Source organism: Cynocephalus volans, chromosome 5 (genome assembly GCF_027409185.1).
Source record: "Cynocephalus volans isolate mCynVol1 chromosome 5, mCynVol1.pri, whole genome shotgun sequence".
Lineage (NCBI taxonomy): Eukaryota > Metazoa > Chordata > Mammalia > Dermoptera > Cynocephalidae > Cynocephalus > Cynocephalus volans.
In genome coordinates, this window is record NC_084464.1 from 118,479,968 (window position 1) to 118,624,146 (window position 144,179).

At 35.6% G+C, this 144,179-nt stretch overlaps 1 protein-coding gene and 1 pseudogene across 1 annotated transcript; one reads left to right on the forward strand and one right to left on the reverse strand.

Annotated features, from left to right (window-relative positions):
* Positions 1-4,575: 4,575 nt before the first annotated feature.
* On the reverse strand, positions 4,576-4,966 carry LOC134379136 (prothymosin alpha-like; annotated as a pseudogene).
* Positions 4,967-21,972: 17,006 nt separating this feature from the next.
* Positions 21,973-76,897, forward strand: RFX6 (regulatory factor X6). Its single transcript, XM_063098110.1, has 19 exons — positions 21,973-22,195; positions 22,486-22,645; positions 25,399-25,522; positions 27,224-27,285; positions 38,911-38,988; positions 40,114-40,141; positions 57,924-58,031; positions 61,586-61,663; positions 61,774-61,887; positions 63,696-63,745; positions 65,966-66,125; positions 66,734-66,878; positions 68,187-68,296; positions 69,248-69,365; positions 70,757-70,879; positions 71,522-71,728; positions 72,531-73,043; positions 73,951-74,163; positions 76,722-76,897. Exons 1-19 carry the CDS (start codon positions 21,973-21,975, stop codon positions 76,895-76,897), a joined length of 2,790 nt encoding a protein of 929 aa, XP_062954180.1.
* Positions 76,898-144,179: the final 67,282 nt, after the last annotated feature.

Below are 144,179 nucleotides of genomic sequence, written 5' to 3' on the forward strand. Positions count from 1 at the left end.
AAGTGCGTTTACACGAATGGGTGCTGAATTATGTCAAATGCCTTTTCTATGTCTATTGAGGTACTTGTTTTCTCCATTATGTTAATACAAAGCATTATATTAATTGATCAAGAATGTTAAAATACCATTGCTTGCCTGGAATAAATCCTTTTTGTCATAATGTATTTATTATCCTTTTAATATATTGTTGTATTAAATTTGGTTGAGATTTTTTGAGTCTGTGCTTATGAGGGATATTTTGTAATTTGCTTTTCTTGTAATGTCTTTGTCATACTTTGGTAGCAGGGTTACTCCGATCTTGTATAATGAGTTGGGAAGTATACTTTTCTTTCCCTGAAAATTTGAGTAAGAATGATATTATTTCTCTCTTAAATTTTTGATAGAGGTCATTAATGAAACCATTCAGACCTGAGGTTTTCTTTGTGAAAAAGTTTTTGATTGTGATTTCAATTTTTAAAAATAGTGCTTTTCTATATTTCTTACTGAATCAGTGTTGATGATTTGTGTCTGGGAAAAAAATTTGTCCATTTTATCTAGGTTGTTACATTTATTGGCCGAAAGTTATTCATAAATATTATCTTATTCTTTTGCCATATCTAGATCTACACTGACATTCCCTCTTTTATACTTGATATTAGTAATTTGTTTTCTACCTAGCTCTTTTTAAAATTGTTCTTGCTAGAAGTTTATAAATTTTACTAATCTTTTCAAAGAACCATTTTGACTATTCTTTGATGTTTGTCTTTTATTGAACTGATTTTTTCTCATATTTTATTATGTATTTCCTTCTACTTTGTTTTAATCTGCTTTTCTTTCCCCTTTTATTTGTTTGTTAGAACAACTCACATCTCAGCAAAATAAAATTCTGGCTTTGTTGGACAACATTGTTTCACACATACATCAAACAGGCCAAAAATATTAAATGGCAACTTCATAAACAGAAAAAAGAAAAAAATAAACCTTTTATCTTTGGCCTTTTTAGCCATCTCATAAAAACCAACTACTTATAGTAAAGCTAATTACATACACAAAATAGTTACTGGAATGCTCATAATAAGATTGTTTTGTTGTTGTTTTTTACCAGGTTTTTAAAAATTTTTAATTTTTTAAATTTTTTTAATTTTATGGGTTATGAGTATTCATGTGACACAAACTGATTGTCACCCCTCGTGCCCAAGATGTGAAGGCCAGATTCATACTAGCAGCATGCACATTACCACTAATTGTGTTTGTACCCCATGTCCCTCACCCAATTATCCCCAACCTCCCCCTCCCACTTCCCCCCCACTCCGCTTTGTATCCCAAGTATGTTCTCTCCCTCTGCAAGTCCAACACACCACTGTGGACTTTCTTTCCTTCCTTCTCTCTCTCTTAGCTTCCACTTATGAGTGAGTACATGCAGTATTTATCCCCCTGTGCTTTGCTTATTTCACTCAACATAAGTTTCTCCAGGCTCATCCATGTTGTTGCAAATGGGAGAATTTCATTCTTTTTTATGGCAGAGTCGTATTCCATGATGTATATATACCACAGTTTCGCTATCCAATTATCCATCAATGGACATTTAGGTTGGTTCCATGTCTTGGCTATTGTAAACAGAGGTGCGATGAACATGGGAGTGCAAGTATCCCTTCGGCATGATGATTTCCATTCCTCTGGGTATATACCCAGAAATGGGATTGTTGGGTAGTATGGAATATCTACCTATAGTTGTTTGAGAAATCTCCATACTGTTTCCCATAGTGATTGTACTAATTTACAGTCCCACCAACAGTACAGGAGTGTTTCCTTCTCTCCACACCCTCATGAGCATTTGTTATTCACTGCCTTTTTTATTACAGCCAGTCTAACCGGGGTAAGATGGTATCTCAATGTGGTTTTAATTTGCATTTTCCTGCTGACTAGTGATGTTGAGCATTTTTTCATGTACCTGTTGGCCATCTGTATGTCTTCCTTTGAAAAATGTCTATTCAGCTCCTTTGCCCATTTTTTAATTGGGTTATTTGTTTTTTTACAGTTAATTGCTTGAGTTCCTTGTATATTATGAGTATTAATCCCTTATCAGATGCATAGTTAGCAAAAATTTTCTCCTACTTAGTAGGTTGTCATTTCACTCTGTTGACAATTTCCTTTGATTTGCAGAAGACTTTTAGTTTGATGTAGTCCCATTTCTTTATTTTTTCTTTTGCTGCTTGTGCTTTTGGGTTCATGTTCATAAAGTCTGTGCCCAGGGCCGACCCCGTGGCTCACTCGGGAGAGTGCGGCGATGGGAGCGCAGCAGCGCTCCCGCCGTGGGTTCGGATCCTATATAGGGATGGCCAGTTTGCTCACTGGCTGATCGCAGTCACAAAAAAAAAAAAAAAAAAAAAAGTCTGTGCCCAGACCTAGTGCCTGAAGTGTTTCACCTGTATTTTCCCTTGGTAATTTTACAGTTTCAGGTCTTAAACTTAAATCTTTAATCCATTCTGAGTTGATTTTAGTATATGGTGAGAGGTGCATATCTAGTTTCACTCTTCTGCATATGGATATCCAATTTTCCCAGCACCACTTGTTGAAGAGGCAGTCTTTTCCCCAGTGTAGATTTTTGTTGCCTTTGTCCAATATCAGATGGCTGTAATCCTGAGGGGTGATTTCTGGGTTCTCAATTATGCTCCACTGGTCTGAATGACTATCTTTATACCAGTACCATGCTGTTTTGGTTACAATAGCTTTGCAGTATAATTTGAAGCCAGGTAGTGTTATGCCTCCAGCTTTATTTATTTATTTATTTATTTTGCTCAAGATTGCTTTGGCTACTCAGGGTCTTTTGTTATTCCATATGAAAGTTAGTATTGTTTTTTCCATTTCTATGAAGAATGTCATTGGTAATTTGATGAGTATTGCATTGAATCTGTAGATCATTTTGGGTAGTATAGACATTTTCACAATGTTGATTCTTCCAATCTAAGAGCATGGAATATCTTTCCATCATTTTGTGTTTTCTTTAATTTGTTTAAGTAGTGGTTTGTAGTTCTCATTGTAGAGATCTTTCATCTCCTTGGTTAAATTGATCCCTAGGTATTTTATTTTTCTCGTGACAATTGTAAATGTGCTTACTTTCTTTATTTCTCTGTCAGTTGTTTATCTGAGTATTGTTTTAGTTCGTTTTGTGTTGCTATAACAGAATACCTGAAACTGGGTAATTTATAAAGAAGAGAGGTTTATTTGGCTTATGATTCTGGGACAACTGCATCTAGCATGGGCCTCAGGCTGTTTCTACTCATGGCAGAAATTGGCAGGCAGCTGGCGGGTACAAGCAGATCACATGGTGAGAGGAAGCAAGAAAAAGAGAGAGAAGATGCCAGGGTCTTTTTAAGCAATGAGCTTTTGTGGGAACTAATAGAGTGAGAACTCACTCATTAATCCCCCCTCCCCCATGGAGAGCATTAATCCACTCATGAGGGATCCGCCCTCATGACTCAATCAGTTCCCAACACTGCCACATTGGAGATCAAATTTCCACATGAGTTTTGGAGGGGACAACACATTCAAACTCCATCACGTATATAAATGCAACTAATTTGGGGGCATTTATTTTGCATCCTGCAATGTTACTGAAGTTATTAACCAGCTCTAGGAGTTTTTTGATAGAGTCTTTAGGTTTCTCTATGCATAGTATCATGTCATCTACAAATATAGAAAGTTTGACTTCATCTTTTCTAATCTGGATTCCCTTTATTTCTTTCTCTTGACTGATTGCTTTGGCTAGTACTTCCAGCACTATTTTAAATAAAAGTGGTGAGAGTGTGCATCCTTGTCTTGTTCCTGTTCTTAAGTGAAAGGCCCTCAGTTTTTCTCCATTCAGAATGATACTAGCAGTGGGCCTGTCATAGATGGCTTTTATTGTGTTGAGATATTTTCCTTCTATACCTAATTTGTTGAGAGTCTTTATCATGAAGGATGTTTAATTTTGTCAAATGCTTTTTCAGCATCTATTGAGATAATCCTACGGTCTTTGTCCTTGAGTTTGTTGATGTGATTTATCACATTTACTGACTTTCGTATGTTGAACCATCCTTGCATCCCTGGGATGAATCCTACTTGATCATAGTGTATAATTTTTTTGATGTGTTGCTGTATTCTGATTGCTAATATTTTGTTGAGGGTTTTTGCACCTATATTTATTGAGGATATTGGCCTGTAATTTTCTTTTTTTGTTGTGTCTTTGTCTGGTTTTTACCAAGGTTTTTTTTCCTCCTTTGAGATTATAATGAACATGGTCACACCAGAAGTAAAGCTGGAGGCAGGACAGAGAATGCTCTGAAGGCTGGTTTGGTCATCTGAGATCATTAAAAATGGCTGACCCCTAACATTATGGGCAAAAATATAAAACGCAAATAAAAAATACAGACAAATTTTCCTTTTTAAAGTATTTTTAAGAAAAAAAGCAGGGCCTTGGAAGTTTTGGGTTTTTTTTCCTGCCCTGTTGCAAATTCTCATTGTGGTTCAGTTGGTGGTGGAGAGTGTGTGTCACCTGAGGGTGGCACTGCCATGGTGGGTGGTGGGGCTGGCCTCTCTACTCGAAGGTGACCGTGTTTAGATTCTGAGATGGGAAGTGAAGGGTGAATAAGTCATGGTGGCCTTTTTTTTTTTTAAGTTTAACTTTTCCTTTTTTACTGTCTGGTCATCCTCATAGGTCTTCTGCTTTTTGGTGTCAACATTGTCATCCTCATCATCTTCAGCTGCATTTTCTATTAGCTCCCTCAGCCTCCTCATCTTCACCTCCATCCTCTTCCTCACCATGGCTTTCTTCCTCCTTCTCTCTTTCCTCTCCATCTTCCTCCTCTTCTTCATCTACCAAATTGTCAGCCTCCTGTTCCCCATTTTCCTCATTAGCATTCCCATTAGCAGGGGCTTCTCTTCCATTCCCTACCTTCTCCATGACTTCCTTCTTCTGCTTTAAGTCCATAGTGGTGATCTTGGACATGGTAGGACATGGATTGAAAAAACAGCAAAAGTTTGGGAACTCTGGTAATAAAACTGCTGGAGTCCATGGCAATGGGGGAGGTGCACAGCGGTGGTGGTGGCACCAGCGCAGAAATGACCGAGGATCAATGCAAAGATGGCTTTTCAGAGCAGCCAGTGGGAGTTAATCTGCTTTTCTTTTGCTAACTTCTTAAGATGGGGATGTAGAACACTGATTTTAAACCTTTTTTTCTTTACTAGTAGTCATTTACAGCTATAAATTTCCTTTAATTTCTGCTTTGGCTGAATATCACAAATTTTTATCAAAATCAAATTTTGATAGAGTATGTTTTTTATTGTCATTTAGTTCAAGATATTGTTTTTGTCTTGCAGGTTTTTCCTTTGACCCATGTGTTACTCAAGATTGTGTTATTTAATTTCCAAATATGTGGGGATTTTCAAGATGTCTTACTGTTTTCAATTTCAAATTTAATTCCATCAAGAGAATATAGTCTGTAAGATTTTAGCCTTTTGAAATATACTGAAATTTGTTTCTTAATAGCCCAGCATATTTAGTAAATTTCCCACATGCACTTGAAACGAATATGTACACAGTTGTTGGGTGTAGTGTTTTGAAATAATAATTAGGTCAATAGGCAGTGGCTCTGACACCCCAAGGCAGGCCTCTACAGAGCTGCTGGGCTCAGCTATACCCTTTCAGGTTGCAAAAGGGTCAACAGCTGATCAGGTGTCCACCTATAGAACTGCCAAGCCCTGCAGCACCAATGTACATCTACTCCCAGAACAAAAGCTGATTGGGTGGTAGCTTTTCCTTTCTAGAGAGCCACTGGGTACTGCAGCATCCATGCAGGCTTGCTCTAGACTCAACAGCAGAGCCAGTGGCCTTCTACAGAATTGTCAGGACCTGTTGCACAGGTGTATATTGGCTACCAAAAAGACAGTGGACTATGCAGGGGCTTTGACGGCGCAAGGCAGACATCTGAAGAAATGCTGGCTTTGTCTTCACCTTTGCAGGCTTGCATCAGGCTCAATAGCTGACCAGTTGGCCACCTACAGAGCTGCCAGTTTCTGCAACAGCTGTGTACACCTACTCCCAAACCAACAGCTGATTGGGTAGTAGCTTGTCCTCCCCACAACACACCTCTAGAAAGCTGCTGGGTCCTGTTGCATCCATGCAGGCTTGCTCCCGGCTCAACAGCTGAACCAGAGGCCCTCTAGAGGTCCCATGGCAACAGTATACACCTGCTCATTGTCCGACAGTGGATCACTCACCCCAACAATAAACCCACCCTAACAAGAAACTGCTGACGGCCCCACCATCTAGGCCACAAAGGCACCCAAAGACAGCTCTAAGATTGTATACAGTTGAAGAAGTCACACGAAGGCTGCACTAACACACTCATCCAGATCCAAAATTAAAATGCCGAACCTGACTGTCAATATAGAATATGCCCACATGAAAGAGTTTTTCCTTTCAAAAGCCACTCCTAGAATTTAAAAAAGTGACTAACACTGCCTGATGCCCAGACATCAATGCAGAGATATGAGAAGCATTTAAAAACAGAGAAACACGACTCCCTCAAAAGACTACAATTCTCTAATACCAGACCTCAAACAATAAGAAATTGATGAATCACCTGAATGGGATACCAAATGGAGAAAAATGTCCAGATTTTAAGAACAGGAACAGGACAAGGAGGCCCACTTTTGCCACTCCTATTTAACATAGTATTGGAAGTACCAGCCAGACCAATCAGGCAAGAGAAATAAATAGAGTACATCCAAATTGGAAAAGATGAAGTCAAATTGTCCCTGTTTACACATGACATGATCCTATATGTAGAAAAACTTTTAACCTCTACCAAACAACTCCTAGAGCTGACAAGCAAATTCAGAAAAGATGTAAAATCAATACACAAAAATCAGTAACATTATTATATGCCAACAAAAAACAAGCAGAAAAAGAAATCAAGAAAGCAAGCCCATTTACAACAGCTACAAAAAGAATAAAATACCTAGGAATAAATTTAACAAAGGAGTTGAAAGATCTCTACAATGAAAACTAAAAAACACTGCTAAAAGAAATTAAAGAGGACACCAAAAGATGGAAAGACATTCCATATTCATGGACTGGAAGAACTAATGTTGTGAAAATGTCTACACTACCCAAAACAATCTACAGATTCAATGCAATCTGTATCAAGATATCAATGACATTCTTCACAGAAATAGAAAAAACAATCCTAACATTAATATAGAATAGCAAAGGCCCTGAACAGCCAAAGCAATCCTGAGCAAAAACAATATAAAGCCAGAGGCATTACACTACCTGACTTCAAACTATACTACAAAGCTATAGTAACCAAAGCAGCATGGTAAAGGTATAAAAACAGATCCATGGACCAATGGAGCAGAATAGAGAACCCAGAAATTAACCCATGTACTTACAGTCAGCTAATCTTACATAAAGGCACCAAGAACATGCACTGGGGAAAGGATAGCATCTTCAGTAAATGGTGCTAGGAAAATTGGATTTCCATGTTTTGAAGAATGAAAGTAGACCATATAACAAAATAACTCAAGATGGATTAAAGGCTTAAATATAAGACCTGAAACTGTAAAACTCCTAGAAGAAAACATAGGGGAAACACTTCAGGATGTAGGACTGGGCAAAGACTTTATAAAGGCCCCCAAAGCACAGAAACAAAAGAAAAACAAATGGGATTATATCAAACCAGAAAGCTTCTGCACAGCAAAAGAAACAATTAACAGAGTGAAAAGACAACCTATAGAATGGGAGAAAATATTTGCAAACTATACATCTGACAAGGAATTAATATCCAGAATGTACAAGGAACACAAACAACTTAACAGTGAAAAACCAAAAAGTTCAATTAAAAAATAGGTAAAGGGGCTGAATAGATATTTCTCAAAGTAAGACATAAAAATATAGCCAACAGGTACATGAAAAATGATCAACATCACTAATCATCAGGGAAATGAAAATCAAAACCACATTGGGATTTCATCTTACTCTAGTTAGACTAGCTATTATCAAAAAGACAGAGAACAAGAATTGCTGGTGAGGATGTGGAGAAAGGGGAATACTCCTGCACTGTTGATGGGACTATAAATTAGTACATTATGGAAAACAGTATGAAATTTTCTCAAACTACAGCTAGAACTACCAGTAATCCAGTAATCCCACATCTGGGTGGTGGGATTTACCCAAAGGAGTGGAATCATCATGTTGAAGGGATACATGCACTCCCATGTTTATTGAAGCTGTATTTATAACAGCCAACAGTTGGAATCAACCTAAATGTCTATCAATGGATGATTGGGTAATGAAAAAGTGATATATATGCACAACAGAATCTACTCAGCCATTAAAAAAGAATGGAATTCTGCCATTTGCAGCAATATGGGTGAGCTTGGAGAAAATTATGTTAATTGAAATAAGCCAGGAATGAAAGAGTAATATGGCATATCCGCACTCATAAGTGGGAGCCAAAAAGAAACAAACAAATGAGCACAATAATACGTTATACAAAGGAAAGAACAGAATTATGGTTACTAGACGTGGGAAAGGGGAAGGGAGAGGTTAGGGAGAAATTGGGTAATGGACACAAGAATAATTACATTTTGTTATGATAAATATGCTAATAATCCTGATTTGAGCAGCACATATTATACACAAATGCTGAAAATCAACTGTACACCCCACTAATATGTGCAATCAATTATGTTTCAATAAAAAAGTATTAATTAGGTCACGTTGCCTAATAGTTTTGTTTAGATCTATTATACCCATGTTAATATTTTGTCTACTTATTCTACCAACTATGAAGAGATGAATGTCAACATTTCCAACTGTTATTATGGGTTTTCTACTTTTCCCTTTAGTTTTCCCAGTTTTTGCTTCATGAATTTTGAAGTTTTGTTATTAGATGCATGCATATTAAAGACTTAAAGAATTGACACTTTTATCTATATGAAATATCTCTCTTTAACTTTGATAGTATCTTTTGTTGTGAAGTCTCCTTCATCTTATGCTAAGCCACTCCATCTTCCTTACGATTTGTGTTTGCATGGTATATATTTAGGCTATCTTATTTATCTTGATTGAGTTTAATAGAATTTATTGAATTTGTGAGTTTATATCTTTTGTCGGTGATAGAAAATTCTCAGCTATTATATTTTCAAATATTGCTTTTGATTCATTCTTTTTCTTCCTTCCTCTTGGATGATAGTATTTCTAAGTCTGTTTTCTAAATCTCAGTAATTGGTAATTTTACATGTCAACTTTACTGGACCATAGGTGCCTAGACATTTGGTCAAGTACTATTCTGGGTGTGTCTATGAGGGTGTTTTTAGATGAGATTAACATTTGAATCCATAGACTGAGTAGAGTGGATTGCCCTACCTAATGGGAGTGGGCCTTATCCAGTTAGTTGAGGGTCTGTAAGTAGAACAGAAAGACTGCCTCTCTGAGAGTAAGAAAGAATTCTTCTTCCTGGCTGCTTTGAGCTGGGACATTGGTTTTTTCCTTGCTGCCTGCGGACCTTGAGACTCATCAGATCCCATAATTGTGTGATCCAAGTTCTTATAATAGATCTCTTTCTATATTTATATACATCCTATTGGTCCTATCTCTCTGGGAAACACTAATTCAATACCTTAGTCTAATTTTTGTGTTTTGCCCTTTTACTGTTTGTTTCTCACTGATTCAGTCTGAATATTTTCTTGTGATTTACCTTTAAGTCCACTAATTCTATCTTCAGCTGTGTTAAATTTCTAATGTCATTAATTGCATTTTTATTGATGTGGTATATCACATTTAATGATTTGCATATGTTGAACCAACCTTGCATCCCTGGGATGAATCCCACTTGATCAACTAACTGCATTTCTAATTTCTAAAATTTTTACTTATTTTTATGGAACCAACATTATCAATCTTGTCTTTTGTTTCCTTGAACACATTAAGCATAGTGATTTTAAAGACAGTATCTAATAACCCTACTGTCTGCACCTTCTGTGAATTTGTTTCAATTGACTTTTTTCTTGTGCTTTCTAAAATTACATTTTCTTATTTCCTGTTTATATCTGGCTGTTTGTTTGATTTTGAGTGTCAGATATTACTTAAGAATATTTTACCTTAGAAATAATTGAGGCCTAGGATAATGTTTTCTTCCTCCAGAAGGGACTGAAATTTGTCTCTAGTAGTTGGATAGAAATAGCAGCAAATCAAATCACTTAATTCAATTTCATGGACTGAGATTATTTGAAATCAATCTTTAGTTTCTTCCAATGACAGTCCATTTTCAGTTTACCCTTTCCCTTAGGGAAAAGGGACCCCACACTGTTTCACAACAAGCCTCTTGGTCAAGAACTCCCTTCTTCAGCAGGCTCTGAACTCTAGTTTGGGTCCACTGAGTTTTATGAGACTATCAATACATTGCCCAGCTTCTCAGCCTCTGAGGCATCACTTCTCCAGCCAGCAGACATTCCTGGGAGAGAAACAACTCTAAAAACCAGGCTTTCTTCTCTGTGTTGCTATTTCTGTTAGATTTTATTCAAGTAATATTAACATTAGATTTTTAAAAAGTTTTTGTTTTGTTTTGTTTTGTTTTTGTTTTTAGCATTTCTGCTTGTTCTCAGTGAGAAGGTTTATTTGAATTACCTAATTCATCATCACTGGAGTAAGCTCTTCCTATTTGAATTTTAGTTTCTGGTGTAATCCTGTATATCTTCAGTTAAGTGTCTTGTTATTCTTTCCATAAAGAGGATAATTGCAAAATTTGATACTTCAAGGAAAAATTGTAAGAATCCTCCTCCCATTGCCTTAATCTCTGTAACAGGACATTTTCTTTGTGTACACATTTTTATGCAGAAAAGAAGAAGAAAACATTGGCTGTTTTTTGGCTCTTTGTTTTTTGGTTTTTTTTTTTTTTTCATTTTTTCTTAATTCTCTTTCTTCCTCAGTAGAACAGAGTCAACTGAATAATTATTCACAAGCAAAATGAATAGCTGATCTACTCATTAAAATATGAAGAAAACGCCTGAATTGAAATCACAAATGTAGTCATTTGTTTATTCATAAGGATATGCAAAAGCATACCAGAACCTTAACATAGCTGAGGGGTTATTCTTCTGGAAGATTTTCAATCTAAAGACCTGACATTCTGCAGTCTAAGTTCATTTTTCCTGCCTTCTATAGAGAAGTAGAATATGGAACTGTTTGAAAAGTTGAATTTCTATTAATTCTCTCATTAAGGGCTTAGCACTGCCTTTCCTTAAATTATACTTTTCTAAAATTAAATTTTCTTACCTTACTGAATTTTTTCATGGGATTTTGGAGCTAAGCAAGTATACTTGGTGCAATACATGATTTATATAATTTTTCTTCAAACCAGATATTACTATCATGATCCGCATTTTGTAGAAGAGACAAGTGAGGGTGTGAGAAGTCAAAATGCATTAACAGAATAAGAGAGGTACTCAGTGATCGAATCTGGATTCTCATCCAGGTCTACCTGGCAGCAAAACTCTTACCATTTACTTTTACACCATATTTCTTTCACTTCATGGCTTGGTCGAGTGTGTACTTCGTTTGAACAGGGATGAATAAATTAATGTTTTTGTAATAACAGCAAATGCACTTTAGTAGGTACATACTATTTGCTAAATAAGTATTTATTTACTAATAGCTTTACTATTATCATTTCTTTTAATGTTTGTATTAAGATCCTGGACTAATTTTTCTTGTTGTTAAGAACCTGTATATCTATTAGATTCCAGTCAAAAAGATAGAACCATGCTAGGTAGTTCAAAGAAGAAATTTAATATAGGTAATTAATATAAAAGTGTCAGAATAGCTAAAAAGCCAAACAAAATGGTGAAGCAACATAGAGATCATCAACAGCAGGAAGCTGCTACCATCTCCAGGGGTGAAGGGACCGAGGGAGACAATGATGTGACAGAACCCAGAAACATGCCACACAGTGGAGCTAGGAACTTGGAGGGAGGGCTGCCTGACACCAGCTAGTTCCTGGGAGGAAATGTAGCCAATGGCAGACACACTTCCTGCGGCAGGAAAGGTGTATGCCCTGACTTCTCTTTTCCTCTCGCTTGTTAGTCTCCCCTTTGCTGATTTTAGTCAAGGCTTAGCCTGCATTCACATGTCGCTTTACCTGTTGGTTTTTACATTATCCAGATGAGTATTTCACTCTTGGCTAATCTCATCATCTTAATCCAAACATTCTCCACCTCCTGATATTGCCATGAAGCCCAATTTAAATGTTTAAATTTTATATGCATTTAATATACGTAGTTAGATCAATATATTATCTTTGCTTATATTAGTGAATCTGATCTAAAGTTTTAAATGAGTAGTTTTCAATGGGAATAACTTGTACCACTATCGGTGGCATTTTTGTTTTTCATTTTGATTGGGGAGAAGGCCATCAGTATTTGGTGGGTAGGACCAGGATGTTTAACATCCTGTAAAGATAGTTCCCACGTGCATTCTGCATGACTTTCAAATAGCTCACCATACATCAGGCATATGAAATATCTGTGTATAAATCTATAAGCCTAGAAGCTAAGTCTATTTTATAAAGAAGTTTTCAGTATGGCTATAATATATAATGACCTTTTTAGGAATCTAACCACTGTTTAAATTGAAGAAAGATTATATTTTATTATGTATGGATCTTTAACAAGAGTTGTTTACCATTTCAGAAAATCACGTAACCAATAGCAATACCTTGAATTTATTTGAGTCACCGAAAAAACAAACAAACAAATCCCCACCCCCAACACACACCAAGTATTAACATGTATGTATAATTGCTCCACTCTGTGTTTAGGTGCAAACATCAAATTGCTTAATAAGGTATTGGAGTGTAGTCATGCCTGAGCATGTATTTATTAAAATGCATATTATTTATTGCTGTGGATTGAATTGTGTCCCTCAAAGTTTGTATATTAGAACCTTAATTCCCAGTGTAACTGTTAAAGGTGGGAGATTCTATTATGGTAATTGAAAGGTAGGGCCTTGAAGAGGTGATTAGATTGTGGGACAATGCCATAGTGAATGGATTAATAATGGTGATCAGGGGCATGGTCCTGAGGGCTTTAAAGGAGACCACGTGAGAGTCTGTCTCTCTCCTCTGCCACTTTCTATCATGTGAGACCCCCACATTGCTGTGAAGCCACCACCAAAGAAGACCCTCACCACATGTGTTCCCTGGATTTTGGACTTTCCAGCCTCAGAAACTATAAGCAATAAATTTTGTTTTCTTACAAATTACCCTGTTCAGTGTATTTTGTTATAAGCAACAGGAATGGGCTAATACATTGATTATTATTTATTTTTCTTTAGTTTGCTGTCTCTATTAGACTCAGTGAATTACATTGATTAAAATTATGTGTAAGTTATCTATGAATTTCTCTTTGGTGCAGCAAGGAGAGTATTGCAAGATATTTGTTATAAGAAGGTATAGGGATGTGGGTTGATAGGGCTTAGAGCCACTGGTCCAATCAAGTGTGAGACAGATACTTGACCCTTATGTCGGGTAGGAGATCTAACAAGCTTGGCATTATACCTGTTAATAACATGAAACTTTAAATCAAGCAAGCCTGGGTTCAATCGTGGCTCTTCATTTATTATTCCTGAACCCTTGGGCAAGTTGCTAATATTTTTGGAGTCTCAGTTTTTTCATCTGTAAAAAGGTCATATTCCCACCTACCTCATAGAATCAGTGAGGATAAAACAACATAACTTGTAAAGTACTTAACATAGTACCTAGCATGTGATAAGTGTTTGGTATACAATGTATTATAATTAAAACCCAATAAATTCATTAATTCCTATAATGAATATTGAGCACTAATTATGGGCAAAGTGTTACATACTATTAATGATATAGATATTGATAAATGCTTTGCATTTATCTTTGCATTCCTGAAGAAATTAAACCTTCGTTTTAGCTCAGTTATAGGATTTAGTGTGCTATTATTCCACCACGTGTTTTTTTCCAATTATGCCAAATTCTACTCCTTTCAGTTTGTCTTGGTTATTTCCTCTGGGTCTTGAATTTGCATTCAGATATATCAATCACTCAGATTTTGTTTTTTCTGTTTCCTTTCTGTCATTCTCCCTACTCTCATCAGCACTTCTTGTTTCCCTGCTGGACTTCAGGACTGCGCACAGGTGAAGAGGAATTTTCAGATCTCTTTGGATGTCATGAATCCACTGTGCAAAAGAGGTCGTTTCGTTGGTTGAGACTAGGCAGCCTGCTTCCTCAGCAAGCATGGATGTGTCCTCTCCCTGAGAGCACTGAAGTGCATCCCTGACAGGGAAAGAGCTTTACTTCCTGCAGGGTTGTCTACAAAGCTACCCACACAGGGAACATGCCATGCCTGCTGCTTACTGAATGAAGCAATGAAGATACCACATCCTCCTATTTCCTAAGGATGCAATGAACCTTAATAAAATATGGGAAGGTCATGAATTTGAAAAAGTCACTTTACAATGTTAACTTTTAAGTTAAAAGTCAGAACTTTATTATGTATGACATGAATTCATATTTTCACAAGTTTTCATGATTACCAATTGTTCTGGTTTAAACCATTTGGATTCATTTACATCAAAGTGGATGATGAAATAATTGGTACTCTAACATATGCCTTTTGTTGGCACTATAAAATTACTTTTTCTTTCCACAGTCTTATAACTATCAATACACTAAAACAGGGTCAGAATAGAAATCATCCTTACATGACACTCACTCTATTAAAATCCTTATTTTTTACCTTAATCGCTTCCTGTTTCAAAGATTGCAATTTCCTTTTTTTTATGGTCTTCCTCAATCCTCTTATTTCTAACACTAAGGGAATGCTGAAGGCAGCCAGCATTCCAGAGAGTATTTAATGGAAACTCATCATAGAATAATTTTCCATTAGTTTAATTTTCCTTACATGGTCAACCAGTAAGTCATAAATTACCTTGATAATTTACCTACTGTCTCTGGAAGGACCAATTGAATTTTATGTCTCTCATATGTCCCTTCAAAATTAACTCATAGTTATAAACAGACAATCAACCACGTTTTTATGTGATTTAACCTATACATTAGCAGTTAATAACAGCAAATCTTTAAGGATAAAGTGGTTATTTATTCACTTCAAAAAATTGACTCTTAGTTCACATTTACTGCAAGTTTGTGAATGATGTAACACACATTTTCATCTTAGATCTGATTTTATGTTGCCTTACTTGTTAGTGGTTTAAATTTCTGGAAATGTGAGTAAATACAAGAGATTTCCATAGAGTAAAATCATAAAAAAATTACAAATAGATCAACCCACAATGTGTAATCATATATAATTATTTGTTTTCCATGTTAAGTAAATGTTATTATAGTTATTATAATTTTCATCCTGTGTACCATTTAATTTTTTTAAAAGTTGACATATGATTTTCAAAGTTATGTATTTTCTGATTTACTATGCGATATTTTGGTGTATCCAATTAATACTGAAAGAAAGATATATTGCTAAAATTCATGTTTTTAGTACTACAGAATTTAAGAAATGCTCAATAAGCCTTTTTATTTGAAAAAATATTAATCAGTTGGTATTTTTAGCTATTTTGAGTTTGTAAAAGTTGATGTTAAAGCCATCTTTTGACCTCTCTGTTTCTAATTGATTCCTCCTCCCCACCTTTACCTTTTTAAACTTTAAATTCATGTTCGTTTATTTCTTAACCTGCAAACATGATCAGCAAACAATTGTAATCTAAGGATAAATAAAAACGGATTCTATCTATTACTTTTCTATGTATTTTGCTCTTTAGCTTTTCTTATTTTATGTGGATTAATAAAATTAATCCACATAAAATTTCACTTCATGACATCATAGATCACTAACTGAAAAGAAAATAAAGGTAAATTGTGCACACTTTCTGATACAATAATTATTAAATAATTCATTTCATTCAAATGTAAATAAAATAACTACAAAAACTATTATACATGTGATGTCATATCCATTTAACATAGTGTTCACTAATTGCCTGTGAAAATGGAGAAACTATCTCATGTTCCTTTTTTTAAAAAGGTAGAGAATGGCCTAGTAACTTCCTGGTGTTAGTCCCCCATTCTACAAAGTAGAGAAGGAAAAACCAGTGCCCAGGCATTGCTGAGAGCATGTAGTGATGAACACATTAACAGATAGAGTGATGGGTATTTCCCAGAGCAATTTCCCAACAGCGTGTTCCCAGGGGGATGTCATTGATTCTCTCAGCCTCTTTTAGGGTGTCCAGAGTTTCTGGTATGCTTAGCTCTGTCTGCAAACAGACTAACCTGCTTATCCCAGTGTGCCAGATATAACATTATAATTTTCCACATGCCGTGATATGAACACCAGGAAAGCACTACTGACATAACTGAGGCTGAGACTACTGAGGGATTGTGATCACCATTGGGTTCCTTGGCCTACTCCTCTTTACCCTATTTCCCCCGTCCCCTGCAGCTCTGTCCTCCACGCTGCCCTTATGCATAAGCCAATGCTAAATTATAATCTAGCTGAAGGTGAACTTCATTATGCTGCTTAACATTCTAGACTATGGTTTAGGCTGGGACACAGTCTCCTCCCTCACATCTTCTGAAAGCCAATTTTCCTTGTCTTGATGTGAGAAATTTATAAGAAATGACACTCTATTGATAATATTTATTTTGTAATTGATTTGCTGGTTCTGAGGTGGGAATCTGCATACTTCACAATGACTTCAGGTAATTCTGATACAGATGGTTCAACTTTTAAAGAGCACTGTGCTAATCATTCAGTTAGATACAGTGAACCACCTCTTCTCTTGACCTAATGCTTACTTACTTATTATGTTATTCTATTGTTATTTATCCTCTACTGGCACTCAAAAGCACTATGTTATGGAAAGAGTAGCATTTACTCAGCTCTTCCATTTGATAAATTGCTCAGTGAAGATGATGTATTAGGTTCAAAAGCTTTCACACAAAGTGAGGGATGGGAATAAATGCATTGCACACACAGTCTTTGAATCAGACTGTACTTAGTAGACACAGTTATCCATTCCACTCAATAAGATGGCACAGAACTAGTAATTTAAACAGAAGTAATCTTGTTTAGCTTGAGGAAATTATATAAGTTCTGAAAAGGAGTGTTAATTTCAATACTGTATTTAAAAAGCAGTGTATTTCATCAAAATTACTAGTGATTATTATCAAATTATGGTATACAGCAACGTGATTATGATCAGCATATTCATATATCAATTTTATAAAATACAAAAAAATCAGAAAGTTGAGAAAAAATAAAAGCTACAATCTTAAATATTTATGAAATAGGGATTCTAAGTAAAGGAACCATTTAGAGTATATTTTGCAACTGAGCAGTGACATAGAGAAGTACATTGAGAAGAAAAATAGGTTTGGAGCCAGCTATTGATTACAAAAAATTAAGGACAAATTTGTGATAAATCATGTGTGCTTCCTTAAATTTTAGATGTTCTAAATTATTGTATATGTCCATGATAGTAGATAAAACATGACTAAAAATTTAGAGTTACAATATAGACATTTGATTACGATTATTTGCCTTGTTACGATAGGAATATTAGGAATGAAAAGCATTATGGTTTTGCCCATTCCTCCCAAATGAACCGTAATATGACATTAAGGAGTTTATTGTCTTTATCTTGTAGACTGCACATTATGCTTGGTAAAATGGCATATCTTGTCACATAATTTATTATCTGAAATAATAGACACTTCAGCCCCAAATCTACTAGAAAAAGCCACAAAAAATGTGGTAAATAGAATACTGTAATTAAAAATTTTGAGAATGAAGAATAGTTTGTTTAGCCCTTAGATATGCTCAATTTATTTAGAAGATTTGGGGTTCACGCTTGGAATATCTTATTCTAGGTACAACCATGAGTATGCCTCTGTGTGGACACTTCAAAACAACTGCAAAATTCTCTGGGTTTGGGGTAGAAGTAGAGATCTGCTTGCAAAAATGACATCCCACCTCTAGTTAGGAATTTTAGGGAGCTGTTTTAGAACATACTGTGGTATCCAAGTTATTTCTCCCCAAAATGGGATGTGTGTATATGTCAGTAGGTGTACACTCACTTGTGTGAGTTCTGTAAAAAATAAAATAGAAGATATAGTACATATAATCTATGTACACACAGATGTATAAGGTAACAATTATTTTTCATTTGATGTCTTTGTGTATATTATTGCATTTGATCTTTATGTAAAACCTTCAAAGTAAGTTTTATTATTCAAAATCTCCCTCAACTTTGAGTTCAATTCTTCCTCATCTAAAAAATCAAAAGCAAATGAAAACCCTTTCAAAAGCAAAAAATAAATAAATGCCTCACACTTACTCTCTACACTGCCTGTCCCACTAGCTACTGCTACTCCTCTGTCTCTAAAATTCAGCCAACTTTTTGTGACATGCAAGACTATAGCTGATTCTTCACTGTATCAGTTCATTTTTGCTGTGTAACAAACCATCCCAAATTTTAGTGGCTTAAAACAAATATCATTTATTAGCACACAGTTCTATGGGTCAGCAGTTTGGGCTGGGCTCAGCTGGGCTAGGCTTGACCAAGGCTTGCTCATGAGGCTGCAGTCAGCTGGCAGGTCAGCTGGAGGCTGGTTATTTTATAATGGCTTTGCTCACTCACATGTCTGGCAGTTGGTTATGGCTAGTGGTTAATTCTGGATATCAAATGGAATAATAGGTTTGACATGTCTCCAACAAGCTAGTGTAGGCTCAGCTACATGATGGTGGTCCCAATGTTTCCAGCATTAGCAAGAGAAGTGATGCCCCAATGCATAAGTCCTTTTCAAGCACCTGCTTGTATGTTTGCTAATAGCCAAGTTCAGAGTCAGGACAGGAGGGGATTACCCAGGAGCATGGACAGAGAATGCATGAATCAATGGGGGCCGATACTACAGCAATTTACCACTATCGCCATCTACGTGTGCATCCTCAGTATGTTTAATCACTCCTTTCTTTCCTATCTTCACTGCCATTTCCTAGTCCAAGCCTTCATTTTATCACCTGGTCTTCCTAACTTTCCTCCAATCCACTCATTCTTTGATATTTTTCTTCCTAAAACTTCTCAGTGATTTGTTATTGTCATTTCTAATAAAGTATATACTTCTTAGCTTGATCAAGTTCCCTCAAGATATGACCTCAGCTCATGATCCTCTATGTCTCATTTATCCTCTGCTGTACCCAAATACTGACTCCTCCAGCCAGCCATGCTCTTTCTTGCCTCTGTGCCTCTGCACATGCAATGCTTTCTGACTGGAATGTATTTTCCCCACAGTTCCACCTGTGAATGCATACAAATCCTTCAATACCCGTTAAATGTTACATTCTCTGTGAACTCTTCCGCCTGCTCTCCCTGCACCCTGAACTCTGGGTGCCCAGAGCACTTCATACACAACATCATATCGTATGTATGTTTTATTCTAATGTCTCTGCCTCTTCCACTAGACTGAGAATATTAAAGAGGAAGTAATCATGTTTTATTTATTTTTGAATTTCCAGGTCATGATAAATTATTTTTGGTTGAATGAAGAAGACAGAAGGCTACCGCCTCTTTCCATTCACTTCTGTAACAAATATTTAGCAGGTAGCTACTATGTGCCAGCTGCTGTTTAACATATACATTTAGTATTGAATTTGATTTGCAACTTACATTTTTGTCGTTTACTATATGTACTTATTGCAACACTATGTAAGAAACAGTTCTCAAATACACATAAAGCAGTACATTATTTACTTTTGTACACTGACTAACCTAATCTATTTTCTTTTTTCACTACTGCAAATACACAATTAGTTTTATATTAATCTAAAAAAGAGCATTAGACTATCTTTTACTGGAAATGGAAAGAAAGGTAAGTGGTTATTTATATGTAAAGGACAAAGGTTATTGGAGACACTGGATGTTAAGGTAGAACAAAATAATTTTCAGTAAAAAGTAGAGCGGTTTTCCTTTTCTTTTTTTACTAAAGAAGTAAATGTTAAAATAAGGTACTTTCTCCATTTTTTAACATTAACATTGTAATAAAAACACACATTTCTCAAGCTGTAAGCTGAGAAATTATTTACATAGAAAGTATTTCTTGTTTTCCTTGATACTTCCTAAAGATTGCAATCTGGGAAATAACCTTTTCCCCCCCCATATAAGACCTCCCCGCTTGTCACCAAGTAATGCTGATTCTTCCTTTAAATAACATTAGTACCTGCCATGTACCCTATTTCCAATCACGTACCCCCTTCCTATCCCGGATCACTGCACAACTGGAATCTAGCTATGCTTTGTAGAAAACCCCTTTCCTGATTTTTTCCCAAATTAATTTCTTTTAAATTAATTTGCAGTTAGGAAGTAGTCATATTTTAAAAAATTAAAAAAGAAATTCCGGTAATTTTCCTGAACAGTTTTCTTCTGGTTATGCCAAGTAAGTGGACATGCTTAGTCAGTAAGACTCCCTTTATAGAATGAATCTGAGGGTGTTTCCATAGAGGGGAAACATTCTAAACTTTAGTACTGTAGAGCCAAGCCCTCTGGACTGAGCAGGCTGTGAGGCTATCAAGGGACTGCGTAGAGAAGACCCGTATGCAAAGTTGTCCTTTTAGGGTGAAGCCTGAGCCTTGGGTGTGTGGATGGATGGGTGGCCCCAGCCCGGATCCAGCTGCTAGAGGTACCAGGTAAGGAGAAATACTTTGACGGAGAAGTCATGCCTTTCCCGACAAGTGGTGCTAAAAACAGGGGAGGTTAAATACACCTATAATTTTAGCTGCTATATTGCTTAGACTGTATTACTCCTCCCCTTAATTGACTCTTCAGCCATCCACATTGGGTCCATCTTGTTCTTTCTATGCTAAATTTCAATTAATGTAGATTAATATTAACTAAAAATTCAGGGGTGATTTCTGTCTCTAATGCTCCAAGAAAGAATGACAGGTTGAAGGTTGTAATGAATCAATGTTAACCAAAGCAGGACCCTTGCTTTTCCTGGAGAGCACTACTCATATAAAGGCACAGGGCGTATTTGTCAAAAGAACAGAAGATGGCAGGAAGGGAAGGTTGTGTGTCGTCGGTCAGGCGACACCGACCCCAAGTACCCTCAACTATATCTGCTTAAAGAGAGCACAAGTTATTATTTTCCACCACATGTAACTCTCTTGCTATTTTGGATTGGGAAATTATTGATTTCATTTTTCATTTAAACAAACGTCCGTTGCACTGCCAGATGTAAGAGCTGCGGAAGCAGTGCAAAATACTGTAAACCGAGAGAATGACTATTTTCCTTCAAGTTCGGGGCGATCCTCGAGGGCTGGGAGGCCCAGGAGTCCGAGCCCACGTGCATAGCAAGCAGAGCAGTGCGTGACGCGATGGCACCTGTCCTCCAGCCTGCGGGAAGAGCCCTGGCCATCAAGCCCTGGGATTAGCCCGGGAACCCAGAACGCGGCCCGTGCTGTGCAGTGACTGCGCGGAACTCCGGGGCACTCTTGTCCCTGTCCCGGGCGTGCAGTCAAGGCTGCTCGGCGCGGGCCTCTTTTCTGTCTGCTGAGAGTCGGGATGGCGCTAGTGGCACTGCTCTTCCCCGGAGGGGGAGGAGGGCGAAGTTTTCTCGATCTTTATGGGCGCTTTGTGAAAACTGTCCTCAGGCCCAGCGCAAGATGAGAGACGGGAGGAAGGAGGGGACCGGGGTGTGGAGAATGCGATCCACGGCTCAGGGCGTGGCGGGCAGGTGAGGAAGTGAGTTCCGAGGACGGCACCTGCCCGGACCGCCGCCGAGTGGAGAGACCCAGCCCCGCCTCGGCCCGCCTCGGCCCCGGCTCCCCAGCTCCGCCCCGCCCCGCCCCGGCCTCGGGGCTCCGCCAGAGCCGGCCGCGCGGCGGGTGCGGAGGTCTCCGGCGGCCGGGAGGATGGCCAAGGTCCCGGAGCTGGAAGACGCCTTCGTGCAGGCGCAGCCTTCAGCCCGGCTCTCCCCCGAGATCCGGGAGGAGTGCTGTGCGCAGCTCCTGGGCCAGGGCTTGCTCGTTTATCCGGAGGAAAGAGTGTTCCTGGCGGCTGAAGCGCAGCCCGGGGGCGCGCAGGGCAGCGGGGACAAGGGGGAAGCCCCGGAGCTGCGGGTGGGAGTGAAATCAGGTGAGTGCTCTGCCCCATCCGGAGATGTCACTGGGACGACGATGGGCACCCAGCAGTAAAAACAAACCACCTCAAACAGACGTATACATAGGACGTTCTGCCCACATCTTCCTATTTCCCTAGGAAAATGTCAGCTAGAGATTGTTAGCTCTCAGGGATTTTGCATAGTTCTCCTGTCGCCGCCCCAGCCCCGCAACAGGCCATGCCATCTGAAGCAAAGGCGCACTGAGAAGCTACCTAACTGATCTTGTATGCTGTCTTTCTTTATCATCCCTTCACCGGGCGATCAGAAATGCATTTAAGCAATGGTAACTTTTCCTCTGAAGAAGAGGATGCGGACCCTTGCGACAGCAAAACCAAAGCCGCTGATGACCAGCACCTCTCTCAGAAGAAAACCATCACGCAGATCATGAGGGACAAAAAGAAGCAGGCACAGCTCACACTGCAGTGGTAAGACGCAGCCACGGGGTACACTTGGGGCGCCTGTTGATGTTTCCTAAGCTAGTGTCTTCAGAACCTGTGCTTGGGACAATTTGCTTCTCCTTCAAACTTTCGGGCAGGTTTAAAAGACCAATTGGAATTTAATCCAAAAATTTTTTTTCACTGAATATTTAGTATAGAGACATATCTGATACCAGTGAAAAATGACCTGCTGTGTACATAAAACCACATTTCTTTGTTTACTGTTGACTAAAACCATAATTTCTTCAAATCCATGTGATAATGAATGTTTTTATGACTTCTTTGCTCAGCATGCAATCAATTCAGTTCGTATATATTTGTTATTTGGTGGTTTTTGTATTTACAAAGCATGATTCTCAACACTAACCTAAAAGGAGGCAGGTTCTTAACACTGCCTTATCCATAAGAGGGCGAATTAAAAATAGCGTATTGGCTGTAAGATGAAATGTGTTTGCCGTAGAAGACAGAAAAAGTAGCTAAGATATCGCTATTCACTTAAATATATGTTCAACTATTTTTATAGCACCTGTCATATAGATTTATTATAGTGAAATATCACAAATTGGATTTCAAGGAAAATCTCTTATAACCAAAAATTTATTAGTAGGCTTTCTACATACAGAAAACAGTTTGTAGTATTTATCTAAAAGGGAAAAGGATCTAAAGTAAAAAAAAAAAGTATCAGACGTCTCTGCATAGTATGAAGAAATAGAAGTATAAATTTCCTTTCAAATTTCAAATAGTAAACAAATAAATAAAAGGTCTCCGTATGTACTGATTATTTACATAACCTGTTCATGTGTAAAGTATGATCTAAACCTTAGAAATATACAGTAGAAAAAAAGAATCAAAAAAACTAGTAATTTTATTTTTATTTATTTAAACATTAAATTACAATTTGCATATACTAAATTTTGTGATTATATTCTTGAGCCCTTTCAAATATTGAAATATCAATCAATGTTTCTCTAAAGTTACACTTTAACTATTGAAGTTGATGTCATGATTACTGGTTAAGGATACACTAGAGCAGTAAATAATTGAGCTAATTATCTGGAGTATTTAGGATACAGCTATTTGCACTAGAATAATTGGGGCAAAAGTATTATGATTTCACATATATTACAGAAGTGTTTTGAACAATCACTCCCATTTTATTAGTTCACATTGAGTGAGTGGAAACAACCTTGGGTTTCTATTTTATAAATATATACACATTAAAATTAAAGAAAAAAATGCCATACCCCAAACTGACATTGTTCTTATATCTAGGGTTACAAGTATTTTGAAGGCAAAGACAATGCCTACAATAATATCAAAATAGGCAGATGAAAATTGGCTAGTATATGTGTGTCATTAAAATACAATTTTTCAATAGCTGTTTCTTATGATGATTTTCATATTTTTGAAAATATAAAAAACACTATCATTTCTGTTTGAATTTCCCACACCCTCTCCAAAAAAATGAGTTTTACACATTTTTTTTAAAAAAGTTATTTGTATTTTGAGAATTTCCCTTTAAGATTATCTTGGGAGTGGTAAAAATTAGAACTTAAAATCAAAGTGAAAAAGCTGGCTGATTAACTCCAGTTTTCACTTTCGACTAGGTGTCTGATTTTATGCAAATTGATTTTATGTTTTAAAACACTAGATCTTACTGGTTTTTGGTCTTTTGTTTTCTTCATAGAAAAATGGGTGTCTGATATCTGCTCAGGAAACACTTCCTTAGCTTTCATCTTGTGCAAATTGAAAATATGTTAAATCAAAGGTCTTGAAGGATTTTACCCAATTTTAATCTGAATATATACTCTATATTGCATTGTTACTGTATGATAATAATTATGATTTTACTTTTTTAAAATTAGTAGAAGTAAATTTTAGCTGAAATCATCTACTAGACTGTTAAAAAATCTGGGAATAGAATCTGAAAGTTCTGATTTCTAGATTGCTGTTCAGGTAATTGTAACACAAAATATATATTTACTGCATTTTTATAAATTTCACTTAATTACAAATTAAATACAATTACTCTAAATTTTCAAAGCTTATATCATTATATTTATAACATAGATTTGAAGTTACATATGTTATATTTGGAGGCATCTATAGAGAATTGCATTGTGTTTCAAGTGTACAGGATGTTTTAGATAATTATAGTACTGATCACAGTACAAGGTGTAGGGATGGAAATAGATCAGTATCATTTCAGACTTATTCTGAAATGAGTTTAACCTTTTGTAATTTGCAAATAAATGCATCACCATCCTTCCCTAACTATTCAGGGTTCAGAACTAGTTTGTTAATGAAAAGAAGAGAATGTAAGCATTTTTCGACCTGAAGCCTAGCAGCCCTTTAGTGCGGAGGATGTTCTTTAGAAAACCCATCATCTTCAATTTCACCATTTGTATTTATATATCACAGAGCAAACAATGATGAACAGTGAGAAGTTATATAGAAGTAAGACCTAATATTTACAATGTGGACCAGATAGGAGTGATTTTACATAGCCATGATATTTTAACTGCACTAGCAGATGTTCATAGGGGTTCTTGCTCTTCTAACATTAATCCTTGTGATCTGATTTTTAATAAGAACCAGAATAAAAGAAGTCAACTCATGTCTACTCATTAACTTATCTGTATAAAGTCTGTATTCAAAATGGGCATTAAGTCAATGAGAAAGGAGAAATAAAAGGAGAAATAAAGAAAAAATTTGACCTAATTGTTGGTCTTTTTCCTTAGGCTTGAAGAGAATTACATTGTATGTGAAGGAGTTTGCTTACCACGGTGCATCCTTTATGCACACTATTTAGATTTTTGCAGGAAAGAGAAATTGGAGCCAGCCTGTGCAGCCACCTTTGGAAAGGTACATGACACATATTGGCTACACTACCTTACAATTAAAGCCATGTCAGGCAGACAGTATGGAAACAAATTCATCTGAGCAAGTTTTCTTAGAGGATATTATGACATTCATTTCCTAGGCATAAATGAACTCTCTTAAGGACTGTGTTTGGAACTTCTATGTGTTTATACCTTGATTTTTAATGTTACAACCCTGGCTATCAGAAGATCTAATGTGAACTTAAAGCAAGCTCCGCTTAAGTAGTAGCATTTCCCTTCAAAGAGGGATGCATTGAAGAATATGGTATGGCCTAGCTTGAGAAGCAAAATTAAATGGAGGTGACAAGTCTCTTGTCAATGCAATTAATAGTTATCTTTATTATTTAGCTAGTCCAAGTATGCGAGTTTTTAGTAGGTTTTTATTCTGTTACCTAAATAGTTTGGTTAACTCTCCATTTCACTCTATGTTTATACCCCAAACTCTAAGATTTTGTAATGGAATTGGTTAAATTTTTCTCATTTAAAAGCATTTCTTTCTACCCCACCTGTACAGTTAGGATGGAAATCTGTAGAACTGACATTACTATACTTAAATATGTTAATATCATTTTGAGAATCAGGAAACAGTATCAATCTCTTGGGAAAGTTTTGTCTCTTGAGATTCTTCTCATGCTCTCTTGTCTGAGAACCTAGGATATCCCAGAAAATGTATAGAAAGGTTGGGTCTTAAATATTTTATCTCATAAAAACTGAAATCTGAATTCTAACCTGCAGAGGGACTCATTGCCCAGAAAATAATGAATACTGAGATCTAGCTTCCCAGTTAAAGAAAAAAATTATTTATTTTGAAAACCTTTCTGTTTATAGAGACATAGCAATATAGCACAAGGAAACCAAGTGATCTAGGTTCTAGCCTTGACTGTGACTAATTTGTTGTGAGACCTTCTGAAGCACTTTTTTCAGAACTCAGTTAACTCACTCTATAAAATGAGGAGGTTAGATAAGACAACTTCTAATGCCCATGTTAGCATTACCATTTTGTGGATTTACCTTATAGTAATAATTCTTAATGTTTGAAGGTCATGAAGCACCAAGAATCTGGTAAAAACTATAGACCCAGTCACCAAAATGAACACATACATAAAATTTGCCATGAGCTCTCTGTAGTTCATGTGCGGATCACCTAAGATCCAGGTTAAAACTCCTGTTTTATGTAGAAGACTTTTTAAAAAAAATCTTTAATAAGATCCTAATTTTAGCAAATTTAGAAAAAGGAACACAAAAGAAAAATGTTATAACACTACTGCGGAGATCCAGCAAAGCAGAGGAAGTTTCCTGTATCCTTTCAGGGATGGGGATGGATATCTAATTGTGGGTCAATTTCTGAATGAAATTATTATAAAGAAACTCAAATCTTCCCACTCAGTACATAAATAAAGTAATAATCACTTTGGTAGTAATATCAAGCAAATGCAGATACAGGTATGATCTGACTTGGAAATTGAGACAAGGGCAGTAGAACACTGTAACCAAAAAGTACCTCCCTGTCTCTGCTGATGTATTATTGCTTATCAATATGTATAAGATATTACTTTTTCCAGACTAATTATTCACTCACAGTTCACTCAAAGTTCAGCATTTACTTTCTTGAAGTAACTGGTTATGAATGGCTTGCATTAGAACCACACATTTTCTAAAAACTAGTCATTGTCTTTCTTTTTAGACAATTCGCCAGAAGTTTCCCCTCCTAACAACAAGGCGGCTTGGAACAAGAGGCCATTCAAAGTAAGACACATCAGTGATTCTGCCCTTGTATGTGAGGATTGACACAAATATGAGATAAGTATTATCTTTATCAGTGAATCGAACTGGGTATTCTCTTCTTGATGAAGCAGACTTTTACCAACTGTAAAAACTCAAAAGGAAAACAGGTAGATTTTTACAATAATGTTTAAAAGGAAAATTTATACAGAAAATCATAATATATGATTTTTTCTGCTGAAACAATTTAAATGAATCACTTTTATAACCTTAAAGCTGTTACTAAAGGAACCAGTGTCATAAAGAAGAATATATAAGACTAAATATAGTTGCCAAGCAGAATCCACAGAACTTCCATAGAGCAAGGCCAAAACCAGGGACTGAAGATTTCTGTGAGTACAAAGTACCTTTTCACAGTTCAGGTTTCTTCCTCTAGTTTTCTTTCCCAGACAATCATTTCTTAATATCCTGTTCTTTTCCTTTCAAGACAAATGACATACATAAAATGATCTCTTTGGTCATCTCAATGTAAATGGAAACATAAAATAAGCTGTTACATACTCCTTCTCTTGACATCTTTAGCTTTTCTTCTCTTTTGTGGCAATCTCTGTAGAAACCCCAATTACAGACTCTTGTTCATCAGTTAATTCCTCTTTCCATCATGTTCTCAGTTTCTCCTTTTATCCTGCATATAAGCATATCCAGATCTCTATTACACTGAAAAAAAAAAAAAAACCCAAAACCTCCAACCTGCTGTACCCTCCACGATTGCTCTATTATTTTACTTCTTTTTGCTATTTCTTGAAAGAGTAGCTACCTGCTCACTTCCCCTACCACTGATCACATCCCTCTGTCCTAGTCCATGTCTTTACCAAGGCAAACAATTAGGGGCTCGTTTTCACTGTTACTCATGTTTCTTGGCTCCTACCTAGCATTCAAACCTGCTGAGAATGCCCCCTAAAACAAATAAATACAGAAAACTTTTCCTGTGGCTTTGCTGTCACAGCACTGCCCAGGTCCTCTTTCCTCTTCTACCACTCCTTTCCTAGCTTGTCCACTCTCCAGTGCTGGACAGTGGAAGTATAATGCTGCTACATATTCAATTCAAAAATTTCCCATATTAAAAAACTGAAAAAGAACAGGTAAGATTAATTTTAGTAATGTTTTATTTAACCCAACGTATCGAAAACATAATTTCACCATGTAATCAATGTAAAATTATTAACAAGATATTTTGCATTTTTTTTGTCATCTTTGCATTTTTAATTTTATTTGTATTCTCTGAAAAGATAGGCATTTTTGATATGGAGAGACAAACATTTTCTCTTTGCAGCTAAAACAGTACATCTAGTTAAGAAGGCAGTGTTTCCTTTACATTTTTGAACTATGATATTGTGTTTATTGTTTTATATAAACTGTAATGTAGCAGATGCTATCAGAGCCCCACCTATATTCCCTTTTGCTAACTAGCTAGTTGATTTCTAACTGCCCAAATCTGTATTGACCTGTCTGATGGCCTTCTCTGGCTACTGAAGTCGGCTTTGCCTGCTGACTTTTTGTGTACAATTACTCACTATCCCTCCTCCTCCTCCCCCTTTCCCACTCTAGTAACTATAGGTCTGTTCCCTCCTTCTGAAAGTTCAATGTTTTACTATGGTCTTTCTTTCTCTTTCTTTTTCTTTCTTCTCTTTCTTTCTTTTCCTTCCTTTCCTCCCTCCCTTCCTTCCTTCCTCCCTCCCTCCCTCCCTCGCTCCCTCCCTCCCTCCCTTCCTTCCTTCCTTCCTTCCTTCCTTCCTTCCTTCCTTCTTTCCTTAGCTCCCACTTATGAGTGAGGATGTGGTATTTCTTTTTCTGTGCCTGGCTTATTTCACTTAACATAATTTTCTCCAAGTTCATCCATGGTGCTGCAAATGGCAGAATTTTACCCTTTTTTATGGCTGAGTAGTATTCCATTGTGTGTATATACCACATTTTCCATATCCAGTCATCTGCTGATAGACATTTAGGTTGGTTCCAACTCTTGGCTATTGTAAGTAGAGTTGCAATGAACATGTGAGTACAGATATTCCTTCAACATGTGATTTCCATTCCTTTGAGTGTATACCCAGAAGTGGGACTTCTGGATCATATGGTAGTTCCATCTGTAGTTGTTTGAGAAACCTCTATATTCTTTTCCATAATGGCTGTACTAATTTACAGTCCCACCAACAGTGTACAAGAGTTCCCTTTTCTCCACATCCTCACCAGCATTTGTTATTCTCAGTCTTTTTGATAATAGCCAGGCTAGCTGAGGTGAAACGATATATCAATGTAGTTTTGATTTGCATTTCCCTGATGATTAGTGATGTTGAGCATTTTTTCATGTACCTGTTGGCTGTATTTGTATGTCTTCCTTTGAAAATTATCTATTCAGCTCCTTTGCCCATTTTTTAAGTGGATTTTTTTTTACATTCTTTTTTCACACCAAGTTTTTGAAATCCAGTGTGTATTTTGCACTTACAGCACAACTCAGTTCAGACTAGCCACATTTCAAGTGCTTAATGGCCTTTTATTGGCTAGCTCCGACTTAGTCACTTGCCAAAAATTTTTCCTACTTTTTGAATTCTCTTGAATTTGTCTCTCCTTATTTCCACTTTCATAACTTGGCCTTATCTGTTTCTTGTCTACTCAGTACCATTTTTCTAAACTGACTTCTAAAGTTCAGATTCAATCATATATCTTCCATGCTCAGAGACTTTCACTGGGCTCATAATTTTTACTATTAAAGACAAAGTTTTCTCACCTTGACATTTAAGGTCCATTATGATTTAGTCCTGACCCATTTTGCTATTGTGTCTTCTCCTTCTCAGTTTTCAGCAGGTAACCTGTGCTCTCAACAAATTGTTACCTTTGCTTCACCCCTGACTGTCATTCTTTTATTTGTGCTGTCTTCCCCCACTGAGAATGACCTTTCCCCTACCGTACATTGAGATCTTACCCATTTAAAAGAATGTCTCTTGAACTCCCTCTTCTTCTGAATCTTCCTTAGCCTATTGATTTCTTATAGGCTCTTTCTCTGCACTCTCAGAGTTGGTATCTATCTTAATGTGAAATTAACTTATCTCCTTTCCTAAACAGTAAGTGTTGTGAGGATAGAGACTTCCTCTCATTCACTTTCATATCCTTTCTGTTATCCGAAAGATAATAGATTATCAATTAATACTTATTTAATTGATATCAATTAATGTTAACAGTATGTGGCCTGGGAAGGAGGAATAAAATTCCATATTGTAAAAGACGAAATTGGTCCTTTTCTTCTAACTGAGTCAGCTTTATTTCAAAGTTGACTCAGTTTAACTGACTTATTTCTACAGAATTTGATTCCTGTTGAATTGTGTAGGTGGAAAAAAGATCAGATAGTGTTTGAAGTAGATACATAGGGGAAAAAAGAGGCAAAGCAATGCAGAGAAATCCTCTCAACAGGATCTACAGGAGTATGGGTGGGCAGGGTGCAGAGAAAGTAAATTAATCCTAGAAGGAAACTTTAGGATTAGAAATGAATGATCAACCCTGTCCATTGTGACATGGTGAGGCTGCAGTACTTAGGTTGATGTGACAATATGTGATGACTTCTGGCAGTTTATTTGATCTCTAATAGCCAATGATGTGCCCAAGGGCAAAGCATAACAATTTAATTTTTTTTTCTGCCTTACTGATATGCCATTTACTATTTATGACATGACAATTACTTTTTTTGATCTTTTTTTATCATGGGGGAAAATAAATTTTCTATATGTAAACTATGTATGTTGAAAGATACAGCAATATGTAGAGTTGTGTATATTGTAAATGGTAATGTTTTGATATAATTATTCTTAGCCAAGTAGTTTTCCTATCTTTATTTCCAAGAAACATCCTTATATTTTATCTCAGAAGATAGTATATCAAAAGGCAGCAGAGCCTAGTGTTAGAAACATGGGGTTTAAAGTTGGACAGATCTAAGTGTGAATCCCGTACTTCTATTTATGACTGTATGTATGACACTGGACGGGTAACTCAGCTTTTCATCAGTAGAGTGGGTATATGATATCTCATATGATTGTCATGAGAGTTAAATGTGATAAAGTATAAGAATAAATGGAGGAGCAAATATGCTTTCAACTTCACTATCATTAATAATATGAAATTAATGACTCAATGCATCCATAAATCAGCAATACAATTAAAGTTATTATTAACTGAGTAATACACACACACAATCATTACTTCTAATCCTCCCAATAATAATACAAGATAGGAATTACTATGTTTAACAAATGAAGAAACTGCAGTTCAAAGGTTATTGACTTGCCCAAAACTACACAGATACCACACAATAACAATGCTGGAATTTAAGTCAAGGTTTATCGGACTCTAACGTTTGCGTTTTGTTAAGTAGTAAAAGTAGGAAAGCTCACTTCTTTCTGAAATCAGCCATATCAACAAAACAATTTAGTTAATTTTTTTATTTTTTGAAATATAACTTTTATTAAGATGTTTTTAACTGACCTAACAGTTCTTAAACTTTGTTAATATATTAAATTCTTCTTCAAAGAGCTAAGAGCACTTTATTAAGCCTCAATCACAAGGCATTTTATTTAGAGATATTTATGTTTTATATAAAAACAAATTTGCAGCACAAACACAATTTTACTTTCTGCCTTTTAACATGACAAACAGTTCTGCATGTTATTCTCTGTGTTATTTTCACAGCCATCATTTCTAATGGCTCTTTAATAGTTCATAAATTTACATTTTATAAAAAATAATTTTATGTCCATAGTAATATGAACAATTGAATGAAACACAGGAAAATAAATGAAGTAAGCATATCTTGGAGAATCAGGAAATCATTTCTTCCAATTTTACTAATATTTTTGCAAAATTAATTTTATTGTCATTGTGGTATTTAATATAGTACCCTAAACATACTATTATTAAAGCTTTATTGAATTATATACTTTAAAAATATAAATTAGTTTGCTATTAATTTATTTTAACTTCCTTAGATTGCATACTAAAATATATTAATATTATGTAACTGTTGTAATGATGATTACTTAAAAAAATAAGATCTTGAGTTTTACGAAGTTCTCCTAGAATATCTAGTGTGTCCAATCATTTTATTTGGGATTGTCAGACAATTTATTTTAGCTCATGATTGACTCAAAAGGTTCTTCTGTTTTCTGGGCACATGATAGCACCACTGTTTCTAAAACTGTCCTTAGATGTCTTTGAGGTTCATGAAACAATGTCAGTCTCCAAATTTTACTGGTCCATGTATGAAATCCAAAGTTTGGGAAACACTGACTTACGTGACAAAGAGAAGGTTAGTAGGGCCTAAAACTTGCGAGTAAATTCTGTGTCTGTTTTCAAGTTCCGTTTTTCTTAGTTCTGAAATGACTGGGTATTACAGCCATCGGTCCTCACAGCTCTCGCTTTTGCGCAGGTGCTACTTTCCCTCTTTAAAAGTAAAGATTGAAAAGAAGTGTAGATAAAACAAGTCAAAACTTTATGCAACCAAAAGGAAAGGATAAAATATTTTTAAAAACAGATACATTAAAATAAAAAGATTCCAATTGGACAGAATCACTACATAGGCCCAAATATCCATTGTCAAAATGAGAAACAATTAAAACTGGAATAATTTGTTTCCAGGGACAAGTTTGATGTCCTACATAGGAAGCCATTGCTGCTATTGCTGCTGATGGTTAAGGGAAAAAAATCTCTAAAGATTAACATGTGGGTTCAGAAAACCTCACTCTAGAGCACCTAACAAGTGTGCTTTTGAGACAAAGCCAGTCAACATGCAAGCGGCATTAGCAACTCAGCTCTCCATCCATTCCTCCGCTCTTCACCCCTCCCTGTCAGGAAAACTAGCAATCCCAATGGCAGCCTCTGCACATTCTCAACCCCATGACCAAAACCGACTGTACTTTCACGTTTCTTCTTTTCCTTCCTTTGATTTACCACCAGTGCTGAAAGTATATGCCTGGTTTTATTCTCTGTAATATTTTTAAATTTAGGTTTTGAATAAATAAAAATGAAACAAAATTCTATAGGAAAAAGAGAGTGATGAAAAGTCATTCTTACATATTTTATGGTTATGAATGTGTTATATCAAGAATGATCAATCCATTTATATTTATATTGAAGTTCAAAGTATGGTGCTAAAGAGTATGATGCAAAAAATTGTAAGATAGGGTACACACTGTCAAAGCACTTCCGCTATTAATATCCATTATTTAACAAGCATTTTACTGAGGGTCTTAGCACTAACTAAGCCCTAGCGATGCAATGGCAAGCAAAAAGAGCCTGCATCCCACCCTTGTTCAGAATACCGAGACAAAGTAAGGGAGAACATAGCTGAGCCCACCAATAGATCTCATGCACACGGTAGACTGTTTGATTTGAAGTTACATTTTAATTTCTTGTCGACTTTGATCAACCACATCTTGGTTTTCAGACATGATGGACAAAAGCTATTATCTTATTTATTAGTAGTGATTTAGTGGGTTAATAAAACTGATATGGCAGCTGCTGTTATCATAGCAAGTTATTGCAAGTCCCTGAACAGCCTAATCCCATCATTTCCTTATCAGTTATCATTTGTGTAGTGTAAACTAACATCAGGCCTATGAGCTCAGTGAGAACATATGTTTCAGGAATTCTATATAAAGACTAAAATAGAAAATAAGAAATATAGATGCAGAAATAAATTTATCAGTAAATAATGAAAAGTGTTAGACACATATTTTAGTAGGAAAAAAGAACAACAGTAATTTCATTTGTCCTATTAAAAATCTCTTATATTTCTAACATGTTTACCTTAAAATGTGGCCACAAACATTAATTATTCTTCTTTATTTATAAATTGAAAATAATGTCTGTCACTTGACATAAGGTATAAGGCTGGGGACAGCTGATGCTTATGAATGAACACAATTTTGTTAGATAATCATAAAGGTTACTTTCATGACGCAAACATTTTCTAGAAGAAATTAGTTAATTATACCCAGCATTTATCATATATTTTCTTTAATAAAAATGGATAATAATCATTTAAGGAGATAGAACTGTCAAATATTTGGTGAACTTTATTCAGAGTAACCTACAGGATAAGCACCAGGTAGTGGCATATAAATTAAAACAACTTGTTATCCCACATTGAGACAAACTTTACTTTTTATTTAACACGTACCAGTATATGTTCTTATTATGTTAGAATATTCCTGGTAAATATTTTCTAGCAAGATTTATTTTAGGGAAACTATTAACAAAATGAAATAGAATAAAATAATGCTATAAAATGTTGCAAGTGAGATGAAAAATCCACTTATATTTTGCATGAGCTCACTCTTCCCAGTTGTCTGTGGCTTATCTTTAGCTGTTAGGAAGACAGAAAGCTGCCCATTTATTATCTCTTCTCTCTTCTCAAAGACACTAAATCATCACTCAGATGACAACATGTACCTAGTTAGACAAAAAAAGGATTAAAGGGGAAAGATTGTTTTATTGGCTCTAGAAGAAACTGGATATAAAATGTACTAAAACATTAGAATGGTCGTTGCAAAATATTGAGATTTATATTGCTAGCAATAATCTCTGTACCTAAGTACACTGATTTCATGCCCTTTGTGTGCATTGTTTAGGTATACAACTTTTGTTCAACCCCAATATTTTACTGATAATCCGGAAATGCAGTGTCAGGTGGTAGTTACTGAAAATTATTGGCTTTAAGAAAAGTTATGTTTTGTCATTTTTCAAATTTCTAAAAGAAGACATTGGCTCATCCATAAATGTTCAAGGATTTTTCTTTATAGTATTTTCTAATGGGGAATACAATGAAGGGAAAGATAAAGTTATCTTCCTCCAATCTTAGAGTTTAGAATAGGGAGGTAAGCCACGTACACACATACCAGTGATACAAGGAATAAAACTACATGGGTTAAATGACCAAGAGAGGAGTTCGGGGGACAGAAGAGAGCTTTGTTTTGCCTGAGAGAACAGGCCAAGCTTTGTGCATCAAAGCTATTCTTCGAGGTATAAGTAGGGAATGAGGACATGAAATAAGAAGGGTTTTTTTTCAGTAGAGAGCTCAACAAAACAAAGGCAAGAAGGTAAATAAAATTGAGATGCAAAATTAGATATATTCTTTGCACCTTGAGTGTGGCGGCAACATGGTCTATTGAAATAAAGAGTGTTCTGTGGACCTATGGGTTTGAATTTTGCCTTCAAGCCCATAAACTTTTTACATAGTCTTTTTGAACCAATTGCATAATTTTTGAACCTCTGTTTTGAAATGGGGATCATACTCTACTTATGGCCTGCTCTGGAAATTGGAGATCATGTATACACAAAATTCTTTGCATGTAATGGGTGCTCAATAAACTCCTTTATCTTTCTTTGAGTTCTCAGCTTCTAGTGCACAGTAAGCCCTGAGTACTGCACATGTTTGGAGAAAAGAAAGAAAGTGCATTCTTTCATTTGTTCCCTACCTACTGGTACATTTATAAAATTGTATTTTTAGAATACAGTCAGCTTAATCAACATATCTGAATTATGAGACATTGCTAATGAGAAAAGTACATGCTATTTCTCAGTTGTAGAGCTGAATGTCACAGAGCAAGTTACTTTCCTCAGTTGTCAGTTCGTGTCTGGATTGACAGTGTCATTTACATATTATCTAAGAATAAAATACATACATTACCTAAAAAGGGCTTTTTGGTGATAGATATAAAATCTTGACTCTGAATGTAGTTGGAGACATTAAGTACTTCTATTTGTAAAGATATTATGCTCTAATGATTAGAAGCAGGAACAAGGGGGCCAAACGATACAGACATTTTATAAAAATAAAGAACAAATTATTTAATCAGTAATTAAAAATATCCTTTCCTTAAAAGCCACAAGTAAGAAAAATATTGCAAATTAGTTAGTATTTATTGGGTCCTAAAGGATGCTGCATTTTTTAAAATATGTGATCATCAGATGGTTTTTAAAAAATGGAAGTAAAATGTGCCTCAGTGCTGGTTAGTGTGGTCATTGTTCCATAATTGGCAGGTGTCTGCCTCAAGAAGCCACGGACTAGGGTGGGATTTGGAGACATGAATGTTCTTGGCTTGACTTTCAGTGTCTGCTTTGTTTATCATGGTACTGACAAATAGCACAGTGGTCAGGACACTGTAGGCACTCTATTTGTTGAACTCACGGTCATCCCTTGGATTTCTTCTTGGTCTGCATAACAAACCACTTTATCATGGTATAATATTATTTATATCGTGAAGAATGGATTAGAGATGAGAAATAAAAAGACTGATGTTATAATAAAAGAAGCTTATCAACTTTTAAGGCAATGCTTAACATATGTTGCTTTAGCAAGTGGCTAAAATGTAGTTACTTAGACTGTAAAGTCTGGAACAAACAGCAAGCTTTGCAAAGGGACATGAAATTACAATATTTTCCATTGTAATAATCATTAATACTCATTTCAGACTCTCAGGCTCATTGACTAATTCTAATACACTTAGCTGAATATCATCTAAATCTGCTAATTTGTTCATGGTTTTTAAATACTTCCCTTACCTATCTCTAATCATGCAAGTCTTCTGGTAAGGTCTTTGTGGCTTAAATAAGCTTCCTTCTTTTAGTTTCTTTTTTTTTTTTTTTTTTTTAAATTTTATTTTGTCGATATACATTGTGGCTGATTATTGCTCCCCATCACCAAAACCTCCCTCCCTTCTCCCTCCCTCCCTCCCCCCCAACACTTCTTTTAGTTTCTAATTGGAGACATAAACCAGTTCAATATTTTGGAGTTTCCATAAGTTTCATATTTCCTTCATTTCTCCCTTTGTTCCAATACACTTTGGAAGTTCTTTTTCCTCATCTACTACAGGATTTTTTTCTATATTGTAAAAACAGAGCAGTTATGAGGCCCCTCTGTTCACGTTAACAGACTATCATTATCCTTCTACCAAAATTGAGGACTTCAAAACTTCTTCCCAGTCTGCCACAATCATAAAATACCTTCCTTTACCTTGACCACCCCACATTACTGTTTCTCAAATATAATAATTTTTCTAAAAACATCACTTGTTATAATAATTTTTAAAAATATATTTAAAAATCCTTTCCTCTCCGTCTCAGCTGACCCTGAGTCAATAGAAGCAAGTTAGCTGCTACAGTACTGTCCTTAGAACCTGACAAGAGAGAATCTGTCTCTGGACCTCACACTGTAGAGGGCTCTGTTCTGGCAGTCCTCTGCTTCCCTATTCATAAGACAAAGATCCATAGCCTGACTGAATGTGTCCACCCAAAGACCACATCCCTTTTCTAAGGTCCCTGGGGCCTTGGAATTCCCTGTCTAAGCAACCCCAGACCTGCTTCCTGGGCCTATGTGGGGCTTGTCCTCAGTCCATCCTCAGGAGACCACACTGCTTCTGCAGTATATGTAGCCCTAGACCAAGGAGTGGTTGGGGCAGCTGTTTGTGGGTGGTGTGGGTGGGTCTTGGATATGCTGTCCCCTCACAATGAACAGAAGAGCAAGAACTCAGAAGTGGGGGGAGAATGGGTCTTCCCCCACAGCCATATTTGCACATGGAACTCCAGGAATCTAAGATCTTTAAATTCAGATTTGCATACCAAATCATTATGGAGGTAAATTGTCAATGTAGGAGGAGAGGAATATTTTATTTAGTAGTTTGTTAGCTTGACTTATACTTTTCATATATGTAGATATGAGGTATGTAAACTTCCATTTATACTCTCGCCCTGGGCCCTGAAAATGTTCAAGGGTGGAACTGCTTGGCCAAGTCCTTTCTTTATCGCTGAGGTCAGAAAAGGGGCCTTGAAACTTAGAAGATTCATTGTCCTGTCCACTTTAACTCAGGCTATGATGCCAAAAAAACAAGATTATAAAATATAGTTAGGCTGGAGCCCACTGGAAACCCCCTCATTCTCTTTTATTTTATTCATTTCCTGATTTTAGATGAATGCAAATTGATAGGGTAGGCAAATATGTGGGTGGTGGTGCTTCATAAGGGGTAGGGGAGGTGGGGACTGATGTTAGAAGACTCTGGTCACCCTCACTAAATGCCCACTATTTGACTAGCTTTTGTACATTCATAGTGTTTGTACTTGTGTGTGTTATTTGTCAGGACCCTGTGGCTCAGGAAAATGAGTTCTAATTTGAGAATCAATGAGATTTTGTACTTGTCGCTCATGGTCCACTAAAATATTTATAACAAATTATTCATAACACTGTTACTCTCCATGGGTCATATTTCTACTGATTTGTGACAAGGAATTTTCCCAATTATTGCACAAAAAATTGAAAATGATAGTGAATCGGGCTTTTCATTCCTCATGAGGAAAATAATGTCTATAGGGTCACATGCTCCAAACTTGTTCACATATGTGACATCAGTGTCTTCCTCACACAGGATGCCATACTCTTTTCTCCGTCCAATAGATATACTGTAAAGGAAACCATGCCACCTGCAAAAAAATCAGGAAAGGAAGGTCATCAAGGGATTGCAATTCTTACTTGTGGTCACTTCAGTTATACGTTAGTCTCTTTTTCTTTCAAAAAACTCCTTCATTAACGCAGAGCTGGTTCCTTCCTTGCTCTAGGTATCATTACTATGGAATTGGCATCAAAGAGAGCAGTGCATATTACCACTCCGTTTATTCTGGAAAAGGTCTGACAAGGTAGAGTTCCATCATCTTCAAAACAATTTCTCTGCATTTCTTTAAATATGCATGGTATCTATTGAATAAAACGACTTTCTAATTTTGCTTGCCAAAATGTTCTTTCTTTAAGCGTCAGAACTTAATGTCAACTTCGTGTGAACATTTACCATTATATAGTCTAGATTACTGAACAAATTATATAATTTGTAATAACGAATGAGAAATTAATGGCAAATTAGGTATCCCAGAGAGATGACGAGGAGAAGCCAAAGAAGATGAATTGTTTTAAAATTAGTATTTACTGATAAGTTTCAGTCTAGTTTCAGGTTGGATTCCATAAAATAAGGGCAGAAAATGTAAATGTAATATTTTTTTTCTAAGAGACAATCTGTTTTAAAGATCTATGTGCTTGACCCATACCTTACTAAGATGAAAAGATTTTATAATCATCTCTAATCACATATAATTTCAATATCATCTTGCCTTAGTAAAATGAAGCTTCTGACCTGTTTGGGTCTCTGTGAAAGTAAATACATAAATGACTATAAAGAGCACATTGCTCCAAGCTGCCATTAACTATCAGGAGGAGGTTAATTAACAAGTGAGGTGACATTCAATGAAACCAGTGATAATATACAACTTTTAAAAAGAACTGAGACTCTGAATAATTAAATCTACACCTGAGATTGCTTTATGGTATGATTTACCAGGAAATGCTTTTAGCTCTTAAAAGATGAAATTATTTTTAAAAGTAAAGTATCTTGTTGAAAAAAATAATTTTTGTCACTTGAATCATACTAAGATAAATTCAGATATTAAAGGAGCATAATGGTAGCTTACTGACCGTTACCTGCTATGAAGGCTGGAACACACACAATGTTTAATATCAACTGTTATTTGCTTGCTTCAAATCTTACCTAATTTCTCTAAATATTCCTCCTTTTACTTTTCCCTAAAAGATTTATTTATTTAGTTAGTTTAGTAAGTTGAGAAAGATGCTTGGATTCCTTTGAGAATACAAATTTCCCCAGTTTATTTTATTAATCATGACATGAAGTTCCTACTTTTTAAGATCCTCTGCATTTCCTTGAATGCTAAAACTGTAATGTTTATGAACTAATGGAAAATGTACTGATTTTTAAGGTTTTCTGGAAGCAAGCTGAAGAATGAGGTAAGAATTATTTTTCTATTTTACATCTGCTGCAATATGTCTTACAAACTGAGCAATACGTGTTCATTATCCTCACTGGCAAATGTAGAAATAAATGTTACTTTTTAGGAGCCTCTTGATTGACTGAGAACTTTAGAAACAGCTAAGTTAGATTTGGAGCAACTAATGAATCTTTACACGGACCTACTGAACAACTTCCAGTTAACCTAGGAGGGATAATTTTTCATTTATTCTTACCTAATATCAGATACTTAGGTGACTGCAGGAAAAAAAAAAAAAAAAGAAAAAGAAAAGAAAAATGACTATCATTGACTAAAGAAGTTTCCACTTAAATATAAACAAAAAGCCTAAGCTGAGGATATGGAAAGAATTGGTATTTGGACTATACCCATTTAGAAAAAAAAACCTTTAATAGTTATCAAGAAGCCCAAATGCTGTGCTATACTATGGTTTGTGTAACTACTTTGAGTACACACACATACACACACACACACTTGTATATAATCTTTCTCCCTAGGCTTGCTCTCCACCCCCTCCTTAAAGAACAGATCAGCAAACTGAGTTTATCTAAATGAGTTAGACGACCATTAGGGACTGAATGGCTAATTAGGCACAAGATAAGGCCTTCATTATCCTCCAGTTAACTAATCATTAAAAAGAGGTGCCACAGAACTAAGAGCACATAACAATATGTTGTGTGGTAAATATGGACCTGAGGTAAAGTGTAACTCCATTAGTTTGGTGAAATGATGCAAATATATTATCTTAAAAAAATAATAGAAAGCCCCCAACCCTCTGAAATGACCAGTTTCTTTGCAACAGTGCTTTTAATACAGTTAATGGCTAATTACATAATAAAATCCTCCAGATTGCTCTTTTTATCAATGAAATAATAGCTTTTTATTAGATAAACAATTGTGAAACTGCAAAAATATTGACTTAGATATACACTTCAGTTGACTAAAGTTTATGTCAACAGGGAATTTAAGTAATCTCTCAGGTGTTCTTTCCACCAGTCTGATGAGGCTGGTGGTTCTAGTTAGCCGTCAGCCAGTTTCTCATCTTTGGTAAGCCTTGCTTTACAGAATAAAAGAAAAATGTTTCTCAAGTCTACTGTTTCCTTTTTAGAAGAGCACACCATAGATCCAGTTTTAGATTTTGTTAATAAGGTTAAAATAAAATATTCTGATTAGATTATACAATCTATGGATTTTCTACAAATCCCTGAAGTAGTGTATCATTATTATAATGATTACAGAAATTAACAGAATTAAGGGCTTTCTTGAAGTTCAGAACCACTCTAAATACTTTTTTAAATGACAATAAAATATTTTCATTAAAAAGTTGAAATTAAAAAAATTTTTATTTAGGTTGGCTAACTGTCACAGTTTGCTCAGGACATGAGAATGTCAGTGCAAACCTACATGTACTTCAGGTCATTTGAACATTAATAACTGTGAGGTAGAGAGAAGAGGTGTCAACACTGCTAATTTACAGCTAAGGAAGGCAAGGCTGAGGGATGTATTTGCTTTGAAAAACTTTCAGAATGAAGTTCTATATTTTTTAAAACCATGGTCAAGATATTAATTAACAGACATATGATATTACCGGTACTTGGAGACAAAGTAGTGGACTGATAGATTTGGTCCTGCCTTCACGGAGCTTTACAGTGTAGCAGAAAAACATAGCTTGAAAAAGTAATTATAAAAAATTATAAAGGGGGTCACGGAGGTTAACTGAGTTTAGGGGGTTAAGAACATATACTGCAGGAAATGAATGTCTAAGGAAAGAACTGAGAAGAAGTGAGAGTTTGGATGAGGAGTGGGGTAGGGGAAGAGGAAGGAAGAGTGTGGCCCAGACAGATGGAATGACATAGGTCAGAGTTTCTCAGCCTCTATACTGTGGACATTTGGTCTAGATAGTTCTGTTTGTGGGGGATGTTCTGTACACTGCAGTATGCTTAGTAGCATCATAGCATCCCTGATCTCTACCCACTAGATTCCAGTAGCCATCCCTACAACACCCCCCCACACGGTTGTGACAATCAAAAATGTCTCCAACATTGCCAAATGTTAACCACTGGCATAAGTGAAGGCAAAGCAAGAGGAGCATCATGCTACAGAAAAAAATGAAAGAAATTCGGTATGGCTGTAGTGTAGAATGAGGTAGAGAGCAGAGTTATACAACGGCAGGAGCTGGATTGTGTATAGTCTTATTAGGTTAGGCGTTCTGGAATGGGAGACCACTGAAGGGAAGTGATGTCATCAGACTTGTGTTTTATAACACTCACCTGGCTGTGATATGGAGAATCAATTAGAAGAACGTGATGAAGAAAGCCAGTAGATCTATGGGAAGCTATGTGGATAGTCTGGGTAGGAGAAGATCTGGACTAGGTTAAGAGCCCTAGGGATGGAGAGAAGTGACTGATTTTACTTAGGAAACATCATAAGAGTAGCAGGTAGAAAGACTAGACACATAATCGGTTCAATTTGGGACTTGCCATATTTGATGTGCTTATGAAACATCCAGTGTGAATTTGAAGGGGGCAGTTGTACATGACTGGAAAAAAGGACTTAGAGATTTAGTTTAATAATGATTGAAGTTATGGTAATGGATAAGACTGTCAAGGGGGGAAAATGAATGAGATGAAAAGAAATTACCAGAAAAGAGTTCTGAAAAGTGGGGAAGAGGTAAAGAGTCAGCAAGATAAGGGAGGAGAATCCAAACAGGTAAAAGAGAAGGACAAGAATAGAGTGTCACAGAAGCCAAGAGAGAGACATGCTTCCAGCAGAGGGGAATGCTCAGGACTGTCAGATGGTGGTGAAAGGTCACCAAGATAAAGACAGGAAAGGGTTTATGGAATTAGTTAAGTGGAGATCATTTCACGACTTCAAGAGCGTTTTCAGGGCCGAGCCCGTGGTGCACTCGGTAGAGTGCTGCGCTGGGAGCGCGGCGACGCTCACGCCGCGGGTTCGGATCCTCTATAGGAATGACCGGTGCACTCACCGGCTGAGTGCCGGTCACGATAAAATGACAAAAAAAAAAAAAAAAAAAAAAAAGAGCGTTTTCAGTGGTGAGCTGGGGTTTGATTGGTTTGTGAAATGAGTTGGAAGTGACCTCGAATGTAGAAAATCTAGTGAAGTCGAAGGTGATAGTTGAAAGAGGACTTGCAATTTAGTCTGGAAGGATGATAGACCAGTGTTCTAATGTTGATAAAACAGATCCAGTAGTGAGTAGAGACTGAAGATATGAAAGAGGGGAAAGTGGAGAGCAGGAGATCACTGAGCAGGTGGGAAGGGGAGAGCTTCGGAGCTGAGGAACTGGCCTTGGAGAGAGGGAGCACTTCTTTTACAAATAAAATGGGAAGAGGAAAGGATAAGTTCAGACACAAGAAGATTTGTGGATTTTGTGGCAGGGAGTTGAGGCAGCTTCTGTTTGGTGGTTTTGGATTTCTCTCAGAGTTAGCAGTGTAGGTCATCTGCTGTGAGTGAAAATCATGGGGGGAAAGTAGGGGTTTGAAGAGCTTAAAGAAAGTCCCAGCTAGTCTCAACCAGGATTTCCAGAGAGGATGTAGCCCTGATGCCCTATGGCACCCATTGTATACAAGAGATGAACTGTTTTATGTACCTAGAATGATACTAAGTGCCATCCTTGGGAGAATTGAGAAAGTGGTCACTCAAATCATTTTCTGTAGGACTTAATTTTCTCACAGATCGTGTTAGGAAAGGTGGGAAGAGTTTTTGTGGAAGACCAGAAAGGTGGAAAATTATAAAATTTAAGTTGCTGGAGCCAGCAGAAATGCAGAATATTTGGAGCAGTCATAAAACGAGAAGCATACTACTTGTTTTTTTTTTTTTTTTAATGCAGTTTATAAGAAAATTTTAAGTGAAAAGACATTGAATATGTCTGGATTGCGATGCTAGATATTATAAATGTGTCAATTCTCCCTAAATTAATTTAGACTGTTAATATTCTAATAAAAAACTTGAGTGGGTAATTAATTTTTAGAAACGATCAAATTGATTATAAGCTTTATCTGGAAGAATATGCAGGAAGTAATAGTTAAGAGAAATGTAAACAAGTGAAAAGGGGACTTGTTTAGCAGATATCAAGATATGAGAGTACTTCAAAAAGTTCATGAGGGGTTCATCTAACCTTTTAATTCCATTTTCCACAAGCTTTTTGTGGTATTTTCATATTATGACGCTATGTTACTGACTCAACTATAGATAGAATAAATCTGCAGCAGAGGTTCAGCACCTGGAAAAAGACCCTAGATATATAAAAATTTAGTGTATGGTCAAGGAACTAATGAAAGAAGATATTTTTCAATGAGTTGTCTTAAGTCCTTTCTGGAGGAAGGTGAAATATCAAATAAATAAATACAATTCTTCAGGGAATAGTTTTAGATTTTGAAAAAATTCTATACCTCATACTTTATATGAATTTCATATTAACTATTAAATATAAAAAAACACTTAGAAGAAAATATACATACGTACCTCATTTCTGGATGGGGTAATTCATTTTCTATGCATGAAAACAACTTAAATTTCAGAGGAAAAAATAAACACAGAAATTGGGAACTTCCTGATATCAAAAGCAGAATATACAAAATTTGAAGACAGGAGAAAACTGGAAAACATATCTTCAGCAAATATGACAGTGGAATAATATCTCTACTATACAAAGAAATCCTAAAATGTATAAGAAAAACATAAGGACTAAAATAAATAATAAAAGATATGAATAGATGATTCACATAAGGAAAAGGCTAATAAATGAATGAAAAATGAACTACCAGGAAATAAAAATGAAGATAATGTTTTACATAAAATTATCAAATATTAAAAAATTATTACAAAGCTGCTGAAGGTATGGTGAAATAAGCTCTTTCATATCCTGCTGGTGAAGGCAGAATGAACTTTCTGGAAAACAGATCTGTTAAGAGTCTGTAAAGTGTTTATGCACTTTCTCCTACTAATTTTACTTCTGTATGAATCCCACATAAAGAAATAAAATTTTTAAATGTGGACAAAACTTTATGCACAAAGTTATTGACTACAGTGAAAAATTATATATAACCTAAATAAGTGACTAATTATAAAGAAATGCTTACATGATTTATAGTACTTTTATTACACTGAGTATTATTTTACTTATTAAAAGGCTCTTTTAATGATTTAGAGAAACATTAATTATAAAAAAAAGACACAAAAGCAAATAAAAATACATGTGGTCTCAAACATGTAAAACAAAACTAGATATTTATAAATCATAGGTAAATGATAGAGGATTAATATCTAGAACTATGCTGTACAATATGGTAGTCAGTTGCGACATGGGGCTATTAATTGAATAAAATAAAAGAATTCAGGTTCTCAGCCACACTAGCTACAAGTCAAGTGCTTAGAAGCCATATGTAGCTAATGTCTACTGTATTAGTCAGTACCAATATAGAACATTCCCATTATCACAGAAAGTTCTGTTGGACAACACTATTATAGAATATGTAAATAATTCAGTGCAATAAGAAAAAGACAGCCCTATAGAAATATAGCAAAACATAGGAATAGGCAATATACATAAAGTGAAAAAAGAATAATTAATAAATAGTGTTAATGTTCATAGCTCCCCTCTGGTTGTCCAGTGTCCATAGCATATGGCCAATAAATATTTTGAATACCATCCATGTCAATAAACATATGAAAAGTGCTCAATTTAGGTATTAATTGGGGAAATGAAAATTTAAACCATAATGAGTGATTATTTCACAAATGTTAGATTGGCAACAATTAAAAAGTCTAAAGATATGTTTTTGGTAGGAATGTGGAATAAAGGAACTCTCATAAACAGTAGGAGGTAAAATATCTAGTAAAGTTGAGAAATCTTCACACTGTGCACAAGGAAGCATAAGTAAGGATGTTCACGGCAGTGTTGTTTATGATTGCAGAACACTGGAAAATAATCTAAATGTTTTATGATTTAATGGGAAAATAATTTTTAAATATTTATGCAATGGAATACTATACTGCTTTAACAATAAGTGAATTGTAGCCATAAGAATAAAATTAATCATCTCAAAAACCTAAAGTTGAGTGAAAAAAGCATGTTGAAAGTTGAAGGATACATACTGTATGGTACCAGTTTTAAAGTAATAATATATATCGTTTAAGAACATTTACATGAAAGGTAAATTTTTAAAGGCTTGAATAGGAATGATCTAAACCAAATCCAGAACATTAATTATTTCTTGTGGGGAGTGAAGGAAATGAGGGTAGGGAAGTCTACAAAGGTTGCTTTAGTATTGGAAATGTCTCATGTCTTACTCAGGATGGTGAGGACACAGATGTATTTTTTCTATATACCTTTTAAAAAGTTTAAATAGTTCAAAATATAAAAATGAACAAAAGCCAACACTAAAAGCTAAACAAGAAATATGAAGAAGATGGTAAGGACAGTTACCACTAGGTGATATTCATTTTGATTGTCTTAAAGTTTTTAATTCATAAATGTAGTAGTTTAAATTTCAGAAATGTCTTAGAAAATGTCTCAGAATCCTTTAACCCGTGGGAATAAAACAAGTGAACAAAACTTAATTCTAATACTTTGTCCTGATCAATGAAAGCTTTTATTTTCCTTTGAGTCTTCTAGTGTGGGTCAAATTTTGGTTTAACTAGTTAGAGAAATGAATTTGCCATTATCTTGGGGAATAAGTCCCTTGATTTCACACATTTCAACCAGGAAGTTCCCTTGATAGCCTGAGTTTCCTTCTTCTCAGCATCAACCATTCATGGCCAGTCGAACAACTTTGTACTAAGATAAATATCAAATCCTCCCTCCTTGGTATATGCTTTTCAAATATTTGTAGACTGTTATCATTCTCTCCTTTGTCATCACTTAGCAAGCTGTGCAGATTAACTCCTTTAATCTTTCCACATAAATCAGACCCTCTTGCCTTCTAACCATATGTTTCTTTTCTATAAGTTCCTTCTTGTTTTCTCTTAGAAATAAGATCCTTAGTAGTTCATTCAAGAGCACCGAAATCATCAGTGAAGAAAGAAAAATAAAAAACCAAAAAACAAAAAACAACACCCAGACCTCTGTATCTGTAGCTGGCCTGTGATCTATCACCTCTTTCAGTAAAATTATATAGCAAACGTAATAGTGGAATTAAAATGAGCATACTTTACTTTTTTGAAGATGATTAGTCCTTCTTTTCTTTTTGTGTTATACATTCTCGACAGCACGTTATTGTTTGATGTATGCTACTTATACTATCTTTGTACACAATTGTTAATATATCCAAAGAAATTTAATATTTGAGATTTTTCCTTTTTTCTCTTGCCTCTTGCTAGCTTCAGCTACACAAAACTATTATTTATTAGCATGAGAGTTTTTAAAAAGTATTAAAATAAAAGACACAAACTTTGTCCTTTAGTATATGTTTTCTTAGCATGCGAACGTTTTTTATTCGGAAATGTATTATTTGTAACACAGAGACACACACTCACACACATACACATATATAGAGTTTCAAAATAACCATCAGATGAAAACTCAAGACCTACTCCATAGCTTAGAAGAGAAAAATCCTCTGTACACTGACCCCAATCACTTTCTCCTCCCTGTTTACCAAAGTTACTGCTCTCCAGAATTTGGTGTTAATCACTCCTTTGTTTTTCCTTAAAAATATTCATATGTGACATTCATATGTGATAAACAATGTATTGTTTATTATTTGCTGAGTTTTATCCAACATAAAAATGGGTTCATTTTTTCTGACTTTCTATTTTCATTCAACATTAGGTTTTTTCAGTCTTCAATACTAATACATAAAGTCCTAGTTCCTTTATGTGTACTGCTGTATAGTATCATATTGTATGAAAATATCACAATATATTTATTCATTCCACTGTTGATGGAAGTTTTTTTGTTTGTTTGTTTGTTTTTTTTTTGCTTAAAAAGCAATATCAATATGAGCATTCTCCAGGTACACACAGATAGGAATGGAATTCCAGGTGCTTGGATATGTTCACGTTTAACTTTACCGGTTAAGGTCAAGTTGTCTTCTAAAGTGTTTGTATCAACTTACGTCTTTGCAGCTATGTGTGAGCATTACTTTTGTACCACATTTTTGCACTTGGTATTGAATGACATTTTAGGTTTTTCCTAATCCCATGGGTATAAAATGGTATCTGTGGTTTTCATTTTAGAATTGTTTTTGATAACCAAAGAACTTGAACATCTTTTTGGATTTTGACTTTTCTGCGAAATGCTTGTTCAGAAAATAAGTTTTTTTATTTTAAAAATTCGATTCTTAGGAGTTCATTATATATTCTGGATACTAATATCCTGTAGGTTATATGTGGTAAATAACTTCTTCCTGTTGGTAGCATGACACAATTATTCTATAGTGTCTTTTGATGAAGTTTTATTTATGGTTAATGCTTTTTTGTATTCTTGTTTTTAAAAATTTAGTATTTCCAAGATCATAAAAATATTTTCTAGAAATTATTTTTAAAATATAGTAACTCTTAACATTTAAGTCATTTTATCTGTAATTGATTTTTTTTTTCAAATTTTGTGTTGTGGTAAAATATATAGGACATAAAATTTAGTACCTTAACCATTTTAAGTGTACGATTCAGTGATATTAAGTACATTCATACTATTGTGCAACTATCACCATCATATATCTTCAAAACTCTTTTCATCTTGCAAAACTGAAACACTATACCCATTAAACAATAACTCTTCATCTCCCCTTTCCCCCAGTCCCTGGCAATCACCATTCTACTTTCTCTCTCTATGATTTTTACTATTCTAGGTACCTCATATAAGTGGACTCACATAGTGTATGTATTTTTGTGACTGGCTTATTTCACTTAGCATACTGTCCTCAAGGTTCATTCATGTTGTAAAAAATGTCAGAATTTCATTCCCTTTTAAGGCTGAATAATATTCCATCATATGTATATATCACATTTTGCTTATCCATACATCTGTCAATGGACACTGGGTTGTTTCCACATGTTAGCTATTGTGAATAATGCTGCAATGAATGTGGGCATACAAATATCTCTTCAAGACCCTGCTTTCAATTCTTTGGGGTATATATCCAGATGTGCATTACTGGATTATATAGTAACCCTATTTTTAATTTTTTGAGGAACTGCCATACTTTTTTGCACAGTGGCCGTACCATTTTACATTGACACCAACAATGCAAAAGGATTCCAATTTCCCCACATCTTCGCCAACACTTGTTATTTTTTTTCTTTCTCTCTCTCTCTGTGTATGTCTTTCCATTTATTTATGTCTTCTTTAATTTTTTTATCACTGTTTTGTAGTTTTCATTGTACAAGTATTTCATCTCTTTGGTTAAGTTATTAAAAAATTTTTTACTTTTGATGCTATTGTAGATGGAATTGTTTTCTTAATTTTCTTTTCAGATTGTCCATTGTTAGTGTATAGAGATACAACTGATTTGCATGTGTTGACTGAATTCTGCTACTTTGCTGATTTCACTTATTAGTTCTAACAGTTTTGTATATGTATATGTGTGTGTTTGGGGTTTTCTACATATAAGATTGTATCATCTATGAACAAAGATAATTTATTTTACTTCTTTCTCTCCTATTTGGATGCCTTTTATTTTATTTTTATTGCTTATTTTTTCTGGTAAGGACTCCTGATAATGTGTTGAATAGAAGTGGTAAAAGTGGACATCCTTGTCTTTTTCCTGATCTTAGAGGAAAAGCTTTCAGTTTTTCACTATTGAGTATGATGTTTGTTGTGGGTTTCTCATATGTGGCTTTTATTATGTTAAGTAAGTTCTCTTCTATTCCCAGTTTGTTGAGCATTTTTATCATGAAACATTGTTAAATTTTGTCAAATACCTTTTCTGCATAAATTGAGATAATCACTTGTTTTTCCCTTTATTATGCTCATGTGGTATTACATTAATTGATTTTCATATGTTGAATGAACCATCTTTGCATTCGAGGAATAAATCCCTCTTGGTTATGGTGTATAATCTTTTTTAATATGTTGCTTAATTTGATGTGCTAATATTTTGTTGAGTATTTTTGCATCAAAGTTCATAAGGGATATTGGTCTGTTGTTTTCTTTTATTGTAGCATCCTTGTCAGGCTTTGGTATCAGGGTAATGCTGATCACATAACATGAGTTACAAAGTGTTCTCTCCTCTTCAATTTTTTGGGGAAACTTTGAGAAGTATAGTGTTAGTTCTTCTTCAAATATTTGGCAGAATTCATCAGTGAAGCCATTAAGTCCAGGACTTTTCTTTGTCAGGATTTTTTTATTCCTGACTCAAACTCCTTACTAGTTATATGTTTGTTCAGATTTTCTATTCCTTCATGGTAGGTAGGTTTGTGTTTCTAGGAATTTGTCCATTTCATCTAAGTTACCAAATGTGTCTAGATAGTACTCTTTTATAATCCTTTTTGTTTCTGTAGAATCAGTAGTAATGTCCCCATTTTCATACTTGACTTTAGTAATTCCTTTTTTTAATCACTCTAGCTAAAAGTCTGTTAGTTTTATTAATATTTTTAAAGAACCACATTTTCTTCCTAATTAAACACTACTAAATGAAAATAAAAAACTAATTTTTGGCTTCACTGATTTTCTCTATTGTTTTCCTATTCTCTATATCATTTATCTCTGCTCCATTCTTTATTATTTTCTTCCTTCTCATTTTGGGTTTAGTTTGGTTTTTTTTAGTTCCTTAAGTTGGAACATAATGCTGTTGATTTTGGATCTTTCTTGTTTTTTAATATAAACATTTATAGCTATAAATTTCCTCCTTAACACTGCTTTCACTACATTACATAAATTTTGATATGTTGTTTTTCTGTTTTCATTTCTTTCTAGGAATTTTCTAATTTCCCTTGTAATTTCTCTTTTGATTCATTGGTTGTTTAAAAGTGTGATGAATTTTCTAGTTCTAGTTTTCTTTCTGTTATTGATTTCTAGTCTCATCCTGTGGTAGTTGGAGAAGATGCTTTGTACGATGTCTGTCTTTTTAAAACAGTGGATACTTAATTTGCAGACTAACGTATGGACTATCCTGAAAAATGTGCCATGTGCACTTGAAAAGAATCTGTATTCTGTTCTTGTTGGGTAGTGTGTTCTGTATCTGTTTGTTCAATCTAGTTGGTTTATTGTACTGTTCAAGTCCTCTATAACCGTACTTGTTTTCTGTCTGGTTGTTCTATCCGTTGTTGAACATGGGATATTGAATTTAGTTCTGTCAGTTTTTGCTTCATATAATTTGATCGTCTGTTTTTAGGTACATAAACATTTATAATTGTTATATTATTTTGCTTTATTGAAATTTTATTTATATATAATGTTCTTCTTTGTCTTTTATAACTATAACCCTTTTTTGATTTAAAGTCTATTTTGTCTGATATTAATATACCCACCCCTGCTCTCTTTTGGTTGCTATTTGCATGGAATATCTAAAGTATATATCTACAGTAGACAGCATGCAGTTGGATCATGGTTTTTTGGGTTTTTAAATTCATTTTGCTACTGATTGGAGAGTTTAATCCATTTACATTTATTATTTATTTATTTATTTATTTATCTGTCTATCTATCTATTTATTTATTTTGTTTTATCAATATACAAAGTAGTTGATTTTCACATATCCCTTTACCCAATCCTCCCTCCCCTTTCTTTCCCCCCTCCATCAACCCTAACAAGTTCAAAGAATTGTGATTATTGTGTCTTCTTCCCCACCCTCCTGTTTGTTTGTGTATTTATTTATTTATTTTTACCTCCCACAAGTAAGTGAGAACATGTGGTATTTCTCTTTCTGTGCCTGACTTACTTCACTTAATATAATTTTTTCTAAGTCCATCCATGTTGCTGTAAATGATAGTATTTCATTCTTTTTTATAGCAGATGAGTGGATAAGGAAATTCTGGTATATCTACACAATGGAATCCATTTACATTTAAATTAATTGCTAATAAGAAGGGACTTCAGTCTGTCATATGCTATTTGTTTACTGTATGTTTTATAGCTTTTCTGTCCTTCATTTCCTGCATTACTATCTTCTTCTGTGTTTAGTTGAAACTTCATGGTGAAACATTTTAATTCCCTTTTTATTTCCTTTTGTGTATATTTTATAACTGCTTTCTTTATGGTTACCATGGGTATTACATTTAAATCCTATAGTTATGACACTCTAATTTGAATTTATATCAGCTTAACTTTAATAACATACAAAAACTCTTCTCCTCTATAACTCTGTTTCACCTCTTTCAGTTATTGTATCACAAAGTTATATTCTTATACATTTTATGTCCAAAAACATACACTAATAATTATTTTTATGATACACTAGTCTTTTAAATTATATAGAAAACAATGTGGAGTTACAAACCAAAGTTACAATGCTAGCTTTCACACATATTATTTATTTTCTTAATGTATTAGTCTCTTAAATCATGTTGAAAACAGAAAGTAGAGTTACAACAGTTTTTAAATAACAGTAGTTTTTATAATTTCTCATGTATTTGCCTTAATTTAGATTTTAGTTTCTTCATATGGCTTTCAGATGATACCTAGTGCTCTTTCATTTCAACCTTCAGGACTCCCTTTAGCATTTCTTGCAGAAGAGGTCTAGTAGTAACTAACTCACTTAGCTTCTGTTTATTTAGGAATGTCTTTATTTCTCCCTCATTTTGGAAGGACAGTTTTGCCAGATATAGAATTCTTGGTTGACAGTTTATTCCCTTTAGCACATTGAAAATGTCAGCCCACTACCTTCTGGCCTCCAAAGTTTCTGATAAAAAAATCTGCTGATAAACTGATTGAAGATCCCATGTATGTGATGAGTCATTTCTCGTTGCTGTTAGCAAAATTCTTTTTTTGTCTTTGTCTTTTCACAGTTTTATCAAATCTTCCAAAATTGATGAAAAAAAATATATAATAATATAAAATGTGTCTTGATGTGGGTATATCTTTATTTATCATACTTGGAGTTTTTGAACTTCTTGGATGTTTATATTTATCTTTTTCATCAAACTTTGGAAGACTTCAGCCATTATTTCTTCAGATATTCTCTCTGTCCCTTTCTCTTTTTCTTTTCTCCTTCTGGGACTCCCACAGTGTATATGGTGGTCTTCTTGATGGTGTCCCACAGGTCCCTTAGGCTCTGTTCACATTTCTTCATTCTTTTGTCTTCCTGTTTTACAGTCTTAATAAGTTTATTTGTCCTTTCTTAAAGTTCACTGATTCTTTCTTTTGCCTTCTCAAATCTGCCTTTGAATCCCTCTAATGAATCTTGCATTTCAGTTATTGTACTTTTCATTTCTATAGTTTTTTCTTTTTTCTTTTTTAAAGGTTTTTCTGTTTATTGATATTTACATTTTGTTTATTTAGCATTTCTTTCTTTCTTTTATTTTATTTTATTTTTTTACTTTTCCTACGTCTTTCTTTAGCTCTTTGAATATCTTTAAGACATTCATTTTGATATCTTTGTCTAGTAGGTCCATCATCTAGTCTTTTCCATGAGTTTCTGTTATGTTTTGTTTTGCTTTTTCTCTGAGCAGGCCATACCTTCCTGTTCCTTTGTATGCCTTGTGATTTTTTGATGTAAGCTGAACATTTGAATATAATAATGTGGTAACTCTGGAAATCAGACTTTGCCTTTCCCCTCGGATTTGCTGTTTTTGGTTTGTTTTTTATTGTTGTAGGCTGTCTCCATGCTGAGGATCAGCCTGAGGTGTAAACTGCGGGTATTATCAGGGTTTTTTCCCAAGTCTGTGCCTTTTTCTGGGTATGTGTGGTGACTTTCTGACTTCCCCTGTGCTGTAGATTGGATGCCTCCCCCATCTCCAACCTCATTGAAGCTTAAATCCCCACTGTAACTGCTGAAAGCAGGAAATCCTATTATGGTAATTGAAAGGTGGGGACTTGAGGTGATTAGATTGTAAGACCATGCCATAGTGAATGGATTAAAAATGGTGGTCAAGGACGTGGTTCTGAGGGCTTTAAAAGAAGAGCACATGAGAGGTTAGTCTCTCTCTGCTCCACCATTTTTTCAGTGTGACACTGTGCTGACACTGTCACCACCACCAAGGCTCTTGCCAGATATGTTCCCTGGACTTTGGACTTCCCAGCCTCACAAACTGTAAGCAATGAATTTCATTTTCTTTATTAATTACCCAGTACCGTTTATTTTGTCATAAGCAACAAAAACACACTAATACACCCCATATATGTGCTTGCTTTTGAACATCCTCATCTTAGATATGTCACTCCCAAAGTGAAGAGAAAAAAAATATGGGAGGTGGCACTGATGATCCCTTAAATCCTTTAGAAGTTGCTTCATCTGGGGGTGGGACACTTGCAATTAAGTGTGTGTATGTAGGCAGTGAATCCTGTTTTCAGCAACAATGGTTCCCTGCTTCTGTGTTTGCACCTACATGATAAGAAGCAGCAATCAGAGATCAGAACACAGTCCCCTAATATTTGAAGGATGGGATTCTTATTGCCCACCCTGGCTTCCACAAGCTGTATGCAAGTATCTACTGCAAATCCTGCACTGCCAAGGGAATGGGATGGGGAATGGTAGCTACTACTGAGCTAAGACCTGAAGTTGACCAAAATTAATGACAATTTATTATCCACACCTTTGCCTGGAACTTGCAAGCCTTCAAGAGATTCCAGAGTTCCAAAATAGCTACCTCAGGCACCTCTGCCAGTGCAATTGTTGTCTAGGTGGGGAGACAGATTCCTGGTGCTTCCTACTCCACTATCTTTCCACAATTTCCCCCTGTAATTAATTTTTTAGTGTAACAGGAGATAGATGGCCCTTTTTTTGAAGATGCCAATTTTATTATATATTCATGGCCATTTCTGAACTATTTATTCCATTCAAGTGTTCTTTTAGCCTATCTCTATGCCAATATCATGGTTTTGTTTATTAAAGCTTTATGATATATCATCATATCCAGTAGTACAAATCCTCCTGCGAGGTTCTTCTTTATCAGAAATGTTGTGTCTGTTCTTGAACTTTTGTATCTTCACATGTATTTTAGAATCAGCCTGTAAAATTTTACAGAAAGCCCTGATGGGATTTTGATTGGAATTGCATTGAAGAAAAAGATCAATTTTTGTCAAACTGATATTTTGTCAACATTGATTCTTCTTATAACTTTTTACATAACTTTAGATAAAGTTTAATCATTTTGTTATAAATGTTTTGCATTTCTTTCATTACTTATTCTCTGGAATCTTATAGTATTTGTTATTATTTTATACAGTATCCTTTTATTTCATGTTCTTAATGTTTGTTCCTTAATTTTAGAAATTCAATTGACTTTTAAATTGATCTTGTATCCAGCAATTTTGCTTAAAAAAACCTCTGTTGTTAATTGTAATTTCTGTGTGATTTGTTTTTATTTTTCAATGTAATCAGCTATCAATTGCAAATATCTTTCGTTACCTTTTTGGGTCTTATTGCTCTGGCTATAAACTCTAGTACATTGTTGAATAAAAGAAGTGAGAAGAGACAACTTATTTGTGATTTCCAAGGAAATTTTTATAGTAGGTTACCATTGAATTAGATGCTTGCTGTGGGTTTTTGACTTGACTGTGATCATTTTTATACATTACTGGATTTGGTTTGCTAATATTATATTTGGTACTGTTACAGGCATGGTGATAAGTGACATCAGCCTATATTTTTTCTGTCCTTGTCTAGTTTTGGCATGTATGTTTTCAAGGGAATAGAAAAGTGGTTCTTCTTTTCTATTGCCTGAAAAAAATTCTTTTAAGTTTGAAAGTATCTGTTTTCTGAATGCTTGATAAATTTCACTGTAAAGTCTTCTGGATTTTTTCCCCCTTTGTGGAAAGATTTTTGATTACTAATTATATTTTCTTGATGGAAATGAGACTATTCTCTTTTAACCTAAATTTAATATAACACTATATATTGTCATTTTTTTGTATGTTTTGTTTTTTTGTTTTTGGTTTATATTTTTCTGTCTCTCTCCCCTCTCACCTAATTACATGTTGGGATGAATAAATATGATTTTCTACCCAAAAGAAAAGATGTAGGGAAAAGTCTGAACTTTTCTAAAATTAAAATTTAGGTGCATTCATCAAATGTTAGTTTCATATTTTGCCATAGCTTTTTCTTCTTTTAAAGATTAAATTCTTTATTGTCTTGGATTCTATATTATTTTTCCTTATTTACTGACAATATCATTCTTTGACAGTGCAATAATTGGTGCTCACAGATGTCAAAGTCAAAGCATTGAAAGTCTTTGAAGCACATCTTGAATTATTAAGGCAGATTAAATAAAGGAGGTTGGGATCAACTGTGCTATTATATCATCATATGTTAATTATTTATACAGTAGTTTTATATTAATTAAAAAAATTAATCAGAATCACTTTTTATTACACTTGAACATAGAGGTTAACAAGGCTAAAATTAAAACTTAATTTGAAAAAATTATTTCTACTATACTTTTTAATATAAAATTTGTATAAAAACATATCAAATCAATCAATAAAAAAATCAGTGCTTCTAAGGTATCTGGTCTTTCAGGACTCAAAAGTTCTCCCAACTTCTTTCTGCTCTACCATGATAAGTTTACAAATGTCTACAAAGGCTAGGAATGATAAGACAGGGTGAGAACCCAACCTATCTATGTTAGTAATAAAGATTTCATCTAGTAAATATCTTCAATATGACAGAGATAAGCAAAAAACACAAAAAGTCTAGAAATAAATGTTGGAAAATCACAGGAAAGAATGAAATTTCATCCCTGCCAGGGATACTTTACTTCCTTTATCAAATTTACAATTTCATTTTTGGCCCAAACTTCTGATTACAATCTAATTTGTTTAAATTTGATTTGTTCCTGTCTTGTCATGAATATGTATTTGTTCTTTCATGTGGATTTTACGGTGGCACATCAGTACTGCAGTATTCTGTATTATTTATTTGTCACTTCTTCTAATTTTCTGAAAACTGCTAGAGGTGTGCTTTCCCCAGGAGATGTGAAAGAACAACAAATATCTGTATGTCGGGTTGGGGAAGGTTGATGTGGGAAAGTCCAGAGTACTAGTTAAAGAATCAGAAGACTTAGGCTCCAATCAAAATTCCACCAGTAATTACCTCTGAACCTGAATAAATTAATTTACTTCTTGTCATCTCACTTAATCTATAAATAAGGAGGGTGGATTTGGCAATACCTGATCTGCTTATAGTTAAAATAATTTCAATAGTGCCAAAGGTAGATCTTCTGAAATGCATTCTATTAACAAATGCAAACTTAAATTAAATCTCAAAAAGTGTGAAAACTGATGAATATTTAAAACTATAATTCAAAGCAATAGAGGATCTAACCTATTAGTTCAGTTGACTAGAGCTCGGTGTTATAACACCAAGGTCAAAGGTTTGGATCCCCGTACCAGCCAGCCACGGAAAAAACAAAACAAAACCACCAAGAAATTAAAAAACCTAAAGTGACAGAAAAAATATCCCGCCTATGAAACTATGTAAGGTTTGGAAACAATTTGGCTGACATGTCTAGTTTAATCAGTTTTATTAAATTATTCAATTTTAATAGACTGGTTAGACATGATCTAACCAATCTATTAAAATTTCCTAATTTCTCATGATTTACAGGGTGAAGAAAAATTTTATGGGTTTTTATTTTATTAGAATTGAATTTTGGAACCGTATAGTTGATAATCACTTATTTCTTTTTATTTTTCTGAATTATAGGGTGGCTTCACTCGTAAATATTCACTTAGCTCAAAAACTGGAACACTTCTTCCAGAATTCCCCAGCGCTCAACACCTTGTGTACCAAGGATGCATTTCTAAGGACAAGGTATCGATTTGAGATACTTCTCTATTGATTTTTTGATATGATGGTTCCATATCTCAATTTGCCAGGAATCTCATTGAACTTGCAAGAAGCAGTCAGAAATCTGCATAATCAAACATAATTGACTGATTTATAGGACAGAAAAATGTGTACTAACATTGATTAAACACATTCCAATTAATTATTTACTATTTCTATGATAGTATGTAATCAGAAGGTGGTAAAATAAACCTTAAAAAACTAAAGATTATTATTTTTTTAAAACTCTGTATTGGGGAAGAAAATACTAGAATGTGCCTATCACGTGCAGTTTCTTCAATTATAAATTTTATGTTTTCAATTAACTCCATTTTATTTCAGAAAATAGTCATAAAACATTTCTCTAGGACAGAATCTGTTCCTAGCAATGAAGGGGAGATACCTAGATAAGTACAAGACTACACTAGATGATCACAAAGTTTTCTTTCATTTCCAAAATTCTGTGCTTTCTTACATTTGCAAGTTTTTTAAATGTCAAAGAAGAAACATTTTCTTTGGATTTAACTTATAAGTAATCCTCAGCATGACTTTTCAATGCTATGTAATAAAGTCTAAGGCTAAGTCTTCTTTTGTTTCTGTACTTCTGGAGTCATTTGTAGGCTGTTTAATAGCAGGAATCATTATTAAATCAGAGTGTAATAATTTCTACATTTTTTTCAACAAAAGTTCATTTTTATTAGCAGTTGAGGAAAAAATCTTTCATAGTAGATTGAGTTAGTTCGTATTTTTGAGGTGCACAGAGGAATATGATTAACTAATGCCCACCTGTGTTACTTTAGTAATGGGCTTTCTGTAGCAACAGGAAATAAAAATAGCACATTATTAAAAAGGCTATTGATAGATAAGTAGAAATGTACAGTAACTTACAGGGTTCATTTTGATGATAGACACACTCTGCCATTTAAGAACAGGAAAAGTATTAAAGAAAATTCTCAGATGCCAAATCCAAGTGAGCCTCCTGAAGTGTGTCTATTTCCTACTATTCTTCTCTCCAATCACATTTCTTAAGGTTATAACATAATTTTTCTTACCTTATAGACATAATGTGTGATATTATGACTTCATATTTGAGAAATCACCAGTAACTGTTACCATGCGGCAGTTTCTGGGGGAACCTGTAGGAATCAGTGGGACCTAACTCAGTTCTTTGGGGGAGGGTACTGTTGGGTCAGTCCTGTGGAGAGGATTGCTTACATGCAAATATATCATGAAGCTGTTTACTGTGTAAATATACCTGGTAAGGCAGGGTAGGATGGAGGAGAAGGTGAGGGAGGGCAAGCAACAAAGAAAGAAGGACAGGTGAGGAACTTGCTTAAATAGTTAATTCAGTTTCTCCGCTGGCCTCCAAAGAATTCCTTACCTGGCAACTTGAAAGGCTGGTCTGTAGATCATTTCTCACTCAGGTATCAAGGTGCTTATAGAACCCCTGGTTTCTAAGTTCATTTCCCAGTGAAATTCCTCATGAACACCAGAGACTGACACTCCTCTTTGTCTCTTGAGAACAGCTTAGCCCTTTCACCTTCTTAGCCAGTAGCCAAGTTCCCCAGGTAACCTGTCAGTTCCTAGAAATAGGGGTGGGGTTGAGGCTAAGCACTTGAAGCACCTGTTGCTTTAAGACAGAAAACATGGAGACTGCCTGGTAAGGAGCTGACTTCAGTGAGAGGTGTTGGCTGAAGATGAGGGGCCTGTTTTTTGCCTCACCATAGTGTCACCTTAGGCAGTTGTGACCCCCTACCACATGCTCACTGCCTTTAATGGAGCTAAGCCTTGCCTCTGCTCCTGTCCTCTCTAATGAGATGTCTGTTCTCAGAAAATTAAGTACAATTATATTTATAGAGAATACAAAATATACTACTATTAAAAAGTATTATCTGAAGTCTATGTAAATATTAAATAAAGTGCTAATAGTAAGATTAACATTATTTGATGATTTGTATATAAAGCAATACATTGTGACACAATTAAGTAGAAATACTTGTGAAGATAAAAGCTTACTTGTATTTTAGTAGGTTTCAGAGCTCAAAGAATTTTTGACAACATTTATGACTTCCCTTCCATCTTTCTTTCACATTGTCCTTATCCTCATTTAAAAAGTATGTCTTGGCAATCCATCTAAAAACATAATAGCATTGCCCAAAGTATTGGGCAAGTCTCATTTGCATTGATGGTGACATATCCTGCTAGTGGTGTCCTGTAGTCAGCATACCTCCTTGGAGGTAGATTAGTTATTTGCATGCCATCATTATACAGTTGTGAGCTAGATCTGTGATCTAGTGTAAATTTACACAGAGATGTGTGTTCTCACTGCGCTGCAGAAATAAAGGGCAGAATGAAAGGGTTAGGATAGGACACCCCAATAATCACCACAACCCTAGATGCTAGTGGGATCAAAATAGCTAATATCTGTCAATTTCTTAACATGTACTAAGGATTATTCCAACTACTTTGTATGTGTTAATTCATTTAGTCCTCATAACTATTGTGTTATATAATTAGTGTTATTATAATGAGAAATTTATAGATGAGAAAATTAAAGTGCGTAAACGTTAAGTAGCTTGCCCAATGTCACCTAGCTAGTAAGTGGAAGATTAAAGCTGGGGTTCAAATCCAGGTAATCCAAAGACAGAGATCACACCTTTGACACTATGCTCCTTTTCATGTAGAGCACCCAACCAGTAACAGGTAAGGACATTTCTAGCATATATAATAAATATTTTAGTTTGAAAAATGTTGAGTTGCTGGAATATTAACTAGTTCTAAACCATTAAAATTTTGAGAATATGTTTAAAACTTTTTAAAACTATGTAATCCATATGTGCGTGGAAACTTGGAAATGGAGACTTTTCATAATAGACAATGTTCAAAGTTTTTCTAGTAAGTGTGTCATCTGATATTATTACTAGTTTTAGATAATATTTAGTGAAGTCTTTGTATGCCAGGTACTGTATGTTGTATCACATCTTATTTTGTTTGATTTTCTTAACACCATATGAGTAATATGGTATAACTACCACTTAAAGATAAAAGGCCTGGGGTTCAGAGATAAAGCAACTGGTGCAGTCATATCTGATAAGTAGTGTAGTGGACTTGGGTGCTCAGGTGCAGCCAATTCCAGAACCAAAATTTGAAATCACTATGTCACAATGCTCTAAGCATGCATTTAATGAAACTGGATGAAGAATTAATGTATTTTACTATTTTATGTTTAGTTCCTCAATCAAAGATAATTTTGTTATTAGGCAGAAAATAAGGATGTTGCTTTGGCCCACAACTCCCTGCACAATTATCTTTTTCATTGTTCTTATCAGAGTATACTGGAATTGTCAATTTAATTTCCTTTCTCCCTTCATGAGGCAGTAAACTCCTTGAAATAAGGATTTTGCCTTTGTTTTTGAGTCCTAAGCTTTGAGCATATGCCTGGAACATAACAAGAGCTTAAAAACATGTGTTGAGCAAGTGAACAAGTGAAAGGACGGTTAAAAGGATGCTTTGGTTGAGCTTTTTCTTCCTTGAAATAGGTTGATACTCTCATAATGATGTACAAAACCCACTGCCAGTGTATCCTGGACAATGCAATTAATGGAAACTTTGAAGAGGTAAGGGAGACAAAGAATGCTGTGTTGGCTGTACTGTACTTTCATGTTCTGTTTTTAAAGAGTTCATGTTGAGAAAATCTTAACGTACATACTCTTTGTTCTGCAACTAGATCCAGCATTTCTTATTACACTTTTGGCAAGGAATGCCTGATCATCTTCTTCCCTTGCTTGAAAACCCTGTTATCATTGACATTTTATGTGTTTGTGACTCAATTCTTTACAAGGTAAGCTCTTTGGGGTGTCTTAAACATGAACCATTTATTCCTTTAAATAGCATTCCATCTAAATGTTTGCAATACATTTTTAATAAATTTGTTATTTCTGGCTAGAGACACACTATCAACTTTTTTTCTGATGAGAAAGCAAGCACTTATTAGTGCATGTTGAATAGTGTATGTATTTTAATAGGAATTTACATTAAATAAACTCAATTTTCTGTATAATACTAAGAATGACTTTAAATGTAATGTATTAATACATGAAAACTTAGTTACTTTTTATTAACTCTTTGTAGTGTTTTCAGATTAAAATAACATAATGATGTTTCACAATATGGGTGTTTTGGGGAAAAGCAGAATTAGGCACCTTCGTGGGATTAATAAATTGAGAATCTTAAAAACCTCTAGCTTTAATGCATTAATGTCTAATTATGTCCTCACACCACATGAGAGTTCTCAAGTGTCTACAGAAGAATCATGAAAACATTCTGAGTAAAGGTGAGGTGGTTAGCCCTCTAGCCAAACATTTAATGGGGAAGGAAGGCAAGCTAGTTCTTGACAGTCTCTTCCCTGGTTAGAGCAATAACAAGGTCCAAGGTGAGGGATAAAACTATATTTCAACTTGGGTACTTTAAAATGAGTTTGCCTACATTACCTGCTAAATTGTCATAGGAAAAACAAAAGCTTGCTTTTTAAAAAATAACCTGAACTGATGAGAAAATCCAAGCTGAGTCCTGTTAAGCATTTAGGAAACGAAACTTCTAAGTTAGTTGCCAATGTCAGGCGCTTAGTTTTGCAGAAAAGTAAAGCAGAAGCTAGGTAGACTCAGTCCAGAAGCAATTGTGCAGACCTACAACGATAGGTTGGCTTGAGCCCAAATGAGGGAGTCCTATTTTCATCCTCTGTGCAGTTCTGCCTTATCACAGGATAAGAGATCAGAAGAGTAAGTGCAGTATGTTCTCTGCCTTTAGTTCAAGGTAAGGTTGAAGAAGGACAAAGGAGAGCCATGCTGTTCTCATTTTCCTAGGTCAAATAAGAATTCTATTATCTAGAGAGAAAGGGTTTAATTTATACTAACTGATTGTAATGCTTAACACTTGAGGAAGCAACCAGAAGGGGTAAAGGAGATGGCTCCAAGAGTAAGTATAAGAAAAGACCTGGACTCATGCACACATGTTTATCACCATAAAATTCATACTTACGTCCATCACTGCAAAGCTGTTTGGACTGTTATTCAGCTCCTCCAAGGATTTAATTTCTCAAAAAAGAAAAAAAAAAAAAAAGATTATTTGGAAAAAAAAAGAATATGTATTTAAAACATAAAATCTCTATTGCATACTTTTAAAACATAGAACTATATTTAAAATATACCTTTTTTTCCTAAAATGATCTAATTTTTTTGAGTCCAACACAAAAATTCTGAGTTTAAGTGTTTTTAAATAAACCTAGTGGCTCATCCTCATGGTGGACTCAGGAAAGCACAGTGAGCACTATAAATAGAATGGTGGAAAATGAGCTTGTGCAAGATGTTCATCCCACCTCTAGAGAGTGGTCCTTAAAACAGGAAGGATATGATTACCAAGTACAATTCACTGGTAATTACACACTAAGCATATGAAATACTGTCTCTTGTTTTACTGTCTCATATGCACTCACATACAACTCATACTTAATTCATTTTAGAGATAAAATTATAACTTTCAGAAAGGAGTTATGTTATTGTCTAAGAAACTCGAAGAAAATTTGACAAATCGTGAATTTCTCTAGAAATAATCAGTAAAGATTTATGTTAACTCTCTTTTGCTGTGATAAAGGTTCTTACAGATGTACTCATTCCTGCAACAATGCAAGAAATGCCTGAAAGGTATGTTCAGTTCATAAAACCTGATTGTTTCTTAGTATAGGATTTCATCTTGTACGTTATATTAAAGGACATTAGGCAGTAATGCATTTATTTGTCAAGATTATTTTCCTACTTCTGACCCTTTGCATCAGCTGGAGGAGATGTACCTCAATCATTATATTTGGACTTCAGTGAACAAAATAAGTAGAAAAAATCCTGAAGTTCTTTAATTTGAGAGTTGCAGAAGTGAAAAATAGATCTTTAAGTGTGGTTGACCTTCAAGATGCTGAGAAAGTTCTTCAATGTAAACAAGCTGGAGAAAGATAAAGGGGGATAATTTATGGAAAATAACCACAGTAATAAAAACTGTAAGGAAATTATTATATTTTTATTATTAATTTTGGTCTTAATTGCAAACTCAGAAAATGACATGAAGTTACTGCCTTCTTTTAACAAAGGAATACAATCTCAAATAGGACATTGTTGGGGGGGTGGGGGGGAAGGGAGAAGGGAGGGAGGTTTTGGTGATGGGGAGCAATAATCAGCCACAATGTATATCGACAAAATAAAATTAAAAAAAAAAAATGAAACGTCAAATAGGATATTGAAATGATACCTAAAGATTTTTGACAAGGCCTTTTCCAATGTGATAACAATAGCAACTTGAAAAAAAAGCCAAATTTTCCCTTGAAAACAAGGTCTAATGAAATAATAAAATTTAATTTGGTATTTTGGAGGCACAAATTAAATTAATGTAGGTCTGAGCATAGTTGTTGCTCAATAAATCCACATTGATTGATAAAACAAATTTTATTTTTTATTTACCCTTTCCTCTAGATTGTTTCATTTGTTTATATAATAATTGATATTGGCCTGGCCAGTAGATTCTCTCAATCGTAAATTATAATCTTTGTAGATCTAATCTGTACTCTGAATCAGGTACTCCTCACACTCTTCTATGTCATAGCAAAATGGCTGTGCTTACTTAACAGCAGGCATCTAGTCTCATGGCTATTTATAATAGTAACAATAGGTGACTTTTATTAAGCACAACATAGGCTTTGGGACTTTACCTAAAGTATTTCAACAAACTTGACATATTCATTGTAGAAAATTAAAAACATACATAAGTGCATTTTTAAAAAAATCGCTCAATCTCAGCACATTTTTAATGTCTTACATTGTTATGTTACACACTTTTTTCTAGGAATATCTATAAATGTATACATTTTTAAAAATAGAACTATAATATACACAGTGTAGCAGTATACAGTGAAAATCTTTCCATATTAATTAATATAGATCAACGTTATCTTTTTTAAATGGTTGCATAAATTTCTAGCATCTGAAGAATACTATATTTTACTGATTTCTTACCATTGAACAATTGCATAATTTTTTTTTTAACACAACCCGTCAGACTATTCCAAAGTAGCTATTATGATCCCAAATTCACAAATGAAGAATATGGGAGTAGAAAAAAGTTAATTTATTTTCTTAGAGGGGGATAATTAGTAAGAATCAGAGCCTAGATTTAAATCGAAGTCTAACTTCAAACTCTACCTACTTTCTTTTCTGTACCATGCCACAGGTCCCCAACATATATTTTGATTTGTTTTGTTCAAATAAAATTTGTAGTTTTTTTTAAATGATTTTTAATTTTCATATATTCTCATATATATACAACCAACATTTACAGTTTTCTAAATTGGATTCTATAATTTAATATAATTTGATGACTCATCCCACAGAGTTATATTTGTATTATAAGAATATGTTACTAGAAATTAACATAAAATACATAAAATGATGTTTATGTATTTGTGAGGTTTCTTAAAAAGAAAATATGTGTAAAATCAAGTGTACGCTTACATTTTCTGAGAAATATTTTATAGAAAATAATTAAATTATGAGTTAATATTAATAATAAAGTTTTATTTATTGAGTACTCCCTGCATGCCAGGCTTTAACCTGGGCATTTTTCCATGAATGATTTCATTGAATCCTCACAATAATCCTGTGACACAGATACTAATCTTGTTCCCATTTAATAGATGAGGAAACTGGAGTTTGAGGAGATGGAGTATTTTGATCAAGATGAAACATGGCAGACCTAAGCTGAGTCTTTCTGACTTCAAAAATCATATTCTGGGAAGCATAGGATAGTATACCTCCATTAAAATACACATATTTAATGTATTTTTGAACAATGTAGCATTTAACACATTGTTTTCTTTGTAGCTTATTAGCAGACATAAGAAATTTTGCTAAAAATTGGGAACAGTGGGTTGTTTCATCCTTGGAAAACTTGCCAGAAGCCCTAACTGACAAGAAAATACCTATTGTGCGAAGATTTGTATCTTCTCTGAAGCGACAGACATCTTTCTTACATCTTGCTCAGGTATGTTTAAAATTATTTCACAATGAAAAGTTAAAAAAAAACTCTGAATGCAGTCAGAATGTAAAATAACTATTTATCATATGAATCCAATTGGCAGAAATTAAGGTTGTGGGGAATGAGCCCATGGGGTATTTGATGTGAAACCCACAAATCTGACACACTTTAAACTGCCTGCTAAATATGGCTCTCTTAAATAGAGAGAAACAAAAATAATTCTTAAATTAGGAGTACCATATTCGTGTATTGTTAAAATATACTTCCCCGCCCCCTAAACAATTATTTGCCTTTTGAAGTTTTCTAGCCCCTAAATTTGGAAAGACTAGCTTGGGATAGTCCCGGATAAGAAATGTAACATTTTAAAATTCTTATTTTGTGACAACGAACAACAACAACAAAAAATCCAATTCTTATTCTCTAAGTCCAAAAGTAATTTTCAAACCTTTAACAGAAATGGTCATGAGTCTCAGCTATTGCTTTTAGTTTTAAAATAAGAAAAAACTTCTTTATGATACTTTTTCCTCCAGGAACTATTTTTCTAAAGCTAAAACTTTCCTCTAGATAGACTGTAAATGATACAGTATAGTGACTTTCTTACTTTCTTTATGCAGATCGCCAGACCAGCTCTCTTTGACCAGCATGTGGTGAATTCTATGGTATCTGATATTGAAAAAGTTGACTTGAATAGTATCGGATCTCAGGCTCTTCTTACCATTTCAGGCAGCACAGACACTGAACCTGATACATACACTGAACGTGAGTCCACTCTCTCTGTTTGTAAGATGGTTTCCCATCCCTGGAACTATTGACATTTTGGGCTAGATGTCTCTTTGTTGTGGGGGCTGTGTATTGTGGGATGTTTAACAGCATCCTTTGCCTCTACACCGGGTGCTAGTAGCAGCTTCCCCACAGCTGTGACAACCAAAAATGTCTCTAGACATTGCCAAATGTCCCCCAGACTGCAAAATGACATGTGTTTTACAAATCTTGGTTTATAGAAACAGTTTTAATTTTAAAAAATTGTTCTCTATTTAAAAACAGTTCTACTTACTCATTGTTGAAAACCTGGAAAAGACAGAAAATATTAAGAAAAATAAAAGTAATCTATAATCTCATTGCCTAGAAATAACCAAAATAGAAATAACGTGGAAATAATCCAAATGGTTTTGAGTTTTGCGAGTTTCTTCCAGTTTCACATTACCAGCATACATACTTGTGTGCTTCACTCTCTTGTTGTCATATGATATATGATACATATCAAAATGGTATCTCAAAACAGTACTGTTTTGCAAAGTAAAGACTTTCTACTCAGGTTTGAACCATCTGACTAAACTTACCAAGCCCACATACGTGACTAGACACCTAGGCTTGATTTCCAAGGGATAACAGCTCACCATTTTCCCCTCCCTTTCTTTCTGAAAAGACAAAAAAATGCAGCTTCCTATAGGCTATAGCACAAACGATGGACTGCTCTCTGGGGTCCAACCTCAAGCCAACTTTTTGTTTCCTAACGTAAAATTGTATTACCCTTTGAGATTTAGTAAAACTCAAACTCCTTAATGAAATGATAATCCTAAACTGCTCCTTTAAATTTTATATGTTAAAAGGTTATTCCTGTGAATGGATATTCTGCAGTACAGAATTTAATTTTTGCTAGAGATAAAGGATATTGAAGAAAGTGAGCATAGCTTGGTTCATTCATTAGCTTTCAAATAATCTGTTCCAGTTTATAAAATGAATATTCAATATTCAAACTGAATATTCAGCTACATTAACAACTTACTCCTTTATTTCAATTTATACCAAGATTTATACATTAAAGATTTACGATTAAAATTTTGAAGAGCAGAATACTAAGGATTTTTTGTTACCATTCTCAGGATATGAAATTAATTCCCTTCACACATTTAACTTAATCTGTTTTTCCCTTTTATGCTATAAATATTAATGACTCCTAGATTTAGGTTTCCTCTTTGGTTCAGTTTAGAAATCAATATTCTGCCTTCTTTTTATTTATTTATTTTTCTTTCTTCTTTTTTTTTTTTTTTTTTTTTAACATGATAGATGACTCTATCATTGTGTTCCAAGAACTGAAGGATCTTCTTAAGAAGAATGCCACTGTGGAGGCTTTTATTGAATGGTTGGATACTGTGGTAGAGCAGAGAGTTATTAAGGTACATTTTAGTGACAGCTTCAGAAAACAAATGTTTTGGTAAGAGTAAATGCTGAACAGGCTGCAGTTTCTTGATTGGTGGAGGAGGGGTGGGAGGCTGTATGTAAAAATGCTTCAGAAAGCTTTTGAAGCCCTAAAGTAAGGCAACCCAATACTGAAATTAGGGATTTGCCAGATTTGAGAATGTTGGGCATGGATTCAATTCTATACCTCCTTGGTTGACCAAAGACTACAGGATGCCTTTCCTATCAGTCAATAAAATTACAGCTCAGGAGCATCAGTAGTGAAAGATAAACTTAGAAACTGGAAATATCTGTCCTTTTTCTGCAAAGCAAGTGTTCATAAATGCTGAAAGAAAATATGGTTTTAAGCATTTGCATTTCTGAATTCCACAAATCAGTATTTTGTGTCTTCTATGTGGTTTCTTCAAATCTTTAGTTAACCTTCAAATCATCCATTATGAAATAAGGCAATAAGAACAAATATATCCATCACTAATGGTGTTAGCCATTCCATATCAAGGAAACTAGTTATAGTTTGAGGACCTTTTTCTTCTGGAAGGAAAACAGATCATTATTCAGGATCAGAGAAGTCAGAGTTAATCATTCACAGAAATATATAACCCTTCCTTCACACTTTACCTTCTGTTCTTTTAAAAGCTTTGTCAAAGGAAAATTAAAAGATAAAAATATTTTCTAAATTATTTAATTTTGTTGCCTAGTTCTAGTAGGAAAAAAGCCATATAGAATAAAGACCTACTACCCTTAAAATGACAGCAAATACAGGCTAAAATTAAAATCCCTGGACAGATTATTTTATTTGATGAAATAAATGGCTGCCATGCCATCTGTCCATTTGTCAGACAGTTTATCTACCTCTTGATCTAACATAGAATGCATGTAGTAAGGAGACAATAGATTTTTATAGTTTCATTTTGTTCCTTTACTTTTAGACCAGCAAACAAAACGGAAGATCATTAAAGAAGAGGGCTCAAGACTTTCTGCTAAAGTGGAGCTTTTTTGGTGCTCGAGTAATGCATAATCTCACCTTGAACAATGCATCCAGTTTTGGTATCCTATGTGTTTTATAAAAACTCTTCTTAAATGAGTTATATCATTTGTTCCCCAGTCACATCTCCTATCAATTTTTAAGCACATTACATCATAACTTCTCAAATCATATCTGATTTGGAGTCAGACCACATGCAGGATTAAATCCTACCACTGCTTCTCTCTGCCTGTGTGCTTTACCCAAGAAAGTCTGTGCATTGAAGGGGAAGAATATTCTTTTCATAGGGTTATGTACATTGCCTAGCATTCAATAAACACAAAGAAAAGCAGCTGTTATCATTGTATTTCATCAGTGCTTGGATACATTTTCTTTATTAAACAAACAAACAATAATTAAGACAGTGTTTTCCAAAGGGACTACTCATTGCAATATGGCACACTTTTACATCTTTTCAGGGCACCCACATATCTGCACTCCAGGAATCAAAGAGCAGCTTAGAAGACAAACTCTCATAAGTTTCTTAACCTTCTTTCCTGATCTGTATGACTTATGAAACAAACTGGGTCAAATTAGCTTTCTCAAAAATTTAACATCTCCTTTTTCCTAAAATTTCCAAGATCCCTATTTTATAGTTATAATGCTAAACTCACAGGCAGCAACTCTGCATTTAATAGTTGCATTTCAAGAAATCTTCACATTATGAAATAGGTTACAAGTAACTAAATTGACTTCAGTTAATATTCAATGGAATTAAATAAAATCAGTGAACTTGTATTGAGAGATAAACAAAATTTGTTGTCTGTCATTTGGAATGGACTTGCTCATATTTAAAATTTCTTAAAATACATAGCATTGAAGCCTGACTTACTATGAGAAAAGACTTTTGTTGGGAAATCTTTCGAATACTTAAAAGAAGTTAAAGGTTTCCAACATATCTTTCACATCAAAATTATTCTTTTGCTTTTTTTTTTAATCAAAGATTTTGTTTCAGACTGGAAAGACACGTCTTTACTTGATACTTTTTCAGACCATGTTGGCCATTGTCTAATTATTTAGTACAAAGCAAACAGAAATAGAGCAGAGTAGAGCTCATTTTCCTCAGGTTAAAGCTTATCACACGCCAGTGTGTGCCCTCTTAAAGCATAAAGCATGTCTCACTTTCATCCGTATTTTCCTTTGATGTAATTAGTGGCCAAAGAGCTGGCAGGACAGTACACACAGTGAGCTGGGCAGGCGGTACGCAAAAAGATTAGAGACCCAAGTTAAGCATGTTGGTCTTAGCAGGTCATTTAAAGTCCAACAAGTATTTGTTTATTTCAGTTGCTCCTTGTAAAGTGTTGTGAGATGGTCACAAAGATAACTTGACTTCTCCCTTTTTCTCTTTCCCTCTCTTTCTTTCTCTTTTTTTCATCTCACAATGCCCTCTCTCAATTCCTCGTCCATAAACAAGGCTCTTTCCATTTGATCCGAATGCTTCTTGACGAATACATTCTCCTGGCCATGGAGACCCAGTTTAATAATGACAAAGAGCAGGAGTTACAGAATTTATTGGACAAGTATATGAAGAATTCAGGTAATTTAAAATAACTATCTTGTTTTGCATATTTCTTTATTTAAACCTAATTTTAAGAATTTCTAAGTGGATTTATAACAGTCTCAGAGTTTCCCCCCAAACCCATCGCCACTAACACCATATACTAACTTTATTAGAGCACTATTTTTTCTTTCCTTCATTTACACATAGTGTAGTCAAAGTACTTTACTCAAAACTCTGAAGGATACAAAATTAATTTCTGAGAATTTAGATACAGTTGGAGAAGTGAGTATAATACAAAAATAACTACAATTCAAGACGTCACGTGGTTTACTGCTTATATAAATGGTGTAGAAATAAGTTCTATAAGCATTTAGAGAAGGAAGGGAAGTGAACACATCTTTTTGGAAGGGGACAACTTGAAATTTAAAGACTGTTCACTCCAGAGTGGATTATTTAGTGCCCCTCAGAACACATCTACCCCCACAAATACGCAGCTAATGAAAACCAGCACCACTGCCAAGGCAAAGATCTGCCAGCCTTGTTTTCCATGGAAATATTGCTTAGGAGTTTCCAGATTAATCACCCAGTCATAAAACATTTTCAGTTTCTTTTACTTGGGCTTATCGATTAGGAATATGGGGATAATCCTAGCTTTCCCATTTTAAAAAATCTTTCCAGATGCAAGTAAAGCTGCCTTCACTGCATCTCCAAGTTCATGCTTTCTGGCCAACCGTAATAAAGGGAGCTCAGTTTCCAGTGACACAGTGAAGAATGAAAGCCACATGGAGACGACCTATCTTGCTCTGTCATCCGGTCAACCTGGAGGTTTAACCCCTGCTCTGCACCCATTCCCTGCTGGGAACACAGAAAACATGCCACTTGCAGGTATGCTGTGAGACCATGAAGAGAATCATTTGGTCTTCAAAACGTCTCAGAGGAGCCTATTCCTTCATTTTTTAAAAAAATTTGTTACCCCCAGGGCGTTCCAAGAATAAAAAAGGATATTTTAATGTATTTTTAGTAAAGATTTATTATATTTTTGTGATTTTCAGCTATTATGCACATTTTTCTTAATGCCATTATTAACATCACACTTTGACACACTTGATAAGTTATATCAGAAGTATGGATAATTAGTTATCTTCATTTAGTGGAAGAAACAATTAGATTAAGTGTACACAAAATCCTTAAGATGCCTCTGAGGCCCAGGGAGTTGGAGGTTTCATAAACTGCGCTGCTCATCAGTGGTGTTTACATGATGCTTCAGACTGACTGTTTGAAGCCATGGCCATTTTTACGTTAGCACCTTTTCCTTTTACCCTAAAAACCAAACCACTTAACATTCAACTTCTTTTTTAATTAAGGAGAAATGTGACAGTAGACTCCTTTGCTGTTCCCAAGCATGGGTTCTAACTGTTTTCACAGCTGTGGAAGCACAAATCCATCCCAGACTTTCCAGTGTAGTCATTAATTCCAAGTCTCCACTGTTGTGGTAATATGTGTATTGTGATGGTATTGGTTACAATCTGGATTTTTGGTGTCCCTCAGTTCAGTTATTTTGGGATGGTAGGAATGAAGCAAGTTGGAAAAAAGGTATATTAATAAATCTTTTGAATATTTTTTAAAGATGTGAGCCCATCTCCTTTAGTATGCTACTCAGTGAATGCTGTGGTACTTTTTTTTCCAGGTCCAATGGAGCTTTCACAGAGTGCTGGTCATCTGATGACACCACCTATTTCTCCAGCCATGGCAAGCCGAGGAAGTGTCATTAACCAAGGGCCAATGGCAGGGAGGCCCCCAAGTGTCGGCCCAGTACTGTCAGCTACATCACACTGCTCAACATACCCAGAACCCATTTATCCTTCTCTCCCTCAAGCCAACCATGACTTTTATGGGGCCAGTGCTAACTACCAGACTGTGTTTAGGGCACAGCCTCACACCCCTTCAGGGCTCTATCCTCATCGTGCTGAGCATGGTCGATGCATGGTCTGGACTGAACAGCAGTTTTCTAGAGACTTCTTCAGTGGCAGCTGTGCTGGGTCTCCATATAATTCCCGGCCGCCTTCCAGCTATGGACCATCTCCACATGCCCAAGATTCACACAGTATGCAGTTTTTAAATACAGGAAGCTTCAATTTCCTGAACAATGCAGGGGCTGCCAGCTGCCAAGGAGCAACATTGCCTCCTAATTCACCTAATGGTATTGAAATTTTTGGAGAATTCTTCCTGGCTTTTGGATGACAGTAAGGCAAAATCAGATATTGAATTCCACCCCTGGAGAATAGCATGTCATCCTATGTAAGGCTTGTAAAGATCATGAAATCTTAGACATTTGAAGCTACTTCTGCCACATACAAATGTATTTTCTAATTATTTTGGCTTTATTAAAGTCATCCTTCTAAATGCCACACCTGATTAAAAAGAAAACTTATATGTCAAACCCTATGGCTGAGAACAACCTTGATAACCCCAAAGAAGAATATTCTGTTTTTTGAGAACATTTTTAGTAGATAATATTTCTTCCAGAGAACTAAAAGAAGATTTAGTTATATTATATTTATATAATTTATATATTTATAAATATTTATATATTATATAATATAGTTTATTATATTACCCACTGTTAGGCCAATAAAAACTGGTTAAGGGAAAGACCAGTGGACTCCTTCAGCCACCGAAATAGGCTCTGTGTATAGGCCTCCTTGATGCCTTTCTCCTAAGCATAGACCAGTCCTTCTCCCACAACCATGAATCTATAAATAAAAATAGTATTTGAAAAGTAATGTAATCTTTGTGAAAGGCTAATTGCTTTTTACTTTCTTTATTGGCAAATCTTATTAATTTAGATAAGGGAAATATGAGAGCAGTGCAGTCTGTGTCTCAAAATCAATAATATACCAATTCCTATGAATTTTTTTAAAAAGACAGCATAGCAAACTATATCCATATAAAAACACAAATTCAACTCTATAATAAGTGTAGGTACAAATGTAGTATTTGCAGTTTGATATCTTTAGGGCTCTACCCAATTACATTGTAACTTTTTTCCCTCCTGGAATATTCTTCGTAATAAGTTAACAGCACGTTCTCAACGCTTTCTGTTATAGGATACTATGGAAGCAATATAAACTACCCTGAGTCTCACAGACTGGGATCAATGGTGAATCAACACGTTTCTGTCATCAGCAGCATTCGCTCACTACCTCCTTATAGTGACATCCATGACCCACTTAACATCTTAGATGACAGTAGCAGAAAGCAGACCAGCTCATTTTATGCAGACACATCATCTCCAGTTGCGTGTCGGACGCCAGTACTAGGTAAATTGATTTAGCAGTTCTTGAAAACGTTTTAAGAAGTCATTGGCCTCAGGTATGCAGCATTACTCAAGGGAGAGGTGCTGAGGTGTTAATGTTTTCCTACAGTTGATTTATCACTTTGAATCTGAAGTTATAGTTTTGTATCTGATTATACAGTTAGTAACAGTTTTCCATTTCTTATTCTGCGTATTGCTATTCAGCAACTTACTGCTAGATCTGTTATTCTTTCCAGAAAATAGCTGGCATCTACCATGTATGCTAAAAATTAATATAACCTGTCAAATGCAGTCTAAAAACTGTAAGTTCTATAAGGGCAGTGATGTTGCCTTTTTCTCTCTCTCCTCTTGGTTACTGTTGGACCCACTGGTAGTTCCAAGAGGTATTTACAGACCCCATAATCTCCATCAGTACCTGAAAACCACTCCAAGATTTTTTAAAATGGTGTCCTGTGACAGAGGCTGCTAACGTGTTCTTGATCTTACATAAAATGTCATTCAACACCTCTGTAGAAAATGTTGCTATTTTTATTGTTCTATAACATATGATTTAAGTAAAAATTAGTGTCTTGCCATGAAGTCTCATAGCATCTTCTTCCAACCAGATTGATGACCCTAAGCCTCCCCTATGAAGAAATTCTGCAACTTGTGCTAGATACATCAGGAGCACCTAGCAAAATGTTTGCCATGTAGTAGGAACTCAATAAATCAGTGAGGGAAAAAAGGAGTACAAACCAACTCTATACATATATTTAGTCAATGAAGAATTAATTAGTAGGTTATCACTAACAACATAGGTTTAGAGACTAAACCTATCCACAAATAATTAATTAGTATGTTATTACTAATAACACAAATGTATGTATATATATTTAGTTTCTAAAATTAATAATAAGGTATCACAGGGCAATTATGTACTCATTAAGTATCAAGGCAGAGTGTTGTGTTTATTAAGATGGTTGAAATCTTCCAGTGGAATTTATTTCAGACTAGCATAAGTAAAGGGCCTTGACACACAACTGAAGCATAAAGAGAAAGTGACATAAATTCCATCTCTCCCTACTCAGTGTACTTTTCCAGTAATTCAATAGGAAGTACTTCTGCCCTTCCTGTGACCATTACAGATGCTCCCTGAGCAGAGTCTAGCAGCTCATCTCCTGCTATCTGCAAATGGTCATTGCTTCTAGGTTACTCTAATGAAGCAGAAAATTCCACTTCAGGAAGTTTCCTCACCATGAGACTAAAATGTACTGTGTTGCTATTGTTACTATTAGTTCTGTTTACTTGTAGAGATAGTGGAAGCTTTGACAGAACATAGAATGAGAGTGGGATGGATTCTAAGCTTTAGATGTCAGAGCGGCTTTACAAGTAGATTTCAAAGTGGGCTTTGGGATTAAAAAAGAAGGAAACTGAGTAAGCAGGTAAGTAGTGCAGGGGCAGTTGGGACCCACTGCTTCCTTAGTTATAAAGGAAGGCTTCCTTAGTTATAAAGACTGGTTCTTAGTGACGGAGAACATGCTACTTCAGCAATGGGAAGGCAGCAACCATCCAGGAGGGAAGTACAGAGCTAGTTTTCCCATTAGTGAAGCTTTTTGAGAACCTACTATGTGCCAGACTCCATTCTAGATGTGAGGATGTGGTGGTGATAAGGCCATAGTTCCTGCCTGTAAAAGAGGTTTACATTCTAGTAAAAAGTAAGGCAATAAATATATAAACAAATCAATTTCAGGAGACTTCAGGACTCTGAAGTTGATTAAATAGGGTGAAATGGCAGATAGTAGTGGGTAAGCTGCTTTAGGTAGGGTAGTTGGGAAAGGAATCCTGAGGTGGAAACATTTGAGTTGGAATCTGAGGGACAGAAAGGAGGCAATGATGTGAGGATCTGATGGTGGAGTTCTAGGCAGAAGGAACAGCAAGGGCAGAGTCTCTGAAATAAGAACAAGTTTGGAAAGTTCAGGGGGCAGGAAAAAGGCCAGAGTGGCTGAGCATGGTAAATGAAGAAGAGGCTGGAGCAAAATATATCCAAAGGCAGGAATCAATTCACATAGAATTTTATGAACCGGGGCAAGAAGCTTGGGTTTTGTTCCACAAATATGGGAAGTGATTATAGCATTTAAGAAGAGCGAGAGTTTGATTTACCCTTCAGCAAGATCACTCTGGCTGCTCTCTGAAGGGGGAGAGGGTAAGACAAGGGTGAGGGTCATGTGACCAGTTATAAGGCTGCTGTGTTGGCCCAGGTAAGAGAAGACGGTGGTTTGAAGTACAGTTGTGGAGGTGCAGACAGAGAGCGGAGGTAGATTGGGGGATACATTTTGGTGGTAGAACTTAAGTTGAAATTGAGTTTTCTGTGTGAAATATGTAGAAGAAGTAATTTCTGGGAGAATAGCAAGTGGGAAAAATGGAAGAAAAGATGATTGCTCTGACAAACCATACACACTCAAATTTAGAACAGGTATATGTGCTAAATTCAAAAAGAAATACAGAGGCTTAAAGTGACAGGCACTTGCAGAGAAAAGAAAATGTCTATCAGTTTTCAATTGCTGATTATATTTTCCCTTACAGCTTCCAGCTTGCAAACCCCAATTCCTTCCTCCTCATCCCAGTGTATGTATGGAACTTCCAATCAGTATCCAGCTCAAGAAACCCTGGAGTCCCATGGAGCAGACAGTAGAGAAATGGTGTCCTCTTTGCCACCCATCAACACTGTGTTCATGGGAACAGCAGCTGGAGGCACTTAAACCAACAATGTTGGGTGGGGATTGAAATTTTCAAAAATCTCTACTGTGCAAATGTCATTACTCACTCAGACTACCATAAGAGTAAACCTATGGAATATGCAGTGGCTGGACATTGTTTTTTCAAGTCACTGGTACTATGGACAACTCCATCATGAGTGGAGATACTTACAGAGTTTGCCTTGCACACAAATAGTTTAAAATGTGATCTCATTATTAATCATATTTTCAAACATTATCAAGTGCAACTGGTGGAGAGTTGAAGAAGCAAACATTTTAACTATGAAGATTTAATATTTCACTTTCTAATTTATTGAAAATCTGTGTGATTTTTCATCTTTGGTTTTTAAAAAAAGAAAAAAGTATATTTAATACCTTTTCAATACCTTTAACTTATTAGGATCTCAGAATCATTGTTTACTATGCTTTATTTGGCAAAAAGTCAAATGTGTATGTTCTACCTCCTATGGAAATGTTTACAAGGTCAAGACTTAATCCAAGTTAGCCTAGATGAAAGTTGCTTGACTTTCAATTCCTGTGCATTAGTGTGATGATTTCTGTTACATAGCAGTATTCTAATTCTATGTAACTGAATAGAGATGATAAATGCTTTCCCCTCTTTATCTAAAAAAGATAAGAAGAAATAATGTATGGAAATATTTTTAGAGGCTTAGTTGCTCTCAGGGCTGCTACTGTTTCTGAAGAATGTTGTGGATTTGCAGACACAGATTACTGAGATAGGAAATTAAAGAGTAAAGCTGGTTGGTCAAAACACTATAATTCAAACCTTTGCCTATCAGATCCATGCCAATAAATATAACAAAATTGTGACTTATAGACTGTGTTAACTTCTTCAGATTTGGAAGCAGTCTTTTATCTAGTACTTCACTTATAAATTGAGAGTGAATGAGTATTCAAAGATTTTCTGGATGCAAAGGCTAATTCAGAAATATGGGATTCATTATATATAAATTAATGCAATTTGATAACACCATCTATCTACTTACTCTGTTTCTTTCTTTCTTTCTTTTTTTCCTTTTTTTTCATATGTCTTAGCTGAAAGGTCTGTTGTAAGATTCATGGCCATAATAGAAGACTTCCATTAACTTTTCAGGCTTCTCCTATAGTCATATGGCAGGTCTCATATTATTTGTATTAAGAATTAGGTTATATCATAAAAGTATCTGTAAGTCCTAAATACCCATTATACATCATGATGTAATTTGGTAAAATAAACTGTGGAATTGATTTCAGCAAGCAATAAACAGTTATCTGTGAACTTGTCAGTTTTGCTACCATTTGCTTAATTGTGTGCTCAGCAGTGTGTAGTTTATGATCTAATTAATAGAGTAGAAAAAGTTTGCAACACTAGCAAATCATGAAAAATAGCAAACTAATTTTCTATTCCTCACGTTAGTAGTACTGTAGGAAACAAAGTAGTGTGAAATTAATAAAGACTTGAAATGAAATAGTAAACAAAACAGTTTTAAGAAGTGTTTGGTCATAAGTCTTGAAAACTAAGAACCAAAATTTCAGTGTATAGTAATTAAATATATATTCAGCATCTATTATGCATCAGACACTGTATTAGACAATGTGGAAAATACAAAGATGAAAAAGACACTGTTGTACCTTTAACACATTTTGATGTAATGATGAAGGGATGAACTGATAGGAGACAGGAGCTCATTGAAGATTTTCGGGTAGAAAAGTAATGTGAAGGAAGCAGTGTTTAGGTAACATCTTGCAGCAGTTGGAGGGATGAGGTAGATTGGATAGGTGGGGAATTAGCCTGAGAAAGGGTTTGAGAAGCTGTTTTTTCTCATCTAGATGTCCTGCAGAGAAGCACAGAGAATACTTAGAAGCAGAGCAAATGAGATGGGGGGAAAGAAAAAGAAGCATAAGCATAATTTCAAAGAATACACTGAATGGTTTTCCCTAACCCTATTTGCAAAGATTTTCCCTACCTTATTTGCAAAGCACTGCAGTGTAAATAGTTGACCCTATATTGAGACTACCTTTGTAAATGAGGGGAAGTGATCTGGAGCAGGGAGAAGCTCAAAAGACACATGAACAGTGTCTCTTGGTTTCATGTGCAATTGGCTGATAACAAGGTGCTCAATTTTGACGTCAAGGGACACATGATTAACTTGCTCTTTTCCCCAGGCAATGGGACTTGAGTTTATCTCTGTTCAGTGTATAATAATGTTTCTCGATGCAGGCACCATTGGTCTTCAGGCAGGACAGTTCTTTGTTTTGAAGGACTATTCTATATATTGCACAAGATCTAGAATCCCTGGCCCTCAAACACTAAATGTCAGTAGAACTCTCTTTCTCAATCATTGTGACAACCAAAAGCATCTCATGTATTTTCAAATGTTCCTGAAGAAAGTGTGTCCTACATGAGTTGAAGGTGGAAGCATCTTTAATTTTACCTAGAAGAAGCATGAGACAACATAATACCTCTCTGCCCTTCAGTTACACTCGTCATTTAAAGATTGCTTCCTTCATGGATCTAAAGCCTGGAAGCTCAAGGCATTTTCTAATATAATTTTGTTAATTTTAATATTGTTAAAGGATCTCACCTCACTTTTTAATGTTTCTGTTTTTGAAAGTAAATGAGTTATTCTTCAAGTGGTTTTTGGAAGTTCTGGAATATCAATTATAAAGAAGTAACCTGTTCAAATCAATACTTATGTGAAATGCAGAATTAAAGTTAGAAATCAGAATTCAAAGATGCTAGGTTTATAACTCAATTTTTAGGGTACTATTTTTCAAACCATATGTTTCGTTGGTACCACAGAGAGACAATCACAAATAAATGCTCCAATTAATTCAATGAATTCTTAATATAATTTAGAGACCAAGAATGTGTTTTGTAACAATTTAAAACCCAGCTATGTTATTAACATAAAATCACAGATCAGAAGGGACCTGGTTTATTTTCTTCTCTCCAGGTAGTGTTGCATTAAGAAAAATTAATGTCCCCCTCAGGTATGTGTTCCCAAATATGCTTTCAGATCAGAAAGTGTTTTTTTTTTTTTTTGTTCTGTTTTGTTTTTGTTGTTGTTATTGTCGATTTAATATTCAGACTAAATTCCAATTACAGTTGTAATGTGAAAATCTTTTTCTTTGTTCCTGCTTCCAGAAAAAAGAATCCATGAGACCCTCAATGTCCCACATGCCCAGAGCCTATTTTGGAAATGAAGAGAGGGTGGTGGTTTGGGTACCACAATGCCTGAAGAGGGCAAATGCACTGGCATGTAGTACCAGTAACAGGAATGTGAATATCCTACAATGTGTGGGACAGATTTGCACAATGAAGAATTGTCCCACTTGAAAAGCCAATAACACTTCTTTGGGGAAATGAAGGTAGACCAGTAAGCTGTGAGCTGATTGCCCCCAAATTTTGCTCAATAGTGCCACTTCATTTTAGATACTATCCATCTAACCTAATCAAATAATCTGCCCAGGAACTGTGACCTCAAAACTCACACACACAGCTTAGGCAAACAAACAGGCAGAGGAGTAGGGTTAGAATCAGAGAGAGAGAGAGGGAGAGAGAAGCTGGGGGACAGAGAAGCCAAGCTGTGAGAGGGGCCTCGGTAGGCAGCAATGGGCAGGCTCTTCTAATGGGACACTAAAATGGCAAGTTTCCAGACCTGCAGTAAGATACCAGAGCTGCAGCTGTGCCATATCAACCAGGGAGGAACAATGCCCAATTCTCTTCTGCCCACTTGAATTTGCTCTTAGAGCCTTTGATGGATGTGGTCTCCATTTAGCCACTCAAGGTACAGCTGCTTTAACTACACTACAAGGTCCAGTACAGTATGTGTTTTCTTTTCTGCAGAGAAAACTTGATAAACAGTAAATTAGAGATTCACGGATTATATTTTTTAATGACTGAATCTATTCTCAAACAAATACAGTTCATAATGCTAGAACAAAGATTACTGTCAATTCTTGACCCTATGTAGTACGTTTTCCTTTCCTACACTTTCAAAAGGAGAGAGAGAGAGAGAGAGAGAAACCTTTGACATAAATGAATTTTGAAACCCAAACCCAAGGTTACAACTTTTTTAAAAAGCAGGAGGCAAATAAGAGCGACATGTCTAAACTTCCTGGAAAGGGATATTACAGGGACTCAGGTTTCTATATAACAGGGAGTGAAATTAATTGCCATACGAGTGTCACGATAGCAGCTATGAACTATTATAAGGCCTGGAGTAGTAAACTGTTCGCACTGAGGGCAGATTTACAATACAGGGTGTTATAAAAATTTAAACAAAAACCTTCCAGAAAAGTAAACAATAGTGATTATAGCATACAGGACATTTTGTTCTTTCGGAAAGATAAGAAATGATGAATTTATATAAAAGGTTATTGTGCCATCTTATTCAATTATTGAATTCTAAATTAAATACCTGAGTTTGTAAATGGCAGAGAACACACATGTCTGTTCCAAAATTACACCAATTAAATGAAAAGAAAATATTCCTTGATTAGAGGCATTAGCAAAGGATGGAAAAGATTGGTAGTTGTAAGCAAACTCTGATCTAGTCACTAGTTTTGAGATATTTAATCACAAAATAAGATCTTATCTCTGTTCTGATTAATAAAATATTTTTTATTAGTGTTCTAATATCAAAATCCTCTAAATAGTGCTTAAGTTTTTACTGTAATTGGCTATATAACACTCTGGTAGAAATGTTTTCTTTTAATTTATTTTTCAGAATGGGCAAAATGATTTTTTATTTGGTTTTATTGTAGAATCTAATCCAGCTGGAAAAATCTCTGTTTTTTTCCCCAAGTTTCTCTTTAAATGTCTGTATTTTCAATCATATTCATGCATATTTTATGAGGATAAAATTGACCACTCATTATTTTGACCCTTCTATTTGTCACCATAAAGTTCCAGTAGAAGCTTCTTCATCCATTCAATACCATGGGAAGCTCTGGGCATATAAATGTAAAATATTTCTAGATTCCTGTTCCTATTAAAAAAATTATTTCATTATTTATAAATATTTCATTTAATCTCAAGAATTAAAATGTATTTATTGCTTGAGTATTCTTAATGGAATATCTTTGTAGTGTTCTTAGGCTTGGTTACGTTTTGTTAAGGAATTGATGTGTTGAGGGTTCCCAGAGATTGTCTTTTTTATCCCCCATTTAAACAAATACATCATCTCTCACTAGTGATAATGAGGACGGACAAGTTTCTTCCCCTCATGGAGCGAATCGTTTATGAGGGAGGGCAGACATTAAAGCTAAACCTTTACACAATTGGTTACAATTAAGAAATAATTAATTGGAAGCGTGAAGTGTAAAGAGAAAGTTACTGGGAGAAATTCTAACAATAGATGGGCCCCTGGAGGTGAGTGCAGGCAGAGGCTGTGGGGGGACAGCCCAGTTGGGCAAGCTTCTTAGAAGTGATGTGCAGGCTGAGACCTGGAGAAGAGCAGCGAGTGTGAGGTGATGTGGAAGAATGGTTTTGGGGGAGAGGGCTTGATGGTGAGCAGAGCAAATGTTCAGGACAAGAGCCCAGCATGGGAGGACATCACAGGTGGAAAGATGTGGCACAACATGGAGCGCTTGGAAGAGTGGCCAGAGATTGGAGAGCCTGGAGAAATGCTCCGGAGGCTTTTCAACTTTAATGATGATCATGGGGATTTATTGATAAAACATGGGAAGGCTGTGTGATCGTGAAGATCTGTGAAGAATTCGAAGAGGCTGGTAAGAATGTCAAGCTGAGATTTTTATAAACTCTGAAATGCTGAAACGTTTTCATGACAAAGCTTTGCTCTTGTAGGTTCCACAATCAAAAATTATTTAATAGCCTTGAAGCTCCTTTTACATGTCCTATGACAACACATAATCAAGGAAATTATTTTCATGGGATTTTTTAATGAAGATTTTAATTTAGATCTCCTTTAAAAGTAATGATTTCAACCAATATAAACACGTTTTAGTAGAATTCTCTTTTCTTTTTCCACAAATTCAATCTCAGACTTCATCTTTTGAAAACTACATTTAAATAACAAGGAAAGGAAAAATACATTAATGCTTTTAAATGATATTTTCCTGTCTTGCTGGTGTGATTGATGTTAATCCTAATGTCAAAGAGAACTAAAGGTGAAGAGGTCAAAACCAAGATTTCTCGGTGTGATGTGATAACTTTACTTCTTTTCTTAAAATAGATGTTGTAGAGTCTCCAAGTAAGAATTGGGTGAGGAACACATTTACAAAAGTGAAAAATTAACTACTCAATATGATATCTGCTCTAAAGTAAAGAGAAACCATTGTTTTTATTAGTTAAAAACAGAGGTGGTGTTCTTACCAATCAATAGTCAGAATGAGGGTCAGACATTTACAGCCTTCAAGCATCTTTAAACACATCGAGGCAAATATGAGCTTCGTGGGCAGTTTGTTAATCAAGATTCGTCATTTGGCTTTGTGTACTTTAGCTTATTAATACTTTAAACATGACCTCTATGAAAAACAACACTGTTTCCATTTTTTATATTAGAAAGTGGCAGGATTTCTTGCCTTTTAGTTTTGGGGGTTATATATATATATGAACTGTTTGCTGCTTCCTGCCCCCGTGCACTACTTTCCCCTTATTACTCATTGTCTGGACACCTGTGTAATTTATAGTGTCCATTTTGACTCTCTGCTCCCCAAGGCAGCTCCATATAAAAAATGTGCTTGAAGGTGGTATCTGATATGTTTTCATAGGAAGCAGAATATTCAGTTGCCTGGGGGATTATAGGAATTTGGACATCAAACCTGCAGAGAAAGCCCTCTGAGGGTACATTGAACCTTGGATAAACGATAAACCCTTGATATATCAGTGGTTCTCTCACGTGCTAATGCTTCCCAGGGAGTATAAGTGACCAAGAACTTACCAGCACATCCTAGAAAACAAAAATAATAGCTTGTTTTTGGCATATGCTTCAGTGCTAAGTGGCTTGACCTAGTGAAACTCTTGGGTAGCTTTTTCTGGGCTCCCTGAATCCTAGAGTCACACAGGGTGCAGCAGGGACCCAGAGGTATCAGGATGATGAGGGCAAGTCTTGAGCTTTTCTAAGACAGGCATCTCCCCAAGAATTCCATACTTGCTTCTAAATAACACCATTGAGGTAGTTATTCAAGTTTCTATTAAAATATAGAGACAGAATGATCATAAAGTATGATTTTAAAGTAGAGGCCAAAATGTAGCAATTTAAAACACATCACAGAGTCAGGCAGATCTGTGTTTGAAACCACATTAGTTGTGTGACAAGTTAGATAACTTCTCAAGACTCATTTTTCTCATCTGTAAAATGGACTTACTAACAGTATTTACCAGAGAAGGTTTTTGTGAGGATTAATTGAGCTTTTTAGCACAATGGTTCCTGACATGTTGCACAAGCTCAATAAATGGTAACAGTTATTAATTATCGTTAAAATTATTCAAATCCCATAGAATCGGTAGTATTATTAAAAAGCAAAAGCAAACTGTTCTTTTGTGTCTTTATGTGTAACGTAGACTTACACATAAGTAAGTCTCCATTGCTAGAGTTGTCTAGTAAGATAACCTAGGCCAGTACTAATTAAATAAGAATTTATTATGTAAAAGTAAAGGGAAAAAAGTAAAATGCAGTAAATCATTAACTACTTTGATATGGTTTCATAAAGGCATTGCTCATAGGATACAATACGATCTGAGTGTTAGATATGAAAAGATTACAAGCAATGTTTAAAAACAATTTGTTTTATACATATTTTACTGGTTTCATACAGTGATACAAATTCTTTCTCCATTAATCAGTAATTCTGGTAGGAGAACTGTCAATGTTTATTTTGGTCTGAATGTCTTTGTTTTCACACACCTTCAATAAGTAGTCATAACAATATGAAATTTTTCTTTGAAAATTTCTACTAAGAAAGAGGTATTTTTTCATTGATTAATTTTCTTCCACCTTAAAAGTCAATTAAAAATACAAATGATTAAATGTATAATCAGGCATGATTAGTATATTGGACATTTCTAATGCCTTCATAACTATGAGGTTAGGAACTAGCTGCTTTTTATTATGATCGTAAGGAAAACCTTTACACCAGCCTAAAGCACTCTCCCAAGCTACTAAACTGAACTTCCAACCGTCAGTTATTGAAAATCTCCCCCAAGACATTCTGTAGACACAGTGTGTACAGACCTGAAGAATTTGTTTCATTCTCAGTTTGATTCTGAAATTTTTCTGAATCTTCTGGCTTCCACAGAACTCCTTTTATTAGAGTGTTAGGAAGCCAGAAACCTGGAGATCACCCTAAACTCTCCCTCACTGCCTCCCTTTGTGACTGTCACTTTATTGCTCCTAATCATCTTTCTGAGCTCTCTCACCCTCTTCATCCTCATATACAACCTGGTGAAAACTCTCACCTCTTGTCAGGGTTACAGTTATCAGCCCCAACTCAAACAGATTCTCCGTCACTCTGGAAGGATCTTCCTTAAACACAAACTACACCTTTGCTCAAGATCCTTTGCCGGCTCCTCTTTGACCTCAGAGCAAGACCCACATTTGTCTAAGGCTTTTTCACTTTTCCTGCTTGGAGCTAGTATTGATCAACGTAATGTATATGCTCTGTGGGTCTTTGTCTGCAATTGGACGGTTTATAGGATTTTTAGATGGCAAAAGTCATCACTCTGTAGGTACTGGGATTTCCTTTATGTTTTGTGGTCAGAGGAGAAATATGAATGATAAATGGTCAATAGAGATGAAAATGCTTATAAAAATCAATAGCTTTAATGGCTGTAAAATATTTCAGGACATTAGCATTTGACACAAAAAACACTGCAAGAAACCTTATTTAATGGAAGTTTTTGGCTCAATTCACAGTCTTTTTAAGTGTGTCACAAAGTGATATTGAAAGGCTGAGGAAAGCTCTTGATAGCCCTTCATGACATCTAGGCATATAGAGGCCTAATTGAGCTGAGGCTGAGATAAGAAAGTTAATACACAGGAATTTGATAGACTCAATAAACTCTCTTCCTCTTTCTTCTGTCCCCCACATGCTTGGCTGCTTCTTACTCAACCTTCCAGTGTAGATGTTGCGTTCTCTAAGAAGTCTCTCCTGAAATCCCAAAGTCCAGATTAGAGTCCCTCCCATATGCTCCCTATAGGTCCTATACTTCCCCAACATGACACTTATATGCTATTTTTCTGTATCCTGAACTAGACTATAAGCTCTGAGATGGCTGAGGCAATTGTCAGGTTTGTTGACGTATTCCCACAATAAATACATGTCTACTTAAAATCGCATATAAGGAACACGTTTAAACTTAGAGTAAGTGATCATGTTTGAGCCCCTTGCTCAAGATACTGTGCACCAAATAACATCCTGAGGCCAGAACCAGGCTGAACCAACAATCTTTGTTGTCTAACAGGGGCCAGAATTGCACAAAGTATGGAAATTTACTGAGGCTGGACTTGCCCTGGCATAGTCACCAATCTCAAACAATCGTTGGGGAAGAAAGGTGTGCTACTATTTGTTTCCTTTTGATTTTATTTTCTTTTGAATCACAGATGGTTGAAACACAAGTGGCTCCTAAGAACTAAGATCTAGTTATTTATTTTAACAGACTAGCTCCTCAGCAAATATTGATTAATGCACTGATTGATTGATTGTGAAGGCCTGGAAGATGCCTTTGTAAGTCATGGGATCCAGGTATACATACTAAATAAATGCTTGTACTTTTGCGCAAGGAGATGGATGACAGGATGTTCATTGCAGCATTATTTGTAATAATAAAAAAATCAGAATGACTTAAATGACCATCAACAAATGAATAGATTTTATTTTTTACTTTTATTTTTGGCAGCTGGCCAATATGGTATCCTTGACTTTGGTGTTATAACACCACGCTCTGACCAACTGAACTAACCCTCCAGGCTTTGAATAGATTTTCAAAAAGAAAGAATATTTATGTGATGGAATACTATACTTCCACGCATTAGCAGAAATAAATCTTTATTTCATGTTGAGTGAAAAAAGCAAGTTTAAGAGAATAAAGTCTAATATTTATATAAATGTAAAACTAAAATATTAATGAAATAATGTTAACAAAAATAAAACTATTGTTTAAGGACATACGTATATAGTAAAAGTATAGATATGTAGTTGGGAGGTATATATATATATTATCTTCAGTATAATGATTACCTTTGGGAAAGGAGGCAGGGAAATAAGATTGGATGAGGATTCAATTTTATATGACACACTTTGTTTTATTAAAAAAGATAAGAGGCAAACATGGCAAAATGTTATATATTTGTTAAAGTGTAATAATGGATACATTGATGTCTATTATATCATTCTGTGTACTTTTAAAAATAAATTTAAAGGTTTTATAATTATTTATGAAGTTAAAATAAAAATAAGCCATAAGAGGGGAGATCCTATTCAGTTTTAAAAATGAAACTTTACCCTTAGACATTAGTTGAACAGTGCAGCAGAGAGCAGAGTAAAATATATTCTACTGAGAGTTAAAGGGTTACTTAAGTTATTAGCAATGTTTACATCTCTATGGAGGGACTCAGATAGTAATAAATGTTTTGTTAGAAAAGATAGAGAAGAATGTTTTCCTTGGAAAAATTTAAATATTTTTTCTAATTACAAAAGCAAAAGATGCTCAGAAATGCAAAATAAGGGTAAAATCACATATACTTCCACCTCTCATAAATAAAACATAATTTTTACATACGTACACACATATGCCTACATGGATGCATTATTTAATGACATCATTCTGTGCATACTGGTTTGCACTTAGTATTACATGTGAACATTTTTTTTCTGTGTGCTAACTAGCTATAGTTTCCTTTGACAGATGTTTAGTAGCTGTGTAGAGTTTCTTCATATGGGTATGTTAGAGCTTATTTAACCAATTTCCTACTGTTGGATATTTAATTAGCTCGTAGACTTAAAAAAAAAAAAGAAAAGATACTGATTCCTGCTTCATTGGAAATAATATGGTCTGGAATATCCACCAGTCCCAGTATTGTTTTCATTGAACCCCAGTATATAAATACAGAGTTGATTTTTTTTCTTCTTCTTAACATAAATAATCATCTCGATGAAGTACTAAATTTCCCAGGTATTTTTAGCATGTATTATGTCCAGGAGACAAAATCACTGTGACATTTTTACCAGCTACTAGAATGTCTAGGGGTTGGAATCCCTAGGGTATGAATATACCCCCACAATGATTTTTACTTGCCTGTTTGGGAAGTGGGGAAAAGAGATATCACACTTAAAATGACCCATATACAATTTTTAGGGATGACTAAATTGTTCAAATATTTCTAAAAAGAAATTCTTTCTAAAATATTAATAATACTGATCAATGGATCTGTTCTTTTAATCATCACAACAACCCTATGTAAGATATTACATTTCGATTTAGGCTGAATGTTAGGAGAAACTGCTTTCTGATACCTTTAGGATAGATTATTGCAAAATAGTCTTGTTGGCCAAGATGACATAAAAGATCTCCTGAAACATGAACATCTATTTGCATTCAGATTAACTATAGGCATATCTCTGAAGGCAGAGAGATCCATGAGGATATGGCAAGAGTCTAGGTAAAAGGTGATGAACACAAAGCACAACGGAGAACATGAGCAAGTAAAACCTAAGTGAGGGTAAATACCATTAAGCAGCCATGCCTAGTGAAATGCAGGCATTATAGAGGTCATGATTTGATCCACTATCAATGGCAATGTCACAATTTATTCTTTCAAGTTCAGTTAATATTGATGAGGTTATAAACACATGGCTTCCTCCCTTGAAATGATTTATCCGTGCAAACACACCACTCAATAGCCTAGCAACTCATCTGCCTTCGAAGCTGGGTATGTCACACATTCCCTTAGATAAGAGGGATGATTCAGACACGTCTTCCACACATCCCTTCCCAAGGAATAAAATCCAAATTTCTGCCAAAGTTCAGATTGTACAACAATCAAAGACTCTTTTAAGTTACATTAAGGAGATCAGCTCCTGCTTTGACTTTTTTTCCGAGGCAGGTGTATGTGTTCATGTTTCTGCCTGAAGCACAAGTAACTCATGGAAGGAAGCCCATGTGTCGCTAAAAGCTGTGTTTTGTGCCTGGAATTTCTCAAGTTACTACAATTTTTATAATCAGTGAGGAAAATACTTCAATATTTCAGGTAAAGATGGTTAAGACTTCAACTCTTGTGATGAATTTGATAGGTTAAAAAAAAGATAATACTTGGTTAATTAGATGTGGGGGAATGAAGAGGAGATAAGAGAGATGGGAGAAGGGAGGGTTGATCTGGGAGACTGGGTATGCTGTGAGGCCAACTGACTAAGAACTGTAGGAGGAAGTGTAGTGCTTCTGTGAGGGATATTATGGTAAAGAGTGACTAGAGATATAATGATTTTACACAAGTTAATTTTAAGGTGCCTTTGGGGCAACACTGGACTGACATTGCTATTCTAAAATTCAGGGGAAGTATAAAGGTTGGAAATATGAACTTAATGGTCATTAAAGCTATAAGCAGCAAAGTTACTGCCCAGGGTGAGAACATAGACTGGACAGAGCAGTGGGCCAAAAGAAGATTCCTGAGAAACATCTGTTTAAAGAGAAGACGCAGAGAAGGCATCCACAAAGGAGACTGATGGTCAGAGCCGGGAGCAGAAAGAGGGGATCTTTGCAACGTGAAGTCAAGGAAGTGAAGAATTTCAAGAATATATGATGGTCAATAGTAGCAAACATAGCATTGATGCTCCATAAAAGAAGGTTTGGAAAATATCTACTGGGTTGGCAATATAGTTATTGATGGGCTTTGTTAGGGTAGTTTCTGAGCAAAAGCCAGCTTGTGTGGATCTCGATTGAGCTATAAATGGAAAGTGAGAAAAATAGGCAATGAATATAGAACACTGTTTAAAAACTTTTCCTAGATTCCCTGCATTTGAGAACATGGAACTACAGGGTTTGAGGGACATTTTGTTTCGTTTTGTTTTGGCTGGAAGAAATGTTAGCATGCTAATGGACTACCGAGAAACATCTGGCAGAGAGGAAGACATTGGAGGTGTTAAGAAATGGAGGTAATAGATAGAGTGACAGATAGGAAGAGGTGTCCTTATCCAGGCTTGGCTGCACCAGTGGGACTTGTTATTGATTTTCTTCACATTGCCCTACCATGACATTTTCTATTCACATGCCATCCACCAACTGGTCACATACTTTGGCAGGATCTGCCACATGACCCATCCATTCATGAATGTTGCTCTTCTAAGCTCTCTCTCAAAATCCTGGCAGAAGAAAAATAGGATGGCCCTGGTGATTAGTAAGTGAAAGAAGAATCCACAGCAGAAATATTTCTCTATTTGGTTGCATACTTCTTTCTTAATTGCTACATCAGTGATAAAATGACCTAACCAGGTTGTGTGTCATGATTCACGTAGTGCTTGTCCAAAAGACAGGCTCCATTATCAAAGCAACATAGCCACAGCATCTTCATGACAAGGTGGAGATTTCTACAAAATCCAAGTTAGTGGGCACGTCTCGTGAAATTCTCTGACTGTCTGAACTGAATTAGGGTAGGTTTTCAGCCACTGTACTGCACACACACATAGAGAACATATAAACATATATTATTTTCCTGGAGGAGTAGGAAGTTCTGTTTAGCAATAACAAACCAAAGACACATTTGGGCTAGTCTCAAGGCAGATATTAAACATTCACCTTTTTAGTTACCTAATAAAATGCACAGTAGACACCCTTACTCCACTGCTGAGTGCAGCCCACCCCTCAGACTTACTCCTACACCAGGGACTATTCTCCTAGGAGGTGGGAACAGAGGGTTTCTAGAGCCCACAGCCATTGGTATGTATGGCTCATTTTATTTTCTGGTGTTTGTTTGTACAGAGAGTACTATCAATTAAAATCTGAGTCCTGAGCCCCAGAAACAGTGTTAAGAATCAGATATGGGCAAGACAGGTGTTTGTAGCATCAGAATGAGCTAGAAGCTCAATGGTGTTTAATAATTTTTAATATCAGAAATGTGAGAGATCTGATACATTAACATCATTTGAATGACTTGTATCTAAAAAACAGATTCATAGAAACTCTGAGACAGTATATTTTCCTCAAGCGCTAGAAGAAGCATACTAGAATCAAATACTTAGGGAGCCCTAGGATGAATTTCCCTCTTTTTCATTGTTCTTCACAAATGAAGAGCATTTGTCCTGGAAATTATGATTAGCAAACATGTAGAGTACATATGCATGTTTTGATGTTTCTGGGCATAAACCTGAGATTTGTGTTGTCTGCTTAAAATTGAAAGGAGAAAAAAGGGAAATACAAAAACAAAAATGATAATGAAAGAGAAAAACTAAAATAAGCAAACGAACAACAAAATCAACCAATCTGTGGCTCTTCAGATTCACAGAAATGAGCAAAGGACACATTTCCTTTCACAGAATGGCAGTCCCTACATACACATATTCAAAGCAACTTTAAATGTTCAGCTCCTGTTGTAGCCAGCCCCTTTACTTCTGTAGAGTTTTCCTTCTTGATGGTGACACAGATGGACTCACAACTGGAGAGAATAAAAAGATTCTATTTAGCAGGTGAACTAGGAAAGCTGACCTACCTTGCTCTGAGCTTGGTTGATCATTACCTTTGATCAAATAAAAAGCCACATGTTCCAGCTGCCCTTATGCCCTGGATACTGCAATGAGAGAAAGGAGGGAGAGAAAGAGAGAAACAGAAAGAAGACCTAAGACAAGACAGATGTAAATCTGCATATCATCTGAATGCAAGCATGTTCCAGTTGTCCAAATTCTTCATTTTTTAAAAGAACTTTAAGTTGGATGAAGATGGCTCGCAAATCATTTACTCTTGCTGTAGTTGAAATTATAATCTCTTGCAACAAATTCAAACTTTTAAAATTAGAAATACTATGCATAGAAAAAATTCTATGTATTTTTTTTTTTACATAGAAAAAAATGCAGATGCTGGGTTAGGCATGAAAAAGAAAGGGTGAGAGGTGAAAAGAAGGGATGTGGAAAGAGAGCCAGAGAACAATTACTTCTAATGACTTCATGTTAAATCCTTACAGGATACAGATATGCAGGGATCCATACAACCACCTCTTCTATCTTACCAATTATAGTAATAATGAGAGAAATCATGGTTTTCTCAATATTCTTTGAGCCTTTGAAAATGCTTTCATTTAATGAGGATTAGATACTCACCGAACAATAGCTTCGTGTTTTCCATTTGAGCTTACCACATTTGGTAGATATTTAGATTTGCATTAGATATTTCTGAACTCTGCAAAATGAGTTGTGTCTTTTTTTTTTCTCTCCCAAATGAGTTTTAAAACCTAATGCTCTTCTGAAATACATAGAAAGATATCTAAATGTGGTGAAATGTGGGGAAATGAATTGCAAATTAGTATACATGATATCATGTTTTTCTTAAAGATATACTTTTTTGGTGTAAGTATAAATAAAAAATGTGAGGGAGGAAATTAGGCCTCAAATTGTTGATTGTGATTTACCAGGGTAGGGGAAATTACAGAGGACTTTCTGTTTAATGATTTCCTGTAATCATTAAATTTTGTTGACTACTATTATAGCTAGAAAAAAATCTAAAACATTTTGCATTATAAATTGTATTAGGAATTGATAATTAAAGTGTAGTTATAGTGGATATCCCAAAATGTTTTGGATATTTTTCTAGTGACCAGGGGCTAATGTGTGTTTTCTTGAGAACTCTGTTAGCAAACAGGCCCTGTTTGAACTTGACGTGCCAGATTTGTGGACAGATCTAACCCTGAATATCTGCCTTGTTTTTAAGGAACCTCTTTGCATTATCCTATTTATTGGTTTTAAATCAAGGGAAAATGATAGGCGTTATATTGGTTGATGACAGATAAGTACACAGTAAATTTTAGATAGTGTTGTAATTGTTCAAGGCAAGATGAAAACAAAAACATAACACACCATTTGTACCTTTCCAAACAGGATTAAAACAGTAGATGTTTATTTTGGACAAGAAAAATTTTAGAGAATATATCTAGCAGAGGTAAATAAATAAACTTGGAATGTGAGAAGCTCTCAAGGCTGAATGGCAATAGGAGTGGCTGGAATGATGAGATACCATGAGGAATATCAAGCCAGCCCTAGGGTGATGTCACTCCGAGCATGATATTGTGTGGGTCTTAAACATAATTACATCTTCTTTTAAGTGTTTTTTAAAAAGACAGCTAAATAAGTTTCAGTTTTATGCATTAACTTTAAAAAACTAAATTCTAAAATTTTCAAGTCTAAGCATGAAAAAAATGTGATTGGAAAGCAATGTCATTTTATTTGATGTCCCTGCAGAGACAAAGAAGAACTTGACCAGTGTGCACTTCACTGACCTAAACAGGAAGATAAAACTCAAAGTCTTTTCTTCTGACATCAACAAAGTTATTTGCTCAATTTTTTTTTTTAATTTTTATTTTGTCGATATACAATGTGGTTGATTATTGTGGCCCATCACTGAAACCTCCCTCCCTCCTCCCTCCCCTCCCTCCCACCCAACAATGTCCTTTCTGTTTGCTTGTCGTATCAACTTCAAGGAATTGTGGTTGTTATATCTTCATCCCCCCCCCCCCGGGTTTTTTTGTGTGTGTGTTTGTGTGATTTTATTTTTTTATTTTTAGCTCCCACCAATAAGTGAGAACATGTGGTATTTCTCTTTCTGTGCCTGACTTGTTTCACTTAACATAATTCTCTCAAGGTCCATCCATGATGTTGCAAATGGCAGTATTTCATTCGTTTTTATAGCTGAGTAGTATTCCATTGTGTAGATGTACCACAGTTTCCGTATCCACTCATCTGATGATGGGCATTTGGGCTGGTTCCAACTCTTGGCTATTGTAAAGAGTGCTGCGATGAACATTGGGGAACAGGCATACCTTCGACTTGATGATTTCCATTCCTCTGGGTATATTCCCGGCAGTGGGATAGCTGGGTCATATGGTAGATCTATCTGCAATTGTTTGAGGAACCTCCATACCATTTTCCATAGAGGCTGCACCATTTTGCAGTCCCACCAACAATGTATGAGAGTTCCTTTTTCTCCACAACCTCGCTGGCATTTATCGTTCAGATTCTTTTGGATTTTAGCCATCCTAACTGGGGTTAGATGGTATCTCAGTGTGGTTTTGATTTGCATTTCCCGGATGCTGAGTGATGTTGAGCATTTTTTCATATGTCTGTTGGCCATTTGTATATCTTCCTTAGAGAAATGCCTACTTAGCTCTTTTGCCCATTTTTTAATTGGGTTGCTTGTTTTTTTCTTGTAAAGTTGTTTGAGTTCCTTGTATATTCTGGCCCAACAATTAGGTTAAAAAGTGGGTCTATTAACAAAAACAAACAAATAAAACAAAAAACCAAAAATTTGATAGTGTAATTTTAAATTACAAAAAGATGACTTTGACCTTTATGACAACTTAAAACCACATATTATTTTGTAGTAAAGATTACTTTAAGTTAGATAGTTAAAATGGCATTCTTTCTTTCATAGGTAAGTGAGAGAGATAGCAAAGGTCAAAATGGGTTTTCAAGATTTCTGTCACATCCCTGCAAGGTAACTCTCAACCTTATGATTTTACTATTGTTCACTTTTAACAGTTGAGAAAAAGGGGAACCCATTTAGCTGCCTGAGTTAGTCTTCCTAACTCCTCCTTGAAAATGAATCTAAATATATGATTATATATCATATACTCATACAGTTGTTACTTGGTTGTTGCTGAAAAATTTGGTCTTTTTCCGGGGGATTTTATAACTCAGATAAACAGATGCCTTCCATTCCACAGTTGCCTCATTTCTGGGGCTCCTTGAAACAAGCATATCCCAGAATAAAGAGATAGCATTTCTTTAGCATGGTATTGTCTGTAATCTGCTGTCTCCATGAAGAGCATCTGCATCTGCCCTTGTCAAACAGAGTCAGGTTGAGATCAAAGTTGAGGCCTTTGTGAGCCGGGTGACGGGCGAGATGAGCACAGCCAGAGGAGAACAATTGGGTGGCTGAGGCACAGCTGATGGGTTCCCATGCTTTCCCTTATACCTGAATTCCCTCATTTTATCTATGCTGATAAGAGCAAGAAAAGCATCTGAACTGGACAAAGGCTAATGATAGGATATTATTAATACATTCACATAAAAATCTAAAGGAATAATTAGGACTCCCTAAGCAGTATCAGGTTGGTCTTTTAGTTGCAAACTGTGTTGGCCACAGTTTTCCTCCAGGAGGATTCTAAGGCTTTCCATCCTACTTCTGCCCACCTCCCATGCCTGAAGAGGAGTTTGTGCATAGCTCAAGAATGCACCATTAATTTACCACTTCTGGTAGAAGGCTAGATGTTGGTTCATGAAAGTATCTATTTCTCAATGAAGTGGAATTTCTTACCCCATGGGAATTCTGAACCATATTAAGGTTTAAAAAAGATAGAAACTTTTCTATGATATTCAGGGTTCTAGAAAGTACTGATTTCTGAACTGGTTATGGAAAATAAAATAGGATATTTTTATTCTGTAGATGTTTAAGCAGTGAATAGGAATCCATATACTGTCAAAATAAGTTCTATTTCTTTAGAATTCTTTTCCTCATATTAGCTTTAGTTTCTTTTCAAGCCTACAAACTTTTATATTTTTCGAGTATTTTCTATAAATTTTCTAGCAATTAGATTAATTATATATCCTAATGTACCCCTGGATTGTGAGTTTACATAATACTTTTTATACAGAATTTTTGTAATTATTATTATAAATGCTTATAAACTTATGGTGCCAAATTAAAAATAAAATTATACATATCTTGTTTTCCCAAACATAAGTAGGACAAATTTTATGAAGTTTTTGCTTTTGATTTTATATCATTTCTAATCAGAACCATTGTGTAAGCATTCTCTCACATCTTGGTTTCAAGGTAATATTACGTCATTGATACAACTCAACTGAATGCAAACTCCTTAAGTCATTTTATGTGCCTAGCCCAGTGTGTGGTTAAAGATAAATTACTCTTTATCTTTCATTACAGGATAAAAAGGATTATTTACTTTTTGGTTTTCTGACATAAACATTATTTTAATAACAGCTCCTATTAATATGGCCATAGCAACTTCATGAAAGAAAAAAATTCCTTGAGTTTAGCAGAGGATAAGTAAACTTGTAAGAGAAAGTGGATGTTCTTAACTATTTCTGAATCTTCATGACATCAGTGGCATTTCTCTTATATTGGATTCCATTTCAAAAGTTGTATAAGCAGTTATACAATAGCTTATACAATTACAATTACAACTAAACAAGCAGTCATCAAATATTAATTAGGGTGCTCTTATAATAAATAATAACTCTACTAAGTGTCTGCTATGTTCCAGGCACTGTGCTAAACGCGTTATATGCATTACCTTAGTAAACCTCCACATCAGCTCTATGACGTAGGAACTATTGTTATCTCCACTTTACACATGAGGAATCTGTGTACTGAAGACAGCTGGGTTCCCCCAAATTACATATCTAGTAAGCAGCAGCAGCTAAGAGTTAAAGCAAGGCAACTTGAGATCTGAGCTTGCATTCTGAGCTCTTACCCTTCTGCCCAGGATCGACACCATAGCCTTCCCCTTACCCTATTACACCCTGTCTCCTGTTATAGTCAGCTGTTGTTGGCTTGGCATGTGCTATTTAGGCGGAATCTCTGAATTTGACCTTTTGCTCCAAGTCTTCAAATTATTTGTTAAAAGGAAAGAAAGAAAGAGAGAGAGACAGAAAGAAAGGAGAAAGAAAGAAGTCTTTAATTAATAATAAATTTTGTAATAGTTGGCAATTATTTCCCTGTTTGTTTCCTCTCCCCAGATGGACATATATAATAGAAGTCAGCCAAAGAGAACTACAAAATTTCTTTAAAAGTCCACTCTTAAACTACCTATCCAGTTATTTTTACTGATGAACTACACTGCGATTTGTTGTCAGATAGATTAGTCAATTGTGATAGAAGTACAATTTTTGTTATGTCTCCTAACAGTACCAGGTACTTTAATACTATATCTCATAAAGATCCCAAACAACCCTGTAATGGAAGTACTTTTATTTTCAATAATTTATACATGAGGGGGGACCTCAGCTTTAGGAGGTTAAATGACTTCTTCAAGTCCATAAACTAAAAAGTGGTAAGGTCATGACTTGGGCCCTGGTCTGACTCCAAAGTTCATATTTTCGAACTTTCTTTTGTTGTGTGTTCCATGAGCACTCTCTACTCACTACGGTAAATACCACAGTACCTGTGGCAAATGCTTATTCTTAGATTCTTGACAATGTCATGGCAAGTTAGCAAGAAAAATTTCCAATACTGTGAATCATATGAAAACCTGTCTTTAATATCACCACATTCATTCTCTAATCAATTAATAATAACTCTGCATGTACAAGAGGAAACAAAGCACCTATGTAAAAGAGCAGGTTAGAAGGTACTTTCACTTGCATTTATTTTGAATTCTATGACAGCCTTCCTTTTCCATCTCTCAGAGACAATTTCCTTCTTTTTTTTCCCTACTGATACGTGAGCAAATCGAAGCCTTAAAATTAGAACTCTGAAGTTAAAAAAAAAAAAAAGCCACCGTAGATTTTCTCTGTTCCTTGAGAGGTGAAAGAGTTTACCTTCTCACCACAACAGATGGTTTTAAATGCAGTGATTACAAAATTCTGAAGGTAAAATGGTTTAATTACAAAGTCAATACCGCCTCCAACCTGGGCCGAGTCTTTAGCGTAAAAACAACAGACGGAGCAGTGCAAACGCTAGGACAATGTTTAACCAGAACTTTGCATAGGTACTGCAGTAGGGTTTTCCATGGGGCTTTAGTAAACTACAGAGCACATAATTCTGGGTTCCTATTCATTGAATGGCCTCAGGGTGAAGAATTATATACATGTGTATATATCTCACTATGCAATATCTGCAGGTACACACTCAAATCTGATGAGGTCTACTGGAACTCATTATTATGAGACAGAGTTCAATTTCAGCAAAAATGAGCAATCAAGAAAAGTTAAAGACAAAGAGTTTGTGACAGGAATGAATTTGCAATTCATTAAAAACAGACATCATTCTAAAATTATACATTAGTAAACTGGGTTTCTAACCATTAAATTGTCAGTTTTTCCAAAGGAAGATTAATGACATACGAAGAAATGATTCCGTTGCCAAAAGTTTGCAAAGACGTTTTTTAATCATAAAAGGGGACAAAATCTAAGTTTGCTTTCTTTATGAAAATTATCATCTTTTTCCAAAACAGGATGTGAGGATATGAAAACTTATTCATGGAATAAATTCTGATTCTAATTAAGCTTATAATATTGAAAAATAAAATTAGAGTGCCTGGTGAAAACTTTCCTACATGCTTAACAATATTTCATAGATCAATATACTCATATATCAAATGACTTGGTTAGTGAGATTTTTCTTTCATTTTATCTATTAAGTAGAATCAGAACTATCCATGAAAACTGATATAAAAGAAAAGCACATGCATTTTCCTTAAAGTGGTATATTCTCGCCTCATATCCACTAAATATTTAATACAGGCAATTACAAAATAGTTAGGGTCACTGGGCTAAGCAGGTGTGGGAGGATCTAAATAGTTAAGTAAAATCAACATTTCTCATGGTCTTATCTCTGGGCCTTCTGATCTTAATAAATGTCACCAGGATAATCTAAAACAACTCTTCCATAAACTCTCTGCAGGGAATTAAAATCAGAAACATTAAGCGTTTTGCAGTTTCTAATCTATTTAGGTTACTCTGGAGAGAAAAATGACTCATTGCAGCAAAATGTGGCTGGAATTATATTCAACAAAATTTGGAAAGGTTGGTATTGAGGTTAAAATGTGGAGAAAGTAAAGGGAATAAATACTATATTCTGAAAAAGAAAATGGCTTAAACAGGGCAATTTTTAAAAAATTCCATTAAGGCAAAATAAGGAAACTTCTGCATCATAATTACCACACATAAAAATCACCTTTGGAGAAGCAGTAAAATTTAATTGCCCAAATTCTTAGTAACAAGATTTATATCAAATTGCTTGCCTGATTTCATTCTCTGCCACAAGTTTTCTAACAAATCCTGAAGCAAAGGGTGAACTCCTACTCTTCTAAAACTAAAATAAAATTAAGGTCTTTGGTATTCCTCAGTGATAAATTCTTGAAAACCATTCATTTGAAATTCATTCATTACTTTCATTTTCCACTCTCATTTCCCCCTTAATAAGCAAGCATTCTAGTGTATTTAATGTATAGCTTTAAAAACACTTTGCACCGAAATATAATAGAGATATTGACAATTCCACTTAAATATATGGCTTGGTGGATTTTTACAAATTGAACACACCTGTGCAACTAACCCCATGATAAAGAAGCAGACCTTATCGGCACCCCACAAACCTTTCTCATGCCCCCTTCTAGTTGCCATTAGCTCAGAGGAACCACTTTTCTGACTTTTAGGAGAACGGATTAATTTTACTTATTTTGTACATTATATAAACAGAACCATACCATTTGCACTCTTGTGTGTCTGGTTTCTTTAGCTCTGTGTTAGTTTTTTGAGATACATCCATATTTTTGTGTGCAGTTGAAGACTGTTCATTCTTACGGTTGTATAATATCTCATTTTGTGAATATACCACTAGTTTTTTTGATTTTACTATTGATGAGTATTTGGGTAGTTTCCAGTTTTGCTCTTCCTAATAGGATAGCTAAGAATCTTCTGTTTCATGTTTTGATAAACACATGTCCATATTTCTTTCAGGTGTATGCCTAGGAATGGAACAGTTAAGTCACATGGTCACCTTTAGGGGATGTAACCAACCTGTATCGCAAAGTGAGTGTTTGTGATGAGCCCTTTGCTTCCATGGGCTTATATACAATGTGAATTGTTGTTTTGTATGCACACAATTTTATTTATATCAAAGGTTTTGTGTTATACATCTTATTCTATTTCCTACTTTCTTCCCACTCAGGATTATAGATTTAACATCCATCCATGCTGCTACATGAACACTGAATCTGCTACTTCTACCTGCACATCACCATATGATGGATAGTGACATTTTTGATTTAATATAATGTATGACAACAGGAGAATTGTTCCATCCAACAATAAAGTACCATAGACTTGTTTAAATTTTTAAAGACTATTCTGTGAGAAAATATTTTTGAAAATTAATATTTTGGAGGAAGAAAGATAAAACCATTTACGAAGTATGATTAAATTTTTATTTTGAAATGCATATATCTGAAAGAAAATATACCAGATACAAATAGTGTATAGGTATGATATAGGATTTAGGGTGTTTTTCTTTTCTTCTTTATATTTTTCTGTTTTTTCCAAGGATATTATAACCAGGAAAATGTAGATAAAAAAAGAGAATATGCAACCTATGAACTACAAAACAGAATACAGTCTTTACGTGAACTAATATGTGTTATAAGACACAACAACTACAATTCCTTGAAGTTGATACGACAAGCAAACAGAAAGGACATTGTTGGGTAGGAGGGGGGAGAGGGAGGAGGGAGGGGGGTTTTGGTGATGGGGAGCAATAATCAACCACATTGTATATCAACAAAATAAAATAAATAAATAAATAAATAACATTCTTACTGTTTAATATCTTGATCATTTGTTTTCCCATTATATTTTACATCGTTATTTTTATAATCATAATTTACATTTTGTGCTGTCATTAATCTCATCTCCTCAAATACTATCTTGTTTTAATGTCTTCATCTTTCCTCCCTATTTAGACTTTTCGCTTTGGCCCCATTCTTCACTAGAGAGGTCTACTAGAAGCCAGCATATCTCTCTCTTCTCAAGGGAAAACCTCTCCCTCCTCAAAGGTAACTTGATATTTTTCACATTGTTAAGTGTTATGGAAAATCCATATCCTGTAGTTTTGTGTTAAGATGCCTTTTCTCTTCTCACATTCACCTCTTAACTCACTGAATTATTATATTTAACCCACATTGAGAATACTTTAGATTATAATTGTTAATGTTACCAAATAGAAATAAGATCTCACATAAGATAGACCTCTTCTAAATTTTAATCCTTGTTAGAGCAAGGGCTGTGTCACTAAATTTTGCTTCCACTTTAACCCATCCCCTGACCTTGGGTACAAGCAGAAATCGGAGTGAGCATCCTCTTAAGCAGGAACCAAACCCAACACTTAGAATCAGAGAACATTTTTTTACAGTGTATAAAGGACTGTAGATATCATCGAAATTTAATTATGACCACATAGGTTGAGTGACTTTCCCAAACTTTCATAGCTGGATAAAGCCGTACCAGGAATAAACTGGAGGTAGCAACTTGATTTTCTTTTCAAAGCTTTTTCAACCGCCATATGCCGCTTCCATTTCAATCTAACTCTAGAGATGAAGCTATTCTTTTTCTGAGTGTTGTCAATCTCTAACTTTAAGTTATTACAGATAACTACATCCTTTAATTTTGATTTAAGGTACTTATCCTCTTCTTATGTTCATTTCTCAATTAACCAAATTATTTTAGGTAACCGGAATGAGAATACTTTAAATGGTAGAGTAGATGAAAACTTGTCCAATGGGAATACACAAGCAGGGCTGTGTTGTGAATTTCATGGGCTGGAGGTGCTCTTCTCCTTGTGGGCCCCTCCCTCCACATAAAACATTGAAAATTTGAAAAGTTTTGAAATCCAATAGGATGGGGAAAAGAGAAAAAGGAAACCAAATGGGGAAAGAGTGATGAGGGATAGGACAAGAGAAACAGTCCCATCTAGCTGGCTGGATAGGTGGCCCTCTCCAGGGCTGGCCCACATTCATTCACTCCCTGCCTTGCCTCATCCCCTTGAGATTGCTCTAGGGAGCCCTTAGAAGGCCACCATCAGCAAGATCCCAAACTATCCTCCCTGCTCATCTTTCCCTCTTTCAGGGCCTTTTCTATTCTGCAGCTCATCCCCTCAGGAGCTGTCCTCTGTTATCTAGCAACCTGGAGCCTGGATCATCACATAAATAAATCTCTCCACATGTTCATTGGAGAAGGTGCCGCTCCACGTGGGAATCATTACTTCATTTTTTTCCCACTGTAGTAAAAGACATGCCCTGAAGTTTTCCTGGTGACCTGATGGTTGTAAGGTAGTCTAATCTACTTTGGTCACCTGACCTGATCGACTGACTGTAGAACTGGAAACACTGGACAGAAAGCAGGGTCTGTAACTGGTAGACCACCACCCTTTGCACACACAGTGAGGCAGCCACCAGCTCACCTGCAGCCAAGGCTGAAACAGAGCTACATAACATCTCTATATTTTTGATCCATTGAAGAATAATTTCAAAGCAGTGTATGATCCAAGGGTAAATAAAGGAGAACGCCCATACATTTTTAAAACTTCTCTTGGTTAACGACTTTTACTAATGATGGCAACAAAATTATTGAAGCCTGCAATAAGCCATTCAGTGGTCAAATAGGTCACCTTATGACCAGTATTAAGATTCAAATATCCTCTAAAATTAAACACTTTGGGGTTATTAATGTTTCCTTTCCTCTCAAAATTTTTGTGTTGAGAGGAGGTATGGAAGGAAATGTATTAGCAACAGTAGGATGTGAGAATAACTCTAAGTACATTAAACATCTGTTGATGGAGCCATTAGCACAGTTTGTAGATCCCACCACCTGGCCCTTATTCCATTTTGCTAGAACTTTAGTACCTGAAAATATACTGTAGCAATCGTGTTCCACTTCTTTTAAATCTTTTACTACTGCATTAAGTGGAACATAAGCGCCAATCAGTTCTCACTGAGACAAAAAAGACCTGCTTACGGCAAAAATCAAATGTCGATAAGAAAGTGGCAAGGGTTAAACATCACTTAGCGCCTCAGCTGGCTGTGTTACTGTCCACATGAGAGGAAGTCCTTAAAGCAGCAAATGGAGGTGCAGGCGACTAGAGTTTGTATAATCATGTTATTCAGGTGAGAGAATTTCAACACCTTCCTCTATCACTTCTACAGGTTATTTTCAAGTACAGCGTTAGACTTACCATGAACAGGGAGCTAAATAAAATATACATATATATTTTTAAAAAGTCTGCATCTTCCCTGAAGGTTAAGCCTAAACTGATTGTTCTTTCTTGGAAAAGACATGGGAACAAGTGCTTGTTCTGAAGTCTCCTCAGATTTACAGAGTTCAAATTAAGGCATAAAGACTTCTCATCTGAAAGGGTGATTGACTTTATTAATTTATAGCCTACTCATTCCTGGTCTTCTATAAAGCATGATCCACAAGCTACAGGAGCATTTTTTTTTTTTTTTCCGATTTTGTGACAAAATCAGGCTTCCTCATTTGCTTGCATCTGGGCTTCTCCTTTATTATCATTTTCTCCATGTATAAAGAAACTCTACTAAAGAGATTCAGCATGTTTGCAGAGATGCCCCAAGGGACCTAAGGGATCAGGTCAGAATTTTAGTTTTCAGCTTCTCTGTGAAGTGCCTCTGTTTCCAACTTGCCCGTTTGAGATTTGAGGTCTCAGTCTGTTAATGTTTATGGAATGAATGGATGGATTCAATGGTGCACTTGTTTTAAAAGAGATCATCCTGGGTTATCCTCACCTATGCTAAAGTGTTCTGTGCGACTGTGTTGTAGTTCCACATACCATAGACAGGCATCATTCCTTGAAATTGTTCTTCTCAGCTCTAAAAAGAAATGTCATCTATCTGTTCCATCTGTATATCCTCTGTATTATTCGTTAGCTGCTGTGGAGCTCTGTGGTCATACATCTGCAATATTCTGACTCAAAGATGTGTCTTAGACCTAGGTTTGATGTAGTTGGACTGGTTTACCAGTTGTAATCATATCAAAGGCATCTGCTTTCTATTCTTAATGCAAATTGGCAGTGAGAGTTGTGACATTTGAGTCTTCAGCATTCTTTGACAATTCAATCTAGTTTCTGTATTCAGTGTCATACAGTTCTTATTGGATAGTTTGTGCTTTAGTTTCCTTCTCTGTAAAATGAGGAAAATGCTGCCTGGGCTGTATATTTCATGGATTATAGGTACAAAATGAAAAGAAAAATGAGTCTTGAAGCACGGATATAAAGAACAGCTATTGATAGCATTCTTTCTCACTTTTTCTCCACCTTCCCATCCCCAGTGTCACTACTCTAGTTTAGAAACTGTATGCTCTACCAACATTTCCTCTATTTAGTCAATTTGAAAAAACAACAACAACTCTCCTTTCTTTCTGCTGGCTGAACTACAACTGATTCTTTAAGATTCAACTGAACTACTTTTTTCTCTCAAGAGATTTCCCAGTTCTCCCAGTTTCTCTCTTTCAGAATTAATTGCTTATTTACCGTGTTTTACATTACATAGTTAGCTTCGGATAAGTCTGTGTCTTCAATTAAGTTGTAAATTCTTTGAGGAAAGAAGTCCTGTTTTGGTGTCCTTTTTATCCCCTACAGTACCCCACACAGTAACTTGAAAAACTACGGTTTTTTGAATTGAATTGAATTGAATTGAATAAGGCCAGTGAAAAGACACCTGGCTAAGAACATCATTATATTAAGACCAATACAATTATTGATCTCTTTCCAAATTCTGTGGCCAATTCTTTTCATCTTCATGTTTAGGACCTCTTAGCAGCATTTGACAAAGCAGGTCACTCTCCCACCTGAAGCACTTTTTCTGTAGGTTTTTGGGACATCACACTCTCCTTCATTTCCTCTCACTTTACTATTTCTTCCTCTGATTTTCTGACTCTTTCTTCTCTCCTCTCTTCTAAGTGCTAGAGGTCCCAGACCTTGGTCCTTAAACCCTCACTTTATCAACTCACTGTGCCTAGATGATAGCATCTTGTCTGCTGGCATCAAATGCCATCCATTGCTATGCCACCAGTCCCACGTTCACATATCCTGCTCGAAGTGCTTCCCTGCATTCTAGGCTCATATATCCATTTGCCTTTGAGGATGTCCAACTGTCATCTGAAATTTAACATGTACAGTGAAAAATTCTTGATTTTCTTTCATTCCTTTCCAAATCTAGATACTCCCCCAGTTTTCTCCACCAAGTGGATTAGGTCAAATATCTACAAGTTGTCTTTCATTCCTCCTATTCTTGCATATCCATCACTTCTGGCTTATACTGGGTCATCTTCTAGCTTCCAGTCTCTCCCCACAGTCCCTTCTGCACATTGATATCAAAGTAAACTATTAAAAAGTGTAAGTCCGATCATGTCAATTACACTCCTCCAAAGGCTTCCCATTGGATTAAAGTATAATCTAAACTTTTTCCCCATAGTCAGCAAGGCTCTGGGTTCTGCCTGAGTCTCCCGGTTCACCTCCTGCACTCTCTTCCTCACACACTCTGCTCCTACAGGGCACTCTCAGGGCTTCTCCATTAGCTGCTTGAACACTCCTCCTCAGAATGGTGCCTCCTCCTGTCACGCAGGACTCAGCTCAATGCCCCTCTTCAGAGAGGCCTTTCCTGACCACTCTAGCTAAGGTAACCTCATCTCCAGCCCTTTGACTCTCTGTTCTATTATTTAAAATTATTTTATTCTTAGAAATTATAGCTGTCAGAAATTATATATTTATTTTCACATTTAGCATCTGCCTCATCTAACCCCTCTTTGAATCAGGGAGTTGTTTTATTTGCTGTTTTAAATGCTGTCTAGCATTTAGGACAATGCCCGGCCCACAGTAGGTGCTCAACAAACATCTGTTGAATGAATTGAATGTCTACTTTATTTATTTATTTAGCAAATAATCATTGAGCACCATCTATGTACAGGCCTGCACATGTGCTGATGATATAATCTGATAAAATATAGCTTCTATTTTCAGGGCACTCAAAAGGTAGTGAATGAGACAGCCAAACAAACAGAGAAATAGAGCATAATGGGCTAAGTCCATAATGAGGAGCACATGGGAGCCACGGCAGCATGTAGCTGGGACATGTAACATAGACTTGGGGTGACTATAGGAAGTTTGGGAAAAGGACGTATTAGGTTTTTATTGCTGCCCAAACAAATTACCACAAGTGTAGCATCTTAAAACAACATCCATTTATTATCTCATAGGTCTGTAGGTCAGAAGTCCTGGGCTCAGCTGGTTCTCAGCTTAGTGTCTCACAGGCCAAAATCAAGATTTCATCAGTGCGGTCTTCCTTTCCGGAGGCTCTGTGGATGAATCACTTTTGAGTTCATTCAGACTGTTAGCCAAATTTAGTTTCTCTATTGTAAAACTGAGATTCCAATTCCTTGCTGACTGCCAGCCAAGGGCTGGTCTTTGTTCCTAGAAACAACTCACATTTCTTCTCAAGCTTTCCATGTAGTCTGCTTCTAATAGTGGTAGGTTAAGTCTCTCTCATGCTTCAAGACTCTGCAGCTTCTCCTTCCTCTTCCTTTCTTTTCTGCCTCCAGTCAAAGAAAGTTCTCTGCTCTGAGGAGTCCATGTGATTACCTTAGGTCCACCTGTTTATAATCCAGTAAAATTTACTGTTATATGGTCCATAATATAAGCTATATCTGTAAAGTCCCTTTTGGCAAGTAACATATAACACATTTACAGGTTCCAGGGATTAGGGCATAAACATCTTTGGGGGAGCATTATTCTGCCTACCATAGAAGCAATGCCTAATCTTAGTCTTTCAGATTAATTAAGAGTTAGCTAGGCAAGAAATGTGAGACAAACATTCTGGGCAATAGGAAAAAGCAGTCAGAGAATCACAAAATTCTTGTTAGTTATTTTACATTGAATGACTGTCATTACATGTGGAAAGGGTGTGGGGCATAAGACTAGAGAGATGGGTGGAAGACAAATGTTGAAGAGTCTGTGCATATCTTGGAGGAATCTGGACTTTATTATGAAGTCAACCAAGAGCCAGCCCATGAGCTCGGAGCTTATGATGGGATTTGTGGTCAATAGCAATACAGGTAGAGCTAGGTTTGCTGCAAGAGCAGAGGAATTTGTACCTAGTACATGTTCTGAACACTTCCATGATCCAACAAGTAAAGAAATGGAAGTGGCTAATTGTGCAGAAAACTGTATGAAATTCTCTATACACCCTGAGAAGACTCACATGCTGATTTCCTACTTCCTGGTAGGAACCATGAAAGTATCTTCAACTCCAAAGTTATCTCACCTATGTCTTAAGATCTTCATTTAGTTTTAATACTAATATTAGTTTTAATATCTAATATTAATTAAATGTATTCTTTTTGTTTAATATGCTCTCTTTCCCATCATGGTTCAGTTTATTAAATTGGTAATTCATTTAACAAAAATACATTGAAAATCTACTGTGTCAAGTACTAACGTAGGTAGTGTGGAATGGCCTCATATGTGTGAATTAGTATTACCACATGATCTTCATACAATCCTCAGCTTAGGTCAACTGTACCAAGAAAACCACCAGAATTGAACAGGTTAAACACATTTCAGAAAACAGCCTAGAAGATTGCCCCAGTGAAAGGAAGATAAGGAAAGCAATGAGATGTTCAGATAGTTCAGATGGGGAACTTGAGAGTGCTTGAACCTGGGCTAGAAAGTGAGGCCCCAGTGCAGTCACAGAAGGAACCTTATAGACCTGCCATTCCGGGAATTGTCAAGGTGAGGTCCAATGACCAATTTTTACCAGATTTTTCTATGCAAAAACATCTCAATGTGGATCTGGAAAATGTGCATATTTTATCAATCTTTGGGATGATTTTATGCATGCTAATGAAGGAAAACCCCTGACGTAGGCCTGTTCTAGTTCTCCTCATTTGACAGGTGAGAAACGGGGCCCAGGAAGGTCCTTTGCCAGGATCACCAGGCCGGTGAGTGGAAGAACTGGGGCTACAACTTGGGACATGGGGCTTCCCAGTGGGTGTTCTGTTCACTACTCCACACTACCTGTTGGATAGAAAGGGGTCAAGGTGTCAACAGGAAAACCTGGTCCCAGTCCAGAGGACTTAATTGGAAGCCATAAACCAGAGATGAGGCTGATAAAAGTAACCAGAAAGCCAAAGTTTGAGTGGAAGGCTGTATCAGAACAGATCCGAGGGCCTTGTTCCTCTCAGAAATCCCCAAGGAAATTGGGCCAAGGCTCAGTCTGAGTAGTAATGATGTCCCCATATGGTTATGAAATTATGACAACATTGGTACGAACAGTAGTTTCAATTGCTAAGAGAAAATCATCATGGTACACAGGAGGCGAAAATCCCCATGTGGAAGGGCACAGGCCTGGTTGGGACACAACGAAGGAACGTTAGTTCAGACAGAGAATCAAAAACTCACTGCAAGGCAAGAGCAGGGCTGTCCATGTCAGTCTCCAAAATTACAGAGCTCATGTTCTTACTGCTGGCTTCTGCTCGCTGAATGCAAGACCAGAGATGAGATAAAACAGAAATCCTGGCTGTAGGATTTCTCCATCTGGGTGGTATTCTCAGGGGTGGGGACTGCTGTGCTCTTGTCATTTTCTCACTGCACCGTTGGTCCTGGAACAATTATAACCAACTATATTGTTATGAAGCCTGCCCATGTTGAGAAAATAGACTTGCGAGAACTTTGCAATTTGGGGAGCGGGGGGCAGAACTGGAATAAAGAGAAAATATCCCTTTGTTTATGCTGGTACCAAACAGTTGACCTTGTCAAGTCTGAAGGAAAAGAATTCTGAATTGACACTGCCTCAGTGACATGTCTCCTGCAGATGCTGGCCGATGGTGGGGAGGAGGGCTGCCCACACTCTTTGGGTTGCTCCTCTGTGCTGAGAGATTAATATGCACGCTTTCCTTGAATCCTACACCAACTGATGAGGTAGGGAATGGTGTCGCCACTTTATGGGTAAGGAAACTGAGACCCAGGGAGAGGAAAGAACTTAGACTTGGCAGTGGCAGCACCAGGATTCAAAGGCAAAGCAAAACCTGGCACCACATCCTGTAGATTTTCCACGTTACCTAAACTCAATGAGGTGAAATCGCATTGAAAGGGTGATCCGTACCAATCTAGAGCGGGCTTAACACTCCTTAAAGCAGGGAAGATACTCCTGTAAAGCAACTACTCTGTACTCCTTTTTTACACCTGAAAGAATATGTCAATACCAAAAAAGTTAAGAGGCAAATAATGTCAGAATAAAAGGCTTTCCCTGCCAAGAAAGGATAGTCGATCATTACAACTGAAATATATCTGCACAGTCCTCATTTTTCTACTCTCTCCAAAAACAAATAAAACTTTATCAGTTTTGATTTTACTCCTGAGACTGGCTTTTATGAATCACTGACTGACTAACATCTTCCAGTACTTTCTATTAATGCTTTTTTTCCAAAGTGGTAATTTGAGATAGTTTCAAGTATCAGAAAGCTTTCTATTTTATATATGTCCATTTTATATTTTTATATATGTAATTACACATATATGTACTATAATAATTTATTATATATAATTTTTATAAATATCTTTAAAATATAATAGAAAATTATTCCAATCATCTGGACATTCACTTTCTAATCAAGATTGTCTAATCCAATTGTCATTAGATGTTGGTGCCTACAGTTGAGTTTACGTCTGCGATTCCAACATTTATGTCTTGATGAGAAAAGAACAAAAGCAAACCTAAGTGACTCATTGATGCCAAGTGAGGGCCAATGATGTTGTGCATGCTGCGTGAATGACAATATCGCAGTAGGTTGAAAACCAAAAAGTGATGGGAACTCGGCTCATCATGCTGCATTCAGCACGGCATGCCCAGCTCAAGAACCCCACCCAGAAGTCAGCACCACTGCATGTTTCAAACAGACACTTGGTTTTAGCAGAACAAAACCATCTGTCACATTAAATTAAATGTTAATATGAATGGTGTTGGTTTTGCAGTTTTGTTATATATAACTTGAAGTTTGATTTTGTTTAATAAGGTTTGTATCTAGCTATGTGGCTCTACAAAACATTATTATAAAATCAATTCAAATTCATTAGAGGGGGTTCTTGAGAATAATTTTTGCTCCTAATTCAAGTTTCAAAAATGCAACTTTATTGTCTTAGTTATTTGATTGCTACTCTTCACAGGACAGGTGATTATATTCCAGTGATGTAATTGAGGGGAAAGTGGGGGGAACATAAGGTTAGTTAGAGAACTAGTACCAAAACATCTCTGAATTTGAAGGAAAGAAAATTTATCTAATTTCACAGGGGCCTTTCTCTATTCTGAAGAATTCTATACTACAAACATGCATATTTCTCTTTATTATGCTGTACATTAATTGCATTTTTATATATGAATTAGAACACATTATGATAATTTCTCTTTACTATGAGAAATCTGTATCTATTTTGTGCTAAAGTTCTTGTGTAGAATATTAGAACTTTAATAGTTAAAAAGGGCTGTTAAATTCAACTCCATCACACAGACACACACATCTATTTTAACAGATTAAAAAAACAACAACCAAGGCCTAGAGAAATCGGATAACTTGTCCTACAACTTGCTGGTAGCTTATTCAGAACCTATATTTTTTCATATCTTAGATCAGACTGTCAGGCCCACTTCTGACCTATTCCTATAGCACCTCATACTTTCCCTTGGTCCAACTCAGAGAACTGAAATGACCACTGCCTGCCTTCCCCACTGAACTTAGATCTCTGTGAAGACAGGGAGCTCTTATGGCTGATTCCTGCTGTAGCCCAATGTTGACCACATAATTGATGAGAAAGAGATTGGGGAGAGGGAGGGCAGAGGAATGAGATGAATAGAAAAAAGGAAAGGGAAGAAAGGACAAGAGAAGAAGGAAAGGAGGAAAGGAGGAAAGGAAGGAAGAAAAAGAGAGAAAGATCAGGCCTCTAAACCCCCAATCTATTCTTTTTCCTATGACATCCCCGTGCAAAACCTTAAGTCTACTGTTTTTTTCAGGCTTTACACTTAAGATTATAATTCTCCTGTCATATCAAAAGGCTCACAAGGATAGAAGCCAATTTACCATAAAGTTGAAGCAAGCTCCATGGAGGAAGGACCGTGCATAGTTTGCAGTATTCCCAAGCCTAGCACAATGTATCATGTGCTCAAAATATATTTATTATATAAATGTAAGTAGGCATTTTGGGGAAGACTAGGGAAAGTGTTGCAGCTAACCCATAAGAATCTGTAGGTCTTCAGTCAAGAGATTCATTTATCCATTTTTACAAGAAAATCAAACACATCCTCATCAAATGGATTATAGGAAAACTGTTTTCAATCTGATATTGCAATATGAGAATTGCCATTTATGTAGGAGAAGACAAATAGAGGGAAGTGGAGTGTGAAGAAAATCAAATTATATGTTTTAGTAACACTAGAGAAAAACACTAGAGAAAGAAACTTGTTTCCTCCAAAATAAAGATTAGACAATTGGCAAACTCAAAAGGACACAACGATCTCTCCCAAGTGAACCAAGAACAGAGAAACTACCCTCAGAATGAATGACCACTTTTTTTTAACCAGCTGTGTTGCAGAAGATCACATGCAGACATTGTACACAAAGCAAGTGTAATGAAAAAAAGTCAGTGGGAAGATCAAGTGATGGGTGAGCCTGGAGAAGAAGTCAGGGAATCTCATGGGGGATAGCGGTGGGATGAAGGATCTCAGTTAACATAGCGTGTAGTGGCAAAGAAGGCCCAGGCTTTGCAATTGGATAGATTTGCCTGGGTCACTTCCCAGCTGTGTGATTTTGAGTAAGTTACTTATCCCCTTTGAGTTTCAGTCTTTTTATGTGTCAAATGAAAATTGATATGTGCATTAGAGTTAATATGTATATATTTTGGCATGCAATAAATACTCAGTGAATGTATTTTTTAAATGTTGCTATTATTATTATTATTATTATTACTATTATCCTAGCATCAGGGATTTTTAAATATACAGAGTAAATACATGGTCACACTTCTTCCTTTTGCATTTCTAAAAAGCTACTAGGTGATGCTGATGAGGCTGGCCCATGGACCACACTTTTTGAGAAGCCAGTTTGGACCTTTTCAGAATCTCTGGCCCTCCTCCACAACCACAATTCAACAAGATGTCCCAGTGATGATTCCTATGTACACTAAAGTGCGAGAAGCACTAATCTAGATTACAGATTTTCTGACGAAACATGGAGGGTTCTTTACACAAGAGAGACTATGAGGACAAATTTACATTGCTCTAAACAACAGCAGAATGATTTTAATGGGACACATTGTCTCATGTCTTCTTCTCCTTGTGTTCTGTAGAAAAAATGGTGAGTCAAGGAGGCAGCCGAAGCTAAGGAGGCTTTTCACTCTCACTGAGGCAGCTAAACTGGTGCTCGGTCTCCCTTGCTTTTAATAAATGGAGGACTTGATACAGCTGTGCTGGTGTGTTCTTCGCGTGTTACCAGCTAGGCCAAAGTGGATCAGCTGTTACTGAAGTCCCTCTAAGCCTTTCTTTCTGGGGCTTGGTTTGTTTTCAAAGGCAGCAAGTGAAAAGGTGCCCAGTGCCTCAGCCTGTCCACCACAGCTAATTGCCCCTCTGCTCTGAGCAAGAAGCACCTCTTATGCTTTGCTGCCTGAATGTACATGGAAGAGCAACTGCCCACTTGTCCTGGGGCCTCACCAGGAAAGGTTTATACTCCCAGTCTTTACCGTGGGGACACATAAAGGGACACCTGGATTGGAAACTGTAGGGGCTATTTTCCTATCTGAGCCTCTGTCCTTAATCTAAAATAGGCAGCACAAAAATGTGGACAAAATGCTCAAAATTCTCCTACCTCATCATCGGCCAGGCTTTGAGGAAATGGAAAAAGAGGAGAGGAGAAAGGTGTGGGGGAATTAAATAAGAGGAGAGATTTAAAAGGAAATGTCTAGCTCTGAAGAGGAATTAAAATTAAAAAAGGAGACTTTAATTCAGGGCTCCTGGTCCCACATTATCACAAGAATCTTTGTATTATTCTGAAGTGAGGACTAAATAGGATCTGCTTATGGATACTCACTTATCAACCGGGAGTTGCAGGGTCTATGAAATACAGGTGAAATAAGAAACAGGCTCTTCAAGGAAGAGTGTGTGTAAGTAACTATCTGATGGAAGTAACCTCATCTTCTTTTGAAAAGGCAAATCTGTGCTCACTACTCCCTCTGCTGGATCTGCAAGAGTAGATTACCAGATTTAAAAACTCCAAATTGGTCATTTATTTAATCTGTCCTCTGTGAATTAAGCACCTGCTCTGAAGTACAAAAGGACATTTCGATGGGATGGGGTAAGTAAAGCCAACTTACATATTCCTGACAGCTTATGTTACTGATGAAAAAGAAAACTTAGCATTACCTGTTTCCACAGGAAAGAAAAATAGAAGCAAAAGGCCCCAGGTGGAGACACCTTCTAAATAGCAATGATATAAAGATTTTTCTAGAAATATGACCAAGTCTTCTCTATGTGCTAGAGCAGCAACCCTTGCACAACTATCCCTCCTCTTTTCCTGTCACAAACCCTACAGCAAGGACAAGGAGTGCTCCTCCTTTCCTGTTGCACGTGGCAATGCACTCGGCCTGCTGGCTTCAGTGGCAAGTGTGGCATTATTTAAAAGACTTTTGAAGAAAAACAGTAAGAATACACACTTACCATGGACAAGTATAATCTACTGAAACATTTGCCTCTTCTTTGTTCTCCAATTCTGAAATAGTTTCAGATAAACATCTCTCCCCAGTTTCCCTCTCCATCTTGACAAGGAACTTTTTTTCATGAGATCATTTTTAAAAATGTTTATTATGGATCATTTAAAACCTACATAAAGTAAAAAGGCATAGTATTTCCCTTTATGAACTTGCCACCCACCTTCAACAATTATCAACACAGGGCTAATCCAAAGTGCCTGCATACCCATAACTTTCCCCAGACCTATCATTTTCAAGTATATTTTACACAATTGTTTCATTGCTAAAGGTTCTAATATTTATTCTAAAAAATAAAGACTATTTTTGAAAATAACTATAATACTGTTATTGTACCTAAAAATTAGCATAAGTTCTTAATATCAAATATCCAGTAAGTGTTCAAATTCTGATTGCCTCATAAATGTCATTAGTTTTTATAGTTTGTTTGTTTGAATTAATTTCCAAATAAGGTCGACACATTATGCTTGATTGATATGTCTTTTAAGACATTTTTAATTTATAAACTTCTCCTCCAACTCTCCTTTCTTTTGCAATTTATTTTTGATGAATAGGGTTGTCTATCCTGTAGAATTTTCTCCTTTCTGGAATTTGCTGATTGCATATCTGTGGTATATTTTAGTAAGTTTTTTTTTAATCCTCTACATATTGGTATTTGTATATTTGTATTTGGGCCTAGAGGTTTGCAAGATTTAGGTTCAATTTTTTTTAGCAAGACCACTTCATAGGTGGTGATGTGTTCATCCACCAACAGACATCTAGTGTCTGATTATTACACCTTTTGTCCTGTGAACAGCTGTTGATGACTAAATAATTGTGGGTTGGAAAGTAATGATATTCTAATTCTTTAATTTCTTATTCATTTGTTAACTGGAATACTTCTATAGAAGACTACTTATATTTGGTTACCCAATGATATAGTTTGTAGGAAAGGCAAGCTAAATGTCTAATTATTTCCTTTTATTTACTAGTTATTAAAATAATGAGTTGGTTCCCTAGAATCCTCCAAAGGTGACCAATTAGTATTGTTTCTAGTCATGTGTTCTTAAATAACCTCCAAGGCCAGTCTTGGCATGGTTGAGTTTTGACACAATTCACAGGTTGCTACCAATTAATTATAAATTTGCTTTTTAAAATTATTCTCTTTTCATCTTTTTTTCTTACAGTAATACATATTCAGCCTTTCATTTGGATAGGCCTCTTCTTTCATTCAGGTTGGGGTTACAGGTTTTTTTTTTTTCCTGCACAACCTTAAGTATATACTTACATTCACTCTTTCTCTTAGTCTCATGCATGAACCTACTCATTCACACATTCATTAATTTAATTGCTCATTCATTAAACAATTATGTGCCAAGCATTGTCCCCAAACAGATAAAAATCCCTTTATTCTTGGAAGTACATTCCAATGGGGAAGATGGGAACACACATGTGCACACACACAAGATAAAAAACAGCCCATATTTGTTTTCAATGCCACCTACCATGTTTGTTCCCCTTTCTCCCCAGCAGTGTTGGCATTAGTTTTAGAGCTTTCTGAGTTGTAGCAATGAAACTGGTTTTAAGTTGGAAGTTGGCAGGAAGCTGAGGTGCAGGAGAAGTAGGAGGAAGAGCTGGTTTCTGCAGTCGTGAATATATATGTATTTCCACATGTGTGTTTATACATACTTTTGTGCGTGTGTGGTACCTGGCAGGTGATTAATCAGGGAAATTTTGGAGCCAGAATCTGTGTCCTTGAAAATGGCATTGCTGAAGAGATGACAGAGACTACTGATCACTGGTGTGCTAAGTGCTCTGGGGACCGGAATATAACTTTTGGTATTGTCAATACCTTATTTCTCTGCCTAAACTATTATATCTTAACATGATGCATTTGAATTTCCATGGTAGCTTATGAAAACGACTGATGCCCAGGCCTTAAATAAGTAAATCAGAATCTCTGGGGGTTGAGAATAGGGATTATTTTAAAAGTTCCCCAAGTGATTCTCATGTGCAACCAGGATTGAGAACATGAGCCTAAATTAAACAGGCTTTGTGTTAAGTAATGAGTAATAATCAGATAAAACAAGTTTTCCAATCCCATCATTAGAGGGCAGCACCGCCCCAAAAATTCAAAAATTTAAGCTACTGTTGTTGATGCCTCATTGCACTAGCCTCATAGACTTTCCTCTGCATTTTAAGTTAAATATCCTATTTTTATAAAATGGTGATTTTAATTCTAGAGTTATATAAGCTTTATCTCTACTTTATTATTCTATAAATTCTAAATTAATTAAATTTAAACTTTCAATATAAATTCTGATTATAATCCAGCAATTTCAACGATACCAAAAGGTCATTTTAAGCTACATTATTTCAAATCAATATTATTTGAAACTACAGGTGAACAATGCAGAAATGTTACCATAATAAATAACATTTAGTTTTTGATGAAAGTTGGGGGGATTTATTTCCAGAGTTGGTGAATTATATGAAAAATAAATTTTAGATATCATGAATTGTCAACATGATTGATTTCCAACTCTAGAGGCTCAAAGCACAAAATCAAGCAAGAACTTTGGGGAAAAATTGCTAGAAATGTATTTCACAAACCTGTACCAGTATCTGAGAATAATCAATAAATGTTTGCTGTATCAATTAGATTTGGCAGAGGGATGAATTCTTGAGTCAATAACTCAGCCTGACTTTATACAAAGATTCTCTTTCAAACGAATGAAAATTCATGATATTTTTTAAATGGCTTTACCTCCAGCCTGTATTTAATATGAGTGGGGGCCTATAGTAACATGGTAGAGAGTGTAGTTAATCTGATAAAGATTAAGTTAAAAGTGTTTATTCCCTAAATTTTAGTGGGGGAGGGTGTGTGTGCATCAGCTTGGTGGGTACTCTTTGAGAGGTAGTGTTAGGCTTACTTACACGAATTTTATGGCACCAAATGGATCTTCCTTCTCTCTTACCTTTACTTGCTGTGACTATTTAATACAGTAATTTAAAAAGTAGGATCTCTTCTAAGAATTAAAAAGTCCCAGAACAGAAGTCTAAAAATCAAGGTCCTCATTTTATAAAGAGACCTGTGATGTGTCTCATTTCTCTGAGTACTGAGTAAATATAGTTGGCTGAAGAATTAATGAAGCTGACCTCCTCAGCAAAATGAACACTTTCTTGTATTTATATATGTACATATATAGTCATTTGTATATAAGAACCACCCTGATGCACACGCACACATACCCTCACACACCCTTTACCCATTGACATTGGACTTTAATAAAATGGTTTTTCTACTAAAATTTCAGTTCCATCCACAGACGACACTAAAAAAAACTCATTAATATAAAAATTATCATTCAACAACATAGCCTCAAAATTCACATACATTGTGGTGTTTTACTTCGGAGGTCTTGATATACACGAGCAAGACTTAAGATACTTCACTACATCTGTGCAGGACATGAACTAGACAGAGAGAAGATTAAAAATGAGTTGTACCCACATTTATTTGGTAGAAAGTTGTTTATAGTACAATAAGAATGGCAGCAAAGACCAAAAACAGCTCCCCTCTTATAAATCATATCTGTCTTCTTGGGCAAAATAACTGTACCTGATCCCTCTAGTGGAAATAATTCTCATTTTTAAAGATGCCAAATGGCCTGCCTGTGTGTATGTGGCACTCATGCTTGCTTGTACGAATGAAAACAAGATAAAATGTGGTGTTAACAGAGAGCAGAAGGGACTTCCACATAGGGTACAAGAACAACAAGAATTCCTAATCCCATGTTCGGAACCCTCTGCTGCTCCCAAGTCTGCTGGTCTCTTTTCCTATAGTCATGGGAGCTATTTGGCCATTTTGCTTTAGCACACAGGAGTCAACTGATTCTCCAGTCCCTTTGCCACAGGCCTGCAAACGTAGGATGGAAAACAACTTCCACGTTCGCCACTTGGAGTCCCGCCCTTAGCAAGCACATTTGTTGTTCATACATGGTCTTTGGCTGCCTTCTCTCCCGGCCATCTGTTAAAAGAGGCATTGTGCCTGCTCTATTGGGATGGTGCCACTAAAAGAGACGCTCACAAAATGTATGTGTCTTAACTAACTGGACTTCACAAATTTCAAAGCACATTTGCTGACCAAAATTGAATTTAAAAATATATATATAATGTTTACTGGTTTTTAAAAAATTATTACTATAGTCTTTATTATTTTTTAGAGCAGTTTTTAGGTTCACAGCAAAATTAAGAGAAATGTACAGGGATATCCCATATACCCCTTGCCCCCATATATGCATTTTAAAATTCTGCATGGCAAAGAAAAAGTTAAGAACTGAATTCTATGTCCAGATAACTTTTGAGATTTCCAAGAGAACTATTCCAGACTTTCTTTCAGTGGTGTGGACAATGATATCAAATGCTGCTTTTTCCAAGATCGAATATGGGATATAAATACAGCTGCGCGTACCACTGATTTCTCCTTTCATGTAATCAACTCTGAGAAAACAGTGACTGTACACCCGTTATCCTCCTATCCTCGGGCCATACATGTCTCATCAATTCCCAGAGATTGTTTAAACACTAGGAATATTTGATTTGCATATAATTGACTGCGGCTTAGTCCATGTGAGCCTGAATTATTATTAGCAGGGCTGTAGTAGCAATGAGGTTTCATGTATATGATAATAGATTTGCTCTATGAAATTCTTAAGGACTAGGATGGCTTTTTCAAAGAAGGCTGGACTGAGTCTTTGTATCTTTTAGCTAGTGCATTTTCAAGTTTGCCATTTCTCTTTTCAAGGTGTAAATGTACTTCTCAGATTCTTTTTTTTTATAGATAGATTTAGAATTTTTAATCTGTTTGTGTTTTAATAAGAGAAAGAGATAATGGAACTTAACATAATAGTGATATCACTTTACAATTGTGCAATGCTTTACATTTTTAAAAATTTCCTTGTCTTTAACTTTATTTTGTTTTCAGGTATAGCATATCTTTCTAATTCTGGGTAAGGTTGTTTCACATAAGAACAAAGCATAAGCATAACCAGATTTTCAAGGTACATTGAGAATACGTTTCCAATTGAAATTTGCGTTTTTACAGGGTGTGTATTTCTTAAGCCTTAATTTACAGAGCATGGTTTTTCAGTTTATTCCTTTGTTTCTGACAGTAACAAAGTTAACGTGTCTTCTAATATCAGGGTACTTGTCTCTTCCTTGCCTCTGCACTCTAGATGGAGAGAATGGCAGGGCAGACCATACAGAATACAGCTGAATGAGAGAGAAGATGCTCCTATATCAAGAAGGGGCACTTTTCTTTTCTGGAATTTTTCTGACTCACAACCTAGGATATACATGTTTCCCAATTCATGTCCTTTCCCTCTAGGGCTTCCACCATGGTCTGTACATGCAGTTATTCCTCACAAACTTTAGACTGGTTTATCTATATTACTCTTTTCCTACTGTAAATTTGTCACTATCAACCTCAAACAGGCCCTTAATACTGGCAACCAATTTGTTTATGTTGCTTTAGTCAGCATTCTTTTTTTTACGTATTCCAGGATGGAGTTTGAGCCCATCTCCAGGTCTCTATCCAGTTTTGTCTTTCCACTTGGTAAGTCATAATGTTTTGCAGCCAATTTGCATATCCTTCTGCATTTGGCTGATGACCATTTCATATATTTATATCTGAATTGCAAAGCAAAGCTAATTTGGGAAGCAAGCCTCACAAAGCCAACCAGAAACCACCTGAATGAACTCTGGCAGTGAAGCATCCAATAAATATTGTCGTTGTGTATGAAGACCCCAAGTTGTCATCACTTCAAAGTTTTTTTCCTGCAAAATTCCAGTTAGGAAAGTAGTGATTCTTAACTGAGACTAACATTAATAGAATGCCCTAAAGCCGTGTATTTTTTTTTAAAGGAATGGTAAGTTTATAGTACCATCTTCATGCTCAAGACTAAATGAATATTAGTAATTGAATTTTATGTAGAAAATAAAATTTATAAATTTTTCCCAAAGAGATGTGTTTTGTGATGAAGACAAACTATTTCACTTGATCCAGGGAGGGCTTTGTGCAGGTGATGGGCAGCTCTGAGTGAAGCAGTTGCGTTGCTCATGAGGAGCATTCGGTACCCAGAGTGGCAGGTGAGGCAGTGATGATGAAGAAGAGGGATAACTGGGTGTAAAAGGCAAACAGCAGAGGGAAGTTCTCATGAGCTGAGCAGGAGTACCAGACTAGGGAACCATGAAATGAGCTCACCGAATAGTTCGGGAGAATGAAATAGGGGCCTTGTAACTGAGGATAAGGAATCTGGCCTTAGAGTCCCGTGTGATGGAAGCCACAGCTGGTTCTGTCAACGGTGCTATGGTGTTGTAATCCAGGCTGCAATGATCTGAATGTTTTGTCCTTCCAAAATTCATATGTTGAAACCTAATCCCCAGTGAGATGGTGTTAGAAGGTGGGGCCTTCAGGAGGTGATTAGATAACAAGAGTTGAGCCCTCATGAATGGAATTAATGCCCTTATAAAAGAGGCCTCAGAGAGGTTCCATGCCCCTTTTGCTGTCTTGATGTTACAGTGAAAAGACAGCTGTCTATCAATCGGGATATGGGCTTGCAGCAGACACCAAGTCTGCTGGCCCTGGAGCTTGGACTTCTCAGCCTCCAGAACTATGAGAAATAAACTGTTGTTGTTTACAAGCCACCCAGCTTATTAAATTTTGTTATAGGAGCCTGAATGGACAGACACAGGCCAAAGATTAGACTGAATGTAGCTTAAAGAATTACTCACAGCAGGACAGAGCTTAGGCAGGTTGACAGCTGCTTGGAGACCTAAGCTGTTCTAGCCTACAGATGGGTAGGTATTGCCCTTCACTGAGTCTGTGAGGAGAAGCACCATGTACATCTTATACATTGTATATCCAGGACTGAACACAGAACCTAGTATATAGCAGGTGCTCCATAAACATGGTTGAACAAATGAGGGAGTAAGGAAAAGAGTTTTGTGTGATGTTTTGAAGAAAAGAACGCTAAGATTCAATGGAATGGCTTTTATACATAAATGGCAGTTATTATTCCAAAGTTCCCTTGGTTCCAATAAGATGTAAATTTATCAGAAGCTACGGAAACTTAAACTTCAGGGCCTCTAACAGGTCCCTTCCAGGGTCGTGGTAGTGAGCTAGTAATGTGTACTTAGGTCATCTGTTTTTGTAAAATTAGCAAAAGAAAGATATTTTAACAACAAAGGATAAGATTGCTCTCTTTTTCTACTCTGACTTTGTCTCTGTCACACTTACCTTCATGTTAGAGGTGGCATTGGAGTAGCAGTAAGCCCTTTGGGAATCTGGCTAAAAAGACATTAAATTTCGGGTATATTTAGTTTTGGTTTAGTGAGATACAGGTATGTGGTTTGCAGTCATGTCCGAGTGTAGGTAAGTCATAAGGATACTCTAGGTCACTGTGAAAACTCACCTAGTGTTGTGACACAAAGGGCCAGGGACAGAGGAAATCTCAAACAAAATCACCTGCTTCCAGAGATAATTCTATGTGTTCTACAATGCCAATGTCCAAAGAATGTGTGGTAGAGGTGAAAGAAGGTTTGAATTGTTTAGAGCTAGAAACAAGTCTATGGAAATTTTTTCCCGCTTATCTCATATGTAAAATTATAGCCAAGTTTTCAATTTTCATTAATACCCAATCAAAAAAGATGTTATTCCCCTAGAGAGTATGCTCAGTAATGCAGTACAGAACATTGCAAATTCACTACATATTTTTTTCCTTTTTAGATGGAATCTCAAAATAAAATTCATCAGAATTATTACATTAGTAGGACATAAATATTTGTCAAACTACAGATAGTGAGTATGTCTATGGGTGAAGTCACATATTTTATGCATCCCAACTATTGATAATAAGAAACAAAATTTTATCATCTGTGTTAGAAGAGAAACTGAATCACCTTTCTATTCTGTCCATAGAAAATATTTTTAAAATTACTGTAGTATAGTTGGGTGATCAAAAATTATACAGACAAAAATGTAGTAGAAAAGGAACTATAGAAGTACATCAGGCAAAGTATTCAAAAGTATGTTTTGTTTCTTGATTTTTATAGTGTTTGTGATATTTGACAGCTTTTAGAACTTGTAAGTTTCAAGGATTGCTTTTCTCATTCTGAATATCTGCCTAATTTAATATTCCCTCTCTTAAGAGTCCCTTCCCCCAAATTGTGTAAATTTCAGGGCTCATAAAATCTGATTAAAACAGAGGAGGTAAATCTGATAAAGAAAGCTTGAAAGAGAGACAAAGAGAAATGTTTCTGTATGTTAGGATAGAAAAGTCAATTTAAAAGATTTGATGAGCATATTTGGGAGTAGAGTGTAGCAAAGAGATTGAGGACAGACCACGTAAAGTTGTCTCTTATTTGTATGCAGGGTAACCATGCCATTGAGAGATTGTTTTAAATTGAATTCTGGAGTGTAGAGACACTAGTAGAAATAAGTATTAATAGAATTAGACACAGGTCTGAACATGAAAGACAATTTTCAGTGAATCAGTGATCAGTAGGAGGATATAATCCCAAAGATGAGATTATCAAGATAGTAGGCAAAAGTAAATTCCTGGAAGCTAGGATTTAAAAAATAAAAACTGAAGAGCCCTACAGAATATGAAAATAAATTGCCTACTAATAAAGGCAATTTAAGGTGAAAGCAGTTTTTTCTCTAATATTTGTTAATAGTGGTACTGATAAGCCTATAATATAATGATAATAATAACAATAATACCTATTGGATTTTTGTGAGGATTAAAAAATGCACTGAAAGTGCTCAGCATAGTGTCTAGCATAGAGAAGGTGCTAAAATTATATATTTGGACTATGTAATATATTGTTAGAGTAAGCAAACATGAAATCAGTTGAAGTCTGCAAGACACAAAGAATAAAATACCGTGATAGAGTAGACCTAATGGATGTTTACAACCTCATTGGTGATAAATCTCCATGCAAAGTAAATACGTGAACACGTATTTAATATTTTATTACTCCATGAAAATGTTTATCCTTGAGAGAAGTTTTAAGAGACAGGAAAGAGTGAAAGGTTAATAAAAGAGTTGATTTAACATTATTAGCTGTTTGAAACAGCAAGCCTTTATATCCACTAATAAGATATCACTTAGTGACATACGATAAAGCTCAAGGAAATTTCTCCCAGCCTAGATTCATTTTACTGATTTGTTCTATTCCTAGACAATATCTTAATTATATCAAGGACAAACCTTGATACACAAATTGTAGAAGGCCATAAAAAATCTCATAAAGAGACAACTTTCAAACACTTCCACCATGTATATTTTCAATATGCTAAAGTTATACTTAACAAGAATCTGTGGAAAGGTAGTTTCCAGTTTTTCTTCATTCTGATTTTTCATATCAGAATTTCTGAGATGTAAGAGGGTTCCAAGATAATCCCTAATACCTTAATAACCAGATACCCAGACAGTGTTATAAATTTTTATGGCTTAATTGTAACCATTTCTCATAGATTTTATTTCTAGCTTTCAGTTCAACCTGAAGCAGTCTGTATATTTATCCTTTATCATGTAGCTTTAAATTGCACACTGAAATAATATGTTATTTAGAGTTGCAGAACATGAAGAGGGACCTACAGATTCAAAAAATGCAAATTGAAATCAGGAGATGCACTGCACACCTATCAAAATGGCTAATATTAAAAGTACTGACTTAGAAAGTGTTAATGAGGATGTGGAACAACCGGAAACCTCATACATTGGCTGGTGGGAATGCAAAACGATATAATCATTTGTGAAAATCTGTCAGTTTCGTAAAAAGTAGAACAATCACCTACCAAATGGCACACACTTTCCACTTCTAATTATTTATCCAAGAGAAACAAATATTAATGACCATATAAAGACTCATGCAACACAAATATCTGTAGTAGCTTTATTTTTCAAAAATTATAAATTTATTTGCTAAAAATTAAAATCTACCCAAATGTCCATCAATAGGTGAATGGATAATACTTTTCTACAATAAAAGGAATGAACTCTTCAACATAAAAATATGGCTAAATTTCAAAATAATTATACTGAATAAAAGAAGCCAGACAATAAAGAGTACCTATCATAACTTTTATTTATGTAAAATTCTAGAAAATGTAGATGACTCTATTGTAACAGAAAGCAGATCAATTGTTCATGGGTATGAGGACACAGGAAGGAGGAGGAGGAAGGAATTACAGTTATAAAGAAATGATTATAAAGAAACACTTCACTTTCAAGAACTAGAAAAACAAGAACAATCCAAACCCAAAGTTAGCAGATGGAAAGAAATCATTAAGATCAGAGCAGAACTTAATGAAATTGAAACCCAAAAACCAATACAGAATATCATTGAATCAAAAAGTTGATTTTTTGAGAAGATAAATAAAATTGACAAACCATTAGCATGGCTAACTAAAAAAAGAAGAAAGAAGATCCAAATAACAAAAAGCAGAAATGAAAAAGGTGATATTACAACTGATACATCTGAAATACAAGGAATCATTCAAGACTACTATAAACAACTATATGCCAACAAATTTGAAAATCTGGAGGAAATGGATAAATTTCTGGACACACACGAGCTCCCAAAAACTGAGCCAAGAAGATGTAGAAAATATGAACAGACAAATAACAATAAAAGAGATTGAAGCTGTTATCAGAAGGCTCCCAACAAAGAAAAGCCCAGGACCAGATGGATTCACAGCAGAATTTTACCAAACATTCAAAGAGGAATTGACACCAATTCTCTACAAACTGTTCCAAAAGATTGAAACAGAGGCAATTCTCCCAAACTCATTCTATGAAGCAAACATCACCCTGATACCAAAACCAGGTAAAGATACAACTAAAAAAGAAAACTACAGGCCGATATCCTTGATGAATATAGATGCAAAAATCCACAATAAAATACTAGCTAACAGAATACAGCAACACATATGCAAAATTATACACCACAAAAAGTGGGATTCATCCCAGGGATGCAAGGTTGGTTTAACATATGCAAATCTTGGGCCGACCCCGTGGTGCACTCAGGAGAGTGTGGTGCTGGGAGCGCAGTGACGCTCCCACCGCGGGTTCGGATCCTATATAGGAATGGCAGGTGCGCTCACTGGCTGAGTACCGGTCATGTAAAAGACAAAAAAAAAAAAAAAGCAAATCAATAAATGTGATACACCATATCAATAAAATCAAACACAAGAACCATATGATCATTTCTATAGGTGCTGAAAAAGCATTTGAGAAAATTCAACATTCATTCATGAAAAAGAATCTCTACAAGTTAGGTATAGATGGAAAGTATCTCAACATAATTAAAGCCATATATGATAAACCCACCGCCAATATCATCCTGAATGGGGGAAAGCTGAAAGCTTTTCCTTTAAGAACAGGAACTAGACAAGGATGCCCACTCTCACCACTCCTATTCAACATAGTGTTGTGTTGGAAGTACTAGCCAGAGCAATCAGAGAAGAGAAGGAAATAAAAGGCATCCAGATTGGAAAAGATGAAGACAAACTGTCCCTCTTTGCAGATGACATGATCCTATATATCAATCAGCCTAAAGCCTCTACAAAAAAACTCTTGGAGTTGATAAATGATTTCAGCAAAGTAGCAGGATACAAAATCAACACACAAAGATCAATAGCATTTCTATTCCCCAATACTGAATATGCAGAGAGAGAAATCAAGAAGCTTGCCCATTTACAATAGCTACCAAAAAAAATTTTTAAACTTAGGAATTGAATTAACCAAGGATGTGAAAAATCTCTATAGTGAGACTACAAACCACTGCTGAGAGAAATTAAAGAGCGTACAAGAAGATGGAAAGATATCCCATGCTCTTGGATTGGAAGAATCAACATTGTGAAAATGTCCATAATACCCAAAGTGATATACAAATTCAATGAAATCCCCATCAAAATTCCAAAGACATTTTTCTCAGAAATGGAAAAAACTATCCAGACATTTATATGGAATAACAAAAGATTACAAATAGTCAAAGCAATTCTGAGAAAAAAAAGAAAGCTGGAGGTATAACACTACCTTACTTTAAACTATACTACAAAGCTATAATAACCAAAACAGCATGGTACTGGCATAAAAACAGACACACTGATCAATGGAATAGAATAGAGAATCCAGAAATTAACCCACACACCTACAGCCATCTGATCTTTGACAAAGGCACCAAGCCTATACACTGGGGAAGAGACTGCCTCTTCAGCAAATGGTGCTGGGATGACTGGATATCAATATGCAGGAAAATGAAACTAGACCCATTCCTCTCACCATATACTAAAATCAACTCAAAATGGATTAAAGAATTAAATATACACCCTGAAATAATAAAACTTCTTAAAGAAAACATAGGAGAAACACTTCAGGAAGACTGGACACAGACTTCATGAATATGACTCCAAAAGCATGGGCAACCAAAGGAAAAATAAATAAATGGGATTATATCAAACTAAAAAGCTTCTGCACAGCAAAAGAAACAATTAACAGAGTTAAAAGACCACCAACAGAGTGGGAGAAAATATTTGCAAAATATACATCTGACAAAGGATTAATATCCAGAATATACAGGGAACTGAAACAACTTTACAAGAAAAGAAAAAAAAAAGTAACCCATTAAAAAATGGGCAAAAGACCTAAATAAACATTCTCAAAGGAAGATGTATGAATGGACAACAGACATATGAAAAAAATGCTCAACATTACTCAGCATCCGAGAAATGCAAATCAAAACCACACTAGGATACCGTCACACCCCAGTTAGGATGGCTAATATCCAAAAGACTGTGAATGATAAATGCTGGCGAGGTTGCAGAGAAAAAGGAACTCTCACATATTGTTGGTGCGACTGCAAAATGGTGCAGTCTCTATGGAAAATGGTATGGAAGTTCCTCAAACAATTGCAAATAGATCTACCATATGACCCAGCTATCCCAACTGCTGGTAATATACCCAGAGGAATGGAAATCATCAAGTCGAAGGCATACCTGTTCTCCAGTGTTCATTGCAGCACTCTTTACGATAGCCAAGAGTTGGAACCAGCCCAAATGTCCATCATCAGATGAGTGGATACGGAAAATGTGGTATATCTACACAATGGAATACTACTCTGCTATTAAAAAGAATGAAATACTGCCATTTGCAATGACATGGACGGACCTAGAGAGAGTTATATTCAGTGAAACAAGTCAGGCACAGAAAGAGAAATATCACATGTTCTCACTTATTTGTGGGAGCTAAAAATAAATAAATAAATACACAAACAATGGGGTGGGGGGGAAGGAAGAAAACACAGCAATTAAAATTTCTTGAAGTTGATACAACAAGCAAACAGAAAGGACATTGTTGCAGGGTAGAAAGGGAGGAGAGAGGGAGGTTTTGGTAATTGGCCACAATAATCAACCACATTGTATATTGACAAAATAAAATAAAATTTAAAAAATAAAAAAATAAAGAACTGTTGAGGATGGTGAATATGTTCATTATCTTGATTTTGGTGATGGTTTTATAGGTATGTAAATATATCAAAACTTATACTTTAAATATTTGCAAGTTATTATATATCAATTATAACTCAAGAAATACAAAAATAATTAAATAAAATCAAATTTATGCCTTTAAAAATCAAGCAGAAATGAATGAGACTAAATTTCTATTTAAAATTGCCACCAGAAAATTTCCTGCTGAAAGAACACTTCTAAATAACATTTTTAAATTTCCAAATGTACTCTAAAAGCCTTATTTAAAATGTTCTGAGAAAATTAGTAATCTAAAATAATTTTATAAATTATTTTTATTTATACATATTTATGGGTTACAAAGTTGACTGTCAGTATTTGATGATCAAATTGATATTATTAGCATGTTCATAATTACAAATCATAATTGCTTTTTGTGTCCCTTACCCAATTACTCCCTATCTGCCTTCCACTCCCCCTTATAGACCTATAGTAAGTATAGGTCTATTCTCTCCTTCTGAAAGTGCAATGTTTTATTACAGCCCATCCTTCCTTCTTTCCTTCTTTCCCTCCTCCCACTTATGGGTGAGGACATATGGTATTTCTCTTTCTGTGCCTGCTTATTTCACTGAACATAATTTTCTCCAAGCTCATTCATGTTGCTGTGAATGGCAGAATTTCATTCTTTTTTATAGTGGAGTAGTATTCCATTGTGTACATATACAACATTTTCCTTATTCAGTCATCTGTTGATGGACATTTAGGTTGGTTCCATATCTTGAATATAGTAAACAGAGCTGCAATGAACATGGGAATGCAGGTATCCCTTCGACATCATGATTTCCATTCCTTTTGGTATATACCCAGAAGTGGGATTACTGGATCGTATGGTAGTTTTATCTGTAGTTGTTTGAGAAAACTCCAGGCTGTTTTCCATAATGGCTCCACCCATTTACAGTCTCACTAACACTGTAGAAAAGTTCCTTTTTCTCCACATCTTCACCAGCATTTGTTATTCTCAGTCTTTTTGATAATAACCAGTCATCTAGCTGGGGTGAGATGATATCTCAATGTGGTTTTGATTTGCATTTACCTGATGATTAGTGATGCTGAGCATTTTTTCATGTACCTAGTGGCCATTTGTTTATCTTCCTTTGAAAAATGTCTATTCAGCTCCTTTGCCCATTTTTTAATGGGGTTATTTGGGTTTTTTACTGTGAAGTTGTTTTAGTTCCTTGTAAATTCTGAATACTAATCCCTTGTTGGATGTATGGTTTGCAAATATTTTCTCATATTCAGTAGGATGTCTTTTCACTCTATGGATTGTTTCCTTTGCTGTGCAGAAGCTTTTTAGTTTGATGTGATCCCTTTTGTTTATTTTTTTCTTTTGTTGCTTGTGCTTTTGGGGTCTTATTCATAAAGTCTTTGCCCAGTCCTACATCCTGAAGTGTTTCCCCTATGTTTTCTGCTAGGAGTTTTCTAGTTTCAGGTCTTATATTTAAGTCTTCAATCCATTTTGAGTTGGTGAGAATGAAGTGATATTGTTATAAAATGAAATCACAACATGGCCTTTGCAAATATAAGTGATATAACTAAAAAACAACATAATATTGTGTCATGTTTTTAAGTGTAGAAATTAAAATGTTTTAGTTCTTCAAACTTGTGTAGGGTCGGCCCTGTGGTTCACTCGGGAGAGTGTGGCACTGGTAGCACCAAGACCGCGGGTTCAGATCTTATATAGGGATGGCCAGTGCGGTCGCTGGCTGAGCGTGGTGCAGACCACACCGTGCCGAGGGTTGTGATCCCCTTACTGGTCAGAAAAAAAAAAAAACTTGTGTAAAATTAATTTCGTGGTAATGTGATAGCAAAGCATTCCATGAGGATGACAGGAAGAAAAAATAATTTCCTTACTTTGGGTTTTATTTTATTTGCTCTTCTTTGCATTGCTTCTTAAGATAAAAACTGAGGTCATTTTTTTCTTTTTCACTAATATAGGTTTTTTTACTAATATAGGTTTTTAGCACTTAAACATCTCCTCCAAGTACTGTTTTAGCTGCATTCCACAAATTTTAATGTGCTGGGATTTTATTGCCATTTAATTCAAAATACTTTAAAATTTCTCTTTCAGCTTCTTTGGATAACATTTGGGTTATTTAGAAGCATGTGTTTTTGTTGTTGTTGTTGTTGTTGTTGAAATATTGGGGATTTTCAAGATATTGTTACTAATTTTTAAATTCATTTTCACTGTGATCACAGAAGATACTTTGTATGAATTGAATCCTTTTAAATTTATGTACTTTTTTTCAGAAAATGTGTATCCTGTTGTCTTTGTGTGGATAGTTCTATACATGCCTATTAGGTCAAGTTGATTGAAAGTGTTGTTCAAGTTTTATATTCTTTTCAATGATATCAATGATATCGATGATTGAAAATGGATTGTTTAAATCTTCAAATATAATTGTGGGTGTGTTTGTTTCTTTTCACAGTTATGTCAGCATTTGCTTCATGTGTTTTGAAGCTCTGTTAATATGTGCATAAGTGTTCAGAGTTATATGTTTTCTCAATGTATCTTTATGAAATTACTTCCTTTATCCCTGGTAATATTTTTTTGCTCTGAAATATACTCTGTTTGTTATTAATGTAGCTGCTCTGCCTTTCTTTTTTTATGTTAGGATGATATATTTTTTCCACTTTTACTTTAATCTATTAGTGCCTTAATTTTTAAAGTACATTTCTTATAGACAGCATAGAGTCAAACTTGCTATTTTATCCAATATGAAAATCATTTCCATTTACCTGGAGTGCTTGGACCATTTCCATTAAATGCGATTATTACTATTGCTATAGTAAGGCTTAAATCTGTAATCTTGCCAGCTGTTTTTTTATTTTTATCATCTTTTTTTGTTTCCATTTTTTTAATGCTACCTTTGTATTAGTCAATTATTTTTTATGATTCTGTTTTATCTCTCTGTTTTGGCTATTTTCACATATTAGTTATAACTCTTTGTTGTGCTATTTTAGTGATTGCTTCAGGGTTTATAGTATACATGTTTAACTTATCACAGTCTTACTTCAAGTGGTATTGTACTTTATTTAACACATATTGTGCCTGCAGGAATTGAGGGATAAGGAAGAGTAATAAACTGCTTCCCTAAGTATTGATGAGGAGTTCCAACAAGCACACAGAACATCTTGGAAAAGGGTAGAAGACTTATTTATTCCAGGCATTTAAAAAAAAATCTCTGTCCAATTATTAGAGGACTAGTAATTGAGTGGAGACTTCAGTGAACACACATGACAAGGAGTGCAGATTTTACAGAAATAGTTAGAAAATTTACTTAAAAAACTAGCAGTGGCAACAACAACAAACCCTGGGGGTAAGGTGGGAGGTTGGAACAGGATCTTCAGAGATGCCACACTGTATTATTTAAAATATCTAGTTTCTAACAAAATTATGAGACAAGCAAAGAAAACAAAAATTAGAGCCTATACACAGGAAAAAGGCAGTCAATGGAAACTCCTCCTAAAAAAGCCCAGAAATTGCATTTACTATAAAAAGAGTGCAAAAGAGCTATATTAAATACATTCAAAGAATTGAAGGAAATCATGCCTTAAGAACTAAGTGAAAGTATAAAAATGTAAGAATGGTGTCCCACCAAATAGATAATATCAATAAAAATGTAGACATTATATATGTTTTTAAAAGAACCAAGTAGAAATTTTAGGGTTGAAAAGTACAAAACTTGAAATGAAAAATTTACTAGAGCAACTAAACAACATACATGACAGGTAGAAGAAAGAATTAGTAAACCTAAAGATAGATTAATTCAGATAATCTAGTCTGAGGAGCAAAAGAAAAATGAATGAAGACAAATGAACACAGCCTCAGTGACCCACCGGTCTTCACAAAGTGTGCCAATATATGCATAATGGGAGTCAAAGAAAGAGAGAAAAGAGGAAAATGGGCAGAAAGAATATTTGAAAAAATAAGAACTGAAAAATTTCCAGATTTGATTGAAAACAATAATATCCAAGAAGGTAAATGAACTCTAAGTAGGATAAGCTCAAACAGATTCACATCTAAACACATCATAAACAAACTGTTGATAGATGAAGGAAAAGAGAGAGTCTTGAAAGTAGCAATAGAGAAATGACTCATGATGTGCAAGAAAAGCTAATAAGATTATCAAGTTGCCTATCCTGGAGAATTTTCCATGTGCTCATGAGAAGAATGTGTATTCTGTAGTTGCTGGATGAAATGTTCTGTAGATATCTGCCAGGTCCAATTGGTCTAGGTATAGTTTAAATCTTATGTTTCTTTATTGATTTGTTGCCTAGATCTGTCCAATGCTGAGAGAGGGGTGTTCAGGTCACCCACTATTATTGTATTAGGGTCTCTCTCTTTTTTTAGGTCTAAGAGTGTTTGTTTTACATAACTGGGTGCTCCGGTGTTGGGTGCTTATATATTTATAATTGTTATGTCTTCTAACTGGATAGATCCCTTTATTGTTATATAATGGCCTTCTTTGTCTCTTCTTATGATTTTTGGTTTGAAGTCTATTTTTTATCTGATGTAAGAGTAGCTATTCCTGCTCATTTTTGGTTTCCATTTGCATATTATATCTTTTTTCATCCCTTTACTTTTAGTCTGTGTGTATCTTTATAGGTGACATGAGTGTCTTGAAGACAGCATTAGTTGGGTCTACCTTTTTAATCCAATCAGTCAGTCTGTGTCTTTCGAAGGGGGAATTTAATCTATTTACATTTAACGCTGTTATTGACAAGTATCGCTTTACTTCTGTCATTATATTGCTTTTTGTTGAGATGTTTTAAATATCATTTGTTTCTTTCTTCTCCTTTTATTTTTCATCTTCAACATTAGTCAGATTTTGGAGGTGACATGGTTTAGCTTCTTTCTCTTTCTCATTTGCATTTTGGTTTTAATGGCAGGTTTTGCTATTTCTTATAAATCCATGATAGTGATTATCATTTTTTATATTTCAGGACTCCTTTGGGAATTACTTTCAGAGCTGGCCATATGGTAGTGAACTCCAATAATTTGTGTTCATCTAGGAAATACACTATTTCTCCCATATTTCTGAAAGATAACTTTGCTGGGTATAGAATTCTTGGCTTGCAAATTTTTTATTTTAGTACTTTGAATATATCATTCCATTTTCATGTGGCCTGTAAGATTTCATTTGTGAAGTCTACTGTTAGTCTGAAGGGGACACCCTTATAGTTGACTTGATACTTTTCTCTTGCTGCTTTTAAAATTTTCTTTTTGTCTTTGAGTGTTGCCAGTTTGACTATAATGTGTCTGAGAGAGGATCTTTTTGGATTGAATCTGGTTGAGGATGTTTGGGTTTCCTGGATCTGAAGGTCTGCATCTCTCCCTATACCTGTTGTTATTTCCCTGAATATGTTTTCAATGCCTTTTCCTTTCTCTTCCCCTTCTGGAATATCCATGATTTGGATGTTTGTGCACTTGAGGTTGTTGGCTAACTCTCTTAGATTTTCTTCATTTTTAAAAATTTGTTTCTTTTTTTTTTTTTTCTGTCTACTTAGGTTATTTCAAAAAGACAATCTTTGAGGTCTGAAATTCTTTCTTCTGTTTGCTCTAGCCTGCTGCTCAAGCTTTTGGTTGTTTTTTATTTTACTGAGTAAATCCTCAGTCCTAGTTCTACTACATTAATTTTTTTTTTTTTTTTTTTTTTTTTGTCATTTTTTCATGACCGGCACTCAGCCATTGAGTGCACCGGTCAGTCCTATATAGGATCCGAACCCGCAGCGGGAGCGTCGCCGCGCTCCCAGAGCAGCACTCTACCAAGTGCGCCACAGGCTCGGCCCTACTGCATTCATTTTTAAGGTATTAATCTTTTTGTAAATTTCCTCCTTCAAATCCTGGATATTTTTTCTTGTTTCATTGTGTTCTCTAATTGATTCTTCTCTTATATCTTTGAATTTTCTTTAGATCAGTGCTCGGAATTCCTTTTCAGACATCTCTGAAAGGGTTTCCTGCTCTATGGGGTCTGGTACTTGAGAATTACCATATGGCTTCAGTGGTGTCGTATCTTCTTGTTTATATGTCTTTCTAGTATTTTTTCATTGTTGTTTGGTCATCTGGTAGGACACTTGTTTCTTTGATTAATCTGGAGTGCACTATGAGGGGAAAGACCTCCTGCTCTCCTTATTAGCTCTGCTGGTAACTCTTCTTCTATCAGTGTAGTTGAGTGTGCAGTGGGCTGCCGTGGCTCTTGCTTGATCAGTAGATAGGGCTCTACGGGGCTTAGGCATGGGCCAGTGACTGCAGTGGGCGAGGCGCATGGGACTGGTGCTCACTAGGGCACCCACTCAGTCAGTGGGCAGGCCTTTCAAGGGCTTGGGTGTGAGCCAGCAGCTGTGGAGGGGGCAGTGCTCAGGGCCAGCCCTCACCTGGGCTCCTGCTCTATCAGTGGGTGAGCCTCTCCATGTCTTGGGCTTGGGGTGGCAGCTGCAGTGAGTATACATGTGTTACATCACAAATCAAAACTTGGCAAAATTTGAAAAATCGAGATCATTTCAATTATGTTTTCAGACCACAATGGATTAAAACTGGAAATCAATAACAAGGAAACTCTGGGAACTACACAAGTGCATGGAAACTAAGCAACAGACTCCTGAATGATCTATGTATCCAAGAAGAAATTAAACAGGAAATCAAAAAACTTCTTGAAACTAACAAAAATAAAGATACATCATACCAAAGCCTGTAGGATAAAACAAAAGCAGTTCTAAGAGAGAAGAGTATTGCAATAAATGCTTACATCAAAAGAATGGAAAGACTTCAAATAAATGACCTAACACTATGCCTCAAAGAAGTAGAAAAACAACAATCCAATCATACAAGTACTAAATGGACAGAAATAATTAAGATCAGGGCAGAACTAAATGAAATAGAGACCCAAAAAACAAACAAAAATGTCAATGGGGACTTCTGGTCAAGATGGCAGAATAGAAGGTCTCCAGCATCATTCTCTCCCACACATCAACCAATTTACAACTATAAAAAAGCAATGACAGCCCAGTTGGGGCCACGAGCTCAGGGGAAGAGGAGGAGAGACCTATGGAGTGCATGAAGGTGGAAGAAGCCATGATGAAAGAAAGAAAAATCCGCTCTGACTGTTTCAAGCCCTGGCTGCTTCCAGTCTGGAGATGCTGAGTGCACAGAGCAGGAGCTGGCAAAAACCATAGCTGTGTCCTTTGGATGAAGTTGCTTGGAGGCAGCAGGAAAGAAGAGGGCCTTGGTGGCCCATAGACCCAACACAGGAGCAAGGAGCCACAACAACTGAAAAAAGTAGCCACTCAGAGGCTGGTGAGTCATCACAAGGGACCAGAACACAGCCCCTCCATAGGAAGTATTTGCAGCCCAGGCAGTGGGGGAGATGGGCCCACCTGGAGAACACTCCCATTTCATTTACCACCAATACCACAGAAATATGAAGAATCATTAGAGATTATTATAAACAACTGTATGACAACAAATTTGAAAACCTGGAGGAAAATGGATAAATTTCTGGACACAAAAGTAATACTGAGACTAAACCAGGAAGAAATAGAGAACCTGAACAGACCAATCTCAAGCAATGAGATTGAAGCAGTAATCAGCAATCTTCCAACAAAGAAAAGCTTGGGATTGAATAACTTTATGGCATTATTCTATCAAACCTTTAAAGAATAATTAATACCACTTCTCTTCAAACTTTTCAAAAAAATTGAAACAGAAGCCATTCTCCCAAACTCATTCTATGAAGCCAGAATCACCCTGCTACCAAAACCAGATAAAAATAAAACAAAAAAAGGAAAATTACAGGCCAATATCCTTGATGAAAAACATATAAGCAAAAATCCTCAACAAAATGTTAACAATCAGAGTACAGCAACACATTAAAAAAATTACACAACATGATCAAGTGGGATTCATCCCAGGGATGTAATGATGGTTCAACATATGCAAGTCAAAAATGTGATACATCACATCAAAAAAATCAAGGATAAAACCATATGATTGTCTCAATTGATGCAGAAAATGCATTCAATAAAATTCAACACCACTTAATGATGAAGACTCTCAACAAATTAGATATAGAAAGAAATTATCTCAATACAATAAAAGCCATTTATGACAGATCAATCACCAATATCATCCTGAATGGAAAAGCTTTCAGCTTTTCCCTTAAGAACAAGAACAAGACAAGGATGCCCACTCTCACTACTCCCATTTAACATAGTACTGGAAGCATTAGCCAGAGCAATCAGGTAAGAGAAAGAAATAAAGGGCATCCAGACTGGAAAGGATGAGTCAAACTGTCCCTGTTTACAAATGACATGATCTTACATATAGAAAAACCTGAAGACTCTACCAAACAATTCGAAGAGCTGATTAACAATTTCACTAAAGTTATAGAATACAAAATCAACACCCCCAAATCAATAGCATTGTTTTATATTCCAGTAATGAACTAGAAGAAAAAGAAATCAAGAAAGCAAGCCCATTTACAGTAGTTGCTTTAAAAAAAAGAAAAAAGAAAAGAAATACCTATGAATCAATTTAACCAAGGAGGTGAATGATTTCTACAATGAGAAATAAAAAAACACTACTGAAAGAAATGAAAGAGGACTTAAAAAGGTGGAAAGACATACCATGCTCTTAGATGGGAAGAATTAACATCATGAAAATGTCCATTCTAATCAAAGCAATCTACAGATTCAATGCAATCTCATTGCAATACAAATGACATTCTTCATAGAAATAGAAAAAGCAATCCTAACATTCATATGGAACAACAAAAGACCTTAAATAGCCAAAGCAATCCAGAAGAGAAAAAAATTTTAAAAAGTCAGAGGCATTACACCAACCTAATTCAAATTATATTACAAAGCTATTATAACCAAAACACCAAAACAGCATGGTACTGGCATAAAAACAGATACTCAGATCAATGGAACAGAACAGAATACCTGGGAATCAACCCACATACTTTCAGGCAACTGATCTTTGACAAAGGCAACAAGAATGTACATTTGGGAAAAGACTGCCTCTAATCAATAAAGCCAAAGTTGGATCTTTGAAAAGACTAATAAAATTGGCAAAACTTTAACTAGACTTATGACAGGGGGCATGGGGGAAGGGAGAGGGGCAAGGAGAGGGACAGGGAGAGTGTGTGACTCACAAGTTTCTAAAATCAGGAGTAAAAAAAGAGACACTATTACTGACTTTACAGAAATAAGTATTTTATGGGAATTCTGTAAATAACTGTGTGTCAAAACAATATTTAACCTAGATAAAATGAACAAATTTCTTAAAAAGACACAAATTACTGATTGAATAAAGAAGATATAGAAAATCTGAATAGATCTACAACAAATAAAGAGATAGAAGTAGTAATCTAAATATTTCCCATAAAGAAGAACACAAAATCAGATGGCTTTACTGATGGATTTTACCAATCTTTAAAGATGTAATAACACCAGTTCTTCACAAATTATGTCAAAATAGAAGAGGAGAGAAAACTTCCCAACTCAATTTATGAGGCCAGTAATTCTCTGACACCTAAATCAGCTGAAGATATCATAAGAAAAGAAAAACTACATACCAATATTTCTATGAATACAGATGCATAATTTAGAAAAATCTAAACAAAAGTCTATGAAATCAAATCCTCCATCATAACAGAAGAATTGTACATCATGACCAACTGTTTTTTATTGTAGGAATGTAACATTGGTTCAACATAGAAAAAAAAGTCAATGTGATACACAACATTAATAAAGAATCAAAATCATATGATTATCTAAGTTAATACAAAAAACCATCTGATAAAATCCAATGTGTTTTAAAAATAAAAGCAGCCAATTAACTAGGAATATAATCAAACTTTCTCAGCCTGATAAAGGCCATCTTGGAAAACTACACAGATAACATCATATTTAATGGTAAAAGACTGGACAATTTCCCCCTAATATCAAGAACATGTCAAGGATTTCCACTCTCACCACTTATATTTGATATTTTATTAGCAGTTCTATCCAGGGCAATTAGGCAAGAAAAATAGATAAAAGTCATCTAGATTGGAAAGGAAAAATTATTATTAGTTCCACTTGCAGATGACATTATCTTGTTTCCAGAAAATACTATGTGTCCATAAAGATCTTTAAAAAGTGATTATTGAACTTTTCATCAGTTTCAGGGTACAAGATCAATGTACAAATATCAATAATATTGCTATATAGTAGCAATGTCCGAACTTAAAATTAAGAAAAGAATTCCATTTCCAAAAGCATAGATATAATAAAATACTTAGAAATAAACTTAGCAAGAGAATTATAAGACTTGCTCACTGAAAATCACAAAATGTCATTGAAAGAAAATAAATCAGATCCAAATGAACAGGAACATACTATATTCATACATTGGAAGACTTAAAATTGTTAATATGGCAATACTCTCCAAACTGATGTACAAATTTAGTGCAATCCCTAACAAAATCTCAGCTACCAATTTTTTTTTTAATTGACAAGACTTTCCTAAAATTTGTATGGAAATTTAAGGAACCCAGAATAGTCAAAATAATCTTAAAAAAGAAGAAAGTTGGAGCAAACTTTCCAATTTCAAAACTTATCACAAAGCGATTGCAATCAAGACAGTGTGCCACAGGCATAAGGACAGATATGTAAATCAATGCAAGAAAATTGAAAGTCCAAAACTCAACTCTCATATTTATGGCCAATTGATTTTTGACAGGAATGCCAAGACAATTCAATGGGAAGAAAACTGTCTTTCCAAAAATGAAGCTGAGACAATTGGATATCCACCTGTTAAAGAATGAATTTGGAGCAAAAATGTTGAGAAATTGGAGGCCTTGTGCACTGTTGGTGAGAATGTAAAATGGTGCAGCCACTATAGAAAACAGTATGGTGGTTCCTCAAAAAATTAAAAATAGAATTACCATATGACTCAGCAAAAGAATTGAAATCAGGAGCTCAAACAGATATATTTACACACAAATTTACAGCAGCAATATTCACAATAGCCAAAGGGTGGAAGCAATTCAAGTGTCCATTGATGGATGAATGAAAAAGGAAAATGTATATACATAAAATGGAGTATTATTTAGCTATGAAAAGGAAGGGAAGTCTAACACATACTATAGCATGGATAAACCCTGAGGATATTATGCTAAGTGAAACAAACCAGTCACAAAGGACAAATACTGTGTGATTCCACTTATGTAAGATACCCAGAGTAATTAAATTCATAGAGACAGAAAGTAGAGTGGTAGTGGCCAAGGGCTGGGGTATTATTGTTTAACAGGTAAAGACTTTTATTTTTGCAAAATGAGAAGGGTTCTGGAGACGGATGTTGGTGTTGGTTATACAAAAATGTAAATGTACCTCATGCCATGCCACTGTACCATAGACTTAAACATGGTTAAGGTGATAAACTTTATGTTATGTGTATTTACCACAATTTACAAAATAATTTAAAAATGGATCAGACTTAAACATAAAATAGATTGAGTATTATGGCTCGGGACCAGAGTGTTTGAGATTTGGGGTTTTTCAGACTTTAGAATATTTTCAGATACTAAACCAGTTGAGTGACCCTAATTTGAAAATTTGAAATTCTAAATGTTCCAATGAGCATTTCCTTTGAGCATCGTATGGGTGCTCCAAAGTTTTGAATTTTGTAGCATTTCAGATTTTGGAATTTAGGATTAAAAATACCCAACCTGTAGTTAAAACTATAAAAGTCTTAGAAGAAAACATAGTTGTAAATGATCATTACCTTGTATTAGACAATTGTTTCTTAGATATGACCAAAAGCATAAGTGGCATCAGAAAAAATAGATTAATTGAACTTAAATCAAATTTAATTAAGTAAAAACATTTGTGCTTCAAAGGACATTATAAAAAAGTGTGTACACAAACCACAGAATGGGAGAAAACAATTGCAAATCATATATCTGACAAGGGACTTGTATCCAGAACACATAAAGAACTCTTACAACTCAACAATAAAAGGAAAATTCAATTTTAAAATGTGCAAAAAAATTTGAATGTACATTTCTCCAAAAAAGAAAAGTTATACAGATGGCCAATATGCATGTAAAAATGTTCAATATTATTATTTATTAGAAAAATACAACTCAAAATCACAGCAAGTACCATTTCCTATGCATTAGGATTGCTGTTATCAGTGAGATGAACAATATCAAATGTTGTTAAGGATGTGGAAAAATCAAAACTCTCATACATTGCTGGTGAGAATATAAAATGATGCAGCCATTGTGGAAAACAGTTAGAAGGTTTCTCAAAAAGTTAAGCAGAGTTACCATAATGACCCAGCAATTCCACTCTTAGGAATTTACCCAAGAGAAATTAAAATATAGAGTATACCACACAAAAAATTGTACCCAAATATGAAGAATTATTAATCATAGCCCCTAAGTGGAAACAACTCAAATATCTATCAACTGGTGAATAGATAAACAAAATGTGGTATATCAATACAATGAAATATTATTCAGCCATGAAAAGGAATGAAGCACTTATGTATTCGATGAAATGCATGAACTGTGAAAACACTATGCCAAATGAAAGAAGCCAAACATAAAAGATAGCATATTGTATGATCCTATTCATATGAAACTCTCATAATAGGCAAATTCACAGAGACAGAAGTAGATTAGTATTTACCAGGAATGGGAATGAGGTATGTGAACTGACTACTAATGGGAACAGAAATTCCTATGGGGTAGTGAAAGAGTTCTAAAGTTAGATAGTGGTGATAATTGCACAGAATTGTGACTATACTAAAAACAATTGAACTGTATAATTTAGAAGGGTAAATTTTGTGGTGTATAAACTAAGAAACAGTCTAGATCAAGCAGAAGAAGGAATTTCTGAGCAGATATTTTGAAATAACCTAGCTGGATAAATAAAAAGAATGAAGAAATATTTTAAAATGAAGAAAGTCTACAAAATCTATGGGACAACTTTAAGCATATAAACATCTGTATTGGGGGTATTCCAGAAGGGGAAAAGAAAGGAAAAGGCATTGAAAACCTATTTAATGAAATAATAGATGAAAACTTACCAAGTATTGGGAGAGATATGGATTTCTAGATCCAAGTGGTTCAAAGATCCAGATGTAACCCAAAAAGGTCCTCTCTGAGACACATTATAGCCAAATTGTCAAAGACAAAGAGGGAATTCTGAAAACAGCAAGAGAAAAGTGTCAAGTCACATATAAGGGAATCCCCACAGACTAACAGCAGATTTCTAAGCAAACAACTTCCAGGCGAGGAGAGTGTGATGTTTATTCAAAGTGCTTAAAGAAAAAAACTACGATCAAAAATTAAATACCAGCATAGCTATCCTTCAGAAATGAAGGAGAAATAGTGTCTTTCCCAGATAAAAACTGAGGGAATTCAATACCACTATGTCAGCCCTACAAGAAATCCCTAAGAACATCTTACATCTGGAAGCCAAAGGATGATAACTACTATCATGATGACACACAAAAGAATAAAACTCATTGGTAGAGCAGATACACAAACAAGAAAGAGAAAGAAATTATATCTTATTCCTACAGAAAACTACCAAATAGCAAAGAAAAGCAATAAAAAAGAAAGGAAGTAACAAAAGATAAACAATCATAAAAATGTCAGGAATAAGGCAACACCTTTTAGCAACATAATTTAATGTAAATTTATTAAATTCTCATTTAAACGACATATCCTGGCTGAATGGATTAAAAAAACAAGACCCAATTATATGCTGCCTTAGAAACTCACTCCACCTGTAAAATCATATTTAGACTGACAGTGAAGGGATAGAAAAGGATATTACCCACAAATGGAAACCAAAAATGAGCAGGAGTGGCTATGCTTATATTGGATAAAGAGAACTTTAAGCCAAAACTATACAAAAACAAAAAGAGCAAGACAAAGAAAGACAACAAATATTGATAAAGGGATCAATTCAGCAAGAAGATATAAAAATTCTAAATATATATGCACCCAAAATTGAAGTGCCAGATACACAAAGCAAATATTATATCTAAAGGGAGAGATAGACTCCAATACAGTAATAATTGAGGACTTCAACAACCCTCTCTCAGCATTGGACATATTATCTAGAGAAAAAAATCAGCAAAGAAACACTGGATTTAAACTGCATTATACCAAATGGTCCTAACAGATATTTATAGAACATTTCATCTAACAACTGCAGAATACAAATTCTTCTCATCAGCACATGGATCATTCTCTAGCACAGACCACATGTTAGGTCACAGGTCAAGTCTCAAATATTTTTTTTAAAAAATCGAAATCATATTAAGTATCTTTTTAGACCACAATAGAATAAAACAAGAAAGAAATAACAAGAGAAACTTTCAAAACTGTAAAATTACATGGATATTAAACAACATGTTTCTGAATGACCAATGGGTCAAAGAAGTACAGAAGGAAATCAAAAAATTCCTTGAAGCAAATGAAAACAGAAACACAACCAAAAACATATGACATAGTGAAAAAGCAATTCTAAGAGGAAAGTTTATTACAATAAGTGCTTTCATAGATGTAAAAATCCTCAACAAAATACTAGCAAAATAATTCAAAACCACATCAAAAATTATGCACCACAATCAAGTGAGATTTATCCCAAGGATGCATGGGTGGTTCAACATACATAAATCAATAAATGTGATACACCATATCAACAAAATCAAAGACAAAAACTGTATGGATCATCTCAATAGATGCAGAAAAAGCATTTGATAGAACTGAACATCCGTTCATGATAAAAATTCTTCATAAATTAAGTATAAAAGGAAAGTATTTCAACACAATAAAGGTCATATATGACAAACCCACAGCTAACATCATACTGAATGGGGAAAAGTTCAAAGGTTTCCTCTAAGAACAGGAACAAGACAAGGATGCTGACTTTTACCACTCTTATCTAAAATAGTACTGGAAGTTCTACCCAGAGCAATTAGGCAAGGAAAAGAAATAAAGGGCATACAAATTGAAAAAAGAAAGTTAAATGTTCCTGTTTGCAAATGACATGATCTTATACATAGAAAAATCTAAAGACTCCAGCAAAAACCTCTTAGAACAGATAAATGAATTCAGTAAAGTTGCAGAATACAAAATTAGTATACAAAAGTCAGTAGCATTTCTATATACCAACAACAAACTAGCTGAAAAAGAAATCAAAAAAGCAATCTCACTTACAATAGCTACCAAAAAAATAAAATACCTAGGAAAAACTTTAATCAAAGAGATGAAAGATTTCTACAATGAAAACTACAAAACACTGATGAAAGAAATTAAAGAGGACACACAAAAAATGAAAAGACATTTCATGTTCATGGATTCTGACATGGGTTGAATGTGTCCCCCATACTCATGTATTAGAAACTTAACTCCCAAGTTCACTGACTGCCTGGGAGTGCTCAGCCCCTTTGGGTGGTGACAGGTCTCCTTGCCCAGATGACCAGGACCCCCATGTCCACAAGGATGGCTCAGACAGTCTCAAGTGTAGGAACTCTTCCACAAGGCAGCCCAGAAGATATAGAAAAAATACTGTCAGACTTCTGGTCAAGATGGCGGAATAGATGGTCCCCAGCATCACTCTGTCACCAAAATCAACCAATGTACCACTATGAAAAAGCAATGATAGCCAAGCTGGGGCTGCTAGACCTCAGGGGAAGAGGAGGAGAGACATACAGAGTGCATGAGGGTGGGAGAAGCCGTAATAAGAGAAAGAAAAAACAGCTGTGACTGCTTCAAACCCTAGCTGCTTCCAGGCTGGAGCTGCTGAGCACATGGAGCAGGATCTGGCAAAAGCCACAGCTGTGCCCTTCAGATGAAGTTGCTTGGAGGTGGCAGGGGAGAAGAGGGCCTTGGTGGCCCCCAGACTGTCAAGACCACTAATAAGATTCCTGTGGACCCACATAGGAGCGAGGAGCCACAACAACTGACAAAAAGGAGCCACTCAGAGGCCAGTGAGTCATCACAAGGGACCAGCGCACAGCACATCCCACGGGAAGTGTTTGCAGGCCAGGCGACAGGGGAGACAGGCCCACTGGGAGAACACTGGAGCATAGCAAGAACAGCTGATCTGCACCCCAATCAGCATAGGACACTCAGAGGAGATTGGTCAGGAATACAGAATTGCAGGGGGTGCAGTTTGCTGAAAAGACTCAGGCCCAGACCAGAGTTTCTACACAACCCAGATACACCAGATTTCACTGGGACCAGAAGTACCTGTCAAGTCAACCATTAAAACCTGAGCTGCGCAAATAGCCTTCCCTAGGGAATTAGCAGCAAAGCAGCAATTTAGCTCAACCACACAGCTCAAGTACTGGTCCCCACAGGAAGTTCCGCCATTTTAGAAGTAAGCAAAGGACAACAAATTAGTTCCAGTGCAAAGTTTAAGTGGTGGGAACAGCAAACAATCCAACACAGAACTGAAAGAAAAAACAAAGTACCTGAACCAGAGACAAAGTTTGATATTAGCTAGTGAAGGTCTCATTTCACCAAAGAACACCTATAATACCTAGAAGGACTGGAATTCCCTAGAGCTACCAAGCAAGAAAGAAGGGAGGGCCAGGAGCCTCAGCAATGTCCCCCAACACCTGCAACCACTCCCGAGGGTGGGGGACAAGGGCCTCGGCCACAACCCCCCTGCACAAGCAACCTCCCACATGACTACCACCAAGCCACTGCAGGAAGTGCTTCAGGCTCTCCTGAGCTGGAACAGTGGGGGGCCGAGGGCCTCAGCCACACTCCCCCAACACGTGCAGACAGCCCAATGATGACCACCAAGCCACAGCAAGAAGTGCACTGGTTCCTGAGCTAGGATAGTGGGGGGCGAGGGCTTTTGCCACACATCCCTGACATCTGCACCCAGCCCAGCAATGACCAAACCACCACTGGAAGCCCCTGGTCTCCCCTGTAGGAATGAGGGGGTTGCCACAGACCTCTATCCTGCCCCTTCCT

Bases quoted from the DNA above. Each gene is read 5' to 3' on its own strand.
- RFX6 (XM_063098110.1), top strand. From the start codon at position 21,973: ATGGCCAAGGTCCCGGAGCTGGAAGACGCCTTCGTGCAGGCGCAGCCT. The intron at 27,286-38,910 runs GTAAGACACATC...TCCTTGCTCTAG, and splicing joins GGAACAAGAGGCCATTCAAA to GTATCATTACTATGGAATTG. The intron at 38,989-40,113 runs GTAGAGTTCCAT...CTGATTTTTAAG, and splicing joins TCTGGAAAAGGTCTGACAAG to GTTTTCTGGAAGCAAGCTGA.